The 144,179-nt window shown below is 45.0% G+C and overlaps 1 protein-coding gene across 3 annotated transcripts; it reads right to left on the bottom strand.

Annotated features, from left to right (window-relative positions):
- Positions 1–65,378: 65,378 nt before the first annotated feature.
- MTX3 (metaxin 3) lies at positions 65,379–132,598 on the bottom strand. Of its 3 annotated transcripts, none has more exons than XM_063963481.1 (9): positions 132,270–132,598; positions 111,518–111,587; positions 102,777–102,853; positions 96,359–96,451; positions 95,540–95,722; positions 92,276–92,352; positions 88,413–88,570; positions 71,405–71,493; positions 65,379–66,031 (listed from the first exon to the last, which is right to left on the bottom strand). In XM_063963481.1, the coding sequence occupies exons 1-9, from the start codon at positions 132,444–132,446 to the stop codon at positions 65,921–65,923; spliced, it is 1,035 nt and encodes a 344-aa protein (XP_063819551.1). In that variant the 5' UTR covers positions 132,447–132,598; the 3' UTR covers positions 65,379–65,920. The 3 variants fall into 3 exon arrangements, with proteins under 3 accessions (XP_063819551.1, XP_063819554.1, XP_063819560.1); XM_063963484.1 differs by lacking the exon at positions 132,270–132,598 and adding an exon at positions 132,113–132,263; XM_063963490.1 differs by lacking the exon at positions 71,405–71,493 and having other exon boundaries at positions 65,939–66,031; positions 132,270–132,596.
- Between the last annotated feature and the right edge of the window lie 11,581 nt (positions 132,599–144,179).

Below are 144,179 nucleotides of genomic sequence, written 5' to 3'. Positions count from 1 at the left end.
TATTTCTTCTGATACACACTTTACATATTGAACATAACAATGTAAAGAAGGTATATGTTAGTTCTTATATAGCTACATCTTTTAATATTCCAATATTTTATAATAATTTAATCTGGACACTTTGCAAAAATACCTTCTATATGCATCTATACTATATATATATATATATATATATATATATACATATATACATATAAAGACCAATCAACAAAGACCAAGACCCACCACTAGGAATCTCACAAATAGGGTGTCCAGCTAAAATTGTTATTAGGCTGTGGAAACCAATTAAGACTACTCTAAATATGTTTTCTGTAAGTATTTATGGGTAAAAGGGACAATTATGTTAAAATTATATTTGGTAAAAAACTAAACTGGATATTTCTATTTAATTAGGTAAAATAATTTGCCTTGCTTATGATCTCATTCATTGAGTTACCATTTAAGAAGGAAAACCATTTCAAATTATTTTGGCGTTATAATAAGAAAACTATTTTTGTCCAAATAGTAAGTATTTAACATCATTTTACAAGTATATTGACTAATTAAGCTATCATGGAGTCTTTCAACAGACAACCATTATTTGAATAAGAGCTAAAATCGTTATCTGTGATATAATAATAATAATAATAATAATAATAATAATAATAATAATATAACTCATTTAAATATGAATAACTATTTTGTTAATTATGTCAGAGGTGGAAGGAGAAAAGTGTATGAAACGGAAAAGAGAGGTAAGGAAGGTCACTCTGGTGATCAAGAGGAGATGCAAGAAATGGCTTACGTCATAGAAACAGGGCTATTTCATAGCCCTCGTTGAAGCCGTCTGGATGAAGGGTGTTCAATTCGAAAATCCAGTACGTCTCCCTTCTAGATAGAAGGTTGGAAAGATCTCCACCTCTCTCTCCAAGTGCAACCAACTCAATGCCTTTAAACGTTAGTTCATCAGGGTCAGAATTGTGGCATAAATAGAAATGCTTTGCCACCGCATGTGTCAGGACCTTGTTTTTAATGTTTCTCACATGTTCCTGAATTCGGAGCTTCAAGGGTCTCTTGGTTTTCCCAATGTATTTCATTCTGCATGAACATTCCAGCATGTAGATGACCGAGACGGTATTGCAGTTGATAAACTGTTTAATTGTATAGTCTTCGAAGTTGTTGGTATTCTTGAAAGTTTTCCTATTGGGATGTAGATACCGACACACATTGCAGCGACCACACTTATAGCACCCCACACACTTTGGCATCCTGGAGAGTACTTCCGGATTTCTCAACATGCTTGGTGCCACAAGATCCTTCAGGTTCTGTGATTTCCTGAATACCACTGATGGTTCCTTTGGGAGATAATCTTTCAAAATGGGGTCCATCAGGAGGACGTTCCAGTGTTTTTCAAAGTTCTTTTTATAAGGTGCTCATGTCTGCTGTAGGTGGTGATGAATCTCACCGTATCCTCTTTCTTCTCCCTAGGTTTATATCTTAGGAGGTGTTCTCTCTCAAGTTTCTTTGTCTTAACGTTGGCTTCTTCCAATAAATGGTTTGGATATCCTTTCTCCTTGAATCTTTCAGTGTAAACTTGTAGCTGTTGGTCCCGGTCTTCATTGTTCTTACAGTTCCTGGCTATTCTGTTGAATTGTGAGAACGGTATGACCAAGTGAAACTAGCTATGGGCCATTGCAAATGAAAAACTCAAACTACTCTCTTTTTCTTTTTTCCTCTCTTAATTGTACCCCCGGTTTGCGAGCACTACTGGATAACAGCTGAACTTTCATATCAAAGATGGGCGCCGGGACTGTACATTTTCCAAAAGAAATGTCTGCCAGCAGATTCTGCTACAAGAAAATGGCCGCCGCGTGTTTAACATAGAAGCTAGGACATCTAGCGTCACCTGATCGGGCTACACTGGGCGGGCGCAGTAGCGCACAGGGATCCGAGGTCCGTCATCCGGAGCCGGCGCATGCGCAGAAGAAATCGTCCGACGCCGGAAGTGGGGCGGATGTGATGTCATCCGCAGCCCGGACCGGAAGTCCGGAGGAAAGGACTTTTTAATGTTTAAAACACCTTGTAAATAGCAAAATAGTGTTTTTAACATAGCGGTTTACCTCAGTATTAGGTTAATAGTGTAGAGGAAGTACCAGCACTTCATTCTGCTACTTTAAACAGTATCTTTAATTTCTGAGCCTGTAATTGACAGGAAGTGAGGTAGTAATTACTTCCTCATTAGTGCATGTATATATATCTGAGCTGTCCCACTCACATATCACCCCTTGAAGTCCAGATAGGACAAAACGCGTTGGGTGTTACCAGACTTAACCCATCCTCTCAAGTTAAGCAGTTTTATGGTTCTTTTTTTATCTTGTTTTACCGTCATTTTATGCAGTTTATGGTCCCCTTATTTTATATTTTATGGATTAATTTTCTGTATTTTTAGCCAGCTCCAAAGATTTTATAATAGTCATTTATCTGTGGTTCTGGTACTATACTTGTTTTTTTACTGGTGTGTTTTTGTTATGCACACCAGTGCCTGCAGGAATGTACTGGTGTCTGAACTGTTATGCACACCAGTGCCTGCAGGAATGTACTGGTGTCTGAACAGATAGGGATGTAAAACAAATGAACTCACAGACAGACTGGGGAATATGACATTACGTACACAGAAGGTGATAGGGTAACAAAATAAACACAAAGTGAACAGAGAAGCCCAGAGGCTAAGAAACTGGGTGTCTCCCTAGTATTAAGAATGCTCAGATGGAAAAAGCAAGATGTTGTGTTTTAATACGTAGAGAACCCGAAATGCTGTTGCTAAGGGCAACAGCAAAACCCAAAAGGTTACCAACGGGTGTGGCAGTAAACTCCTTGGTCAGAGATGGAATGATAGACACAAGGAGAGTCTCCACAATCCTAATCCTCACTTGCAGTGCACAGGTTCAGCTTACTGCCACTAAACTGACACCTGAACACCTTGCACAGTGAGACAGGATTTAGGCAGGCAAATCTGAGAATACAGCCGCAAACTTGCTAAGTTCACAGAGTAGCAAAAGAACCCCAGCAAGTTAAACGACTGACTCAAGTCTTACTGCTAGGTCTGGATTGGCAGAGTGTAGTACCAAATCCCAAGGCCTATATGCAGTAAGCAACAACAAATACAAAGCTACACAGCACTGGCTAACTTTCAGGAACTAACTAACCAACAAAGATTCAGCAGCATCTGCTTAACCTGAGAAGAGGCCTTATATAGCAGGTGCTGTCCACGCCCCACTCAGACCTCACAGACTGTGAGCACAAAAACCAGCACCGGATCCCCTGCCGTGCACAGAGCCTGTAACCACTGCACAGCAAAAGACCCGAACCGGAGTATCAGCTGCTCTCAGGTTACTCCGCTAGCACTTGTCTCCCGGTTGCCATGATGACGTGGCAGCACAGGGCAGGAGACCCTAACAGTACCCCCCCTCTGACGAGGGGTCAAAGAACCCCTACCACCGGGTTTATCGGGGAACTGCGAGAAGAAAGAGCGTATCAGTCTGGGGGCATGAAGATCACAACTGCGCACCCACGACCGCTCCTCCGGGCCATACCCCTTCCAGTGCACCAAAAATGACAGCCGACCCCGAACCATCTTGGAGTCAAGAATCCTTTCAACAACAAACTCCCTCTGGCCACGTATCCGAAGAGGGGAAGGTCTTCCACTGGAAGAAGGATTACTAATCGCCCGTTTTAAAAGGGAACAATGAAATGTTTTATTGATACCCAAAGAACGGGGCAGATCTAACTGAAATGCCACCGGATTGATAACCCTGGTGATCTTATAAGGGCCGATGAACCGGGGGCCTAACTTATGAGATGGCTGTCTCAACTTCAAATTCTTGGTAGACAACCAGACGAAGTCTCCTAATTTGAAGCTGCAGGGTCTTTTCCGCTTATCAAAACCCCTTTTGGTCACTAATGACACAGACACAAGGGCTTTCTTCACTTTCCTCCAAATACCTCTAAGGACCGAAACCACAGAGGAACCACCAGGCGTGGAGTCCAGGGGGTCAAAAGAATTGGCCTTAGGATGATGCCCATACACACAAAGGAAGGGAGAGATCCCTGTAGCAGAGTGAGCCGCGTTGTTATAGGCAAACTCCGCCATGGACAGATGAGCAACCCAGTCAGTCTGACACTTGGAGACATAACACCTCAGGAACTGCTCCAAGGACTGGTTCACCCTTTCAGTCTGGCCATTAGACTGCGGATGGTAGCCTGACGACAAGCTGACAGAAATCTGGAGATCGGAACAAAATGCCCTCCAGAATTTGGCCACAAACTGGGATCCGCGGTCAGAGACCACATCAAGTGGCAACCCGTGGAGACGCACAACATGCAGCATAAATAATTCAGACAGGCGTCTGGCCGATGGCAGCCCAACCAGTGGAACGAAGTGCGCCATCTTCGAAAACCTGTCAACGACAACCCAGATGCTGTCATCCCCGAGGATTTGGGCAAGTCCACCACAAAATCCATTGAAATGTGGGTCCATGGCTTAGATGGGATAGAGAGTGGATGTAATGGGCCAACAGGAACCCCTCTAGGAGTCTTATTTCGGGCACAGATGTCACATGCCCGAACCCACTGATCCACATCCTTAGCCACCGAGGGCCACCACACCGCCCTAGATAGCAACTCCCGAGTTCTGGCAATACCCGGGTGACCTGACGACTTCTTGGCATGGAATTCCAGGAACACTCGCTGTCTTAACCTAGGAGGCACAAACAAAAGACCTACCGGAAGGTCTGGAGGAGCCTGCTCCTGTGCTCTAAGGACTAATGATAAGAGGTCCTGGGTAATGCCCACTTTAATACATGATGGGGACACAATGGGCAACGGCTCCTCGGTGGTCTCCTGTGATAAAGCTAAATATTTATCGTATATAAAACCCTTTATGAGGTCTAAGAACACTGTACGCTATTTATGTATGGAGTACCGTAAGGGTACGCACTTTGCGTAACAATCGCTTAGCCGTAGTCGAGACGCTCAAGCGTCACGTTCGCTCACGGCCAAGAGATTACAGGCAGGCACGCTATTGGCTGCCGACTAACGTAATGATTCGCTATAGCGTAGCGGACGCTCGGGACCACGAGGAGATCACCAGCGGCGCTGACGCTCACAATGTTAAACCTTTATATCTAAACCATAAACGGTGTATTATGCAGTAAAACCTTAGTGTAATGATAGAGTGTAAATGCAACACAGAATAACCTTATTACCTTTAAAGCTGTTCGAGCGTCACCGACGCTCTGAGGATACTTAACACTATAAGAAATACACAGATACCGTGCTCAGGGTCCAACGCCTAATATATATATATTATGAATGATATACTTGCAAAAGAATTAATACAAATACAAATCATACACTACAATATAACATAGACTACCTAACCAGATAACTGCACAGGAAATACAATACAATACAATTACGTTTAAGGGAAAATAAGAGAGAAAGAGGAGAAGAGAGAGAGAGAGAGAGAAATGGCTCACCATAACAATACAGACAATATGATTGCAGAGAAGCTTACACATGTGAGGAACAATCGCTGCGCAGTTATTCAATGCTGAGAATCTTTGTGGAGAAAATACTTGACCTTACCCATACTGGCTGTCCCTATATACACAACCCTACAATACCGCATGGGACAGAAGCTAGACTCCATTTTGAGAAAACTCCCATGAAGACTGCAACACATGTGAAAGGGGGAGGGGAAAGCACCCGGCAGCAGCCATTTTAGATTTGCAGGTCCAAACACATGGCACTCTCTACTACACCACAATCACATAGCAGAAGACACAAGACTCCATTTTATTCCAAAATGTCCAAGCCTCAGAACAATGCATATGTTCTGATTTTACAATTCCAAACCATCTAAATCACCTTTCACAATTTCAATCCAACTTCCTAGAACCATCTTATTCACTTTCACATTCCAAACAACTTCCTAGAACCATCTTATTCACTTTCACATTCCAAACAACTTCAGTATCTCAATAACCAGAGCATATTCATCACAAGATCAGATCACAATGTAACCACACATCTCAGCCCGCCACTGCCACAAGCACATGCCCAAACGCAACTGCATGGTGGTATTTATGATTAACAAGATATATATTATAACTAACCAGTACAATCTATTTTAAATCACCATAGGCAAACAAATACCACAAATGCTATGCTACAGGTTGTCTAATGTCCCAGCTACCATCACAGATTCCCAGATCTATCACACAAACACCCAACAATCACACAACCAAGTTACAATATCCTATTTAAACCAGAAAGCAATCTGTCTATATTTCCTTATCTAGCCATGTGAATTCAATACTTAGCCTTTGGTGCCTGGTGATGATCCAGCCATGCTTCTGGGAGCTTTGTTCTGAGTGTAGCTTCATTACATCTGTTCTCTGAGGCCACCAGCAAAAACTGACCCCCAACCCCCCCAGACAGGAACTATCCTCCTGTGTGTCTGTTCCTAGGGGAGGGGTCTCTCTCTCTCCTTTGTATATGTTAATCAGGTTCAGCCCTGAAAATCTTAGTAAAAGGTTGGCTTGATCATCCATTGTTCTCAACAAAGTGATCTTAGCTTTTATACATATAATCATATCTATCCGCTGCAATGTCCCACAACTTCACAACCAGCATCAAACTAACCCACACATCATTCTGCTTGCTTCAATACCAAACATGATGGGCGCATCTGGTTCTGTTCAGATAATACATATTCATGACATCAATTCATCAGCCAATTCTAAATCTCCATGATGTCTGGTGCTTGACATTATTATAACCATGTACTGTATGAAACAAGCGCCGAATCCATCTCCGTGCCATGTCCGAGCAAATGCGTGTGTTTCCATATATTGCTGTGCTCGCTGCGCATATTTGCAAGTATAGCGACTTAAATGTGTGTGTGGTTTGTATGTTCTCTCTATGTAATATTTTTGACTTTGACAGTCCACCCTTTGGCAGTCACCAATAACTGCCACTTCCTAAAACATTTCAAAAAGAGAAAAATATATGTCATATGTAAATACATTTCTATGATTGGGTAAGGGAGGAGAGAAGAAGGTGGGAAAAAGGTATGACCTAGTGAGATAGCAGAAGTATGTATGTATGAATCCATGTTTGGGGGGTCATGTATCATCGTGCCGTACGTGTTTTAAATCAAGCTTCGAGGTATTGCGAAGTATACATTTGAATTCCTTCTTATCCCGTGGTACGGGTCTGTGGATGGGCTGTCAAACTTTACCGAGCTCTTTTCGGCTTTGGTTGTAACAAAATGGGGGAGCACATTTTAGTTGATGATACATGAATGGGGGAATATGTGATTGCTGATATCTGTGCCTGTATTCCCTATCGACTATGTGTGTCACTACCTGAGGGTTGTAGAAATGAAGATAAAGAACACTTATGGTAAATGCAGTGGTATTCTATGTCAGGTTAATGTACATTTGTCGGTTGAAGTCTTGTTCGGTGTCTGTTGGTTGCAGTCTTCTTTGTGCTTTTGCCCATAAGGTGCGAGCAAAAGCTTATGTCAATGTCCATAGATTTACAAAAGTGTTGGGCTGGCGGAATTTTAAAATTTCTAGGGAAACTGGGGATTTATGGCAAAGTTCATCAAATATCTGTGTATAAGGTTGTCAAAACTTCTTCTTTAATCTATCCGTTGTCTGTATATCAGCTCATCAAATTCCTCGTCCAAGTGGGTCTTTTTACCTTGGAGGAAAACGGAACAACAGGTGAAAGAAACGGACCGTATAATCGCATTTTCATTACATCATTGTTTCCACCGTTGGGTCATAACTCAAATTCATTGGAATTACAGTTTCCTCACTCCTCAAACTCATTACCTCAGGTAGTACTTTTCCAATATAACACAATCCTTCAGAGTTTGGGGCAAGCCGCTCATACGCCTTTCTCCCGCATATGAAATATGCATCATCGGGGAGAACATATGGGACGGAATATGTCATTACCATGTTACACATTTTCCATGTGAACTCTCCTAACCCTAATTCTCCCATCTGTTTAGTACACCTATCAGTTTGTACGATCTGTGCACTGTATCCTAGTGATACCTCTCCAACTCTCGTAATCCTACTTCCTAGGGTATACCTATATCGGAAATATTTTCCACTATCGGCTATGTGGCGTATGAGCTCTGTATCTGTAGGCATTCTATCGGTTCTATATGAAAAGGTCATGGTTTGGTTACTCCATGACACTTCCCAATTTCCCGGCTTTCGGGGATTGGAGATGTTAAAACATAATAGGGACCTATCCACATGATATTGGTGGAGCTTCAAACTAGGAGGGCTGGAGATATTAAACCTCCTGTCCACCGGTCTCCCACCACTTAACTCAAGTACCTCCCCTAACGTTAAAGGAAATGGTACTAGCCCTGATTTGCTATGACCTTGAGGTACTTGAGAGCATACCCAACAATCTGTCTTATTTAACACACTACCCACTAAAGAGTGATAGTCACTCAAGGGATGCCGGTCCATATGGATATTAAAACTGGATTGGCATTTCTTAATGCACCCATCCTCAATGACATTGTTACAGAGCCTACAGATACAGTTTTCTTCAGCTAACAATCCTTAAAAGAAAATGTTTACAGATAACATGGCTGCTGGATCGTTTCCGGTACTCGCCTTTGCTTGGTGATTGGGTTGTTATTGGAAATTTACACCTCCATCTTTATCATCAGGACCTTTCTGGATCCTTTCTCGACCTCACTGATACTCTCACCGAAACAGACTGCTCTGGTCAACATCATGGTCAACAGGGAAATCCATATCACAGTCTCTTGGGGCAAGTCCATCTTACAGGAGGAGAAAAGAAGAAATTTGTAATGGGGTACAGAAAATCAGTTTGAGGGGGAAGAGAGACTTGTTACGATAATAAGTTCTCTAGTCTTGTTGTTCTTCTTGTTCCGCTGTCATCTCAAAGGTGCTGTCTTTCAGTCTTCCAAACGAACATTCCGATAATGCAATATTCCTTCCAAATCAGCGATCTCTCTGTAAGGAGCAAAAATCTTGCATTACCATTTGTTTAACTGATGTGTGACATACCATCTTTAACATGAAAACATGAGTGAGAAGAGAGAGGAAACAAAAAACAAAAGAGAGAGAACAATTTATATGCGTGTGTATATTACCTAAATCAACAATAACAACAACAGGGGAAAAACCATTTTTCAAACATTTTAAAACATTGTCAGATCATAAGGCTGTCATATCTACATGTCCAATGGATTTCCTTGCGCAGTCCCTCCCACCAGCACCTCCATACCCTCTGTATCTGGCCAGGATACATTGATGTGGGTAGGTCATGCTGGGGTTTGGTAGACTTCTGCAAAGACCAAACAGATATGCAATGTTTGAGTCCTATCAATGATCGTCAGAGATGGGGATAGAGAGAGAGAAAAAAAACATTTTTCACAAATACATTTACAACGTTTCACCTGGTCATTCCTGTGTCTTCAGGGAATGACCTCCCAATTTATTAACCGTTACCTCAGGCTTACCATCAGTCGTATGATCACCTTTCTTGACTACATATCATGGGTGTGGCTCAAAATTCTTCCTATGTGATCCCTGCTTGTAATTTGGTGTGTCATATTTATGCTCATTTTCATGTCTAGGGGGTCTGACTTTATGTGGGTTATTACAGTTGCTGGCATAATGCCCTTCTCTTCTACACTGATAACAAACCCTGGGCTTCCTCCAAGTGTCAATGAAATGGGATCTTGGCTGATTTGATGCCTCCTCAAACGCTTGGATGTTCATCACCATCAACCGCTTTCCCTGTACCTCCCTGCTTCCTTGGATATCATGGTTATGTTGTTGTCTAGGGGGTGTATATACCTTGTGTATGCTTCTAGGCCTGCAATCTCTTGCATAATGACCTTCCTTCAGGCAATTATAACAGACTTCCATATTTGAATTTCTCGCGGTGGTGTGGGGCTTTTGTTGGAGTGGTCTTGTGGTTAGGGCCTGTATACTTGTTGCCATTAACTTGTTACTTAGTGGCTCTCTGTATCTGGTGATATTCTGATCATGATTAATGACGGCCTCTCTTAATGCGGCCACCGAGATATCTCTCCAGTCTGGGTTGGTGGTCTGTACTCTTGTACTTAATTCATCCTTTAAACCATTCATTAATACTCTAACCGCTATTCCTTTATGTTGTGCATTTGTCTTGATGTCTGTGATCCCAGTGTTTCTAGCCATTATTTGCAGTGCTCGATTGAAATAATTAGAGATACTTTCCCCTTCGTTTTGTCTTATGGAGAAGATTTTGTTCCACTCGACAATGGCTGGGAAATATACTTCTAACTGTTGGTTGATCTGCTTAATACATTCCTGATTGTGTTCCTCCGTACAAGGTGCCTCCGTGTCTAATTTACAATCAGTAATGAATTTTTCAGGGTCAACACTGGAGGGCAAACATGTCCTCAGCACTGCTCGCCACTCTTTGTTGGTGGGTTCTGTTGAGTTTCCTAGTTCTTTAATGAACCTTTGACATGCGACTAGATTTTTCCGTGGATCGGGAAATTCGGACATAATTGATCTCAATTCGGTCCGGGACCAGGGACAGCGCATTGCACTGTCCTGGACGGGAATGGTTCCCTGATCGTCAGTCTTCCCATTGGGGACTGTGATCACCCTGACAGGACTAAACTCAATTACATCACCTTGTTTTGGTCTTACAATATGGGGTACATTTGTTTGTGCGTGATATAAAACATTGTACGTACCTGTGGACACGACCTCACCTGACCCTCCGTTAGGGGGTTTGATTATTGCCTTTACCGATTTGGTCGTGTCCACCTGGATGTCTTGTAGGATGGCTTCTGGAAGAGGTGCCGACATTGTTCTGGGCTCACTTTCTTGTTTGTATTCCTGAGGGAAGTTTGACATGGGGTGCAACTTGCATAGGTTAACATTTGTGATTTTTACACTTTCATTTTTATAAACATTATTACATTTGTTACTTTCGTTCTTAATACAGTTACTAAGTGCATTTTTATCATACAACATTGTGCCATTTCTCTGCAACCATAATCCTCTCCATTGCCACATCTCTCCTCCCAAGATGAGAGTCAGGTATGTCAGTTAGCTCTTTTTGCATTTCACTTTCCTGTTGCCATAACTTTAAACAATCATAATGTTTGATCCGTCTCTTTGCTGGTTCAATAAGACCTATCCTTCTCCTTAGATTTAGTAACACTTCTGGGCTAAAGCTACCTATTCTTGGGAATTTCTCCCCGTCCAGTACAGTCATTCTTTCCCATTCATCACATAAAACCTCTATGTGTGAACCGTATTTTTCACACATTACATACCTGGCCGACCCGATTGGTCGGTTTACTAAATCAACCCGAACCGAGGTTGATCGCCCCCTACCTGAACAACTGGCCCCCATAACTTGCAGGTGTTGCTTTTCTTCAGCGAACCCTTACAAAAACCAAGATGCCCGGGGCAGGCTGGCGGTGAAGTTTACCGAGTACTCCACTCACTTCTCGCCCACGTTGGCCAGTAACACAATCACTGTATCCAGAGCTGTTGTACCCAACCTAGGGCCCCTGTGAACCTTTATTTACTGGGGCGCGTTCCCCAGCAAGTATCGGTTGTTGGATAGTTCCTGAGTGACCAGCGAACTTCCCTTAAAATAAAAAAAAATTACACAAATCACGTTAGAATGTACAAATAGCGTTTATGACCTTCGTACACAAATAGTACCGGTCAGGTTTACTAATGCACACAATTACGTGCGGTACAATCGTTCAGCACATAAGCAACTAATCTTATGTACTGAGCGACCAACGGAATCGAAAATTACGGCTGCGAATTCCTTCAGCCAGAGCTTGTATGGCCTATATGGGTGTTGCACCAACCCTTTTAGGTGTTGTGCCTGTGGACTGTATAGCGGACTTCCTTGTCTGCTGTACCTGAACCTGCTGGTCTGCTATGACCTCCTGGTCTGTTACAGTATGACCTCCTGGTCTGCTACACTCCTAATGCTCAAATTGTATGTTTTAACCAGGGATGCCTCCCTAGCCACCATGTACGTCACTTACACGTATGTACCTCACGAGAACTCGACTTTTCTTGTGGTTCAACCTCAAAAATTGTAAAAACAAACACTCACTCACCACATATACACTTTTGTTTCTATTTCTATTTCTGCGCAGAAATTTCTCTTTAGACCAGATGTGTTACCAATTAGGAGAAGGATCTGTTAATTTAAATTTCGAATGTTAGAATAGATTTGCGCGATTTATCGCCTTGAAAAAAATTAACACTTGTGATTTGAGTTACGTGGGCGTACCCGTACGCTCCGTTGCGTAATATACGCTGCGTGCGTCGGCCCTTGGGTTGCGTACGCAAGTCTCAGTCCTTTGTTAGAGACACGTGTACGCAAAGCAAAGATCCACCGTAACACAATTTATACGTTTATCAATGTAGATGATCCTTTATCATCTACCGCGCACCACACTGACTTCGCCTTGTCTCTCAGGCACAGCTGTGTTTGTCTATACTTTAACTATATTACCTTTTTACTCTTAAACTATAAAATAGCAGCAAATCTCTCTTAGCACGTTTATCAACTATAAAACTGGCAAACAGGAGAGTGATATACGAAAATACACAAATGAAAAAAAAAGAAATGCAGATATATATGTGTGCGTGCGTGTGTACGCAAGACAGAAAAATAAACAGTTTTAAAAAGACACTATTGTTTTGTTCTTACCTCCGGTTCCCGGATTCCTTCAGCACCCTTTACTAAGAGAAGCAGACGCTTATCCAAACAGCACTACGAGGAATATGATCTCCCGCCCTTTGCTGCTGGATAATGTCTGCTGAAATTACCTAGTGCAGATATGTGAAGGACAGGACGAGCCCGCAATTGATAAAGCTAAATATTTATCGTATATAAAACCCTTTATGAGGTCTAAGAACACTGTACGCTATTTATGTATGGAGTACCGTAAGGGTACGCACTTTGCGTAACAATCGCTTAGCCGTAGTCGAGACGCTCAAGCGTCACGTTCGCTCACGGCCAAGAGATTACAGGCAGGCACGCTATTGGCTGCCGACTAACGTAATGATTCGCTATAGCGTAGCGGACGCTCGGGACCACGAGGAGATCACCAGCGGCGCTGACGCTCACAATGTTAAACCTTTATATCTAAACCATAAACGGTGTATTATGCAGTAAAACCTTAGTGTAATGATAGAGTGTAAATGCAACACAGAATAACCTTATTACCTTTAAAGCTGTTCGAGCGTCACCGACGCTCTGAGGATACTTAACACTATAAGAAATACACAGATACTGTGCTCAGGGTCCAACGCCTAATATATATATATTATGAATGATATACTTGCAAAAGAATTAATACAAATACAAATCATACACTACAATATAACATAGACTACCTAACCAGATAACTGCACAGGAAATACAATACAATACAATTACGTTTAAGGGAAAATAAGAGAGAAAGAGGAGAAGAGAGAGAGAGAGAGAGAGAGAGAAATGGCTCACCATAACAATACAGACAATATGATTGCAGAGAAGCTTACACATGTGAGGAACAATCGCTGCGCAGTTATTCAATGCTGAGAATCTTTGTGGAGAAAATACTTTACCTTACCCATACTGGCTGTCCCTATATACACAACCCTACAATACCGCATGGGACAGAAGCTAGACTCCATTTTGAGAAAACTCCCATGAAGACTGCAACACATGTGAAAGGGGGAGGGGAAAGCACCCGGCAGCAGCCATTTTAGATTTGCAGGTCCAAACACATGGCACTCTCTACTACACCACAATCACATAGCAGAAGACACAAGACTCCATTTTATTCCAAAATGTCCAAGCCTCAGAACAATGCATATGTTCTGATTTTACAATTCCAAACCATCTAAATCACCTTTCACAATTTCAATCCAACTTCCTAGAACCATCTTATTCACTTTCACATTCCAAACAACTTCAGTATCTCAATAACCAGAGCATATTCATCACAAGACCAGATCACAATGTAACCACACATCTCAGCCCGCCACTGCCACAAGCACATGCCCAAACGCAACTGCATGGTGGTATTTATGATTAACAAGATATATATTATAACTAACCAGTACAATCTATTTTAAATCACCATAGGCAAGCAAATACCACAAATGCTATGCTACAGGTTGTCTAATGTCCCAGCTACCATCACAGATTCCCAGATCTATCACACAAACACCCAACAATCACACAACCAAGTTACAATATCCTATTTAAACCAGAAAGCAATCTGTCTATATTTCCTTATCTAGCCATGTGAATTCAATACTTAGCCTTTGGTGCCTGGTGATGATCCAGCCATGCTTCTGGGAGCTTTGTTCTGAGTGTAGCTTCATTACATCTGTTCTCTGAGGCCACCAGCAAAAACTGACCCCCAACCCCCCCAGACAGGAACTATCCTCCTGTGTGTCTGTTCCTAGGGGAGGGGTCTCTCTCTCTCCTTTGTATATGTTAATCAGGTTCAGCCCTGAAAATCTTAGTAAAAGGTTGGCTTGATCATCCATTGTTCTCAACAAAGTGATCTTAGCTTTTATACATATAATCATATCTATCCGCTGCAATGTCCCACAACTTCACAACCAGCATCAAACTAACCCACACATCATTCTGCTTGCTTCAATACCAAACATGATGGGCGCATCTGGTTCTGTTCAGATAATACATATTCATGACATCAATTCATCAGCCAATTCTAAATCTCCATGATGTCTGGTGCTTGACATTATTATAACCATGTACTGTATGAAACAAGCGCCGAATCCATCTCCGTGCCATGTCCGAGCAAATGCGTGTGTTTCCATATATTGCTGTGCTCGCTGCGCATATTTGCAAGTATAGCGACTTAAATGTGTGTGTGGTTTGTATGTTCTCTCTATGTAATATTTTTGACTTTGACACCTGGATTGGAGCAAAACTCCGCGAGAGCGCATCAGCCTTGATGTTTTTTGACCCAGGGCGATATGTTATCAAAAAATTAAAGCGAGCAAAAAACAAAGCCCATCGTGCCTGCCTGGCATTGAGACGCTTCGCTGACTCTAAATATGCCAGATTCTTATGGCCGGTGAGAATTGAGACCACAAACTTAGCCCCCTCAAGCCAGTGTCTCCACTCCTCGAGTGCATCCTTAATAGCCAACAATTCCCGGTTACCCACGTCATAATTCATCTCGGCAGGCGAAAATTTACGGGAAAAGTAAGCACAGGGATGAAGGCGATTATCAGACACTCCCATCTGAGAGAGCACTGCCCCAATACCCATCTCAGAGGCATCCACCTCCACCACAAAAGGACGCTCTGGATCTGGGTGTCGCAGCACCTTGGCCGATACAAATGCCCTTTTGAGACGGGCAAAAGCCGCTTTAGCCTCACAAGACCAGTGAGCAACATCCGCCCCTTTCTTAGTGAGTGCCACCAAGGGCGCCACTATAGACGAAAATCCAGCGATAAATCGTCTATAAAAATTTGCAAAGCCCAGGAAACGCTGAAGCGCCTTCAAACTAGTGGGCTGCACCCAATCCAGGACTGCCTGTACCTTGGAACCCTCCATTTGGAAACCTTCTGGGGAGATAATATATCCTAGAAATGCGATTTGCTGAACTTCAAATTCGCACTTCTCCAGCTTCGCCCCAAGCCGGTGGTCTCTGAGTTTCTGGAGGACTAAGCGTACATGCTTCCGATGTTCCTCCAGGGAATGGGAGAAGATTAGGATGTCATCTAAGTATACAACTAAGAATCTATCCAAATATTCCCTGAGTACATCGTTCATGAAATCCTGGAAGACTGCCGGGGCATTACAGAGCCCAAAAGGCATCACCAAATATTCATAATGCCCTGAGTGGGTATTAAAGGCAGTCTTCCATTCATCCCCCTCTCTTATTCGGATTAGATTGTACGCCCCGCGTAGGTCAATCTTAGAAAAAATGGTGGCAGTACGAAGCTGGTCAAACAAGACCGAAATGAGAGGCAGTGGGTATGAGTTTTTAATCGTGATACGGTTCAATTCCCTGAAGTCGATGCAGGGTCGCAATGAACCGTCCTTTTTACCCACGAAGAAGAACCCCGACCCAACTGGAGACTGTGAAGGTCTGATAAATCCCTTAGCCAAGTTCTCCTGAATGTACTCTGCCATAGCCTGAGTCTCAGGACGTGACAGGGAGTACAACCTGCTCTTGGGAAGCTTAGCATTTGGCAACAAATCAATGGCACAGTCATAGGGGCGATGGGGAGGTAGTACCTCTGCAACTTTTTTGGAGAACACGTCCGCAAAATCTGCATAACACCCTGGCAATCCTGGCAAACTTAGCTGCGAGAGCCTGACTGGAAGGCTCAAGCAACTCCTGAAACAATCAGTACCCCAACTAAGAATCTCCCCAGAGACCCAGTCAAATTGAGGATTGTGGGCCCTTAACCAGGGTAACCCCAACACCAATGGGGCAAAAGTACAGACAGTCACATAAAAGGACAATTTTTCAGAGTGTGTGGCTCCAATAAACAAAGAAATCTGGCTAGTGCAAGAGGTAATTTTACCTTGGGATAATGGTTCCCCGTTTAACCCACAAATCTCAATTTCCGATGCCAAGGGTACTAAGGGAACAGAGTGTTTCAGGGCGAATTGGCGGTCCATAAAAACCCCGTCGGCCCCACTGTCCACAAAGGCCTCAGTCTTGACAGTTTGACCGAGGATCTTCAAGGTCACCGGAATGATAAAAGTCTTCTTGGGAAATTCTGACTTCTGGCCTGACAGGATATTTCCCATCACCCTCAGGCCCTGAAGTTTTCCGGCTTTTCTGGGCATGATACTACCACATGACCTTTATTCCCACAGTACAAACACAACCCCTGCTGTCTCCTCCGCGTCTTCTCACGCGAGGAGAGGCGGGTAGCCCCAATCTGCATAGGCTCCTCGGAAAATTCCTCAGAGTCTGAGGTTCCCTTGGGAAAGAAGGAAACCTCGGTCTCCCTTTCAAGCCTACGCTCTCTCAGCCGTCTATCCACCCGGATGGATAACTGCATGAGCTGATCCAAGCTATCAGGCAAGGGATATTGTACCAGTTGGTCTTTTATCTGGTTAGAAAGACCTCTTCGGTACTGGTGTCTCAGGGCTGGGTCATTCCACTGGGTATCATGGGCCAACCTCCGAAACTCCGTACAGTAAACCTCAACTGGCCTTCGCCCTTGCTTAAGGATCGAAATCTGAGCCTCGGCTGAGGCCGTCTTGTCAGGGTTATCATACAACATGCCCAGTGCCGTAAAAAAAGCATCAACACTTTTAAGCGACGGACAGTCAGGCTGCAACCCATATGCCCAGACCTGTGGGTCTCCTTGTAGCAAGGAAATCACTATGCCCACCCGCTGAATCTCCGACCCAGAAGACTGAGGCCTAAGCCGGAAGTATAGCTTGCAGCTCTCCTTGAAACAAAAGAACTGCGAGCGATCTCCAGAAAAACGATCCGGGAGATTTACTTTCAGCTCCTTAACCCCTGAAGGTGCTGCTGCTGCGGGAGCTCCGCCAGCGGCCTGGGAGGTGTGCATTTTAATGGACAAATCATTAAATTGTTGAGTCAGGACCTGCACCTGATCGACCACCTGTTGCAACGTATTTTGAGGGGTATGCTCCATATTCCCACAAAATTTCAACAGGAGTATTAGGCTGCTGAATATGTTATGCACACCAGTGCCTGCAGGAATGTACTGGTGTCTGAACTGTTATGCACACCAGTGCCTGCAGGAATGTACTGGTGTCTGAACAGATAGGGATGCAAAACAAATGAACTCACAGACAGACTGGGGAATATGACATTACGTACACAGAAGGTGATAGGGTAACAAAATAAACACAAAGTGAACAGAGAAGCCCAGAGGCTAAGAAACTGGGTGTCTCCCTAGTATTAAGAATGCTCAGATGGAAAAAGCAAGATGTTGTGTTTTAATACGTAGAGAACCCGAAATGCTGTTGCTAAGGGCAACAGCAAAACCCTAAAGGGTTACCAACGGGTGTGGCAGTAAACTCCTTGGTCAGAGATGGAATGATAGACACAAGGAGAGTCTCCACAATCCTAATCCTCACTTGCAGTGCACAGGTTCAGCTTACTGCCACTAAACTGACACCTGAACACCTTGCACAGTGAGACAGGATTTAGGCAGGCAAATCTGAGAATACAGCCGCAAACTTGCTAAATTCACAGAGTAGCAAAAGAACCCCAGCAAGTTAAACGACTGACTCAAGTCTTACTGCTAGGTCTGGATTGGCAGAGTGTAGTACCAAATCCCAAGGCCTATATGCAGTAAGCAACAACAAATACAAAGCTACACAGCACTGGCTAACTTTCAGGAACTAACTAACCAACAAAGATTCAGCAGCATCTGCTTAACCTGAGAAGAGGCCTTATATAGCAGGTGCTGTCCACGCCCCACTCAGACCTCACAGACTGTGAGCACAAAAACCAGCACCGGATCCCCTGCCGTGCACAGAGCCTGTAACCACTGCACAGCAAAAGACCCGAACCGGAGTATCAGCTGCTCTCAGGTTACTCCGCTAGCACTTGTCTCCCGGTTGCCATGATGACGTGGCAGCACAGGGCAGGAGACCCTAACAGTTTTGTAATAAATTGTAAAAATATTTTAATACATTTTTGGTCTCCCTAATTTTATGTGACACCATTGGTCGCTTAGAAACACCTTATCCACTTTCCTATATATATATATATATATATATATACACAGGTTGAGTATCCCATATCCAAATATTCCGAATTACGGAATATTCCGAAATACGGACTTTTTTGAGTGAGAGTGAGATAGTGAAACCTTTGTTTTCTGATGGCTCAATGTACACAAACTTTGTTTAATACACAAAGTTATTATACATATTGTATTAAATGACCTTCAGGCTGTGTGTATAAGGTGTATATGAAACATAAATGAATTGTGTGAATGTACACCCACTTTGTTTAATGCACAAAGTTATAAAAAATATTAGCTAAAATTGCCTTCAGGCTGTGTGTATAAGGAGTATATGTAACATAAATGCATTCTGTGCTTAGACTTGGGTCCCATCACCATGATATCTCATTATGGTATGCAATTATTCCAAAATACGGAAAAATCCGATATCCAAAATACCTCTGGTCCCAAGCATTTTGGATAAGGGATACTCAACCTGTATATATATATTTATATATATATATACACACACACACACACACACACATCATATAGTATCCTCTCTTGTGAAATCCGTAGAGAATGAAGAGAGAATCTGTCTTTCTGATGGCACTGGTACGATCCACGTAGGTCCTTAATGCCTTGTTTTTAATGTTTCTCACATGTTCCTGAATTCGGAGCTTCAAGGGTCTCTTGGTTTTCCCAATGTATTTCATTCTGCATGAACATTCCAGCATGTAGATGACCGAGACGGTATTGCAGTTGATAAACTGTTTAACTCTAAATAAAACTTAATTGCGCTAGAATGGAAATATGATAGCAGCTCTATTAAAAATATATACTGTAAAACTGTGAAAAAGAGCGCTTGTAAAAAAATAATAAAAAGCTTTTTATGTGTATGCGCAAAACCTGTAGAAAATTTTTTTTTGTATTAGTAAATAATGTTTACAGCCCTTTTAGGGCTATGTAAGGACCGGAGTTTGAACTGAGCAAAGAAAAAAATAAAATAAAAAAAGAATACTTTGATTCCTAACTCACCCTGTCTAAATACCTTTAGAGCCTGTTTTAATCAGTGAAGAGCTTCCACGTCAGGTGCGATGGAATCCTTCTGTGGTGTCCACTCTCCACTGCTTGATCGTATTAACGGCTGCTGTTAGCTGGAATTAGCGGCTGGCGGCTTGTGGGTATGATTGACGGGTGATATGCGGCTGGTTTCCCGTCTCGCTGCAGGCGGCTGAATGCCGCGATTTCTTCTTTAAATAGGAAGTGCAGCATTCCTGCAAAGGCTGCAACTTCTGATCGCTGATTGCTGTGACGGTGGGAGGCTGTAATTAGCTATTAACAGCCGTCTTGTTCCCCCGTCTGTTTAAAGAGCGTTCGGTCCTTAAAAGTGATATCCAACGCGTTTCAGGCATAAGCCCTTCATCTAGGATAAATAGTGAATGTTCTCCTTCCTTTTTATAGGATAAAACTTTATTAAGAAAAACGGAAGTTCACAATTAAAAAAGGCGGCTGCCATGTGTTCTAATAATTTTATTAAAAAATGCAAAATCTTCTCAATAGTGAATTTGTTAATTCTTCCTTTCAACATCTATAAGGTTTTGCGCAATTCTAATGTTATGTGTGTCGTAATAGAATCTATTATGTCTATAAAAAAGCATTTAATTCTATATCAATATTTAATCCCTTCGGTACCAAGGTATCCATAAAATACATCCATTTGGTTTCTGCTTGTTTTAAAACTTGAGATATATCTCCTCCTCTCCAGTTGTTTTCTACCTTGTATATACCCATGAAATTTCATTTTGATGCGTCTTTGTTGTGGTAATCTAAAAAGTGTTTGGACACACTATGGGTTTCCAATCCTTTTTTAATATTTAATATATGCTCGGATATACGGATCTTAAGCTTTCTCTTAGTTTGTCCGATGTATTGATATCCACATGGACATTCCAGCAGATATATTATTCTCTCTGAATCACAAGTAATTCTGCTTTTCACATTAAACTCTTTTTTTGTTGCATTAGACTTAAATGTATGTTTAGGCTGGACTGATGCTTGTTTTGTTGTTCTGCATGCAACACATTTTAAACAATAAAAGCTGCCCTTACTTTCCTTTAATTTTATATTTTTAGGTGGTATATGGCTTTTCACTAAATTCTGTTTTAAATTTTCTGCCTTTTTGTATATTATTTGCGGTTTATCCTTAATCAATGGTTTTAATTTATTGTCAAGTTGTAGAATGTGCCAATGTGTGTTTATAATTTTTTCAAATGCTCGATGCTGGCTATTAAATTGAGTAACGAATGCCAGAGAAAAGTTATTTTCTGGATTTTTTGGTTTATACTGAATTAATTCCTTTCTATCCATATTTGCAACTTTAGTGATTTCTTGTTGTAGGTTTTCCTTATTGTAACCTTTCCCTACAAATGTATTTCTTAAAGAATCACTCTGAGCCAAAAAGGTGTCATATTTGGAAGAGTTTCTTCGAAGCCTCCTAAACTGGCCTCCTGGAATGTTTTTAATCCAATTAGTATGATGATTACTATTGCAGGAAAGCATATTATTACCACTAACTGTCTTTGTATGGGTTCTAGTATGAATTTTATTGTCTTCAATGTATATCTCTAAATCTAAGTATATGATCATATCTCTACTTATTGTAGTTGTGAAATCAAGACCATAATTGTTATTTTTCATGTGGGATAGGAATTCTTTTAACACATAAAAAGCTTTTTATTATTTTTTTACAAGCGCTCTTTTTCACAGTTTTACAGTATATATTTTTAATAGAGCTGCTATCATATTTCCATTCTAGCGCAATTAAGTTTTATTTAGAGTTTGATTGATTTTTACCAAAATTGCTGCTGCACAATGAATGGATATATCACACATAAACATAGAAATAAGATACAAGACATATTTAGCATTGAAACCCCTCTACCAGAACCACAAATAGAGGATGAACGCTTTTGTTCTCTATTTTTAAAACCAGAAAAGAATTATACAAATGAAATTAAACACTGGTGGGAAGTTGCAACCCTAACAAAATATATAGAATTGGGGATGATACCAAGAGGATTGCGTATCCAAAAAAAACCCAGTTTTGAACCATTGCAAACAAACTTCTATGAACAATGGAATAAAATTCTGGACACATGTTCAAAAGATCTGATGGTCCTTATTGTCAAAGACAGACAAAAATCACTAGAAGTCTTAAATGCAAAAATAAAGGAAACAGAAGAGAAATTTGAACCATTAAAAAATATGACGGATTATACGAATCTAATGAAAATGACTAACACTAAACTGCTTAAACTTGAGAATGACATTATACTACAAAAACAAAGAAAATTTCAAAGAGATCATAAAGAAAAAGCACTTATTCCGGAAGATGAAAGAAGAAAAATGGGGAATCCATTGAATCAACAATACAAACAAAATAAACGTAATTGGCAGGATCAACAAACCTATCAGCAACAATATAACAAGGGACGTCCATACAACCAAATAAATACAAGAACTTCCAAGGAACCTTTAATTAAAAAACAACCACCCTCATCATCACAAGGAAGACGGTACGCATCATATGATTCCAGGAATTTTGTATACAGTACAAGAAATGAAAAAGATCTGAGGCGGGAATCGTTTGAAAAAGGACAAAAAGCAGCGGAGAATCAAGAAGAGGAAGAATATCAATCATTAATGTAAAAAGTTGGGTCGGCAAGTACAAACTCCACAAAGAAACGACCATTTACAATTACAGAGGAAGAAGATGAGGAGGAAAATGATGCTTTTTTTAGATCTCCTTATGAAGAAAGACAAACTTCCGGAATGGACAGAGGTTGTCCGCAAACGGTTAAAGAAAACACCTGTCTCCCCAGGAGAAGGGGTGTCAGAGGTGGGAAGAAGAAAAAACAACTAACAAAAATACCAGAAGTTTTGGATGCAGAGAAAGAAGGAATCTATAACCTCAGTAAGATGAAATTAACACCACATCAAATATCCTTATTGTCAAAAGGCTTAAAATTCTCACCGCAATCAAATGCCAGTCCTTTTGACTTATACATTGACACACAAAAATTCATACGTAAATTATGTATAAAGAAATTTTATTCAACACAAACTGACAATATTCCAAATGACCAGATTCATAGTGAATTCAAACATAGCCAATTCAAACCATCCTCTACGTTCTTTCCCTCTCATATCAAGGGTCCACATATCAGTACTTTTAAAAGACTGGTGGAAAGAGACATTAGGGCCCTCACAGGGAAAGAGAAGAAAAAATACAATCTTTCTAAGGAAGAACAAGAAGCATTAGAACAACTAAAAAGGAATGACAACATCATCTTTAAACCAGGAGATAAGGGTGGAGGTTTGGTCATAATGGACAAAGAAAAATACGAACAAGAAGTCAACAACTTACTTTCTGACACAGAGACCTATCAACTACTTCAATGTGATCCAACTAACCAATATAAAAGAGAACTCGAGGAACTTTTGCAAGAAGGTCTACAGTTAAACATTCTAAATAAAAAAGAATATGACTTTCTTCAAAAAATGCATCCGAAGGTCCCAACGTTCTATCAGCTACCCAAACTTCACAAGAACCCACACAATCCCCCCGGACGCCCAATAGTGTCAGGCATAAATTCCTTATCTTCAAATTTATCAAAATATGTGGACTTTTACCTTCAAGACATAGTACAAGATCAAAAAAGCTATTTAAAGGACACTATAAATATCCTACAAATCTTGGAAACAACTGTTTGGGATAAGGATTATATTTTATGTACATGTGATGTACGTTCTTTGTACACTTGCATTGCACATAATATAGGTTGTGATGCTAACAGACATTTTTTATCCAATAATACAAACTTACCCAATGCACAAATTAACTTTATTATGGACTGTATTAAATATATATTAAATCATAATTATTTTTGGAATGATGGTAAATTTTACAATCAGAAGAAAGGAGTAGCGATGGGTTCCTCCTTCGCTCCTAGCTATTCGAACCTCTTTGTGGCTAGGTGGGAGGAGGAATCCATCTGGAATAACAACCCATTTCTTTCCCATCTAATAATTTGGAAGAGGTACATAGATGACCTGATCTTTATATGGAAGGGTCCAGAAAGCACCTTAAAAGAATTCCTATCCCACATGAAAAATAACAATTATGGTCTTGATTTCACAACTACAATAAGTAGAGATATGATCATATACTTAGATTTAGAGATATACATTGAAGACAATAAAATTCATACTAGAACCCATACAAAGACAGTTAGTGGTAATAATATGCTTTCCTGCAATAGTAATCATCATACTAATTGGATTAAAAACATTCCAGGAGGCCAGTTTAGGAGGCTTCGAAGAAACTCTTCCAAATATGACACCTTTTTGGCTCAGAGTGATTCTTTAAGAAATAAATTTGTAGGGAAAGGTTACAATAAGGAAAACCTACAACAAGAAATCACTAAAGTTGCAAATATGGATAGAAAGGAATTAATTCAGTATAAACCAAAAAATCCAGAAAATAACTTTTCTCTGGCATTCGTTACTCAATTTAATAGCCAGCATCGAGCATTTGAAAAAATTATAAACACACATTGGCACATTCTACAACTTGACAATAAATTAAAACCATTGATTAAGGATAAACCGCAAATAATATACAAAAAGGCAGAAAATTTAAAACAGAATTTAGTGAAAAGCCATATACCACCTAAAAATATAAAATTAAAGGAAAGTAAGGGCAGCTTTTATTGTTTAAAATGTGTTGCATGCAGAACAACAAAACAAGCATCAGTCCAGCCTAAACATACATTTAAGTCTAATGCAACAAAAAAAAGAGTTTAATGTGAAAAGCAGAATTACTTGTGATTCAGAGAGAATAATATATCTGCTGGAATGTCCATGTGGATATCAATACATCGGATAAACTAAGAGAAAGCTTAAGATCCGTATATCCGAGCATATATTAAATATTAAAAAAGGATTGGAAACCCATAGTGTGTCCAAACACTTTTTAGATTACCACAACAAAGACGCATCAAAATTAAATTTCATGGGTATATACAAGGTAGAAAACAACTGGAGAGGAGGAGATATATCTCAAGTTTTAAAACAAGCAGAAACCAAATGGATGTATTTTATGGATACCTTGGTACCGAAGGGATTAAATATTGATATAGAATTAAATGCTTTTTTATAGACATAATAGATTCTATTACGACACACATAACATTAGAATTGCGCAAAACCTTATAGATGTTGAAAGGAAGAATTAACAAATTCACTATTGAGAAGATTTTGCATTTTTTAATAAAATTATTAGAACACATGGCAGCCGCCTTTTTTAATTGTGAACTTCCGTTTTTCTTAATAAAGTTTTATCCTATAAAAAGGAAGGAGAACATTCACTATTTATCCTAGATGAAGGGCTTATGCCTGAAACGCGTTGGATATCACTTTTAAGGACCGAATGCTCTTTAAACAGACGGGGGAACAAGACGGCTGTTAATAGCTAATTACAGCCTCCCACCGTCACAGCAATCATCGATCAGAAGTTGCAGCCTTTGCAGGAATACTGCACTTCCTATTTAAAGAAGAAATCGCGGCATTCAGCCGCCTGCAGCGAGACGGGAAACCAGCCGCATATCACCCGTCAATCATACCCACAAGCCGCCAGCCGCTAATTCCAGCTAACAGCAGCCGTTAATACGATCAAGCAGTGGAGAGTGGACACCACAGAAGGATTCCATCGCACCTGACGTGGAAGCTCTTCACTGATTAAAACAGGCTCTAAAGGTATTTAGACAGGGTGAGTTAGGAATCAAAGTATTCTTTTTTATTTTATTTTTTTCTTTGCTCAGTTCAAACTCCGGTCCTTACATAGCTCTAAAAGGGCTGTAAACATTATTTACTAATACAAAAAAAAATTTTCTACAGGTTTTGCGCATACACATAAAAAGCGTTTTATTATTTTTTTACAAGTGATAAACTGTTTAATTGTATAGTCTTCGAAGTTGTTGGTATTCTTGAAAGTTTTCCTATTGGGATGTAGATACCGACACACATTGCAGCGACCACACTTATAGCACCCCACACACTTTGGCATCCTGGAGAGTACTTCCGGATTTCTCAACATGCTTGGTGCCACAAGATCCTTCAGGTTCTGTGATTTCCTGAATACCACTGATGGTTCCTTTGGGAGATAATCTTTCAAAATGGGGTCCATCAGGAGGACGTTCCAGTGTTTTTCAAAGTTCTTTTTATAAGGTGCTCATGTCTGCTGTAGGTGGTGATGAATCTCACCGTATCCTCTTTCTTCTCCCTAGGTTTATACCTTAGGAGGTGTTCTCTCTCAAGTTTCTTTGCCTTAACGTTGGCTTCTTCCAATAAATGGTTTGGATATCCTTTCTCCTTGAATCTTTCAGTGTAAACTTGTAGCTGTTGGTCCCGGTCTTCATTGTTCTTACAGTTCCTGGCTATTCTGTTGAATTGTGAGAACGGTATGACCAAGTGAAACTAGCTATGGGCCATTGCAAATGAAAAACTCAAACTACTCTCTTTTTCTTTTTTCTTTTTTTCTCTCTTAATTGTACCCCCGGTTTGCGAGCACTACTGGATAACAGCTGAACTTTCATATCAAAGATGGGCGCCGGGACTGTACATTTTCCAAAAGAAATGTCTGCCAGCAGATTCTGCTACAAGAAAATGGCCGCCGCGTGTTTAACATAGGAGCTAGGACATCTAGCGTCACCTGATCGGGCTACACTGGGCGGGCGCAGGCGCAGTAGCGCACAGGGATCCGAGGTCCGTCATCCGGAGCCGGCGCATGCGCAGAAGAAGTCGTCCGACGCCGGAAGTGGGGCGGATGTGATGTCATCCGCAGCCCGGACCGGAAGTCCGGAGGAAAGGACTTTTTAATGTTTAAAACACCTTGTAAATAGCAAAATAGTGTTTTTAACATAGCGGTTTACCTCAGTATTAGGTTAATAGTGTAGAGGAAGTACCAGCACTTCATTCTGCTACTTTAAACAGTATCTTTCATTTCTGAGCCTGTAATTGACAGGAAGTGAGGTAGTAATTACTTCCTCATTAGTGCATGTATATATATCTGAGCTGTCCCACTCACATATCACCCCTTGAAGTCCAGATAGGACGAAACGCGTTGGGTGTTACCAGACTTAACCCATCCTCTCAAGTTAAGCAGTTTTATGGTTCTTTTTTATCTTGTTTTACCGTCATTTTATGCAGTTTATGGTCTCCATATTTTATATTTTATGGATGAATTTTCTGTATTTTTAGCCAGCTCCAAAGATTTTATAATAGTCATTTATCTGTGGTTCTGGTACTATACTTGTTTTTTTACTGGTGTGTTTTGTAATACATTGTAAAAATATTTTAATATATTTTTGGTCTCCCTAATTTTATGTGACACCATTAGTCGCTTAGAAACACCTTATCCACTTTACTATATATATATATATATATATATATATAGGTAAGCAGGGTCGACGGCACTCCCAAGTCCCCTAAAAGATGGTATCAATAGTTGTAATGCCGGTGCCCTCCCCGGGATATACAGTGTACCTGTATCCAATAGTATAGAGTATGGTTGCGGGCGGCACTCTCGGCGTAAATGAAGACAGACACGTAAGTCTTTAAGTCATCTTAACGTTTCAATGTCCAGAGTGACATTTTCGTCAGGATAAAGTTACAAACAAGCATTAATCACCATTTTATCTCCGTCTGGTGGTCCGAGGCGCCATCAGCCGTCGCGTCCCGTTCCGTGCAACAATGACGTCATCACGAGATGCCGGCATCGGCGTCAGGGAACACCTGGACCGGAGCACATATAAAAACACCTGAAATAAGTGCAAAACGAAGCAAGTGAAAATAAATAACAAAACAATATAGTGACTATTAACAATGCAACATTAGGGTCTAATTTATAATAATGTATCACTCATGCAGTCATATTGTAACTTGTAACCGCTAAACAGAAGTTTATTATTGTGCCATTAATGCACAAAATATTGAATATAGATTAACCCGTTAATGTGCTAGAAGAGTCAGTGTATTACTACACTATGTAAATGAGCAACTGTGTTATGCATAGGAAGATGTAACAAGTCAAAATAACAAAGTAATTCAAATAAAGGCTGACAAGCCAAGCTGTTCATTTAATCCACGTGGAGATAATGTGTCTAGTACAAAAATCCACTTGGCTTCTGCCTTTAATAGTAGCTGAGATCGATCACCCCCCCCCGTATAAGTGGGGGAATGTGATCAATTATGCGATGTCTCAAAGCAGCTACTGAGTGTTTGGCATGCAAGAAGTGTCTGGCAACTGGCTGATCACTTTTGCCAGTATTGATGGCTGCTCTGATCGATGCTCTGTGGCCAGCCATACGCTCCTTGAACATGCAATCTGTTTTCCCCACATAGTGGAGACCGCAGGGACAGCTTAACAGGTAAACTACAAAGCGTGTGGTGCAGGTTACTCGGTGACGGAGTTTGTATTTTTTGCCTGTGTAAGGATGACTTAAAGACTTACGTGTCTGTCTTCATTTACGCCGAGAGTGCCGCCCGCAACCATACTCTATATATATATATATATATATATATATAGATGCAGAAATGAACCGTCACTTGTTGCCGCTTCCAGTAATGAGTGGTGCCCTCAGTAGAAAATGTGTAGCAGACTTGGAAAACTGCGGCACTCGTAATTGATGAAGGAAGAAACACTTTATTGTGTCATGTTCAAGTTAAAAATGCCATATGTGGCCAACGTTTCGGTGCCAAGCACCGTTGTCAAGGCTGGCATACAAGAAAGAACAAACATAACATTTAGAAAACACTCACCTAAATAGATGATAAGACACTGCCCAGCGGGAGAGCCGGGTCCGGCGTTCGCATCCGCCCGCCTTGGCCGCCGATACGTCACGTCCGGTGACGTCAAGCAACATCCGCTTTGGTTACCATGGCGCCGCGTCCGGTTTCCCTGGCAACGCGTCTGTAAGCCGGGCCAACAGCAGGGTGTTACTGACTCATCTCCCCGGCCCTCACCGCAGGCATCTACACTAAAACAGAAACAAAAATACATAATCACAGCATGGGAGGAACAAGGGACATTTCTATATGCTAATATTTAGTAATATATAACAAATAACTCATTGCTGTGAATAATGTATATGGAGGATGGCAAGTGATCACACAGACCATAGTAACCACAATCAATAACTGAACCAAAATTACCGAGGTTAACTTATTTGGAGGGCATGTCCTGTTGCAGGGACCTAGATGTTACCCAAAATCAAGGAGCACACTAACCAAATCATGTAAAGCTATAGGACATTATTTAAAGGAGACAAATAATGTATTGTGACGACCTCTCAACGAGGCTATCACCTAAACACATTCCAATTCAAACGTTCATTAAGTCCATGAGGAGCCACGGTGTTCAAAACATGGATCCATCTACTTTCACACTTAAGCAGTTTGCCGTCCCTATCACCACCCCTAAGGGACGCTGGTATGTGGTCAATCAGAATGTGTTTCAATTGTGCAAGGGAATGTCCCGCTGCAAGAAAGTGACGGGCCACTGGCTGGTCAGCCTCCTTAGTTTTCAAGGCTTTGTTAATAGATGAGCGATGTAAAGCCATCCGTTCTCGGACTGTCCGTGTTGTCTTGCCCACGTAGTATTTATTACATGGGCAGATGATGATGTACACAACATGTGTAGATAAACATGATAGCGCAAAATTGATCTTAAATTTGCGGTCGGTGTGTGGACTTTTGAAATAACTGCCGGTGATCATGTGGCTGCACGTGGTGCATCTTGGACACTTGTAGCAGCCAGGAGGTCGTGTCAGAAAGTGCGGATCCGCCGGTGTCTGATTGAACCCGGTAATATCTGTGTGAACCACCATGTCACGTATGTTCCGTCCCCTGGTAAAACAGGCCATAGGTTTCTTGTGCTTAAAGCACTGTAGATCTTTATCCGTTGCAACAATAGGCCACAATGCCCGACTGGCTTTTTGCACGACCGGACTCGAGGTGTTGAATGCCATTTTCCATGGTATAACAGTATTATCAGCACGTTCTCGTGGGCGCAGTAGTTGATCTCTACCCATGGATAGAACTTCCTGTTTTTGTTGTTTCAAAGACTTAAGGCTATATCCCCTTACTATAAATTTATCAATGACGGCGTCAATGTCCTTGGCGGCTGTAGCAAGATTGTCTGCGATTCTAGCCACCCTCATCATCTGTGACTTCGGCAAACCCATTTTTAAGGGTTTGGGGTGGTGGCTTGATGCCAGTAAGAGGGTGTTTCTGTCTGTTGGTTTAGAAAATACCTTCGTATGCAGACCGTCCGGTTGAAGTGTAACAAGGACGTCCAGATAATGTATAGAGGTCATGCTTTGTTGAGAAGTAACCTTAATAGTGGATTCTCTGTTATTGATTTCTTGTATCATCTGATGGAGCAGTTCTTCGCCTCCAGTCCACAGAATAAACAAGTCGTCTATATAACGCGTATAGACCTTGATGTGGCGAAGATACTCTTCTCTGTGAAAAAACATATTGTCCTCTTCCTGAAACATGTAGATGTTTGCATAGCTGGGTGCCACATGGCTACCCATGGCACAGCCAGACAATTGACGATAGAAACGGCCATTGTAGATGAAATAATTTCTATTCAAAGTAAGTTCTAGAAGCTGCATGAATAGATCTACATCCATGTCGTTGATACCTTGAGATTCATAGAACCGCCTGGTTGCCGTCAGACCCTGTTGGTGGGGGATGGATGTATACAGACTATTGATGTCTAAAGTACATAAAATGCTGTTTGGTGGAATTTCCCCAATAGTTGATAACCGTAAGATAAAGTCCGTAGTATCTTTGATGAGGGTAGGTTGGCGCATCACATATGGTTGTAATATGCAATCGAGAAACATTGAAATAGGATGGTATAAGGAATTGCGTGCCGAAATGATTGGACGTCCGGGGGGTCGGGTCTGGTGTTTATGAATCTTTGGGACGGTATATAATACCGGACATACTGGGAACGACTGTTGTAAAGATTTCAAAAGTTTTGAATCCACGTCCCCCCGCAGGTGTGCTGATTGTAATATGTCCTGTAATTCTCTTTGATACTGAATGGTTGGATCACCAGGTAATAATTGATATGTTTGACCATCAGCAAGTTGTCTCTCTATCTCAGCCATATAGTCCGACAAATCTTGTATCACAATGGCGCCCCCCTTATCGGCAGGGCGCACTGTGATATCACGGTATCCGGATAAATCTCTTAAAGACTGGGACTCCTGTCGGCTCAAGTTATGATGAACTCTAGGTTGAGCTTGTACAAATTTCTGTACTGAGTCATCCATGAGTCGAGTGAATGTCTTAATTGAACTGTTAGTCGATACTGGGTCAAACGTAGATGCACTTCTTTTGGACAGGAACGTCTGTGTGGGTGTATCCTGTTTGAGAGGAACTGAGTGTTGAAAAAATTCCTGTAACCTAAGTGACCTGGAAAACTGATGCAGTTCAATGTTCCACTTAAGGTCGTTGTATGAATTTGTGGGGACAAAGGACAATCCTTTGTTTAAGACTCTTTCTTCAGCTTCAGTGAGGCGTCTGGAAGATAAGTTATATATTATTTTTTCTTGTTCTTGAGAGAGTTGCCGTCTTTTTTGCCTCTCGTTTTGACCCCCGCGGCGGGTGGCTTGGTGCTTAAGTTTGACTCTTTCGTGTGTGTTGTACCGGTATCTAAAGGGATTGAAGGTCCTTCTAAAGGGTCATCGGATTCGCGGGTCATGAATTCACTGTCGCTATTTGAGGTGGGAGCCTCTCGTCCTCTTAATTCACGCCGTCTCCTCCAGCTTTGTCTTGAGGGCGGCCCTGTAGATTTTGCCACACGGTTTTCCCCTCCCATGAGCCAATGGTACACACGATTAGAGTCGTAGTCGTTTTGCACTGTGTCAAACTTCTTGGTTTTAAATTTAACTAGCTCGGTTTGATATGCCTCAATTTTGGTTTTGATGGACAAATACAGGTCAGTATTGGCATCACTAGTCAAAATCTCATGGTTGCACTGTTCCAACCTAGAGATTTTGTCACGAGCTAGCTTCAATTCTCGTTCGGATTCTTGTATAACCAAGAGCATAAGGTCTAAACTACACTTGTTAACTATCCCTATCCATTTTTGACAAAAGTCAGGGTTACAGCGCCCAATGGTGGGCGCATTGCGAACCCGAAACCCGCGTGGTATCATATGATGACGGTAATATTTAGTGAGAGAAATCCCGTGCATGAGATAATCAGTCTCTCTTTTTTTAAGTCTAATGAGTTGTTCACAGACTTCCTCCACTGGCAGCGCAGTGCCCTGTGTGGGCCATTCGTCTTTAAATAGAATGTCCTCCACTTCCTCGTCGGTAAAACAATGTGTGTAACCTTTAGTGACAGGCATCCCTTTGCAACCAGCAGGGAAGTTGGTGCCGGTCAGATTGCTGGAATGAGCCAGTGTGTCACTGATGCCATCCATCTTCTGCAGGTGTAGAGACAGAGTGGCTTATATATGCTGTGTAGCAACAGCTGTGCAATGCTAAATGGCTGGCGGTGCTCGGTTCCGTGAGGGGGCCAATGGCTCCCAATAGTGTAGATGCAGAAGTGAACCGTCACTCGTTGCCGCTTCCAGTAATGAGTGGTGCCCTCAGTAGAAAATGTGTAGCAGACTTGGAAAACTGCGGCACTCGTAATTGATGAAGGAAGAAACACTTTATTGTGTCATGTTCAAGTTAAAAATGCCATATGTGGCCAACGTTTCGGTGCCAAGCACCGTTGTCAAGGCTGGCATACAAGAAAGAACAAACATAACATTTAGAAAACACTCACCTAAATAGATGATAAGACACTGCCCAGCGGGAGAGCCGGGTCCGGCGTTCGCATCCGCCCGCCTCGGCCGCCGATACGTCACGTCCGGTGACGTCAAGCAACATCCGCTTTGGTTACCATGGCGCCGCGTCCGGTTTCCCTGGCAACGCGTCTGTAAGCCGGGCCAACAGCAGGGTGTTACTGACTCATCTCCCCGGCCCTCACCGCAGGCATCTACACTAAAACAGAAACAAAAATACATAATCACAGCATGGGAGGAACAAGGAACAAGTTAACCTCGGTAATTTTGGTTCAGTTATTGATTGTGGTTACTATGGTCTGTGTGATCACTTGCCATCCTCCATATACATTATTCACAGCAATGAGTTATTTGTTATATATTACTAAATATTAGCATATAGAAATGTCCCTTGTTCCTCCCATGCTGTGATTATGTATTTTTGTTTCTGTTTTAGTGTAGATGCCTGCGGTGAGGGCCGGGGAGATGAGTCAGTAACACCCTGCTGTTGGCCCGGCTTACAGACGCGTTGCCAGGGAAACCGGACGCGGCGCCATGGTAACCAAAGCGGATGTTGCTTGACGTCACCGGACGTGACGTATCGGCGGCCGAGGCGGGCGGATGCGAACGCCGGACCCGGCTCTCCCGCTGGGCAGTGTCTTATCATCTATTTAGGTGAGTGTTTTCTAAATGTTGTTTGTTCTTTCTTGTATGCCAGCCTCGACAACGGTGCTTGGCACCGAAACGTTGGCCACATATGGCATTTTTAACTTGAACATGACACAATAAAGTGTTTCTTCCTTCATCAATTACGAGTGCCGCAGTTTTCCAAGTCTGCTACACATTTTCTACTGAGGGCACCACTCATTACTGGAAGCGGCAACGAGTGACGGTTCACTTCTGCATCTACACTATTGGGAGCCATTGGCCCCCTCACGGAACCGAGCACCGCCAGCCATTTAGCATTGCACAGCTGTTGCTACACAGCATATATAAGCCACTCTGTCTCTACACCTGCAGAAGATGGATGGCATCAGTGACACACTGGCTCATTCCAGCAATCTGACCGGCACCAACTTCCCTGCTGGTTGCAAAGGGATGCCTGTCACTAAAGGTTACACACATTGTTTTACCGACGAGGAAGTGGAGGACATTCTATTTAAAGATGAATGGCCCACACAGGGCACTGCGCTGCCAGTGGAGGAAGTCTGTGAACAACTCATTAGACTTAAAAAAAGAGAGACTGATTATCTCATGCACGGGATTTCTCTCACTAAATATTACCGTCATCATATGATACCACGCGGATTTCGGGTTCGCAATGCGCCCACCATTGGGCGCTATAACCCTGACTTTTGTCAAAAATGGATAGGGATAGTTAACAAGTGTAGCTTAGACCTTATGCTCTTGGTTATACAAGAATCCGAACGAGAATTGAAGCTAGCTCGTGACAAAATCTCTAGGTTGGAACAGTGCAACCATGAGATTTTGACTAGTGATGCCAATACTGACCTGTATTTGTCCATCAAAACCAAAATTGAGGCATATCAAACCGAGCTAGTTAAATTTAAAACCAAGAAGTTTGACACAGTGCAAAACGACTACGACTCTAATCGTGTGTACCATTGGCTCATGGGAGGGGAAAACCGTGTGGCAAAATCTACAGGGCCGCCCTCAAGACAAAGCTGGAGGAGACGGCGTGAATTAAGAGGACGAGAGGCTCCCACCTCAAATAGCGACAGTGAATTCATGACCCGCGAATCCGATGACCCTTTAGAAGGACCTTCAATCCCTTTAGATACCGGTACAACACACACGAAAGAGTCAAACTTAAGCACCAAGCCACCCGCCGCGGGGGTCAAAACGAGAGGCAAAAAAGACGGCAACTCTCTCAAGAACAAGAAAAAATAATATATAACTTATCTTCCAGACGCCTCACTGAAGCTGAAGAAAGAGTCTTAAACAAAGGATTGTCCTTTGTCCCCACAAATTCATACAACGACCTTAAGTGGAACATTGAACTGCATCAGTTTTCCAGGTCACTTAGGTTACAGGAATTTTTTCAACACTCAGTTCCTCTCAAACAGGATACACCCACACAGACGTTCCTGTCCAAAAGAAGTGCATCTACGTTTGACCCAGTATCGACTAACAGTTCAATTAAGACATTCACTCGACTCATGGATGACTCAGTACAGAAATTTGTACAAGCTCAACCTAGAGTTCATCATAACTTGAGCCGACAGGAGTCCCAGGCTTTAAGAGATTTATCCGGATACCGTGATATATCAGTGCGCCTGCCGATAAGGGGGGCGCCATTGTGATACAAGATTTGTCGGACTATATGGCTGAGATAGAGAGACAACTTGCTGATGGACAAACATATCAATTATTACCTGGTGATCCAACCATTCAGTATCAAAGAGAATTACAGGACATATTACAATCAGCACACCTGCGGGGGGACGTGGATTCAAAACTTTTGAAATCTTTACAACAGTCGTTCCCAGTATGTCCGGTATTATATACCGTCCCAAAGATTCATAAACACCAGACCCGACCCCCCGGACGTCCAATCATTTCGGCACGCAATTCCTTATACCATCCTATTTCAATGTTTCTCGATTGCATATTACAACCATATGTGATGCGCCAACCTACCCTCATCAAAGATACTACGGACTTTATCTTACGGTTATCAACTATTGGGGAAATTCCACCAAACAGCATTTTATGTACTTTAGACATCAATAGTCTGTATACATCCATCCCCCACCAACAGGGTCTGACGGCAACCAGGCGGTTCTATGAATCTCAAGGTATCAACGACATGGATGTAGATCTATTCATGCAGCTCCTAGAACTTACTTTGAATAGAAATTATTTCATCTACAATGGCCGTTTCTATCGTCAATTGTCTGGCTGTGCCATGGGTAGCCATGTGGCACCCAGCTATGCAAACATCTACATGTTTCAGGAAGAGGACAATATGTTTTTTCACAGAGAAGAGTATCTTCGCCACATCAAGGTCTATACGCGTTATATAGACGACTTGTTTATTCTGTGGACTGGAGGCGAAGAACTGCTCCATCAGATGATACAAGAAATCAATAACAGAGAATCCACTATTAAGGTTACTTCTCAACAAAGCATGACCTCTATACATTATCTGGACGTCCTTGTTACACTTCAACCGGACGGTCTGCATACGAAGGTATTTTCTAAACCAACAGACAGAAACACCCTCTTACTGGCATCAAGCCACCACCCCAAACCCTTAAAAACGGGTTTGCCGAAGTCACAGATGATGAGGGTGGCTAGAATCGCAGACAATCTTGCTACAGCCGCCAAGGACATTGACGCCGTCATTGATAAATTTATAGTAAGGGGATATAGCTTTAAGTCTTTGAAACAACAAAAACAGGAAGTTCTATCCATGGGTAGAGATCAACTACTGCGCCCACGAGAACGTGCTGATAATACTGTTATACCATGGAAAATGGCATTCAACACCTCGAGTCCGGTTGTGCAAAAAGCCAGTCGGGCATTGTGGCCTATTGTTGCAACGGATAAAGATCTACAGTGCTTTAAGCACAAGAAACCTATGGCCTGTTTTACCAGGGGACGGAACATACGTGACATGGTGGTTCACACAGATATTACCGGGTTCAATCAGACACCGGCGGATCCGCACTTTCTGACACGACCTCCTGGCTGCTACAAGTGTCCAAGATGCACCACGTGCAGCCACATGATCACCGGCAGTTATTTCAAAAGTCCACACACCGACCGCAAATTCAAGATCAATTTTGCGCTATCATGTTTATCTACACATGTTGTGTACATCATCATCTGCCCATGTAATAAATACTACGTGGGCAAGACAACACGGACAGTCCGAGAACGGATGGCTTTACATCGCTCATCTATTAACAAAGCCTTGAAAACTAAGGAGGCTGACCAGCCAGTGGCCCGTCACTTTCTTGCAGCGGGACATTACCTTGCACAATTGAAACACATTCTGATTGACCACATACCAGCGTCCCTTAGGGGTGGTGATAGGGACGGCAAACTGCTTAAGTGTGAAAGTAGATGGATCCATGTTTTGAACACCGTGGCTCCTCATGGACTTAATGAACGTTTGAATTGGAATGTGTTTAGGTGATAGCCTCGTTGAGAGGTCGTCACAATACATTATTTGTCTCCTTTAAATAATGTCCTATAGCTTTACATGATTTGGTTAGTGTGCTCCTTGATTTTGGGTAACATCTAGGTCCCTGCAACAGGACATGCATTCCAAATAAGTTAACCTCGGTAATTTTGGTTCAGTTATTGATTGTGGTTACTATGGTCTGTGTGATCACTTGCCATCCTCCATATACATTATTCACAGCAATGAGTTATTTGTTATATATTACTAAATATTAGCATATAGAAATGTCCCTTGTTCCTCCCATGCTGTGATTATGTATTTTTGTTTCTGTTTTAGTGTAGATGCCTGCGGTGAGGGCCGGGGAGATGAGTCAGTAACACCCTGCTGTTGGCCCGGCTTACAGACGCGTTGCCAGGGAAACCGGACGCGGCGCCATGGTAACCAAATCGGATGTTGCTTGACGTCACCGGACGTGACGTATCGGCGGCCGAGGCGGGCGGATGCGAACGCCGGACCCGGCTCTCCCGCTGGGCAGTGTCTTATCATCTATTTAGGTGAGTGTTTTCTAAATGTTATGTTTGTTCTTTCTTGTATGCCAGCCTTGACAACGGTGCTTGGCACCGAAACGTTGGCCACATATGGCATTTTTAACTTGAACATGACACAATAAAGTGTTTCTTCCTTCATCAATTACGAGTGCCGCAGTTTTCCAAGTCTGCTATATATATATATATATATATATATACACACACACAGGTTGAGTATCCCATATCCAAATATTCCGAAATACGGACTTTTTTGAGTGAGAGTGAGATAGTGAAACCTTTGTTTTCTGATGGCTCAATGTACACAAACTTTGTTTAACACACAAAGTTATTATACATATTGTATTAAATGACCTTCAGGCTGTGTGTATAAGGTGTATATGAAACATAAATGAATTGTGTGAATGTACACCCACTTTGTTTAATGCACAAAGTTATAAAAAATATTAGCTAAAATTACCTTCAGGCTGTGTGTATAAGGAGTATATGTAACATAAATGCATTCTGTGCTTAGACTTGGGTCCCATCACCATGATATCTCATTATGGTATGCAATTATTCCAAAATACAGAAAAATACGATATCCAAAATACCTCTGGTCCCAAGCATTTTGGATAAGGGATACTCAACCTGTATATATATATTTATATATATACACACACACACACACATCATATAGTATCCTCTCTTGTGAAATCCGTAGAGAATGAAGAGAGAATCTGTCTTTCTGATGGCACTGGTACGATCCACGTAGGTCCTTAATGCCCGGACTACGTCCAGCGACGCATCTCCCGCAGAAAGTCCTGATACCTGAAAAGCCGGGACTATAATTTCTTCATTAAGGTGGAATTTAGACACCACCTTCGGAAAATACCCAGACCTAGCTCTGAGAACTGCTTTATCTGGATAAAAAGTCAGAAAAGGAGAGCGACAAGACAGCGCTCCTAAATCTGATACTCTTCTAGCTAATGCCATAGTCAGTAGAAAGAGAACTTTAGCTGTCAACCATTTAAGATCCACTTTATTAAGTGGTTCAAATGGAGCAACTTGAAGAGCTTTCAGGACTAAATTTAAGTCCCAAGGCACTGTAGGAGGAACAAAGGGAGGTTGAATGCGCAGCATTTCCTGGAAGAAAGTACGCACATCCTATAAATTGGCAATTTTCTTTTGGAACCATACAGCCAATGCTGATACTTGTACTCTCAAGGAAGCCACCATCAAACCTTTATCCATTCCCGCCTGAAGGAAATCTAAGACCCTAGAAATTTGGAAAGATTTCGGGTCCATATTTCTTTCACTGCACCAATGAATATAGACCTGCCATATTCAGTGATAAATGCGAGCTGAGGAGAGTTTCCTTGCTCTGAGCAATGTTTGAATTACCTGTTGTGAGAATCCTCTTGACTTCAGGATAGAGGTTTCAAGAGCCACGCCGTCAACGATAGTCGATCCAGATGCCTGTGGTAACAAGGACCCTGCATTAGTAAATCTGGACGTTGAGGGAGCAGAAGTGGAGCATCCATTGACATTCTCTGCAGATATGTGTACCAATGCCTTCTGGGCCAAGCCGGAGCAATTAGAATCACGGCACCCTTTGCTTCTTTTATCTTCCTCACCACCCTGGGTAGCAGGATGATTGGAGGAACCAGATACGCCAGATGAAAATCCCATTTCACTGACAGGGTGTCCACAAAAATTGCTCCGGGATCCTTTGTTCTTGACCCATATATGGGTACTTTGTTGTTCTGACGGGACACCATGAGATCTATCTCTGGCAAACCCCACTTGTCTACTAGAGTCTGAAAGACTTCCGGATGTAGAGCCCATTCACTTGCTTGAATGGCGTGTGGACTGAGAAAGTCTGCTTCCCAGTTTAGGACTTCCAGACTGAATACTGCGGACAATGCTGGAAGATGGAGTTCTGCCTATTTTAGTATGTGACTTACCTCCTTCATTGCTATTTGACTGCGCATTCTTCCCTGATGGTTGAGGTACGCTACCGCCGTTACATTGTCCAAGCGGATCTGGACTGGTCTTCCTTGAAGAGTGTCCTTTGCCTGAATCAGTGCCATGTATATGGCCTGAAGTTCTAACAGATTTATTGGCAGGCAACTTTCTTCTGTGGTCCATTGTCCCTGGAACCATAATCTTCCGGACACTGCTCCCCAGCCCTGAAGACTGGCATCTGTTGTCAGGATCTCCCAATCTGATATCCAAAAGGGTCTCCCTTTGTTTAGATGGGATGTTTGTTGCCACCAGGCTAATTACTTTCTTACCTTGTATGAAAGTACCATAGTCTGTTTCTTTATTGTCTGATGTATTCCATTCCATCTGGCCAGAATCAGATGCTGCAGAGGTCTTGAGTGGAATTGTGCATACTCCACCATGTCGAATGTTGACACCATCAAACCCATCAGTCGCATCGCTGCATGGATTGATATTGTTTGACTGTGTAACAACTCCTGAGTCCTTGACTGTACCTTGGCTATCTTGTCCCGAGGTAAAAATATTTTCTGCAGACTTGAATCCAGTAGAGCTCACAAGTGAGTCATCCGCTGTGACTGAACTAGAGACGATTTTGCCCAATTTATGAGCCATCCGCGCCTCTGCAGACATGTTATTGTCTATTGGAGATGGTCCAGGAGCATTTCCTGTGATTGTGCTAGAATTAAGAGGTCATCGAGGTATAGAAAAATTCTTATCCCCTGCTTGCGAAGATAAGCTGCCATAACCACCATGATTATGGTAAATACTCTGGGTGCCGTAGCTAACCCAAATGGTAATGCCTGGAACTGAAAATACTGCTGGAGGATAGCAAACCTGAGATAGCACTGATGGGACAGTGCTATAGGAACATGTAGGTAAGCATCCTGAATATCCAGGGATACCATATAATCCCCTGGTTCCATGGCCAAAACTATGGAGCGTTAAAACTGAGGTACCCAAATATATTTGTTCAGCATTTTGAGATTGAGAATTGGCCGGAATCACCCATTTGGCTTTTGAACCAAAAACAGGTTGGAGTAAAACCCCTGTCCCCGTTGTGCAGGGGTTACTGGAATGATTACGCCTGACTGAAGCAATTTCTGAACTGCTTCTTGCAAAGCCCTGGCCTTCGTCTCTACCCGAGATAGGCTGGTGCAGAAGAACCTTTGAGGATGCTTCTTGAAAGGAAAAACATAACCCAGAGATACCACTTATTGCACCCATGCATCTGTTGTATACTGCTGCCATATCTGTGCAAACTGAAGAAGTCGACCCTCTACCATGGGGTCCCCCAGGAGGAGGCCCGCACCATCAAATTGATGGCTTGTTCTCTGGTTTTGAGGCTGGCGTTCTGGTAGCCCATTGCTTTTTCGCCTTACCAAATTTATTATATTGGGTCTGCTTACAATCACTTTTTCCTTTTGCTTTTCCTTGTGACCCAAAGGGCCGAAAAGCGGGACCCCCACGTTTGGGGTTATATGTGGAAGGCAGGGAGGCCAATCCCGGGATCGGCGGGATCCCGGGATTTGGGCCCAAAAATGCCGGGATTTGAATCCCGGGATTGGAGCCTCCAATCCCGGGATTCACGGGATTAGAGTGCGCATGCGCAGTTTTGCCGGACAGCGCTGAGCACTATAGCTCAGCGCTGCCCGGCTGTCAGCGAGGGAGTTACATCAGCTATGGACACACACATACTAACCGCGCTGGCGGCATTTCAAACGTAGCGCCGGCTGCCAGCCAATCAGAGCTGGCAGACCGGCAGCCAATCAGGGAAGCAGCTGCAGCCGCGGCCCCTGATTGGCTGCCGGACTGCCAGCTCTGACTGGCTGGCGGCCAGCGCTACGTTTGAAATGCTGCCAGCGCGGTCAGTGTGTGTGCGTCCATGGCTGGTGCCCGCGGCCCGCCTGTAAGTAGTAAGTGTTTATCTTCGCTACCTACACCCACACTCTATGCTCCTGACATCCTCCCTCTGCTCGCTACACCCACCGGCACCTTCCCTTCCTGTACCTTACATGCTCACTACACACCCACCCTCCCACTGCTCCCTACACCCACCCTCCCGCTGCTCCCTACACCCACTCTCCCGCTGCTCCCTACACCCACTCTCCCGCTGCTTCCTACACCCACCCTCCCTTCCTGTTCCTTACATGCTCCCTACACCCACCCTCCCTTGCTCCCTACATCCACCCTGCCTTGCTGCCCTCCAAATATACTTTCCCTGCTCCCTACACTGCTCCCTACTGCAATCCCGGGATTGAGCATTTTTCAATCCCGAATCCCGGGATTGAAAAAATGCCCCGGGATTGGCCTCCCTAGTGTAAGGAAATTTTACCTTTTTGGAGTCTACTTCTGACTCCAGAATATCTGTCAATTCTTTACCAAACAGAATGCTTCCAGTAAAAGGCAAAGATTCCAGAACCTTCCCAGACAGAGAAAATATGTTTTTCAGAAAACCATCCACTCGCCTATCCGTGACATCATCCAATGACGTTGATGGCAAAGGCAATATAGATTTTCGCACTAATCGAATGACATGCGTATCTACTTTGGGAGCCATTTCACCTTTTAAACAGTCCCCAGCTGGAAAAGGATAATTGGAATCCCATTTTTTGGGAATACTATATTTTTTACTGGGTGTAGCCCAAGCCTCTTTCCGTAAGCTGGTCTGACCCTGGAAACTCAGTCTTACCTGCTTTGGGCCGTTTAAATACAGGTGCCTTGGTTTTTAACACAGGCTCTGCTGAATCCTCTAAGGATAGAATGGCTTTTATTGCTCTAATTAGCTCAGTTATATTTACTGAGCTGAGACCTTCTACTTGTTCTTCGTATGCCGAAGTAGAATATATAGAGCTTTCATCGTCCGATGAATCATTCTGTGTAGCTTGTGAAGTTGACGGTTTACTTACACTTGGTTTATTAGCTTGTCTCTTTGGAGAAGCTGGTGAGGGAAATGATATACCGTAAGTAGGGAGCTGCATGTATGGGTTATTAGTGTACCCCATTCCTGGTAGCGAAGCTGTAGGAATTACCCGTTCAGCTATACTGGACAAGGTCTGTGCAAACATCGCCCAAGGTGGATCTATCTGTACCTGACGTTGAACAGGGATCTGCCTGATAATCTGCCGAAACAAAAAACAATTTGCACATAAACCATCCTGTACCAGATCCTGAGAGGATAATACAGTTTTGCAAGACAAACATGATATGAGTGTTGGTGTTACTGTGAGTGTACCCTCGTCACCTTTGCCGCTCTTAGACATGATAAATAATCAGCACTTTCACAGTGTACTACACAATTTGTGACTGTAATCACTTTAACCTTCTAAAGCAGAGATTTTAAACCATTTAAAACTTGCGGCACACTGAACCAGATCTAAATATTGCCATGGCACTCTCAAATATAATGGTGATGCATGGTGCAGTTGTGTGTTTTAGGATGTCATGTCGCAGTTTCTCCATAGGTAACGCCTGAACCACATCTGAGAAAGCCAGAAAAGTCCAACACTGCCCGGGCCCAAAATTAGAACTGGCTCTACAACCACTAAGTATTGATCGTTCAAGGGCCTCAGTAGCGACAAAACACTGACGGGCCTGGCTGTTTTATCGCGGCACACCTGGAGACTGCTTAGGGCACACTAGTGTGCCACGGCACAGTGGTTGAAAAACACTGTTCTAAAGTGATATCAATCTGACCCTACCCATGCACCAGCATTGAGGACCAGAAAAAAACAACTGGCAAACATATATTAAAGTCAGCAATCACTCTAGCAGTCAATCACATGTTATATATTAGTCATATGAGCACATAATCAACTACAAACACATTTTAAAGTATGTAGGAGTACATATTACTGAATTCTGTTTTATACAGATCTTAAAGTATTCAGAAGCAATGCAAAGAAAACCACAGTAATGTACACAGACCCATATGAAATAGGCACTTACATTTAACTATTCATACTGACAAAAGTAGATAGAAATGTAGTGCTGTATAACCCGTCCTCAGTAGAGTGGGACACAGGGAGACTCACCTCACTTCCAAGATCAATCAATGCGTTAGCGAATGCTGAGTGGATCCAGACGCTACTAGTGTACACTGCCGCTCCGGGAACTCTTAAGTGGACACAGACGCACTGTGCATACAGATGCACCGGTCATACAGATGCCTGTACTACGACCGGGTCTCCTCGCGGTAGCGCTTAGTGAACACAGACGCTGCGGCCTATGCGGCGACCGAGTCCCCTCGTGGCAGCGTCTGAGACAGAAGTGAGGCAACAGTTCATGGCGGGAGACTCGCGGAAACTGGTCATGAACTGGGGGGAGGGGCGACCAGGAGAGCGTCTAACTCCCCACCGCTGACATCAACCCTAGGGATCGCAGCCTCATACTAATCCTGGTGCCTAAGGCCTAGTGCTGGAGCACCCGTGGTGGCGGTGCGTCAGCTACTGTTTGGTAGTCTCCTCCCAATACAGTGCGGCTGTGTCCGTATTCACTGACTACGTGGAACAGATGCCTTACCTTCTCCCCGTGCTCGGCCACAGTCTGGTAACGTCTGCTGGACCTGCTAGTATATCCGACACAGACGCCCATCGAGACAGCACTGTATACATGTGTAAGCTTTGTTGCGATACGATGGAGAGTTGTTGGAGCGACTCTTTCCAATATGCGTATAAAACGCTGTTAAGAAAGATCACTTAAAAACATAGTAAGACTATAAAAATAAAATAAGAAAGCTTAGGGCTGCCAAGAACAGCAGCCCTCTGACCATGGTCCGGCTCCTGCCGCACCAAACAAAACACTGATTTGCCTGAGCCAGTGGGCGGGGATATATGGACGGGCCCGTTGAATCCTAGGAGGACTGAAAGCTTGTGATCGCTTGGTGCCAATCCGCTGTCGCTGCATCATATTCCATTGTTATCATGTGGATAACCTGTGGACCCTGCCGCAGAAATGTAAAACTTTACCACCACATTAATTTACATATAGAAATATAATGTACATTTAATAAATATAGCCCATATACTGTAACTTGTGCTTTTCAGGCGGAAAAAAACTATACATGGAAAAGCAGGAGACATGACAGTCCTATAATGTGGACACAATCAGGCTAGAGAAATGAGCCTTGCCTTTTCAGGATAGCCATGAACTGCTCCATAGCAATCCAGATCTGGGGGGGGCTCAGGGGGTGCTATTTAGCTAAGGAGATCTTCTGACCTGGAAGCCCTTTGCATCATTCACCTCAGCAGCATCCTGAATGGGCTGGTCTAGGTGCCAGCTACCCTGATCTCTAGCACGCTGACCAAGCCAATAGTGGATCTGCTTAAATGCCTGCACGTGTTTTGCCTGTGCCTGCACTTTGTTTTTGGTGGTCATCATTCTTTTCTACCTCTCTGCTGGCGTGCAACCTCCCCTGAGCTGAGCAATTCATACTACCTTCCCAGCATGAAGGTATCTAACTAATTAAAGGCCAAGTGGGTGGTCTGATGGACACTGATGGTGCATATGGGTTGATATTAAGGGCATTCTTAGCAGATGTGGAGTGGTCTGAGGGGCATTGATGTGTCATATGGGGATGTCTTATGAGCATTTCAAGGAGATGTGAGGTGGTCTGATGGGCATTTAAGGAAGATGTGAAGTGGTCTGATGGGGAATGAAGGGCCACTGCAGTACCAAGCATCAGAAGATTCAAATACAAACAAATCACATATTTTGACATTTAATCTGGGGTCTAAATTAAAAAAAGCATCAAAAAATGTTTATATAACAGGACCACAAATGGTAGCAGCCAGTAATAATCCTTCCCACCCATTTGTAATAAAATGAATTTTACGACCCTTGTGCCATATGCAGATATAAGAGTTTTTATCTGGAAATCAGTTATCCAGAAAGTTCCTAAATAAGAAAAGGATTAGTAGTAAATGATTGCTATAGTTCAGTGATTTTGTCATATTAAAAGAGAGGGTCAGATTCAGATTAGTATGTAAACCCGATGGTAGTTCTGCAATCATAAGTCCTGCTGCCATTTGGGGGTGGTACTAGCCAGTGTTCCCGAAATCAGAAAGTGTTGACCCCATTTTCGGGACATTCCGAGGCCAGGGTCTGAGTCTGCCACTGCAGATTTCCGGGCCTCGTTCATGGTGCTGCGGCAGACAGTCTGCGTAATCTGAAGGTACTCAGCTGACTGATGGTCCAGCAGAATGATCTGATGCTGTGTCCTCTGACTCAGCAGCCGATCACACAAGCATACAAAAGGCATCTATTAACACCAGACAACCCCTGCTGCATTAGCATACGTTAGCTTTACCGCAGCGTTCAAGGATGGAGCAGCGATGCCAACAGTGACCACATCAAAATCAGGCCCACAGTCACCAACTGATTCCAACTGAATGGCAGTGGATGAGACATGGAAGTCTGTTAAACAAATGGGTAAGGTGTAAAAGAGATATACTGTATCTATTCATCGGCCGTACCATCAGCTGGAATACACATTCTGATGTGTACGTAGCATAAGTCCACTCTGTTCAACCTTAGGAACATATCTTCTAAAAGCTTCATATTCCTGGGGATTGTAAAACTAAACATCAATGTTGCATTATCTGTTAGGCTGGATATTGTGTTTGCACCATAAAGAATCAATTTTAGTTGGTCTTTTTTTAAATAACCCTAATCATTGTATTTATTTTGAATATATAGTGCCATGCTAATATCAGGAGGATACTAAAATCTGAAGCGCTTTCAGTCTACTCCAGAGTTTCCCTGTGTGCCATGGCTCCCTGGGGTGCCTCGGGACACTTGTAGGGTTGCCCTGGGTTGGTGGTCCAGGACCAATTCAAATTATTCATGGTCAATATAATAGGCAAAACCAGTGCTGGTGGCTGCCAGTCATAAAATATGTGGCCAAACAGAAGCAAATTTTGTCCCTCACCACACAACTGACCCTAAGGATGACATATAAACGCGATCTACTTAATGTAATATTTCTTTGTAAATTTCTCAATAAGAAATTTTTGGCCTAGGGGTGCCTTGAAAAAAATTCTGATATTCTAGGGTGCCATGATTCAAAAAAGTTTGGAAACCACTGGTCTACTCTGTAGTCTCTGCCTTCTTCTCCCCTTGTGTCCATCCATATCCCCTACATATTGTGAGCTCATATGTGCAGAGCACACTCCCCTTTGTCTCTACATAACTTCTCACTGTAATTATGTAACTATGTAAATTGAGATACTGTCTGTATCGTTTGTACTTTGGGTTTAAGGCAGGGACATGCAGTGAGGTCAACGGCTGGGGAGGCACTGGCGTATATCAGAGCCAGATTTACCCCATATACCACTCTATATATAGCCCAATCCAGTGTTGGACTGGGACTGAAGGGCCCACCGGGGGGAATGCTGTTGTATGGGCCCATGCTTAAGGGTGTGGCCAGCCGCCACAGAGGTTTGGCTAACCATTACAGAGTACATGTTCTGTGCCCCTTGGTAAATATATAATAAACCATGTTCTTATGAAGTATAATGTAACATATGTATAATGCATAATTCATGTGCACTAAGGATAGAGACTGGAACCTGATCCCTAGAGGAGGACGAGGGCCCACAGGTAGTGGGGCCTACCGGTGGTTTCCCCTGTTCCCCTGTGGGGCAGTCCGACTCTGGCCCATCCCTCTGCAAGCAGAAAAGTAATGGGCAGTAACCACAGCCTTATAGGCGGACAATCCTGAGATGACATTACATGGCTCCTCACAGATCACACTGCCTCCACATAGTCCCCCACCTCACAGATTACACTGCCTCCACACAGCCCCCCACCTCACAGATCACAGCGCCTCCACAGACCCCCCTTATACCACACTGCCTCCATGCAGCCCCCCTCCTCACGGAACACACTGCCTACACGAAGCTCCCCTTCCTCCCAGACTACACTGCCTCCACGCAGCCCCACCTTCCTCCCAGACCACACTGCCTCCACGTTGCCCCCCTCAGACCACACTGCCTCCATACAGTCCCCCTCCTCCCAGACCACACTGCCTACACGAAGCTCTCCTCCTCCCAGACTACACTGCCTCCACGCAGCCCCCCTCCTCCCAGACCACAATGCCTCCACGCTGCCCCCAGACCACACTGCCACCACGCAGCCCCCCTCCTCCCAGACCACAATGCCTCCACGCAGCCCCCCTCAGACCACACTGCCTCCACAGTTCCCCTCCTCTCAGACCACACTGCCTCCACGCAGCCACCATCAGACCACACTGCCTCCACGCAGACCCCCTTACAGATCACATTGCCTCCATGCAGCCCCCCTCCTCACAGACCACACTGCCTCCACAGTCCCCCTCCTCACAGACCACACAGCCCACCTCCTCAGACCACACAGCCCCCTCCTCACAGACCACACTGCCTCCACACAGCCCCCCTCCTCACAGACCACATTGCCTCCACACAGCCCCCCACCTCACAGACCACATTGCCTCCACACAGACCCCTCCTCAGACCACATTGCCTCCACACAGACCCCCTCCTCAGACCACATTGCCTCCACAAAGCCCCCCTCAGACCAAATTGCCTCCACACAGCCCCGTCCTCCGATCACACTGCCTCCACACAGCCCCGTCCTCCGATCACACTGCCTCCACACAGCCCCCTCCTCCGATCACACTGCCTCCACACAGCCCCCTCCTCCGATCACACTGCCTCCACACAGCCCCCCTCAGACCACACAGCCCTCTCATCTGATCACACGGCCTCCACACAGCCCCCTCCTCCGATCACACTGCCTCCACACAGCCCCCTCCTCCGATCACACTGCCTCCACACAGCCCCCTCCTCCGATCACACTGCCTCCACACAGCCCCCTCCTCCGATCACACTGCCTCCACACAGCCCCCTCCTCCGATCACACTGCCTCCATACAGCCCCCTCCTCCGATCACACTGCCTCCACACACAGCCCCCGTCAGACCACACAGCCCTATCATCTGATCACACGGCCTCCACACAGCCCTCCTCAGATAACACTGCCTCCACACAGCCCCGCTCCTCACAGTTTCCACAGTGTGCCACAGGGTTATACATGGCACAGTGTAATACATGGCACATCGTGGCAATGGGTAACACATGGCACAGGGTGGTACTGGGTAACATGGCACAGGGTAACATCTAACATGGGAAGGGGGGGGATCTGGGTAAAACATGATAAAGGGAAACAAATGATACAGGCTAACACATAGCACAGGGGGGCACATACTAATACTTAGCACAGGGAACATGGTACAAAGGGGCACAGGGTAACATAGTAACACATGGCACAGGGAGGGGGCAAAGGATAAACACATAGCACTGGGGGAAACAGGTTAATACAGCATAGGGGAGCTCAGGGTACATCATGGTACAGTGTAATGCATAGCACATGGGGGCATCAGTTAATACATGGCACCGGAATACAGGGTAATACATGAAACAGGGGTGCATAAGATAACATGGCACAGGAGAGAGAGAGGAGTGGAAGGATGGGCACAGTACCTGATTGTAGCCGGATGCTGTGTAACACCATGCACTGCAGAAGTACTGCATCCTCCTATCACTGGTTCCCGACAGGAGGTCAGATGCTGCTGCGTCCTCCCCCACTGACAATGGCGCTAAGCTGTCCACAGGGCTGACTCTTCCATCTGCAGTATGGGATGGGGGGGGGGGGGGGGGGGGGGGAGCAAACTTGGGGGAGAGATGCTGTTGAGACTATGCAGCCAGGCACAGAAGAGTGAGAACAAGGCACGCCTGCCCTGAGGCAGATCTGGTAGAGCCTCACTGGTCCCGTTCCCATGCAGAATTATTGGCTGCTGCATGGCCCCAGGTACTTCCTGACATGCAGAGGGGAAGGCAGAGTTGGTCACTGCCGCTCCCTGGCTTCTTTCCATGCTGCACAGCATATCTGGTGACATGGACTATGAAAATCAGTAGAATAATACAAATATGATATTTATCAGTTCTAAATATATTCTTTGAATTATTCTAATACTTTTATAGTCAAAACTCTGGAGTAGTATGACAGGGGAGGTCCTGACTGCACATCCCTGATTAAAGGAAAATAAATTACATAGGGGCAGCTGTACTAAGGAGAGAAATAAAGTACCAGCCAATCAGCTCCCAACTGCCATGTTAGAGTCTGTGTTTGAAAAAATGACAGGGCCTGATTGGTAGGTACTTTATCTCTCTCCACAGCTTAGTACATATGACCCATAGTATTCTAAAAGTCTAAATTGCATAGCAAGCTAGAAATGCACTATAACATATACCATATTATTTAAAATGATACAGAGGCTAAACTGTAACATGTTCTATGGCTGTCACAATGTAAATGTTTAGACCTCCTTAATCTGACCACTAAGAGTAGTGTTATTTACAGATGGGTCCTCCGTTATCTTGGCTGACTGAGGCGTTAGTCGCGATCGGGCATACGCAGCTTGCCTGGACGCAAGGAGGCGCGCCTAGTCAAAGGGAGGCGCACAGAGCGTTTGGCGTTACCTTTGAGTGTAATACCTAAGGTCATCCACCAGATGTCGCTTTTTAAAATCACCAATGCGCATGCGTGTGGTCTCCATTAAAATACAATACTAAACTACAGCGTAAGAACTACTTTACTGGTGCGTCTCATTACGCTACATTATGCTACAGTATGTCATACAGTATATAACAGTATATACAGTACAGATGCAAATAGTACAGCATTTACAGATGCAAACGAACGTGTTACAGATACAGTATGGTCTATTGATGTTAGGGATATGGGAGCGTCCAAATCCCGTAGTATTAAGTATAATGGGTAGAGATAAAAGCTCCTCCCTAAGTTCCTGGATGCCAAATCACTGTGTGAATAGTTTATACAGACGCAAATGAACGTGTTAAAACACTTATGTATGCAGACGCAACTAATGGGTGAAAGGAATAATGTAGCTCATTGACTTTACAGTATGTACAGTGCACTAAATGAGCGTCCGAGTCCCCTAACGCCATAAACGAACACCAATGGGAAGGAATCGCTCCTTGCATTACTTTTACACATGAACTTGTGTATCTTCCATGCAGCGACGTAGGCTAGCGGTGAAGGCTCCCACCTCCCACGCTGAGGGTCCCGAGTTCGATTCCCAAAGTGCCAATCTATATATATTTTTCCCCCCTGACATTCATTTTATTATAAAAAAAATTCTGTGTAATCCATTGGAAAACATTCAATGGAATGGTGCACACAGGTTTCACATAAATCAGGGTAAATCTGCAGGAGCGACTCATTCCGCTATCTAAAATACACAGTGGTAATGAGCAGCTGTAGACATTCCAGTAAATATAAATTAGTGTATTCTGACGCAACTAACTGGTCGAGCATCACAGTACTGTAGATCGTTGGCGTTAGAGAATCTCCATTGTACTTTATACAACTCGGTAATTTACTAAGAATTTATTTTCTCAATCACTGCCGACAATGGCCCTCATTCCGAGTTGTTCGCTCGCTAGCTGCTTTTAGCAGCATTGCACACGCTAGGCCGCCGCCCTCTGGGAGTGTATCTTAGCATAGCAGAATTGCGAACGAAAGATTAGCAAAACTGCTACTAAATAATTCTTTGCAGTTTCTGAGTAGCTCCAGACCTACTCACAGATTGCGATCAGGTCAGTCCGTTTAGTTCCTGGTTTGGCATCACAAACACGCCCTGCATTCAGCCAACCACTCCCCCGTTTCTCCAGACACTCCCGCATTTTTCCCTGACACGCCTGCGTTTTTTAGCACACTCCCGGAAAACGCTCAGTTACCACCCAGAAACGCCCCTTTCCTGTCAATCATTCACCGATCACCAGTGCGACTGAAAAGCGTCGCTCGAACACCAGCAAATCTACTAAGTTTTATGTTAAATAACTTAGCGCATGCGCTCTGCGTACCATGCACAGTTAACAACAAATCGCAGCATAGCGAAAATCGGCAACGAGCGAACTCGGAATGACCCCCAATAGACAAACACTGCCGGGAAAGCATAGAATTCGTAAAAAAAAAAGGAGCTTTCAAATAGACCTGCTTTTGGCTGGTGTGTTCAGAAAGTCATGCACGGATCAGTGAGAACCATGCATGCTTCTTTGTGGTAAAGGGTCAAATAGTTAAAAATGTGAAAACATTTTTTGCGTGAGGTCCCCCCTCTTAAGCATAACCAGCCTCTGGCTCTTTGAGCTGGTCCTGGTAGTTTAAATACGGGGGGGAAATTGACTGGGGTCCCCCTGTATTTAGACAACCAGCTCCGGGCTCTTGGGCCGGCCCTGGTTCCAAAAATACGCAAGACAAAAGATGTAGGAGTCCCCCGTATTTTTAAAACCAGCACCGGGCTCTACTAGCCGAGAAGATAATGCCACAGCCGGGGGGACACATCTATGTAGGTCCCTGCGCCCGTGGCATTATCTCCCCCAACTAGTCACCCCTGGTCGGGGTACCCTGGGGGAGTGGAGACCCCTTAAATCAAGGGGTCCCCCCTCCAGGCACCCAAGGACCAGGGGTGAAGCCTGAGGCTTTCCCCCCCAACCCTGGGCGGTGGATGGTGGGCTGATAGCCTTTGTTTGTGTAAAAAGAAAAATGTTTTTGTCGTAGAACTACAAGTTCCGGCAAGCCTCCCCACTTGCTGGATCTTGGAGAACCACAAGTACTAGCATGCGGGGAAATAACGGGCCTGCTGGTACCTGTAGTTATACAACAACAAAAATACCCAAATAAAAACAGAACACACACACACACACCATGGTAGTAAAACTTTAATTAACATACATGCACACTTACACACTCACACAGAGATACTAAGGACGATGATTTGGCATTCAGAAACTTGGGGAGGAGCTTTTATCTCTCTCCATTGTAATCTAAGTATAACAGAGAGAGATAAAAGCTCCTCCATAAGTTCCTGGATGCCAAATCACCGTCCTTAATATCTCTGTACAGAATGTTCTATTAGGGTACTAATTAGCACGAACAGCTTGTAATGTACAGCAGCAAGTTTAATCTTTCTATGTATAATGGAGAGAGATAAAAGCTCCTCCCTAAGTTCCTGGATGCCAAATCACCGTACTTAGTATCTCTGTACAGTATTTTCTATTCGAGTACTAATTAGCATGAACAGCTAATTAGCACCCTAATAGAACATACTGTACAGAGATACTAAGGACAGTGATTTGGCATCCAGGAACTTAGGGAGGAGCTTTTATATCTCTCCTTCAGTATGCCGACTGTCGGGATCCCGGCGCACAGTATACCGGCGCCGGAATCCCGACAGCCGACATACCGGCACTTTTTCTCCCTGGTGGGGGTCCACGACCCCCCTGGAAGGAGAATAAAAAAGCGTATGCACGCCACCGTGCCCGCAGCGTGGCGAGACCGCAAGGGGCTCATTTGCACTCGCCACGCTGTCGGTATGCTGGCGGTTGGGCTCCCGGCGCCAGTATGCTGGTCGCCGGGAGCCCGGCCGCCGGCATCCCATACTACACCCCCTTCTTGGCTTGTATCAGGGTAGGAATGACCTCACTCAGGATACCTTTCCGAGCTAAGATCTGGCGTTCAACCGCCATGCTGTCAAACATAGCCGCGGTAAGTCTTGATAAGCGAACGGCCCCTGCAGGAGCAGATCCTCCCGAAGAGGTAAAGGCCATGGATCTTCCAGCAGAAGATCCAGCAGATCCGCATACCAAGCCCTCCTTGGCCAGTCCGGAGCAATGAGGATTGCCAGAACCTTTGTTCTTCTCACGAGCTGAAGATCCTTTGGTATCAGAGAAAGTGGAGGGAACACATACACTGACTTGAACACCCACGGTGTTACCAGTGTGTCCACCGCCAATGCCTGTGGGTCTCTTGACCTGGAACAGTACCTCCGTAGCTTCTTGTTGAGGCGGGAGGCCATCATGTCTATGTGAGGAACCCCCCACCAACCGGTTACCTCCTCGAACACCTCCGGATGGAGGCCCCACTCCCCTGGATGAAGATCGTGTCTGCTGAGGAAGTCTGCTTCCCAGTTGTCTACTCCCGGAATGAAGATTGCTGACATCGCCACCACGAGTCTTTCTGCCCAGAAGAGGATTTTTGACACCTCTGACATGGCAGCCCTGCTCTTCGTTACGCCTTGTCGGTTTATGTAGGCCACAGTGGTCACGTTGTCCGACTGCACCTGAACAGCCAGATCCTGTAGAAGGTGTGCTGCCTGCAGAAGGGCGTTGTACATGGCCCTGAGTTCCAGGATGTTTATCGGGAGGAGTGATTCTTGATCCCACCATCGTCCCTGAAAAGTTTTCCCCAGGGCGACTGCTCCCCAACCTCTCAGACTTGCATCTGTGGTTAAAAGGATCCAGTCTTGAATTCCGAACCTTCGCCCTTCCAGAAGGTGCAGAAGTTGCAGCCACCAGAGGAGTGAAATCCTGGCTTTCAGAGACAGGCGTATCCTCTTGTGCATGTGTAGGTGAGAGCCCGACCACTGGTCCAAGAGGTCCAGCTGAAAAGGTCGAGCATGAAACCTGCTGTCCTGCAGAGCCTTGTAGGTGGCAACCATCTTCCCCAGAAGGCGTATGCATTGATGAACCGATACCCGGGTAGGCTTTAGGACATCCCGGACCATTGTTTGAATCACCAACGCTTTCTCCACCGGGAGAAATACCCTCTGCACTTCCGTGTCGAGGATCATTCCCAGGAAAGACAGCCGCCTTGTCGGCTCCAGATGAGACTTTGGAAGGTTCAGGATCCAACCGTGCTTCCTGAGCAGCTGTGTTGTGAGCGTGATGGACCACAACAACCTCTCCCTGGACGGCGCCTTGATCAGGAGATCGTCCAGATATGGGACTATGTTCACCCCCTGTTTGCGGAGAACCATCATCTCCGCCATCACCTTGGTGAAGATCCTTGGTGCTGTGGAGAGACCAAACGTCAGCGTCTGGAACTGATAATGATCGTAGATGAGCGCAAACCTGAGATACACTTGATGTGGCGCCCAAATGGGAATGTGGAGGTAAGCTTCCTTGATGTCCAGAGATACCAGGAACTCCCCCTCAGTCAGTCCAGAGATGACAGCTCTCAGAGATTCCATCTTGAATTTGAACTCCCTGAGATAAGGGTTCAAAGACTTTAAGATCCGAATAGGCCGTACCGAACCATCCGGTTTTGGTACCACAAAAAGGTTCGAATAATAACACTTGTTCCACTGCTGAAGAGGAACCGGAACAATGATCTCTGACACCACCAATTTTCTGATGTCCCCCAGAAGAATTGTCCTGTCTGCCAGCAGGGCTGGCAAGCCTGACTTGAAGAAGCGGTGAGGCGGGGGATCTTGAAACTCCAGTCTGTACCCTCTGGACACTATATCCAAGACCCAGGGGTCCATACCAGATGACACCCAGAAGTGTCTGAACTGCCGGAGTCTTGCCCCCACCTGATCCTCCTCCAGGCCTAGCTGTCCACCGTCATGCGGAGGACAGAAGCGGGCTTCTGGGTCTGGCAACCTGCGGGAGCAGGCTTCTTTCATTTGGCACGACTACCTCTGAAGAAGGTGTTCGAAGGCTTATTCTTTCTAGGCCTCGCGGGCCGAAGGACTGCGACGTGGTAGATGAAAAAGGCTTCTTCGTAGCCAGTGCAGCTGAGGGGAGAAAAGGAGACTTACCCGCGGTAGCCGTGGCAATCCATGCATCCAGCGCCTCCTCAAAGAGAGCCCGACCTTTGTATGGTAGGCCCTCCACACAATTCCTGGATTCCGCATACCAGTTGCGCAGCCAGAGACCCCTGCGAGCCGAGACTGACATGGAGGAGATCCCCACGGCCATGGAACCCAGGTCTTTCATGTAATACACCAGGAACCCTGCAGAATCCTGAATATTATGTAAAAATAAATCAATGTCACCTTTGTCCAGCGTAGTCGATTCCTCCTGCAGAGTGATTGACCACCTGGCAATAGCTTTAGCAATCCAAGCACAGGCTATAGTAGGCCGCAACATAGCCCCAGAAGCCGTGTAAATGGATTTCAGCGTAGCATCCACCTTGCGATCTGCCGGGTCCTTTAACGCGGTAGATCCTGGGACCGGTAATACCACCTGTTTGGACAGCCTGGAGAAAGACGCGTCGACTATCGGTGGGGACTCTTCCTATCCTCCTCTGGGAAGGGAAAAGCCACCAAGACTCTCTTGGGAATCTGGAATTTCTTCTCCGGAGTTTCCCATGCCTTTTCAAAGATAGCATTTAATTCTTTGGATGCCGGGAAGGTGAGGGGGGGCTTTTTATTATCTGTAAAGAAGGCCTCCTCCACCTGTTCCGGAGCTGTGTCCGAAATGTGTAAAACATCCCTAACAGCCTCAATCATCAACTGCACCCCCTTGGCAAGTGATGCTGTCCCCCTCGACATATCCGCGTCACCGTCTGCAGCGTCAGAGTCGGTGTCTGTGTCATCCTGCATAATTGCAAGTGCACGTTTGTGAGAATGTACCGCAGGGGAGTCCGAGGAGGCATCAGACCATACAGCCATAGAGGACTTGAGGACCTGAGTGGCGTGCTCAGTCCTAGCAACCCTGTCGGAAATCTGAGAAATAGTCCCCCTCAGAGAGACTAACCGTTCTGGCTCTCTAGCTGGGATCTCTGCTAAAACAGTGCAATCCTGATTACATGGAATGGAGTCTTCCTGGGAAGACAAATCCTCTGCAGCATATGAAACAGTGTCCCTAGATATGTTGACACCCACCCTCAAACACCCCACAAACACACAGGGTATTATGTAGGCAGAGTTTCCCCCCAAGAATGGCAGAGAGACACAGAGATTGGAGCCAACCCACACACAGCGCTATCAGAGGTATAGGGAGTCCCTAACCAGCGCTGACTGTGTCCCTTAATAGGTGACACAGCCGTTATACAGCCTCCCCCCTCCCTTCTACAACCCCCTGGTACCGTACAGCTGGAGGGAGCTGGATCCACTTGGTAGTGGGTGCAGGCAGGAAAAATGGCGCTGAACACTGCTGGGTCCGCTCTGAGAAGCTCCACCTCCTCAAGGGCGCTGTCTTCCCGCTCTTTGAAAGATTATACTAGCCGGAGGATTTGTGCTGGCCTGGATCCGCAGACCCCGACAGGCATGTAGTGGACAGTGTAGGGTCCGGAGCTGGCCCAGGGCGGCCCTCCCAGCTCCGCACCGCAGTACCGCTGAGCCTTCCAGGAGCGCAGTTAAGACCGCGCTCCTACCCTCTAGCCGCCCTCTTCACACTGTCCCCGCGCTTGCAAGGGGGGACAGTGACTCACTCGCCACACTTCAGCTCCCTGAGGGGGTGGCGGCTGGCTGCCGGGGCGAGCGTTCCCCTGCGGCGGGGCGCGATCAGACCCCTCTGGAGCTCAATGTCCAGTCAGCGGGAGCAGTGGCTCAAGACCCCGCAGGGTGGACATTGCTCCCTCCCCCCCCCCTCAGTCCCTCGCTGCACGGAGGCTGTTGCCAGCAGCCTCCCTGTAAAATAAAAACTCTGAAAAGAAAGAATTTACTTTTTTCTAAGAGAACTCTATAGAGCTCCCCTAGCTGTGACCGGCTCCTCCAGGCACATTTTCTAAACGGAGTCTGGTAGGAGGGGCATAGAGGGAGGAGCCAGCCCACACTATTAAACTCTTAAAGTGCCAATGGCCCCTGGTGGACCAGTTTATACCCCATGGTACTAATATGGACCCCAGCATCCTCTAGGACGTAAAAGAAAAGGGGTTTCATGTGAGAACATGGAACCCCTTTAGTGCGCTGGACCGGGGTTTTTTCAGGTTTTTTTTTTTTTTTTTAACCCTGTGGATTCTACATGGAACGAAGAGGAACGATCATCACTAGGTGAGTATTTTGTGATTTTTTATTTATTTATTTTTTACAGGTTTCCAATTGGATTCTACTTTGACAAGGGGACAGATGGGCTCCGTGGGACACTAGGTAAGTACGTGTGAGTGTGTAAGTGTGCATGTATGTTAAAGTTTTACTTCCACGGTGTTTGTATCTATTTTTATTTGGGTATTTTTTTGTTGTAGAACTACAGGTACCAGCGGCCCCGTTATTTCCCTGCATGCTGGTACTTGTGGTTCTTCAAGTACCAGCAAGCGCGGGGGGGGGGCTTGCTGGAACTTGTAGTTCTACGACAAAAAACAATATTCTTTTTTTTACACAAACAAAGGCTATCAGACCCCCATCCACCGCCCAGGGATGGATTGGGGGGGGGCGGGCAGCCTCGGGCTTCACCCCTGGCTCTTGAGTGCCTGGAGAGGGGGACCCCTTCATTAAGGGGTCTCCACTCCCCCAGTGTACCCCGACCAGGGATGACTAGTTGGGGGCGGTAATGTCTCGGCCGCAGGGACCTACATAAATGTGTTCCTCGGCTGTGGCATTATCTTCTCGGCTAGTGGAGCCCAGTGCTGGTTTTAAAAATACGGGGAACCCCTACGTCTTTTGTCCCCGTATTTTTGGAACCAGGGCCGGCCCAAGAGCCCAGTGCTGGTTGTCAAAATACAGGGGGACCCCAGTCATTGTTTCCCCGGTATTTAAACTACCAGGACCGGCTCAAGGAGACCAAGGCTGGTTATGCTTAGGAGGGGGGAGCCCACGCAAAAATTTTTTTTACATTAATAACTATTTCTGACCCTTTTCCACAGAGAAGCATGCACGGATCTCACTGATCCGTGCATGACTATCTGAACACACCAGCAAAAAGCAAGTCTATTTGAAAGCTCCTTTTTTTACGAATTCTATGCTTTCCCAGCAGTGTTTGGCTATTGTCGGCAGTGATTGAGAATACAAATTCTTAGTAAAATTACCGAATTGTATAAAGTACAACAGAGATTCTCTAACGCCGACGATCTACAGTACTGTGTTGCTCGAACAGTTAGTTGGGTCAGAATACACTAATTTATATTTACTGGTATGTCTACAGCTGCTCATTACCGCTGTGTATTTTAAATAGTGGAATGAGTCGCTCCTGCAGATTTATGTGAAACCTGTATGCACCCTTCCATTGAATGTTTTACAATGGATTACACAGAAAAAATTTTTTAATAAAGTGAATGTCAGGGGAAAAAAAAATATATAGATCAGTACTTTGGGAATCGAACCCAGGACCCTCAGCGTGGGAGGTGGGAGCCTTCACCGCTAGCCTATGTCGCTGCATGGAAGATACACAAGTTCATGTGTAAAAGTAATGCAAGCAGCGATTCCTTCCCATTGGTGTTCGTTTATGGCGTTAGGGGACTCGGACGCTCATTTAGTGCAATGTACATACTGTAAAGTCAATGAGCTACATTATTCCTTTCACACATTAGTTGCGTCTGCATACACAAGTGTTCACACATTAGTTGCATCTGCATACACAAGTGTTTTAACACGTTCTTTTGAGTCTGAATAAACTATTTTTTTAACTCTCCCCGTCTGACCATTGGTCACCATCTGTGTGTACACTATTCAGTACTGGACTGTATATTAACATTACCATCGTCACTGACCATTTGCCAAACATTGTACTGTAGATCAATCCGCCGCTATTCAAACTAAAGTACTGGATTAGTGGAGCATTAGCCACCTAGTGGTGGAGATGTGTATTGCATGCGGAGTATCTAGTTGCGCCTCAACGCGCCTGTCCGTGATTAAACTCAGCAACCTAAGCTATCGCCTAGGCGTGACTAAACCTCCGTCTAGGCATAGAAACAGTCAAGATAAATGAGGACCCATCTGTACATACTTGACAAAATAGAAATTGAACCAGCAAAACACCACAACACACTAGCAACACCAGCATTTTCAACATAATCATTTATTCAAAAACAATAAAATTAAACAAATGAATTCACCAAAATACAAGTTGATTATGAACTTCCTTGCAATTAAACAAAATGTTATATATGCAATTTTTATTTTGTTTTAAAAGATACATTCTTGAATTCTGAATATGAGACTACAGTAGGACGGTACATTTATATGGAACAATAAATGGTACATGACATGCATACAGACATTATGTTTTTAATAAACTGATCAATGATAAATAACGGACATACAGTACCAACCTAGCCCTGCTTCTCTGTGCAGCAATACAACGGACAGCTACAGAAAAGGTAGCAACAGAGGCCACCTGCTTACAGGATACGGGGCATATTCATCATTATCCAATTTGCCACGAGTTGCGATGATGGATACTCATCTATCTGAGCAATTCAGTATTGCTCTGATGCCGTGACAGCTGCTCCGAAATAGCAGCTTTTCCGTGATCCATAACACTGCCACTGACAAGCTGGCCGACTGCGTACGTGTCACCTGAATTCATGCATGGCGCGCTGTGCGGAAGGATCCAATCATACTTCGCAATCCCGAACCTCCTTTCCACAGGAAGGAGCGAGGCTATGGGAACCAACTAAAGTTTTCGGAGTTTGCAGAATACTAGACCCCATCAGGTCCCTAATAATAAATGGGCCCGTTATTAAGAACATGTGTTACAGGCCCATAACCTGGACATTTTTTTGCATGTATATGCAGACAGAAAAAGTATCCTGATTTTTCTCCATGGAGGCTACACCAACATAGGTTCAACTCTACACTGGCCTCTGTATACAGTAACTAAAGCCTCTGGACTTATTTGACAAATGTACCCAATGTTAAAGCACAAAGGGCCTAATTCAGAGTTGATCGCAGCAGCAAATTTGTTAGCAGATGGGCAAAACCTAATCTAACTCTCTCTGCACGTTATATCTGCCCCTCCTGCAGTGCACATGGTTTTGCCAATCTGCTAACAAATTTGCTGCTGCGATCAAGTCTGAATTAGGTCCCAGGATGGCTCTCCCACGCCAAAATAGTGTATTCTGTAAGTTGCCAGCTACTGTTTGCATGACTACACCAGAATATAGGTTATAAGGAATGCCTACTGGTCAGTCTGTCCTCTTTTACGCATTGCAGAAAAAAAACTAGAATAAAATTAAAACCCCTATCTATGGGATACATCACAGGTAAGGCAGGTCCTCTCTCTCCCTCAGGATACAAAGCTGAGTATGTATGTATATATAGGTCTCTGAGTGACATCTATGGCCCTCATTCCGAGTTGTTCGCTCGCAAGGCGATTATAGCAGAGTTACACACGCTAAGCCGCCGCCTACTGGGAGTGAATCTAAACATCTTAAATGTGCGACCGATGTATTCGCAATATTGCGATCAAAACCGAGTTAGCAGTTTCTGAGTAACTCCAGACTTACTCTGCCTGTGCGATCAATTCAGTGCTTTTCGGTCCCGGCTGACGTCATAAACACACCCAGCGTTCGCCCAAGCACTCCCACCGTTTCTCCAGACACGCCTGCGTTTTTTCCGGAAACGGTAGCGTTTCCAGCCACACGCCCCTAAAACGCCGTACATCCGCCCAGTAACACCCATTTCCTGTCAATCACAATGCGTTCTCCGGAGCGACGAAAAAGCCGTGAGTAAAATTACTTTCTTCTTAGTAAAGTTACTTGACGCATGCGCAGTGCGAACATTACGCATGCGCACTAAGAGAATTCTCACTGCGATGCGATGAAAAATACCGAGCGAACAACTCGGAATGAGGGCCTATATACACAGATAAATGTAGAGTAGTGCATGGATGGTGACTCACAGGTTCTCAAACTCGGTCCTCAGGACCCCACACAGTTCACGTTTTCCAGGTCAGGTCACCTGTGGATTTTTAAAATGTGACAGTTGGTGATACACAGGGCATCTGCCAGGTGAGCTGGAAAACATGAACTGTGTGGGGTCCTGAGGACCAAGTTTAAGAACCATTAGGGGCAGATGTACTATGCCTTGGAGAGAGAGGGATATAGTACCAACCAACCCGCTACTGAAATTTTTCAAACACAACATGTAATATGGCAGTTAGGAGCCAACTGGATGGTACTTTATCTCTCTCCACTATAACCAATGCTTAGTAAATCTGCCACTATGAAATATAATTATACCAGCGTCCGTACTTCGAGGATAGGGAAGATGCCCTTACGGCCACTGTATGTGTTATATGTTAGTTTGGGAAATATAAACATGTTAAAGCTGCCATTTAACCTTTATCATTATTTAATCAACACAGCACTAACATATTGCGCAGTGTTTTTCAGAGAATGTTTTCCTGAACATCCACACCAGTGAATACCATGCTAAGCATGAAAATAAAGTGACTTAGTAAACTTTATAACTTAGGACAAGAGCGTGGTTTATCTTGCATTGAAGTCAGTGCTAAATATTTTGGTAACCCTTTCAATCTCCTTACACTGGATGGAAGTACATGTGGAAAGTGCAACAGTGAGCTTTTAGAACCACATAAAGCCCCCACTTACTATAATTATGGGGCTTTTTCAAGACGTTTACGTATTTATGTAGCTTATTTAGACTTGACAACCTTTGTGATGTTCTATGCACTAGATTACTAGTAGTTATCTGGATGTACTATTGTATTCTCACAATAACATCTTTGGAACAAGAGAAACAGCAAAGCTATGAGGTTACAATAAACGTGTGGGGGGACATTAATATGCAACAAAATATAAATACTTAAGACATGACCAAGGAACAACAAACTTTTTAAGGCCACTTATCCACTGTTTTTATTTTTTTCTCCCCACTAATAGTATACGGGAATGGAACCCAATTATTTGGAATGATGGCCATACCCATAAACGTCTGTGATTGTGAGCGCTGCAATACGTTTTTTCCACAAGGCTGCAATGGAACGCCCTGGGGTCAATGGACAGCCCCCACTGACCGCTTCAACCACAATTGCAAGCACTCCATAACCGCCACATATCAGACACAATTCTACATACGTGTCTGCTCTTTAATCACACAGTGGATAAGAGACCCAACAATTATTTCAGCATATATAAATATTACAATACTAAAAACATGTTTACAAGATTAGAATGTCTTATTTCCAGCTCCCTATATTGTACTAAAATGTTAGACATTTAGCAGCTAGCATATCAATATAATATACTTCTGGATCAAACTAAATTATACTTGGAATAAACTACTGCAAAGATAAAACCTATGTTTTTAAAGAATAGTATAAGAAACATTCAGGCATTGTGTATTACGTATCAAAATGTGTATCAAACTGTATCTATAGAAAATAATCTGCTAGCTCTACAAGGAATGTCATAAAAATCTATTTTATGAAAAAGGGACAATCGTGCCGGTATCCGGTCTTTAGGTCGACAACACTTACTGTAGGTCGACACTCATTAGGTTGACAACTATTGGTTGACATGCATTAGCTCAACATGGTCAATAGGTCAACATGGCAAAGGTCGACACATGAAAAGGTCGACATGAGTTTTTCATATTTTATTTCATTTTTTAAACTTTTTCATACTTTACGATCCACGTGGACTACGACTGGGAATAGTAACCTGTGACGAGCGCAGCGGTAGCAGAGCGAGGCACTTTGCCTGAAGAATGGTGAGTGAAGCAAGCCATGCGAGGAGATACGGCGCACTAATAGGGGTTCCCGGTCACTTTACGAAGAAAACGACACAATGTTTTTAAAAAAATCAAGTCGACCTTTTTCCATGTTGACCTAATGACCGTGTCGACCAATAGCGGTCGACCTAATGACTGTCGACCCAACGATCCACATCCATCATGCCACAAACGTCTGTGGACTGCTATTTTCTTCTCTTCACCTTAGTTCTCAATTAGTAATGTGTGTACATACATTAACATACAGATAACACCCCCAGCTAATGGGTGCCCCTCATAGAGAGTGCCCCATGCCAACCCCTTTCAGTGGTAACCCCAAATGGCACAACCTCTGTCTCCTTAATAGTCTTAGTCCCACAATCCAAGAGAAAGCAGTATGCTGCCATGACTGAAGAATTATCTGTAACAAGTATTGGTCTTGCAAGGCGGAGTGAGGGAAGAGTTTAGGAAGATTCTCTTTGGGAATGGATAGGAGATGTACCAAGCTCACACTGCTGTAGGGCTCACTTCATCCAGTCCAATGTAACAAACACTTGTTCCTGGCTTCATATAATAAGGGAAGCCCTATGGGAGGAGGTAGTGGCTACATTAAGTGGAAGCCACATTACTATTTAACCTTATATTATTACGATTTATGCAGTGTGCCACTTCCAGGAGATCATTACATGCCATTTATAGATCGCTTCAGAAAGACATCAGTGCTAGAGACAAATATTATCATGGGTATTCTTTTTACACAATTAATTAGTAGCTTATACAATTACATTTGTGCTCATAAGTTTACATACCCTAGCAGAATTTGTGATTTTCTGGCCATTTGTCAGAGAATATGAATGATAACTCACAATCTTTTCTTTCACTCATGGTTAGTGGTTGGGTGATGCCATTTATTGTCAAACAACTGTGTTTACTCTTTTTAAATCATAATGACGACAGAAACTACACAAATGACCCTGATCAAAAGTTTACATACCCTGGAGATTTTGGCCTGATAACATGCACACAAGTTGACACAAACGGGCTTGAATGGCTACTAAAGGTAACCATCCTCACCTGTGATGTTTGCTTGTAATCAGTGTGTGTGTGTGTGTGTATCAAAGGTCAGTGAGTTTCTGGACTCCTGAAAGACCCTTGCATCTTTCATCTAGTGCTGCACTGACGTGTCTGGATTCTGAGTCATGGGGAAAGCAAAAGAATTGTCAAAGGATCTGCGGGAAAAGGTAACTGAACTGTATAAAACAGAAAAGGGATATAAAAAGATATCCAAGCAACTGAGAATGCCAATCAGCAGTGTTCAAACTCTACTTATGAAGTGGAAAATGAGGGATTCTGTGGAAACCAAATCACGGTCAGGTAGATCAACAAAAATTTCAGCCATAACTGCCAGGAAAATTGTTCGGGATGCAAAGAAAAATCCACAAATAACTTCAGCTGAAATACAAGACTCTCTGAAAAAAAGTGGTGTTGTTGTTTCAAGATGCACAATAAGGAGGCATTTGAAGAAAAATGGGCTGCATGGCTGAGTTGCCAGAAGAAAGCCATTACTACTCAAATGCCACAAAGCATCCCGCTTACAATACTCCAAACAGCACAGAGACAAGCCTCAAAACTTCTGGAACAAAGTCATTTGGAGTGATGAGACCAAAATTTAACTTTTTGGCCACAACCATAAACGTTACATTTGGAGAGGAGTCAACAAGGCCTATGATGAAAGGTACACCATTCCTACTGTGAAACACGGAGGTGGATCGCTGATGTTTTGGGGATGTGTGAGCTACAAAGGCACTGGAAACTTGGTCAAAATTGATGGCAAGATGAATGCAGCATGTTATCAGAAAATACTGGAGGAAAATTTGCACTCATCAGCCCGGAAGCTGCGCATGGGAAGTACTTGGACGTGCCAACATGACAATGACCCAAAACACAAGGCCAAGTCGACCAGTCATTGGCTACAGCAGAATAAAGTGAAGGTTCTAGAGTGGCCATCTCAGTCTCCTGACCTCAATATCATTGAGCCACTCTGGGGAGATCTCAAACGTGCAGTTCATGCAAGACAGCCCAAGAATTTACAGGAACTGGAGGCTTTTTGCCAAGAAGAATGGGCAGCTTTACCATCTGAGAAAAGAAAGAGCCTCATCCACAACTACCACAAAAGACTTCAAGCTGTCATTGATGTTAAAGGGGGCAATACACAGTATTAAGAACTGGGGTATGTAAACTTTTGATCAGGGTCATTTGGGTAGGTTCTGTTGTCATTATGATTTAAAAAGAGTAAACACAGCTGTTTGACAATAAATGGCTTCACCCAACCACTAACCATGAGTGAAAGAAAACTTTGTGAGTTATCATTCATATTCTCTGACAAATGGCCAGAAAATCAAATTCTGCCAGGGTATGTAAACTTATGAGCACAACTGTATACTGTATGAAGAAAAAGCACAGAGCCTTTATTTACTTATTGTCTAAATGCTTTAGACATAAATTACCCTAACTGCTCAGATGTTAATCAATAAATGGAGATGTTTAACTAAAACCTTTATTAAATAATATATCTGTGTACATTTCTCTTTAAGTTATACGTGTAGGTCTTATTTGTTCCAAAAAAATATTGTGGAAATGATGAGTCCGTGCAAATTTATCATCTAAACGTAAATCACAACTTTTTTTTTTTTTTACTTTATACAGTTCTAGAATGCTGAAGCCAGGATTACAGAACCACTGACTCCCCAGCCCTTTGTAGTACGAGACGTTCCTACTTATCCCAATAGCTGGGAAGCCACAGATCATTACTTAAAACCATTACTCTTTAATAATAAACGCCACCATTTGTAAAGTCCTTTTTTTTTTTACAGGTAATTCTGTATAATAGCCTAGCGCTTTATAGTACAGGGAAGGTTTAATGATCAGGGTGCATTATTGCACTTCACTCATGATCCCATATAAATGTTTGCAAAGTACACGATTTAAGAACAGGTGTCCCCCTTACCACAAGCAGCCATAAGGCAGAACAGACAACACTTCCTGGCTACAATTGTTTAGCAGCGCATGCCAGTCACACGCATAGTCACGGTGTGAGGAGCTGGGGAGACTTTCTGGCGTCAACCGAAGCTGTAGGCTGTAGTGTTGTTAAGGTCTGGGGGCGGTTCTGTGGGCTTCTCCGGAGATTGTCATCCATCTACAGTAACATAACTTAAAATCAGCCAAGGCTCAGATTCAAACAGAGAGCAGAAAAACAGACTCAAGGACTGCATTCATTATAGATATACACTGATGGTGAATTACATATGGAATTAAGAGCCTGATTCAGAGATAGTTGTAGATTCTGTAGCAGCTGCAGTCCTGCCGGAATTTGTATTGAAGCGCCCACTGCCGGTGTCTCAGATCTGCCACTTATGTATGAAGACGCAACCATCGGTAAATAATCGTAGCCCTATGGGGGCGCAGAAGTGAGACACAGAAGCCATTTTAATTGCAGGATTGCAGTGGCAAGCTGTGACAGCCCCCAAAATGGTCGCAACAGGCCTGCGTTTGAGTCATCTCTTACCAATTACCTCCCACAAACACTCCCTGGCCATCGCAGCACATGTGGCGTATAAAACACTGCCACTCCATCCATCTATGAATCAGGCCCTAAGACATTGTGTTTTCATAGTCAATACAATAATGGAAACATTTCTGAAAGCAGGCCATACTATAGGGTGCTATAACATAAAGCAACCAATCATATTTCAGTATCTTCACACACTTTTTGAAGCTAGAAAAAAAAACACAAAAAAACAAACAAACAAACAACCCACATTGCCACAGGATCTGCGGCAATAACAACATTTAAGTTTTAAAGAGGACTTGAACCTGACAAAAGCAGCATTCTAGGCTCTGCGCTCTCGCTTTCCAGAAACACGGTAACTCAGAGGGTAACATGTACAGTTCTCATTGGATGCTAGTACAGCACAGGAAAAGCCAGTCCCACATTCCAAATCACTGGCCTGGACTGCTACATAAAGTGCAGTATTACAACAGTATAGTGTAGTGCACAGCTTCAGTTCATTCACTCATATAGTATCTCCCACTATTAATAGGGAAAGATGCAGCTTGCAGCCATTGTGAGAATGTGTCACAGACCTGGGTCGAGGGGACTGGGTACTCAGGGATTCTTCCGATGGTCGGGAAGTGGAACTGTAGCTGGGTAGAAATAGAGATGGCCGGATGTAGGTCTTCCTCATGCAACTTTATTAGTAACTAACGTTTGAGAACGATGCCAAAAGAACACTGAATGAAGAAATGAGCGATGACTTGTGAACGATGCTGAAGAACTCTGAATGAAGAAATGAATTAAGTCATGAACTGCAGTGTGAGCCTGGGGGTAGCTTATGCAGCAATAATACTCAGGCGCTGGGTCTCTGCCCAGAACTTCCTTTTGAATCTCCCGCCTTGCTCCTATTGGTTGCTGGGGTCATGTGACAGCCGGGGACCACCATTGGACTATTTCCAGCTTGTGGTCGCTGGGAACAATGGTGGCGCCCTTGGACCGAGGAAGACAGGGACTCCGTTCCCTGCACTCTGAAAGCGGGGCCGCCCGGCGTGGCCTGGAAGCAGCCCGGAGGAGAGCGGTGTGCACCAGCCGCAGGGAGAGGAAGCCAGCGGAGCAGTAAGCGGGGAGGCCGCTGCTCCCAGACTCGGACAGAATGACATACCATTATTGGGAAGGATGATAATTATTATTTCCTGGTGGGCGTTTCTTAAAGGGGTTGTATACATCAGTGGTTCTCAACTACGGTCCTCAAGTACCCCCAACAGTTCATGTTTTCCAGGTCTCCTCACAGGATTGCAAGTGAAATAATTTGCTCCACCTGTGGGTCTTTTAAAATGTGTCAGTGAGTAATGAATACACCTGTGCACCAGCTAGGTGACCTGGAAAACATGAACTTTTGGTGGTACTTAAGGACAGAGGTTGAGAACCACTGGTATACATAATACCTGCAATACATGCAGATGGCTTGTTTTTTATTAGGGGGGGGGGGGGGGGGATAGAGGGTCAGCATTTAGAGATGCAACCTCTGATGGGTTGTTAGCTGCACAAAAGTCGGATGCAAAGGCCGGATTTGCTAGTAGTCAATGAAGCCTGATTTACTACCTTGTGATAATGTGAGATTATGTACAGTTAATGGGAGGATCCATGTGTCTACAAGCAGGAAGCCGGGATGCTTTCCAATTTACGCAAACCCATCAATAGTCTCAGCACTTGCCAGCCCCATGCTAGGTGTATGGGTTCCGTCAGAAACAGGCTTTCATTCTCCATACGCACGACTCTTCTATGACACTCCAAGTCTGAACGGTTCTGTACACTTACATTGTCGCTGTCCACTTCCCACCCCGAATCACAGAAAGACAGTTCCGTTCGAGTTCCATACGACTACGAATAGGGTGGAGTCGTGAAAAAATTTGTCACTTTGGATCTGCACATGCACTGTATGCTAACACCATTTATGACCGTGCACAGAGATCTGTGAGACTCAGAATTAGCTCCATGTTGAGTCTACAGCGCTGAGCCCATTACCCTTCTTCAATCCTCTGTGCAGTGACAAACAAAATTGGCACTCATGGCAGGTAGTAGTACACCCCACTTTATCAAATCCATATCCTGCAACATAACCCATTATATAAGGTACAAAATGCTCTGTTCCTGGACTTCCTTGCCAGTGGCAGTTGCAGAGGTGGGGCTGCAGCGCAGTCCAAAATTCAAATAGGGGAGTCACTCCAACTACCACCCCAAACACTGCCAGCTGGGACTCACTGGCAGTAGGTGCGACTCCCCTATTTGAATTTTGGACTGCGCTGCAGCCCCACCTCTGCAACTGCCACTGGCAAGGAAGTCCAGGAACACAGCATTTTGTACCTAACGGAATGGGTCATGTTGCAGAACATGCAAGTCAGACACTTGAGCAGAAACCAGACATTAATATGTATTAATAATAATAGCTGGCTATGGATGCAGCTTTTGGTGAATGAGAAAGCTGCAAGAAAAACAATGTAGTGTTTCCTTAAATCGGTCATCCTTAATTCTTAAGCACCGTACACATGGGGAGAGATGTGTGCTGAGCGATCTATCAATGACTGCTCAGCACACATCTCTCCCCTCGCTCAGCACAGCGCGATGTGTGCTGAGCGAGGGGAGACGGCGGGGGCAGCCGCTCATTTCACCCAGCGGTGAAATGAGCGACCTGCTAGATTGTGCCGGTATGCAGGCCAATCTAGCACCGGCGACAGCGATGTGCTATCGCTGTGGGGCATACACATGGAGAGATCTGTGCTTAACTTCTAAACAATCTACTCAGATTGCTTAGAATTTAGGCACGGATCTCTCCGTGTGTACCCCCCTTTAATGTTTCCTTAAATTTGTAAATGAGGAATCCAAACAGCTTCCTAACGACAGCACATCGAGTTCAGTACCTCAGTGTGTAGTCTCTGTTTATAGATACTGCTCTTGTGGTGACATCAGCGCAGTAAAGGATGCAGATTCGTAGCCACTGAATCAGTATAATTGAGAAAATGGTTTGTTTGTTTTTCACCACTGGAAAATATAATCAGCATGGCATGCCAGCAGGCTACAGAGCACGCTTTGTGTAACTAACGCAATGGTGCATCAATCAGATCACCAGCATAAACAAAGGGCCTGCATTCCGGGATCATCTGTTAGAGGTTTTCATGTCGGTGACTGGACGTCCTGCGGCCAAGCCAGTAGATTGATGCGTCCCTTCACACCTACTTTGTTCCCAGAAATAGGAAACGCTTTTCCAGATGAACATCGATGTGTAATTATGACTAAGCTGCAATAGCATTAACAGATGTGTTGTGTTTAGTTCACAATTATATTTAGCCTAGCCGTTTTATTTCCAATGAATGTCGTCCGTGGTGGGAGAGACTGGCTTTCGGTGTTCAAGGAAAAGATGCCAAGTGGTACCCAACACTCATCTTCCACAGCATACACTTTACCCGTGTGTGGTCTGAGGGCCCTAAATGAATCCAACAAGCCATGGTAAGGAAGAGTAACATGTGACTTACTGGAAGAGAGATGATACATGTTGCACCTGTCACCGTGACAACCTTTGTGGATACGTGCAGAGTAGTTCAGTAAAGCAGAGCCCTGATCAGATAATCAGTGATGCAGAGTAACACTGCACAGCGTAGTGAAAGCAGAACCATCATATTACATGCTATTATTGGCTTTGCAGCCTATGCATTTGCTGGGAACCGTTGTCAGCACTGAGGTCCTGCCTAACAGGCACAAGGCCTGACTTCCTACACTACATGCTCAGAACCATTAGCTCAGTCACACAGTAAATGCCTCCAGTGTGTTGGGAATACGTCCATTTTTAGTCAGCAGAATTCCCAAGCAAAAAAATTAAAGCAATAAAATTAAATACAAAATTCTCTTGAATTTAAGTCAACTTTAAATCTATTGGATAACGAGGATTATTTCTAACACTGTGTTCTCCATGCAAACGTACACTCTACCACAGCACTGCTGTCACTGTAGCAGATCACGGACAGTTACTGTGTGCAATCTGTATATAAGACTCATTTTATAAAGGTGCCCATCTTAGGCCTCCTTATTGGTCTCTGACACCTCAGAGTATGGGGAAAAATCAACTGACAGGGTGATAAATCCTGTTAAAATGGGGACCAAATCAGATGATATAACCCCCTCCAACAAAACCTAATGTTTGCATGTGGCTACATAAGTAGGCTCTAATCCTTCTATTAGATTCATTCCTGATGTACTTAATAAGTATTTTTTGAAGTATCTAAAGGGGTTGGATTTGGGAGACAGACGCCGGGATCCTGGTTGTTAGATGACCGGCGGTGGGGCCTATGCACTAAGCCTTGGAGAGAAATAAAGTGGAGTGAGATAAAGTACCAACCAGCTTCCAACGGTCATTTTTCAAACACAACCTGTAGCATGGCAGTTAGGAGCTGATTGGATGTTAAGGACCCCATACGATATGGCTGAGGCTGAAGTCGGAGGCAATTTCCCTTGAACTCTCCCGGGAGCTTCCCTGAAGTGGTTCCATACGATTTGGTACATTTTGCATGTAATATATCATATGCGATCCCAGCCATGCGTGCGGGAACCGACATATCACGAGTGCAGCACTAACAATCTAGGGGAGCCGATCCGACCCTCACGGGAACGCGCATCGGATCGGAAACACATCCAAAATGCCCGATTTCACCCGATATATCGGCCCGAATTTGGATGGCATTATCGTTCTAGTGCATGGGGCCCTTTACTTGATCAAAGTCTACTTTATCTCTCTCCAAGGACAAGTACACAAGCCCCTTATTGTGCTAAAGGAGTAAAGAATAATAACCATGCAGATCTGAAATGAACAATGCAGCGCTATTTGCAGTGACAGCAAAGCTTGGAGAACGTGACAACAACAAACGCATACACAATAAGAAAAAGCTTGCTAACAAAGCTCCGAATGCAAGAAAATTATCTGGAAGAGGATGGGTTAGAGGGAGAAAGCAGCAGAGATGTTATAACCTTTTCTATTAGGTTGGACTCCTTATTTACAAGCTGTGTGAGTTTCTGCAAGTTTGCGTCTACCGTTTCCAGGCCAGAAGAAGACGTGCCTATGCATTCAACCAGAGACAGGTGAAATAGACAGGATTAGTATGGACAGAACAGTAACAGACATGCAATCTACCCCCATGGGTGTGTCACATAAGGGTTTCTCAGTATGCCTCTCTCACATTTTCCCTCACTTCTTTTTTTTTTTTTTTTTTTAAACACCCTAAGGTGTTTTCCTTTATATTAAGCACACCCTGATGTGGGTACATTTATTCAGAGAAACTGCAAAGCTGACTACATTTATACCAGGCATCTTTACTCATTATAAAATAATACAGACATGTTTTCTAGGTGTTCCATTATTAACAAATACATGTAATGCTATATTTAACTGCCTGCTGACAACCCCTAGAACATGTAGAAGGTACTAGGACTTGGAAACTTGGAGATCTGACCAAGATTTGGAAAGCAACAGTGATCCGTACAGAGTCCACAGCTGGCTTTCATAACCTTGAGCCACAGCACAAAAACCTACACTACCAATAACATTACCATCTAATAACTAGTAGCTCACAGTGAGCCTTCCTTATCTGAAATAATATAGTTACCGTGTAGCCAACATTAATGTGATACAGTCATTTAAATTTGGCCAATCCAATCGCTCATTTTGCTGCAAGTTTAGAGACAGGAAGTTAAATTCTTCTAAAATATGCTAATTAGGATTCGGACTGGAATTAGTAATTAAATCCCAAAATATGTATTCTGCACAAGTGTAGATTAAAGAAATGTATGATTTCAAATATGAACCATGAAATCCAAGACTAATCTGGGTCCTACTGTAGGTTAAGAGGCTATAAGTACATAAACTCTAACCATTTTCTTAAACAGGTTGGGTATGCAAGACCAGCAAAGGAGGGGAAGGGGGTGGGCGGATGAGCGCAACAAGACCCTTATATTCCATGCTAGTCGGCATGCTGTCATCTGTCGGGATTCTCAGGGGGCAGGATGTAGGGGGAGGTGTTGTGACCGGCGGTCTTCTGACCGACGGTTCCATAACTACATCCCCCTTGAACAGGCTCACTTTATGGCATGGTATTTCATCAAATAATCTAGACAGCTAAATATTTAAAACACAGTAGTGACTGCTTATGATACAACTATTCTATCCGATATCTCTTACATTACACACACAGCCATTTTTACTAGAAAAAAAAAAAGGAGTGTTATGGTAGACTTACTATGCGAGGTACATTAGGTTCCACAGGGAATACATCTGGGTGTAGAGTGGATCTTGATCCAGAGGCACCAACAGGTTAAAGCTTTAGGCTGTCCCAGGATGCATTGGGGCCTCCTCTATAACCCCGCCTCCAGGCACTGAGAGCTCAGTTTCGTTAACCAGTCCAATGCAGCAGCAGGCAAGAGAGAAGGCAGATGTTAGTCACATAGAACCACATTCTCACGACAGGAGACGGGACCAGCGGCTAATGCCATACAAACCCATAGAAGCTAGGTGCGTCTGTGTGGGTGCCGTGTGAAACCCAATGTACCTCGCAGAAAGTGTTAACCATGGTAAGTTTACCTTAACACTCCTTTTCTGCAGCAGGGTACATTGGTTTCCACAGGGAAACTTCGGAGATGTCTAAAAGCAGTTCCTCAAGGAAGGGGACACGCCTTAGCGGATATGAGTATCCAGCATCCAAAGAAATCATCCTGGGAAGCGAAGGTATCAAAGGCAAAGAACCTAAGAAACGTGTTCACTGAGGACCATGTAGCCGCCTTGCACAATTGTTCTGCGGACCAAGATGAATGGGCTTTAATGGCAACAGGAGCTGGGAGTCCAGACTGCGCATAAGCTTGTGCAATCACCATTCTAACCCAACTGGCCAAGGTTTGCTTATTCGCAGGCCAGCCACGTTTGTGGAAACCAAACAAGACAAAGAGGGTACCAGACCTCCTGAAGGAGGCAGTCCTCTCCACATAGATAGAGGGCCCTAACCACATCCAAAGTACGTTCTTTGGGAGACAAGTCCGCAGAGATAAAAGCCGGAACCACAATCTCTTGGTTAAGGTGAAAAGATGACACCACCTTAAGTAAATAACCAGGTCGAGTTCGTAGAACTGCCCGGTCACGGTGAAATATCAGAAAGGGTGGACGACAGAACAAGGCGCCTAAGTCCGACACCCGTCTTGCAGAGGCAATGGCCAACAAGAACAGAACCTTGGCCGTGAGCCATTTAAGGTCCACTGACTCAAGAGGTTCAAATGGAGACTCTTGCAGCGTATTTAGTACAAGAGTCAGATCCCATGGAGCCACAGGAGGGAAATAGGGAGGCTGAAACTGAAGAACACCCTGGGTGAAAGTATGAACGTCTGGTATAGACACAATTTTTCTCTGAAACCATACCGACAAGGCAGATATGTGAACCTCGAGGGAAGGCCAGACGAAAACCTAAATCAAAGCCCCGTTGCAGAAAGGCCAGAATTCTGGAAGTTCTGAACCTAGAGGAGACATAATTCTTATCAGCACACCATGTGAAGTAAGAATTCCAGACCCTGTAATAAATCCGGAAAGAGGCCGGTTTGCGGGCTTTCAACATAGTCTGGATAACCGCCTCAGAAAAACCGTTGGCCCTCAGGAGTCATGCCTCAAGAACCACGCCGTCAAAGCCAGTCTGGTCTTGGTAGACACAAGGGCCCTGTACAAGGAGGTCTGGTCTCTCTGGAAGTTGAAGGGAAAGCCCTGTCGACAGACTCTGCAGGTCTGAGAACCAATGCCGTCTGGGCCACGCTGGAGCAATTAGAATCAGCGATCCACCTTCTTGTTTGAAATTCCGTAGGACCTGGGCAGAAGTGACTCTGGAGGGAACACGTAAGACAGCAGAAAGTTCAAAGGAATTACCAGTGCGTCCATGAACGCTGCCTGAGGATCCCTGGTCCGAGATCCGAAGACTGGAACTTTATAATTGTGTCGAGACGCCATCAGGTCTACATCCGGTAGGCCCCACCTGTCCAGTAGGAGTTGAAAGACTTCTGGATGAAGACTCCACTCTCTGGCGTGCACGTCCTGGCGACTGAGGAAGTCCGCTTCCCAGTTCAGGATGCCTGGAATGAACACTGCCGATATTGCTGGCAAATAGCGTTCCACCCAACGAGGATTATTGACACTTCCATCATTGCCATGCGGCTTCGAGTGCTGCCTTGATGTATTGTCTGACTGTACTTGAGGCAGGGGACGAGAGATAACGCATTGAACCCCGCCCTCAGCTCCAGAATGTTTATTGGGAGGAGCGATTCCTCCTTGGTCCATCGACCCTGAAAAGAGTGTTGCTCCAACACTGCGCCGCAGACTGGCGTTGGTTGTCAGCAGGACCCAGCCGGGGATCCAGAAGGGACGGCCCCTGCTTAATTGCTGGTCCTGTAGCCACCAGGTCAGCGACAGACGAACCTCCGGAGTCAAAATGAGCATGTGAGCTCTGATCCGCTGAGGTAGGCTGGTTTTGGGAGCATGAAATTGTCTCGGGTATGCCTGACCTTTTGCTTTCCCTTGAGACCGAAAGGAACAAAAAGTGGTACCTTTTGCCTTCTGATCGGAAGGATTAGTATTTGGGAGAAAGGCAGTCTTAGCAGATACTAATTCAGACACAATTTTATTCAGGTCTTCCCCAAACAAAATGTCCCCAGTGAAGGGGAGTACCTCCAAGATCTTTTAGAGTCTAGGTCCACCTTTTGTGACCTCAACCACAGAATACGGCGAGCCAGGACAGACTTAGTCGACACCTTGGCTGCTAACACACCCGCCTCAGAAGACGCCTCTTGAATATAATAGGCGGCAGTGGTAACGTGAGACAGGTATTGTCTGCTATTGTCAGAGATATCCTCGGACAGCTGTTCCTTTAACGTCTAAACCCACGCTTCAACACCTTTAGCAGCCCAGGAGGCAGCAATAGTGGGCCTATGCACAGCTCCTGTAAGGGAGTAAATACACTGCTCAGAAAAATAAAGGGAACACTGAAATAACACATCCTAGATCTGAATGAAAGAAATATTCTTATTAAATACTTTGTTCTTTACATAGTTGAATGTGCTGACAACAAAACCACACAAAAAATATCAATGGAAATCAAATTTATTAACCCATGGAGGTCTGGATTTGGAGTCACACTCAAAATTAAAGTAGAAAAACACACTACAGGCTGATCCAACTTTGATGTAATGTCCTTAAAACAAGTCAAAATGAGGCTCAGTAGTGTGTGTGGCCTCCACGTGCCTGTATGACCTCCCTACAACGCCTGGGCATGCTCCTGATGAGGTGGCGGATGGTCTCCTGAGGGATCTCCTCCCAGACCTGGGCTAAAGTATCCGCCAACTCCTGGACAGTCTGTGGATGGAGCGAGACATGATGTCCCAGATGTGCTCAATTGGATTCAGGTCTGGGGAACAGGCGGGCCAGTCCATAGCATCAATGCCTTCGTCTTGCAGGAACTGCTGACACACTCCAGCCACATGAGGTCTAGCATTGTCTTGCATTAGGAGGAACCCAGGGCCAACCGCACCAGCATATGGTCTCACAAGGGGTCTGAGGATCTCATCTCGGTACCTAATGGCAGTCAGGCTACCTCTGGCGAGCACATGGAGGGCTGTGCGGCCCCCCAAAGAAATGCCACCCCACACCATTACTGACCCACTGCCAAACCGGTCATGCTGGAGGATGTTGCAGGCAGCAGAAAGTTCTCCTTGGCGTCTCCAGACTCTGTCACATGTGCTCAGTGAGAACCTGCTTTCATCTGTGAAGAGCAGAGGGCGCCAGTGGCGAATTTGCCAATCTTGGTGTTCTCTGGCAAATGCCAAACGTCCTGCACGGTGTTGGGCTGTAAGCACAACCCCCACCTGTGGACGTCGGGCCCTCACCTCATACCACCCTCATGGAGTCTGTTTCTGATTGTTTGAGTAGACACATGCACATTTGTGGCTTGCTGGAGGTCATTTTGCAGGGCTCTGGCAGTGCTCCTCCTGTTCCTCCTTGCACAAAGGCGGAGGTAGCGGTCCTGCTGCTGGGTTGTTGCCCTCCTACGGCCTCCTCCACGTCTCCTGATGTACTGGCCTGTCTCCTGGTAGCACCTCTATGCTTTGGACACTACGCTGACAGACACAGCTCGCATTGATGTGCCATCCTGGATGAGCTGCACTACCTGAGCCACTTGTGTGGGTTGTAGACTCCGTCTCATGCTACCACTCGAGTGAAAGCACCGCCAGCTTTCAAAAGTGACCAAAACAACAGCCAGAAAGCATAGGAGCTGAGAAGTGGTCTGTGGTCACCACCTGCAGAACAACTCCTTTATTGGGGGTGTCTTGCTAATTGCCTATAATTCCCACCTGTTGTCTATTCCATTTGCACAACAGCATGTGAAATTGATTGTCAATCAGTGTTGCTTCCTAAGTGGACAGTTTGATTTCACAGAAGTGTGATTGACTTGGAGTTACATTGTGTTGTTTAAGTGTTCCCTTTATTTTTTTGAGCAGTGTAGATTTCAGGTATCCCTCCACACGCTTACCTGTTCCTTCAGTGAGGAGACAGTGGTGACAGGCAGAGTGGACGACAACACGAGTCGGGTGACGTGAGAATCCACCGGCGTGAATTTTCCCACTTGTTACATAACTCTTCAGGGAGAGGATAGCGAGCCAAGGCCCAGTTAGGCAGAGGGAATTTCTTCCCTGGAGTAGACAAGGGTTCCCGCCTGATGTCCACTAAATGGTCAGAATGGGGTAACAGAGTTTTAAACCACCTTCTGCCGTTTAAACTTGTCAGTTTTTTTTTGCCACAGTAGTGGAATCCTCCTCGTCAGGAGGATTCCACTACTGTGGATTTGCTTAATAGCAACCACTAAGGCAGGGACATCAATCTGCAAGGGGGAATCCTCATCAGAAACACCTGATTCAGTGTCTGAGAGGACAGTATGCTCCCCCTCTTCTTCAGATGAAATATCAGAAAGATATGTGGATTGTGAGGAGGAAGCAGCCCGCTTAGAAGACCCAGAGACACGGGAGTGACTTGGGGTTGATTTTTGTCTAACCAAGGACTGATTTAACTGCTGCAGCTGGCTAGATACATTTTTTGCCCAAGGCAGATTAACCATAGGGACAATATGTGGTGGCAGTGGCACCGGTGGTCCCATAGGGGGCGTTAGGCATTCCACCAGAGTACCCAGTAGGTTGGTGAAAGCAGCCCAGGATGGCTCCTGTGTAGATACAGGCGCTGTGGACTGACTGGGAGGTATTTGGCAATAAGTACACAGACCATCATATAACACTTCCCCCTCTGGTAAATCCTTGAATAATGCTCTGAATTATGCAGGAGAATCCACTGATTTACTGCCCTTTCTGTTAGACATTATATGAGAATGCAATAACAGAGCGACTTAGTATGATAAAGCCAGACAAAGTATAATACCTGCGAATAAATCCGGTATTACGTGACTGTAACACAGTAGAACATATGTATGCAATAAATACTGTGTACTGTATTACTATATTAGCGGACCCAGATGCCCCTAGCCCTTAGGGTACTAAATACAGTGAGAGTTATATCTGGGAAACACTGAGAGTGAAACCACACAGCAGATACAGGCACACAGTCAATGCAGAAATTAGTATAACAATAAGGCTGCACTGGACTAATTAATATATTAATATATATATATATATATATATATATATATTAATATATATATATTAATATATATATATATATATATATATATATATATATATATATATATATATATATATATATATACATATACACATACATACATACATACATACACACACACACACACACACACACACACAAATATATCACAGTGCGGTCAGTGACCGGAGGCTATATCAGAATACTCGTACAATATATTCTGGAAACAGTACTCTTTCTCCACTAACGCCATCTGTAGAAAGACATGTAGGATTCGTAAGTGTTTGTAAAGTCACCGCGCTGTATACAGGCGGCTTTACAAAGGAGACCTTGCGCTGTAGTCCTGGAGACCAGCCGCAGCTATGCTCAGAAGATGGCACCCAGCGTCTCAGTCAGGGAGTGAAGGAGAGTATAAGGCAGCTCCAGGGCGGGAAATCTACGAGGAGATGACACCCTGGGCCGCGGGAAGGGCTACAGGTCAAGCAGTCACATACACAGTGCTGTGTAATAATCCCCTCCATCTTTCACTTGTTGCAAGGTCACATACACAGTGCTGTGTAATAATCCCCTATGCTGATCTTCCACCCCAGGTACTAGAGAGTCTTATTAAATGGGGTGTTAGTACACCCGACCTGTACTTCGACGCCCTTGGGGTCTAGTGACGTCCCTGCCCAGCGATAGTGTCCACGCCTGCGCTGCGACCTGTCTCCCTAGGTCACGGTCGGAACACGGTTTATTGGCGCTACCCTCTTACCTCCTCCCCGTAGCAGCCACGCGAACCAGGAGAGCGTCTGCGACTGTGTGCCCAAGACGGAGCGCCTCCACCGCAAGCACCCGGGAACTGAGCCGCGGGAGTATGCAACACCGCTTGGAAGGTGATGGAGCTGAAGCGCTGAAGTGTCACCCTGACAGCCTAGAGAGAGAGATAGGAAGAAATCTTTGTAGAAAGCCTTTTCAGGGCTGCCCAGCGCAGCTTCTCTGTTAAGTGACCTGCTGCTGCAGGCACCAACTCGAAGCTGAGTTCTCAGTGCCTGGAGGCAGGGTTATAGAGGAGGCCCCAATGCATCCTGGGATAGCCTAAAGCTTTAGCCTGTTGGTGCCTCTGGATAAAGATCCACCCTACATCCCGATGCTTCCCCGTGGAAACCAATGTACCCTGCTGCACAAATACGATTTAAAACATCACTTGCTATTTTACAAAGTATTATTTGAACTAAAGAGAGAGATTCACTTAAGGTTTTGAAGTGTGGCTGCACACATTGCGAGTAATTACAGGATGTGCCCTGCAGCAGCACGCCAGGCAGCAGGGAGAGAGCAGAGACTCCAGTGTGCTGGGCTGGGGAGGGTCACTGAGAAACGGCCTCTGTTCTCTTCCTGACGAAAGTGCCTCTGCACTGTTATACAGCACCCAGCAGTAGTGGGCACCAGAGAAGTGTTATGGGAAGGGGGCTTGTCATCCCCCCCACCCCTGGATCCACAACTGCGCCTACATGTTACGAGCAGAAAGTTTTACTTGTCTGTATAATACGCAATGTACACCGCACATTTAATTGCAAATGTCTGCACTGCACTTATCACCTCAACTGTGTAATAATAAGAATTTACTTACCGATAATTCTATTTCTCGTAGTCCGTAGTGGATGCTGGGGACTCCGTCAGGACCATGGGGAATAGCGGCTCCGCAGGAGACAGGGCACAAAAGTAAAAGCTTTAGGATCAGGTGGTGTGCACTGGCTCCTCCCCCTATGACCCTCCTCCAAGCCTCAGTTAGGATACTGTGCCCGGACGAGCGTACACAATAAGGAAGGATTTTGAATCCCGGGTAAGACTCATACCAGCCACACCAATCACACTGTACAACCTGTGATCTGAACCCAGTTAACAGCATGATAACAGCGGAGCCTCTGAAAAGATGGCTCACAACAATAATAACCCAATTTTTGTAACAATAACTATGTACAAGTATTGCAGACAATCCGCACTTGGGATGGGCGCCCAGCATCCACTACGGACTACGAGAAATAGAATTATCGGTAAGTAAATTCTTATTTTCTCTGACGTCCTAAGTGGATGCTGGGGACTCCGTCAGGACCATGGGGATTATACCAAAGCTCCCAAACGGGCGGGAGAGTGCGGATGACTCTGCAGCACCGAGTGAGAGAACTCCAGGTCCTCCTCAGCCAGGGTGTGCCCCTGACCAAGTAGCAGCTCGGCAAAGTTGTAAAGCCGAGACCCCTCGGGCAGCCGCCCAAGATGAGCCCACCTTCCTTGTGGAATGGGCATTTACATATTTTGGCTGTGGCAGGCCTGCCACAGAATGTGCAAGCTGAATTGTACTACACATCCAACTAGCAATCGTCTGCTTAGAAGCAAGAGCACCCAGTTTGTTGGGTGCATACAGGATAACAGCAAGTCAGTTTTCCTGACTCCAGCCGTCCTGGAAACCTATATTTTCAGGGCCCTGACAACATCTAGCTACTTGGAGTCCTCCAAGTCCCTAGTAGCCGCAGGTACCACAATAAGCTGGTTCAGGTGAAACGCTGACACCACCTTAGGGAGAAACTGGGGACGAGTCCGCAGCTCTGCCCTGTCCGAATGGACAATCAGATATGGGCTTTTGTGAGACAAAGCCGCCAATTCTGACACTCGCCTGGCCGAGGCCAGGGCCAACATCATGGTCACTTTCCATGTGAGATATTTCAAATCCACAGATTTGAGCGGTTTAAACCAATGTGATTTGAGGAATCCCAGAACTACGTTGAGATCCCACAGTGCCACTGGAGGCACAAAAGGGGGTTGTATATGCAGTACTCCCTTGACAAACTTCTGGACTTCAGGAACTGAAGCCAATTCTTTCTGGAAGAAAATCGACAGGGCCGAAATTTGAACCTTAATGGACCCCAATTTGAGGCCCATAGACACTCCTGTTTGCAGGAAATGCAGGAATCGACCGAGTTGAAATTTCTTCGTGGGGCCTTCCTGGCCTCACACCACGCAACATATTTTCGCCACATTTGGTGATAATGTTGTGCGGTCACCTCCTTCCTGGCTTTGACCAGGGTAGGAATGACCTCTTCCGGAATGCCTTTTTCCCTTAGGATCCGGCGTTCAACCGCCATGCCGTCAAACGCAGCCGCGGTAAGTCTTGGAACAGACATGGTACTTGCTGAAGCAAGTCCCTTCTTAGCGGCAGAGGCCATGAGTCCTCTGTGAGCATCTCTTGAAGTTCCGGGTACCAAGTCCTTCTTGGCCAATCCGGAGCCACGAGTATAGTTCTTACTCCTCTACGTCTTATAATTCTCAGTACCTTAGGTATGAGAAGCAGAGGAGGGAACACATACACCGACTGGTACACCCACGGTGTTACCAGAACGTCCACAGCTATTGCCTGAGGGTCTCTTGACCTGGCGCAATACCTGTCCAGTTTTTTGTTCAGGCGGGACGCCATCATGTCCACCTTTGGTCTTTCCCAACGGTTCACAATCATGTGGAAGACTTCCCGATGAAGTCCCCACTCTCCCGGGTGGAGGTCGTGCTGAGGAAGTCTGCTTCCCAGTTGTCCACTCCTGGAATGAACACTGCTGACAGTGCTATCACATGATTTTCCGCCCAGCGAAGAATCCTTGCAGTTTCTGCCATTGCCCTCCTGCTTCTTGTGCCGCCCTGTCTGTTTACGTGGGCGACTGCCGTGATGTTGTCCCACTGGATCAATACCGGCTGACCTTGAAGCAGAGGTCTTGCTAAGCTTAGAGCATTGTAAATTGCTCTTAGCTCCAGTATATTTATGTGGAGAGAAGTCTCCAGACTTGATCACACTCCCTGGAAATTTTTTCCTTGTGTGACTGCTCCCCAGCCTTTCAGGCTGGCATCCGTGGTCACCAGGACCCAGTCCTGAATGCCGAATCTGTGGCCCTTTAGTAGATGAGCACTCTGCAGCCACCACAGAAGAGACACCCTTGTCCTTGGATACAGGGTTATCCGCTGATGCATCTGAAGATGCGATCCGGACCATTTTTCCAGCAGATCCCACTGAAAAGTTCTTGCGTGAAATCTGCCGAATGGAATCGCTTCGTAAGAAGCCACCATTTTTCCCAGGACCCTTGTGCAATGATGCACTGACACTTTTCCTGGTTTTAGGAGGTTCCTGACTAGCTCGGATAACTCCCTGGCTTTCTCCTCCGGGAGAAACACCTTTTTCTGGACTGTGTCCAGAATCATCCCTAGGAACAGCAGACGTGTCGTCGGAGACAGCTGCGATTTTGGAATATTTAGAATCCACCCGTGCTGTCGTAGAACTACTTGAGATAGTGCTACTTCGACCTCCAACTGTTCTCTGGACCTTGCCCTTATTAGGAGATCGTCCAAGTAAGGGATAATTAAGACGCCTTTTCTTCGAAGAAGAATCATCATTTCGGCCATTACCTTGGTAAAGACCCGGGGTGCCGTGGACAATCCAAACGGCAGCGTCTGAAACTGATAGTGACAGTTTTGTACCACGAACCTGAGGTACCCTTGGTGAGAAGGGCAAATTGGGACATGGAGGTAAGCATCCTTGATGTCCAGGGACACCATATAGTCCCCTTCTTCCTGGTTCGCTATCACTGCTCTGAGTGACTCCATCTTGATTTGAACCTTTGTATGTAAGTGTTCAAATATTTCAGATTTAGAATAGGTCTCACCGAGCCGTCTGGCTTCAGTACCACAATATAGTGTGGAATAATACCCCTTTCCTTGTTGTAGGAGGGGTACTTTGATTATCACCTGCTGGGAATACAGCTTGTGAATTTTTTCCAATACTGCCTCCCTGTCGGAGGGAGACGTTGGTAAAGCAGACTTCAGGAACCTGCGAGGGGGAGACGTCTCGAATTTCCAATCTGTACCCCTGGGATACTACTTGTAGGATCCAGGGGTCCACTTGCGAGTGAGCCCACTGCGCGCTGAAACTCTTGAGACGACCCCCCACCGCACCTGAGTCCGCTTGTACGGCCCCAGCGTCATGCTGAGGACTTGGCAAAAGCGGTGGAGGGCTTCTGTTCCTGGGAATGGGCTGCCTGCTGCAGTCTTCTTCCCTTTCCTCTATCCCTGGGCAGATATGACTGGCCTTTTGCCTGCTTGCCCTTATGGGAACGAAAGGACTGAGGCTGAAAAGACGGTGTCTTTTTCTGCTGAGATGTGACTTGGGGTAAAAAAGGTGGATTTTCCAGCTGTTGCCGTGGCCACCAGGTCCGATGGACCGACCCCAAATAACTCCTCCCCTTTATACGGCAATACTTCCATGTGCCGTTTGGAATCTGCATCACCTGACCACTGTCGTGTCCATAAACATCTTCTGGCAGATATGGACATCGCACTTACTCTTGATGCCAGAGTGCAAATATCCCTCTGTGCATCTCGCATATATAGAAATGCATCCTTTAAATGCTCTATAGTCAATAAAATACTGTCCCTGTCAAGGGTATCAATATTTTCAGTCAGAGAATCCGACCAAGCCACCCCAGCGCTGCACATTCAGGCTGAGGCGATCGCTGGTCGCAGTATAACACCAGTATGTGTGTATATACTTTTTAGGATATTTTCCAGCCTCCTATCAGCTGGCTCCTTGAGGGCGGCCGTATCTGGAGACGGTAACGCCACTTGTTTTGATAAGCGTGTGAGCGCCTTATCCACCCTAAGGGGTGTTTCCCAACGCGCCCTAACTTCTGGCGGGAAAGGGTATAACGCCAATAATTTTCTATCGGGGGAAACCCACGCATCATCACACACTTCATTTAATTTATCTGATTCAGGAAAAACTACAGGTAGTTTTTTCACACCCCACATAATACCCTCTTTTGTGGTACTTGTAGTATCAGAAATATGTAACACCTCCTTCATTGCCCTTAACATGTAACGTGTGGCCCAAATGGAAAATACGTTTGTTTCTTCACCGTCGACACTGGAGTCAGTGTCCGTGTCTGTGTCGACCGACTGAGGTAAATGGGCGTTTTAAAGCCCCTGACGGTGTTTGAGACGCCTGGACAGGTACTAATTGGTTTGCCGGCCGTCTCATGTCGTCAACCGACCTTGCAGCGTGTTGACATTATCACGTAATTCCCTAAATAAGCCATCCATTCCGGTGTCGACTCCCTAGAGAGTGACATCACCATTACAGGCAATTGCTCCGCCTCCTCACCAACATCGTCCTCATACATGTCGACACACACGTACCGACACACAGCACACACACAGGGAATGCTCTGATAGAGGACAGGACCCCACTAGCCCTTTGAGGAGACAGAGGGAGAGTTTGCCAGCACACACCAAAACGCTATATTATACAGGGACAACCTTATATAAGTGTTTTCCCTTATAGCATCTTAATATATAATAATATCGCCAAATAAGTGCCCCCCCTCTCTGTTTTAACCCTGTTTCTGTAGTGCAGTGCAGGGGAGAGCCTGGGAGCCTTCCTAGCAGCGGAGCTGTGTAGGAAAATGGCGCTGTGTGCTGAGGAGAATAGGCCCCGCCCCCTTTTCGGCGGGCTTCTTCTCCCGTTTTTCTGACAACCTGGCAGGGGTTAAATACATCCATATAGCCCCAAGGGCTATATGTGATGTATTTTTAGCCAGCATAGGTACTTTCATTGCTGCCCAGGGCGCCCCCCCCAAGCGCCCTGCACCCTCAGTGACCGTTGGTGTTTAGTGTGCTGAGAGCAATGGCGCACAGCTGCAGTGCTGTGCGCTACCTCATGAAGACTGAGAAGTCTTCAGCCGCCGATTTCTGGACCTCTTCTCTCTTCAGCATCTGCAAGGGGGTCGGCGGCGCGGCTCCGGTGACCCATCCAGGCTGTACCTGTGATCGTCCCTCTGGAGCTAGTGTCCAGTAGCCTAAGAAGGATAAATATGGTGGGCTATTGCGCAATAGGAAAAAGAAGCTGCACACTTAGAGTAGCATAGGACATACAAACACCATATGTCATGAATAATGGAAAAATATAAAAGAATGATACCTATGGTGTGCGCTACTTTTCCAAAGAGATGGTGGTGATCATAAACCAGTTACTGGTTAATAAAATAACAATAATTTATTGTTTTAGACATCCATGGTTATAAAGTGACACAGTGCACATAACCTGGCTCAAAACAAACAATAACATGTAGTAAAATGATGACATAAAATTGTGGATAAGTGATTAAAATTCTATTGCACAGACCCTTGATTCGTGATCATAAAAGGACAGTCTTTGTGCAATGGTTTTTAGAAAGGGTGAGACTCCTGACTCATACCGTATAGCGTATGTGGTGTGTGCCTTGATGTGAAAGGGTTCCAGCTGGGCAGCCCAGCACCACACCACAAACTTGGCCCAAGTCGCAGACGGAAGCAGCGAAGACGGCAGTCAGAGTCCAACGAAGTCCCACTCCAGACACAACGCGTTTCGGATGTATTATCCTTCTTCAAGTGCTTTTATTGTGGTGTGAATCAGAGCCCTATTTAAAGGGCTTGACCGGAAATGGCCAGTTTCAAATTCCCCGCCATTTTTGCGTTCCATCGTCCATCCGGAACCGGAAGTGTGCGTTCCACCTGTGCACACTCTGCGGCTTGCGTTCCATCGCCTGCCATAGCCGGGATTTATGTTATCTCTAGAGATATAGATATCCGTTTGGCAAAGAAAGAAATGGAATGGATATATGTTCTAAACACTCTGGTGCCAAATGGTCTCAATGCAGACTTTGAATTAAAATGGTTTATGATGTGATATTTTAATTCTTGTGCAACATATTTTAAACAATTTTTTTCTTTTCTCTTTCATATGTCTACAAGAGAATCCAGTACTGCCAATAGGGATGGACTTCATGGGAATACTAAGTACCATGTAGGTAAAAGTTGGCAAGCTGGATGTCTCTTTAAAAATGATAAACGGTAAAAATTATCTAAAGATCTGGAAATACAACAACATCATCCAGCATCACGTTTATCATATATAGAATATGGGTCTTCAAATGTAAAAGATGGATAGACGTCTCTCAGCATATGGAGCCTCTATTTCCGGCCGCGAGGGGCTATGGAACGCAAGGCATTTAAAATACACTTCCGGCTACGACAAGCTGTGGAACGCAAGCCGCATACCGGTGGAACGCACACTTCCGGTTCCGTCTGGATACTTCAACATAAATCCCGGCTATGGCAGGCGATGGAACGCAAGCCGCAGAGTGTGCACAGGTGGAACGCACACTTCCGGTTCCGGATGGACGATGGAACGCAAAAATGGCGGGGAATTTGAAACTGGCCATTTCCGGTCAAGCCCTTTAAATAGGGCTCTGATTCACACCACAATAAAAGCACTTGAAGAAGGATAATACATCCGAAACGCGTTGTGTCTGGAGTGGGACTTCGTTGGACTCTGACTGCCGTCTTCGCTGCTTCCGTCTGCGACTTGGGCCAAGTTTGTGGTGTGGTGCTGGGCTGCCCAGCTGGAACCCTTTCACATCAAGGCACACACCACATACGCTATACGGTATGAGTCAGGAGTCTCACCCTTTCTAAAAACCATTGCACAAAGACTGTCCTTTTATGATCACGAATCAAGGGTCTGTGCAATAGAATTTTAATCACTTATCCACAATTTTATGTCATCATTTTACTACATGTTATTGTTTGTTTTGAGCCAGGTTATGTGCACTGTGTCACTTTATAACCATGGATGTCTAAAACAATAAATTATTGTTATTTTATTAACCAGTAACTGGTTTATGATCACCACCATCTCTTTGGAAAAGTAGCGCACACCATAGGTATCATTCTTTTATATTTTTCCAGTAGCCTAAGAAGCCAATCCATCCTGCACGCAGGTGAGTTCACTTCTTCTCCCCTAAGTCCCTCGTTGCAGTGAGCCTGTTGCCAGCAGGACTCACTGAAAATAAAAAACCTGACAAAACTTTTACTCTAAGCAGCTCTTTAGGAGAGCCACCTAGATTGCACCCTTCTCGGCCGGGCACAAAAACCTAACTGAGGCTTGGAGGAGGGTCATAGGGGGAGGAGCCAGTGCACACCACCTGATCCTAAAGCTTTTACTTTTGTGCCCTGTCTCCTGCGGAGCCGCTATTCCCCATGGTCCTGACGGAGTCCCCAGCATCCACTTAGGACGTCAGAGAAAATCCCCTCCATCTTTCAGCCATTACTGGGCCACATACGCAGTGCTGTGTAATAATCCCCTCCATCTTTCAGCCATTACTGGGTCACATACACAGTGCTGTGTAATAATCCCCTCCATCTTTCAGCCATTACTGGGTCACATACACAGTGCTGTGTAATAATCCCCTTCATCTTTCACTCGTTGCAAGGTCACATACACAGTGCTGTGTAATAATCCCCTCCATCTTTCACTCATTGCAAGGTCACATACACAGTGCTGTGTAATAATCCCCTCCATCTTTCACCCATTGCAAGGTCACATACACAGTGCTGTGTAATAATCCCCTCCATCTTTCACCCATTGCAAGGTCACATACACAGTGCTGTGTAATAATCCCCTCCATCTTTCACTCATTGCAAGGTCACATACACAGTGCTGTGTAATAATCCCCTCCATCTTTCACTCGTTGCAAGGTCACATACACAGTGCTGTGTAATAATCCCCTCCATCTTTCACCCATTGCAAGGTCACATACACAGTGCTGTGTAATAATCCCCTCCATCTTTCACTCATTGCAAGGTCACATACACAGTGCTGTGTAATAATCCCCTCCATCTTTCACTCGTTGCAAGGTCACATACACAGTGCTGTGTAATAATCCCCTCCATCTTTCACTCGTTGCAAGGTCACATACACAGTGCTGTGTAATAATCCCCTCCATCTTTCACTCGTTGCAAGGTCACATACGCAGTGCTGTGTAATAATCCCCTCCATCTTTCACTCATTGCAAGGTCACATACACAGTGCTGTGTAATAATCCCCTCCATCTTTCAGCCATTACTGGGTCACATACACAGTGCTGTGTAATAATCCCCTCCATCTTTCACCCATTGCAAGGTCACATACACAGTGCTGTGTAATAATCCCCTCCATCTTTCACTCGTTGCAAGGTCACATACACAGTGCTGTGTAATAATCCCCTCCATCTTTCACCCATTGCAAGGTCACATACACAGTGCTGTGTAATAATCCCCTCCATCTTTCACTCGTTGCAAGGTCACATACAAAGTGCTGTGTAATAATCCCCTCCATCTTTCACTCGTTGCAAGGTCACATACACAGTGCTGTGTAATAATCCCCTCCATCTTTCAGTCCATATTACAGATGAGACGTAGAGATACCTTCAGGGCTCTGTGAGAAATAGGCACCGAGGATGTGGTCACAGAACTGACACAGGTTGGGAAGCTGCTTCAAATGCTGCTGTAACTGGACTTTGGGCAGATTAGCCTTATAGAGAGGGGCCAGGAAGCCGAACACAAAGGCGTCCAGGGAAGTAGGTCTGTAATAAAACATACAGATTAGATATCACAATTACTGTAGCAGTATGGTGACTAGCATCACACTCATTATACACCTACTAATACTTCCTCATGGTTATGGTTGGAACATTGCTTTGCATCTCCTGCAGCTTTTACTACAATACATTTATGTAACAGGATCCCGGCGGTCAGCATACCGACCCCAGGATACCGGCCGCCAGAATGCCGGCAGGAGGGCGAGCTCAACGAAGCCCCTTGCGGTCTTGCCACAGGGTTCTATTCCCACTCTATGGGTGTCATGGACACTCACGAGTCGTAATCGTCCGTGTGAGCCGGTATTCCGGCTATTGGCATTGACAGTGGTCAGGATTCCGATGTGCCGGCAAAGTAACCACAGAGCCTTGCGTATTGGCGCGTGGTATGAGTAAATACGGTAGCCTACGCATTCGCACAGAAAAGCCACAAGGTCATATTCAATATTCTATTTATATAGTGCATAATTTACACATAGTCTCCACACACTTTTCCAACAAGTTACATATACTCAAAAGAAAGAACAACAGAGTTATTCAGGGTTACAGGATGTGAGGGGATGGAGCAAGGTGAGAACTTAATGTTTGCTATCCAGATGTGCAGTATTTTGAGAGTCACATTCCGGTCGCTATTTGCAGTTTATCGCATGTTTCTGGCATAGATATGCACAGAATTGTAATATTCATATACTACTGTAAATACTGTACTCTTGATATTAGGCGGGAACCCAGTGGCGAACAGCTGCAAGTACACCTGCACCAAGCATCGCCCATTCATTTAAACCAACCTATGACCCCTCATGTACTGTAAATGACCTGCCCCTTGACCTATGAAAGAAGAGCTTACATTTCACATTGTACTATATTTGGACAGATTGTATAAAGCGAGTCCTCCTGAGCAGGCTCAGTCTATTCTCTGAAGGTCATCTTGCTAAGACTGACTGAGTCCTCGATCTGGGAGCGCTCGCGAACAAACGTATGTACTATTGGTTGTAGCTCTTCTCTGTAATATTGTTGTATCTTTTATTTATATCTTTTGAGTAAATACTGTTGATGCGTTGGACCACAACATTACATTTAACTACTGGTGTCGCATTCCATTCTTGTTTGGGGAAAAGGTGTATTCAGCCACACGTGTCGCTGCATTGTGCGCATAGCGTGTCGGCGTGTATACGCTACGTGCATACAGATCTTAGTGGTTATTTGCTTATGTTTAATGGCCGCAGCGGCCCGAACCACAGTGTGATACGGTATTGCTTTTCCTTGTAAAATAATCAAACTTTACACTCCCATCAGGCAGAGCTACTGGGTACAACAAAACTCCAGGGGTTATATTTACTAAAGATTCCAAAAATGAAAAGTGGTGTTGCCCATAGTAACCAAACAGATTCTAGCTACCATTTCTCTATTGCATCCTAGAAAAATAGACAGAATCCGAGTGGTTGCTATGGGTAACCCTAACACTTTAAATCACAGGCAATTTAAGTATTTACAAATAAAAAAGACAAAGGGCGAGTTGTACAGCAGTCGGTTGAAACTGCAGCCGCATTGTCCGTATCTATGCATCCGCAGTGCCCCCTCATCTACCCACTTGTGGAAGGAGCAGTCATCAATATAAAAGTGCATCTGTGCAGCTCTATCAAAGCTTTTGCCTGAAATAAGTCGTCTCCCCGCGTACGTTTAACTTAATATAGGATCACTTAGAAATTAAGCACTGATCGCTCCGTGTGTATACCCCATAGCGATTCGCTATCGCTGGCTCAGATCATGACCACATTGAGCTCAGCCCACATCGCAATGAGCCCGAAACGCTACATGTGTGCCCCTCATTAAATTTGGGTGGCACATGTGCAAGCTCAAATCTAAATTGCAGTGTAAAAATAAACCTGCCGAGCATTTGTAGGCTACATGCAAAAGCTGCCAGTATTTACCCTGAACAAACCCATATGAGCAAAGAGGAGCGGAGTCCGAGTGCATGGACGCAAACTGCAAGTTTCTGCCTACCGCGCATGTGCAGATGCAAATGAAAGCATTTTTGCGCATGTCTGACTTATTCTTAGGACTGCAGAACTCGGATGGATCTGTTTTTACGAGAAATTGGGCATTTTATGGTGGAAACCCACTGTCCTGACTTATAGGCGTGTTTCATGAGCTGAGTGTAATTCCGAGTTGTGGGTACAGGGAAGGGAATGGGCCTAGTGCCACTGCAGATATCAATAACGATGGCTGCGGCAGCTGGCTTATCATCAATGGGCAGCACGGCTACCCGCTTGCATACGCACTTCCCGCAATAGTACTACTGTTCCTCGCATTAGCAAAAGGGAGTAAACCAGGCTTCTGTGACTGCCCGCTATTACAGCCACTTTGGGGCTCATTCTGAGTCGCACACAGAGTGAGTGTCATGATTGGACGCCATTCTGACGCCAGAACGTGCGTAACTGCAAATATTATTGTATTGATCAATCTCAGCAAATGCCCTTTGTGTGGTTATGTATAAATCCTGTGTGAAAAGGTCATTCTAACAGCCCCCTTCACAGCAGGAATATGGGTCAAAGTAGCCAAGCTGTGATAAGTCAGGCAGAGAAGGCTTCAGGGAAGCATATGGTATCCCTTTCCTCTCTGCATCCATAAAAACTAAATTAAGTAGTACTGTATTTGATCTGTTGTATTGTGTTGTAAATGCCTTCTGAGGACAAATAGAAGATATCGCCCAACAGGTTGTTTACTGACGCCAGGGGGTCACCAGAGAGACCAGAAAGTCATGCTGGCTAGGCAAGGTGATAAAAACTTCTTTCAGCTAGCTATAACCGTATCTTAGCATGACTGATAAATCTGATTGCCCAGCTTCAAAAGGAATGGGAAAAGTAATTTGCCAGCCCCTGTGTATATGACCAAGAGACCCTATGTCACAGAACCATGGGCAGAGCTTCAAAGGCGATTAGAAGATAAGTCCATTCGCTCCTGAGCGAGTGGCTGGGAAGCCCAGTATGAGCTGACACTCAATACCTTCTCTGGCTTTGGAAGGGTTAAAAACAAACTCTCCAGGGGGAGGGGGGGCTGAACAGGCAACCTGAGTTTTAAATAGGAGAAACACAGACTGCAAAGTGAGCATTATCAAAGAAGCGAGTCAGGCGAAGCATCCTGGCTCTGTAATGTCCCGTATATCTGAAGAGGCTTCGCTTCATCCCATCGTTCCACTCTGCACGTGTTAAGATCGATGGCTTTTATCTCCCTATTTTTTTTTTGCTTGAAAGTGTCTTTTTTGATGCGACTGACTTTTTATCATTACTGTATATCTTGTAACTTTCTTTTCTGTAACATAAGCTTTGAAGTGTTTTACTTAAATTAAAATAAATTTTAGCTCTGGTTTTCTGTTGTGTATCCAACCCAACTCTCGGAAAGAGGAGTTACCAAAATATTAATAATTCTGGGTGCAGGCAAAAGCCATAAGTTTGCCTTGGATCATACCCTAAACGTTTGTACTTTGGCTGGTGGCAGTTACCGTGTTGAAATTAATGCATGCGCTCAGGTATCCAGTAATGGTGTCACGTGGCAGGGATTCGCAGATTGGCGTATCTGGGGAATTACCGTGCCTAAGATCGTGACAATGAAAACATGCAAACCATACACATATTGGCTGTAAATGAACCTAGGGTGCTGCAGGGCAACAATTATAACCACCGCGCAACTTACATTTCTCCAAAAAAGAAGTGCGATGTTCCGAGTCTGTTGCAGAGGAGATTCAGACATTCCTTGGCATCTTTATAAATCTAGAAAAGAAAAAGAAATCCACATGACAGTACAAACTTACATACAGTATAAACTCAACATATAAAGGACTAGTGAACACAATAATGCTTCATCTTCTCTAGGCTTGATTAAAGAATATAGTGTGAACGATATTTTCCCTAAGAATAGGATCAGTGATGAACATACTGACATTTTAAAACAATCCACAAATTATTACAGAATTTTGATCAACTGCAGCAGACAGAATATAGTTCATTCAGATAAAGCCAAACTCCAAGAAGGTATACTTATACTGTATTCTACACCAGGCTTAGGTAACCTGTCACTGCCAGCAGTACAGCACATGCAGGGTCTTTAACGGTGCTAAGGGGGAGATTTATCAAAGCTTGGAGAGAAAGTACCAATCAGCTCCTAACTGTAATTTTTGAAAACTGTAAAAACTCAGCCTGTAACATGGCAGCACCTCTTTACTCTGTAATTGTATATTTACACACGCCTGAAAGTGGAGACCCTTCTACCTGGACTAGCATCCCACCCACCGGCCCTTATGCATTTTTAATTAGCATGGGTCCTTGCATTTGCTGTCTATATTAGAATGAGCACTATGATTGCTAAGACATGGAGCAATGTAAGGACCCACCTGATGAGGTCACCGTGACGTGGTAGGTGGGCCCATATTTTGTCCCAAAACGGAGCATAGAGACGCATTTTTACTCCATGTTAAACTGTACCGTTTATTATAATTGTTTTTATTACCAGTGATCTTAGTGCTTAGAGTGTGCACCTGAATTTTCCATTTTTTCAACATGACAGCAGCCGATTGGTTAGTGCTTTCTCTTTCTCCACTTTATCTCTCTCCAAGCTTTGATACATGTCCCCACAAAACATTCACACAGCGCTTTACAGTCTACAGATAGCAATGAAGGACTAGTGTAGGTTACACTAATGAAAGCCAAAGTCTGATTGATTTCTGCCATTTATGGCTTTTTATCATCTGGAATTTATGTACTTGGAGAAGTGGTAGATAAGTAATAATAAAAAAAATATATCTAAAGTCTATTACACTGTACCTTTTATCAAAACTCACTGTCAGTAAGCAATCACAAGTCCTAACAACTATATATAAAGTTTCACTATTGTCTTTACATCCACAAAGCGGAACAATTTGAAAAGGACTTATTTCGGCCCCAGCAAGCCACTATTACAGCAAATTATCTTTTAAAGCAGCAGTTCCCAACCGGTGGTACGCGTACCCCCGGGGGTACGCAGGGTGTGGTATAAAAGATAAATAGTGTCTAGTTAGACAGTCAATAGATAGACACCATATGTTAGACAGACATTAGGTCGACAGGGTCAAAAGGTCGACATGAAAATAAAAAAGGTAGACACCATGTTTTTTGCATTTGTGTGGATAGTTTTGTCATCTGGAACCCCCATTTGTAGAAAGGCTTCGCTCGACACGCTTCGGGCTTGGTGGCTCGCTGCGCTCGCCACAAGGTTTATAACCAACTCTATGCCGACATGGATAGAGAAGGTATGAAATAGTCCAAAAACATGTTAAATAAAATAAAAAAAAATTGTCTATCTTTTTTATGTCGACCTAATGTCTGTCTAACATATGGTGTCTATCTATTGACTGTCTAACTAGACACTGTCTATCTATCAACCGGATACCGGGTACGCGCCGGACTGCAGAGGGGTACTTCAAATTGAAGCCGGTAATGGCGGCTGTGTGACCCGGCGCATGCGCAGCCGTGCATGGATGACGCCGGACCAAACCGCCGCAGCTGGATGTAGGAGCCCCCGGAGCATGTGCAGTTGTGCATGGAGGACGCCGGGAAACACTGCCGCGGCTGGATGTAGGGGCTGCTATTGTGCTCGGATCCACCTCTCCAAGTGCAACTGTAAATACATAAGTGTCTTGTGGGTCTGTATTTGCCATTATGGCACATTGGTTACTTGTTACATTATTTTCTTGCTTTGCCTGTATTATGGTGATTGGTACTGCTGGGATTTGGTCATAGTAATAGCATGATTCAAGTTTCTATGATGTTACTGTATGGTCCTGGAGCCGACAACAGTACTACCTAACAAAAACAAACTTTTCTGGCGAGGATGGATGGGGAGATTTATGAAATGAGGGGGTACTCAAAAATGGAAGGCCTAATCAAGGGGTACGGGAGAGATAAAATGTTAGGAACCACTGTTTTAAAGGCTTATTTGTGTATTTCATAAACAAATCGTTTAGTTGAACCCATGACTAAATGAGTATGAGTCATTAGGTCGACCACTATTGGTTGACATGCAGTAGGTCGACATGGAAAAAGGTTGACATTAATTTTTTTAAACTTTTTTTTTGTATCGTTTTCTTCGTAAAGTGACAGGGTACCCCAATTAGTGCACGGTGTCCCGGCAAGGTGCCTCGCTGTGCTGGGCACAGGTTACTGTTCCCAACTGTAATCCACGTGGATCGTAAAGTACGAAAAGTTCAAAAAATTAAAAATAAATGTGAAAAACTCATGTCGACCTTTTATCATGTTGACTTAGTGCATGTCGACCTATTGGCCATGTTGACCTAATGCATGTCGACCAATAGTGGTCGACCTAAGTACTGTCGACCTAATGACCGTATCCCGACTAAATACACAGTGACTGGATCTAAACCTGCTTTATACAGAACAGCTACTGGTAAAGATGTAAAAGTTCCTATAACCCGAGAAAGCGTTCCAGAATCATTCAGAGCAGTTTTCCTTCAATGACCTGCGGACAGGATGCCTGCTGTGCATAGGAAGAAAGCTCTCCCGTAATGCAAACATCACCTTACTGATAACTGCCGACGCTGGAATCCAGACACCTGTCAGAAAGCAGACACAACATCCCGACTGCCGGAATCCCGAACATAAGCAAGTATCCCGGGGAGGGTTAGCTTAGGCTTCAGTAAGGGAGGGGGGGGGGGGGGGGGGGGGGGGGGAGTTCAGGTTAAGCTGTGGGCAGGGAGGGTTAGGGGGAGAGTTAGAATTAGTGGTCCCTGCCTCCTGCACCCCCGTTAAGATTCCAAGCAGTCGGGCTGCTGGTGTCGGTATTCTGACCGCCGGCATCATGACCGCTGCTCTTCCATACCCAACCCAAAAGGTTTTTTAATGAAACAAACGGTACAGAGGGGATAACAGGAGTTCTGGTTATTGGTCACATAATGTACAGAGTTACCTGAGCTTCCACCTCATTCAGCCTATACAGGGGTGGCTCTCCCCTGGTCACCAGGATCCTATTCAAAGCTTCTCTGGACATCTTACCAGGCAGGTAAAATCTCAGCGGGAAAGGAGTCCGTGAAGCGTACCAGGGCCGTGTCACACTGGAATAATTCTCATCATCAACCCAAAATGTATGCAGCTGTAACAACATGAAGAATTACTGCTAAGAACAGAAGAATCAGCCACCGGTACAGTAAGCTATAAATCAGTGCTGACGAAGGATTACATTTCGGTACACAGAGAAAGCATACCAAGTACACAGTGCAGGTCCACTGTTGTGAACGGCATTAACTCATTTCACAAGTGTCCCAAAAAACATGCTTTAGACATAACCTTACTCAATGTTGAATTCCTCACGTTTTATTATTAGAGTCTAAGCAGGTGCCAAGGGCAAGCAATAGAAGCAGTGCGTGATTCTTACGTTATACGGAAGCCTAGAACGTGCTGCGCCAAATGTCAGCCCAATGGCACTAATAATCTAGAAGCAGAAACAGAATGCTCATTCTACAGACAGACTAGGGGAAATGAAACTAGCAATAAGGTAACTAATTAATAGTCCTATTTGAATGTGATTATTACTGGGGTGAAATGCTGAATTATTAAAAAATAAAGTTTCAATATAAGTCTGTATTCAATTTCTTAAAAAGGTTTCAGACTAGTTATTTTACTACAGAAAGCAGATGCGCTCACATGCTGTCCAGTGCTATGGAAATTACCTAACGCATGTGGTCAGAAAGCAGAAACAATATAGGCAGACACTAATGTATATAAATACCATTGCGGGCAGCAGCTTCTCCTCAAGTAGTGCAATATATGCCAGTGTATCCGATCCTTCTCTTGCCGATAGCACATAATCAGCATTATATTTCTGTAACAAATAACACATTTTATTCTGCTGTACAATTAGCCGACAGAACTCCAACAATGTTTTATGTCATGTTGTAGCATAGATTAGCACATGCTGTACCATACTCCCTTGGTTGTCATGTCAGATCTGCTTACCCAGAAAGATATTCCGTAGTTCTCCCTACCAGTCATGTACTGCTATGATAGTGTGAGAGACTGGACCACTGGGTTTCAGTATGAGATCCCAGCGGTCAGGAGACAGACGCCGGGGTCCCGGCGGCGAACGCAGTGTCGTCGTCCCCCTCCCCCCCACGCAGGCCCGCTGTGCTCTACATACTTCGGGCCCGGTGGCAACCTTCGGTCACCACAGGCTTCTATTCCCCCCTTTGGGCGGTGGCTCTCTCCACCCAAGTTTCCACCACAAAAGTGTAGAAAGCAGCCAGCGGTCGGAGCTACGACCACTGGTACTGCAGCTGGTGTCGGGATTCCGGTGTCAGTGTATGGGATCCCGTCCAGCAGTGAACAGACTGCCTCCCGACCACTGCTGCCTTCAAATTGTTCAGCACGATTTCTCATTTAATACAGAGCACAGTACATACTCTTGACCATCATTGGCGACTTTATATAAATCGTTGTCAACTTTACATTTTGATTTCTTGCCACAGATGTGTGTGAGCAGATTAACACCCATCCACAATGAATTTATTTAAATGATGCAAAGAAATACAGTAATCTCAGAAGTGATGTATAAATGGTTTAGATTTTAGACTACTAGAGGTTCTGCTGCCTCCTTTAAAAACATAAAATAAAATGGTCTACAAAATGTAGTCTAAAGGTGCATACACATGGTGAGAATTTGGTTATCTTCGATTATGGCTTTGCGATTTGTGTACTTGCGATATTGGCTATGTGTGATTTTTACTAAGTGCCAATTTTGACTATACTTTAGTACTAGATAGTCAAAATTGACGTGCCTGCACAGTCTATCTAACCTTGCGATACCTATCCCGCGCATCGGGATCGCAAGCTGGCTAAAAACCTTGCGATTTGCACTAACTTTCCATGCGATGTTGACTATATAGTCAAAATCACAAGGTAACATTGCACGTGTGTGCACACCTTTACAATGAGGCTACATTTTAGCCGATGATAAATTTTAAGTAATAACATGTCAGCAGTACCACAAAGGTGTAATAGCCAGCACCACTGTATGAAACACGGGCCCTCATTCCGAGTTGATCGCTCGCAAGGCGATTTTAGCAGAGTTACACACGCTAAGCCGCCGCCTACTGGGAGTGAATCTTAGCTTCTTAAAATTGCGACCGATGTATTCGCAATATTGCGATTACAAACTACTTAGCAGTTTCAGAGTAGCTTCAGACTTACTCGGCATCTGCGATCAGTTCAGTGCTGGTCGTTCCTGGTTTGACGTCATAAACACACCCAGCGTTCGCCCAGACACTCCTCCGTTTCTCCGGCCACTCCTGCGTTTTTTCCGGAAACGGTAGCGTTTTTAACCACACGCCCCTGAAACGCCGTGTTTCCGCCCAGTAACACCCATTTCCTGTCAATCACATTACGATCGCCGGAGCGAAGAAAAAGCCGTGAGTAAAAATACTATCTTCATTGTTAAATTACTTGGCGCAGTCGCAGTGCGAATATTGCGCATGCGTACTAAGCGGAATTTTACTGCGATGCGATGAAATATACCGAGCGAACGACTCGGAATGAGGGCCACTGTCTCTCATCGGCTTAATTGATGAAAGAGTAGACCTGACCAGTTGTTACTGATCGTAAAACATGTATGCATTGTACCCATTTTTAGGGCACCACAAAAGTCAAAAACAGGTGTCATGAAATGAAGGGTAACGTGGGCTCTGCTCACAATGAGGGGGTAGTAATGAGACAATGGGAATTAGAGGATCTAAATGGAGGCCAATACAGGGCTAGTAGTGTCCTGGGTGTAGTGACATCTCTGACCTCATCTCCCTTTACACTCTCGCCCGTCCTCTTCGCTCTGCTAATGCACACAGACTCTCCTGCATATTGATTACTTCCTCCTACTCCTACCTCCAAGACTTCTCACGTGCTGCTCCCTTTCTCTGGAATTCCCTACCTCTCCCCCTCAGACTCTTCACCTCTCTACAAAACTTCACCAAATCCAGCTGTCTCTCATCCTAAGCCCTCTGTGGCCCATGCTCACTTTCTACCCCATCTGTGTCACCCCTATCTGTGTGCCCCTACCCTTCCGAATGTAGGCTTTCACGATCAAGGCCCTCTCCCCTCATGTGCTTTTACGTCTATTACTTAACCTATCTTCTTTTCAATACGCCCTTTGACGGCACAAAATCCCTCCGTTTTCTTCCGCCCTGATACTTATTTCAGTGCTGTTTACTGATGCAGCTATGTTTATATACCCTGTACTTGTCCTATATTTTATTGAATTATAAGTCACTGTCTTCAGGTTTTGCTTATTTGTTTACTCTGTAATTGGGCGCTGCGGATCCCATGTGGTGCCATATAAATAAAGACGACGACTACTACTACTACTGCTAATAATATAGGACGAGGTGGGTTTTGACATATTGGGGGATATTCAATTGTTTGAAAAGTCGGCTGGGTTTTTTCAGGTCTATTAGGAAAAATCAGACACCCAACTGACTTTTCAAACAATTGAATATCTCCCAATGCTTGAAAAACTGAAGTTGGGGAAGAGTTTGGTATTGAAGGCTAGGGAATATTATAGGTGGGAGTGAGGAGATAAAGAGAGCGGAAACAAGGTGAAGATCTAATAGAGTATGAGTACATGAAAGATGTATGATGGGTGAAAACGACTAGCTTGAACTGGTTTCTTGAAAGCTATTGGGATCCATTTGAAAAATAGAGTCGCTTTTCCTTCCACGCAGCTGGCTAAGGGTGGTGGTGAGGGAACACAAAGAGGCAACATCAATATGCCAGCTGGGTGGTAATTAATGGCTTATAGCATTAATGCTAGTTAAAGTTAATGGTTGCTTTAGCATTTACACCAGTGCCCTACACACAAACCTCATTATAGAATTGTGTGCTACATCGTATGATGCATTCGTCTGCTTAACACAGCAAGAATTAAGTATTTTAAAGCGGTTTACCACAGCTTAACTCAGCGGTTTAGGTTTCACCACCACACACACTGATAAAATATCTACCGTTTCACTCCAGCAGAAAGGGAATCAGTTCTTAACCACAACTGCATTAGAATGAATGGACCACCAGCGCGGTAGGATCCCATTCAGTAAGCAGCAGAAGTCCAACACTGCACTTCTATGTTAGCAATCCTCTCACTTTCTTCTGACTTGTTAAATATCTGCCAAAACCCAGTAAAAAGATACAAGCATTCCAAGGCGAAATATCTGAAACAGCAACACTTCCACATCTGGGATTTATACAGGAATACACTATACACTCAAGAGGCAGTAGAGCGGCAATATCTACCAATCAATAATGCATTTAAATGTAATTAATCTGGGAAAGGTGATGGATTAAGAAGTTCTGTTATCCATATGTAGCTGAACCACGCAAACCTATGTTAGACAGCCTCTAGTCACGAGCAGTGCCCTCCCCCCCATTCATGCCAATCTGTAAACGCAATGTAATGTCTGTAAATTTATAGGTCCCCCATTAATACTTTTCCCCATTAAACAGCAATACAGAACGTCTAATACTTTATAAATGAACAGTAATAATCGCTCACATGTTGAATTTTTACAACAGTCCGCGATATACAGACTCTCTATATATAAAGAACCTTTATTAATAACACAACTGGAAAACTTAGGTCATGCCGATGACTGGCATTTCTGGGACTGCGGCTGCAGACGTTTGCTTCAAGCAGATTACCTTACGGAATGCTGAAATATTTGGAGTCAGGAAACAGATTCCAAACACAGAATTAGAAGCTCTTGAAACAGTACTAACTGTAAGAGCTTTAATATTGGTAGGACTTCCTTAAGATTACATCATTCCGGGTAATGAGGTAATGGAAGCCAATTCTTCTGAATTTTCAAAGAATAGGAAGAAGAAAAAATGTAAGCCACTGATTTACACTGATTTATCCAAACTAACGTCATAGATAAGAGGCATGACAATCAGAAATTTCTCTGCACAGTATCATGCCGGGTGTAGTATGGTATGCCGGCGGCCGTACTCCCGGCGGCCTGCATACCGGCGCTGAAATCCCAACCGCCGGCATACCGACAGCTGGGCGAGCGCAAATGAGCCCCTTGCGGGCTCGCTGCGCTCGCCGCGCTGCGGGCATGGTGGCGCACTACACGCACCACGCTATCTATTCTCCCTCCAGGGGGGTCATGGATCCCCAAGAGGGAGAAAAAGTGTTGGTATGCCGGGTGTCGGGATTCCGGCACCGGTCTACTGTGCGCCGGGATCCCGACAGGCGGCAAACTGAAGACCACCCTATCATGACCAGTCATTCTTACTGTACATATGCAGTAATCTGATCGCACATGTGCAAGAAGCAGGTAATGTAAAGGATCCCCTTTCAGATGTGCAGATATGTAGCCCATAAGCTATAAAGCTAACAGGGTCAAATTACACTTTTCGGAGCTTGGTACATTTCATGATTCAGTAGGCCCCATAGAAATCTATAGGAGCTGCGTTTGTGATTGAAAATGGAGGACTCTCAGCAGATACCTCAGACATATACTGTGGTCACCAATTTACACATTTGGGGTATATTTAATTTTTGAGGGAAGCATCCTAAAACAGCTGGAAGTAACATCCATATGCAATAACATACTATATAAGAAGGATTTTATATTAGCTTTACAAGTTTGAACAGACAAAAAAAACAAGCAGGAATGAGGTGGGTCATGGAATTTAGGACTTGGAGAACCACATGTGGCCACATGTTGGCCATCAATGCCATAATTCTTCCTGACAACTATCGGATATATCAAATCTTCTAAAGAGGACAAGTATAGAAGTTGTTCATAGCTCCAATCAGCTTCTAGCTGTATAGAAAGTGCGTGAAAAATGATAGTTTGAAAAATGATAGCTACAATTTGATTGGTACATATGGTCCAACATTTTGTAACTCCTCTCCTGGAGAAGCCCAGAGAAGAGATACAACAGGACAATTCAGGGGCCGGGCTCACATGTCATAGGGCCCCATTACCACTGCAGTAAAAGGTTGTGAATCAAAGATCCTTGAGAAAGGGGCGGGACTAAAATAAGGCATTCCGTGTCAGAAAGTGGGCCTAAAATTAGGGGAGATCCATCCACTCTCCTGGGAGCGCAGGAGACAACCCAAACAATCAGGAGTCTCCTACAACTTCCAGGAGAGTAGTCAAGTATGGATTGGTTGCTATGTGAAACTTGTTCAGTTATTCTCTATAGAAAGTTTGATACATTTCCTCCTAAATCTGTGGCCTTCCAAAGGACAAATAAGAAAAATAAATAGGAAAGGCAGTTACATAGTATCTAAGGTTGAAAAAAGACAATTGTCCATCGAGTTCAACCTATTTGTGGTCTCCTATGCAGGATTATTTTATATAAAAAAATAAAAATAAAATACATTTTTTTAGACTGATGCTGAAGTCTACCGTTGCTTTATATCCATTTTTTAGAGTAATAACCCTGAATATCCTTATCCATTAGGAATTTATCTAACCCATTCTTAAAGGTGTTGACAGAGTCCGACATTACAACTCCCTCAGGCAGGGAATTCCATATACGTACTGTCCTTACCGTGAAAAAGCCTTTACGCCGTATTGTGCGGAATCTCCTCTCCTCTAACCTGAGCGAGTGTCCACGAGTCCTCTGTGTTGATCTAACCAAAAACAGGTCCCGCGCAAGCTCGGTGTATTGTTCCCTTATATACTTGTAGATGTTGATCATGTCCCCTCTTAGTCTCCTCTTTTCCAATTAAAACATGCCTAGTATTTCAAGCCTTTCCTCGTATTCCAGCGTCTCCATGCCCTTAATTAGTTTGGTCGCCCGCCTCTGAACCTTTTCTAGCTCCAGGATATCCTTTTTGTAGTAGTGTGCCCAGAATTGTACACAGTATTCAAGGTGTGGCCTCACCAGTGATTTATATAACGGGAGTATAACATCCTCGTCCCTTGCATCAATTCCCCGTTTTATGCATGCTAATATCTTATTAGACTTTTTGGCTGCACTCCTACTTTGGGTACTGCTGCCTAGCTTGCCAGGTGATATTAAAGACTTAATTCATGTCCACAAATGTGTTTATACTGATTACACATTTTCCCATGTAACACATGTGGTTTATAGTAAAATAGTCACTAAAGCAATAAGACAACATAAAGAAAATTGCAGGGTCATCATCTCACCTGTTTCCTAAAAAAGTTTAAAATGTTTGTTGGCTGGGTAATAACTTTCCCATTCGACGTTAGTATGGGCACAGACCCTGTGAGGTGAAAATGAAGCACATTAATAGTCAGCAGCATTCATGTCAACAGGTACTTTCAGGACAAAAGTCAGCATCTGAAAGGGTTATAAGCCCCTGCAATGTATAATAATAGTCATACCAAAATTATCTATACATGCTAAGGTACAAACATTTATGGAGGAACCAAATGGTTCAATGAAGTATAAACAACCATTTTGTGTGCTGAACCAAGATCCGCAAGAGTACAGTCCATATGATGGAATGTGGTCCAGCCCACAAAATGGCTGCCTCCACAGGTGTCAGGAACAAAACACAATCAAACCTAGGTGCTGTAAACAGTAATGCAGAAGGTTGCATGTAACTGCATAATGCACATTCACACACAGTACCCATTTTGAAATATAGAACTTTGTCTCATTAGTGTTCTCTGCCATGCTCTCACAGTGGGGGAGATGTATCAAACCTTTGAGCGAAGTAAGGTGGCGAAGTTGCCTATAGCAACCAATAAGCTTCTAACTGTTATTTCTAGATAAACACTAGCTACAAGCAGATTGGTCATTATTGGCAAATTCTCCATTCTCTCCCTAAAGTTTGACACATCTCCCCTAATAAGCGGCAAATAACCAGCTCACTTATAATCAGAACTAGATCTCTTTATGTGGTAACACAACTGAGGACTGTAATATGAAGTAATCTGAAAATAAAGGAAGCAGAATACTCGGTGGTTTAATCAGTGTATATAGCATAGGCAAGATAATGTCCATTGCATCTGTTTCAATGGCCCAAACTACATGCTCTTTGTTTAAATACCAGACCCCTCATTAGTAAAAATAAGAATTTACTTACCGATAATTCTATTTCTCGGAGTCCGTAGTGGATGCTGGGGTTCCTGAAAGGACCATGGGGAATAGCGGCTCCGCAGGAGACAGGGCACAAAAAAGTAAAGCTTTACTAGGTCAGGTGGTGTGCACTGGCTCCTCCCCCCATGACCCTCCTCCAGACTCCAGTTAGGTACTGTGCCCGGACGAGCATACACAATAAGGGAGGCATTTTGAATCCCGGGTAAGACTCATACCAGCCACACCAATCACACCGTACAACTTGTGATCTAAACCCAGTTAACAGTATGACAACAGAAAGGGCCTCTTAAAGATGGCTCCTTAACAATAACCCGAATTAGTTAACAATAACTATGTACAAGTATTGCAGATAATCCGCACTTGGGATGGGCGCCCAGCATCCACTACGGACTCCGAGAAATAGAATTATCGGTAAGTAAATTCTTATTTTCTCTATCGTCCTAAGTGGATGCTGGGGTTCCTGAAAGGACCATGGGGATTATACCAAAGCTCCCAAACGGGCGGGAGAGTGCGGATGACTCTGCAGCACCGAATGAGAGAACTCCAGGTCCTCCTTTGCCAGGGTATCAAATTTGTAAAATTTTACAAACGTGTTCTCCCCCGACCACGTAGCTGCTCGGCAGAGTTGTAATGCCGAGACCCCTCGGGCAGCCGCCCAAGATGAGCCCACCTTCCTTGTGGAGTGGGCTTTTACAGTTTTAGGCTGTGGCAGGCCTGCCACAGAATGTGCAAGTTGAATTGTGTTACAAATCCAACGAGCAATCGACTGCTTAGAAGCAGGTGCGCCCAACTTGTTGGGTGCATACAATATAAACAGCGAGTCAGATTTTCTGACTCCAGCCGTCCTTGCAATGTATATTTTTAAGGCTCTGACAACGTCCAACAACTTGGAGTCCTCCAAGTCGCTAGTGGCCGCAGGCACCACAATAGGTTGGTTCAGATGAAATGCTGATACCACTTTAGGGAGAAAATGCGGACGAGTCCGCAGTTCTGCCCTATCCGAATGGAAGATTAGATAAGGACTTTTATAAGATAAAGCCGCCAATTCAGATACTCTCCTGGCAGAGGCCAGGGCTAGTAACATAGTCACTTTCAATGTGAGATATTTCAAATCCACCTTTTTCAATGGTTCAAACCAATGGGATTTGAGGAAATCTAAAACTACATTTAGATCCCACGGTGCCACCGGAGGCACCACAGGAGGCTGTATATGCAGTACTCCCTTGACAAAAGTCTGGACCTCAGGGACAGAGGCCAATTCTTTTTGGAAGAATATTGACAGGGCCGAAATTTGAACCTTAATGGATCCCAATTTGAGACCCATAGATAATCCTGATTGCAGGAAATGTAGGAAACGACCCAGTTGGAATTCCTCCGTCGGAACCCTCCGATCCTCGCACCACGCTACATATTTTCGCCAAATGCGGTGATAATGTTTCACGGTGACTTCCTTCCGTGCCTTAATCAAGGTAGGAATGACTTCTTCTGGAATGCCTTTCCCTTTTAGGATCTGGCGTTCAACCGCCATGCCGTCAAACGCAGCCGCGGTAAGTCTTGAAAAAGACAGGGACCCTGCTGTAGCAGGTCCCTTCTCAGAGGTAGAGGCCACGGTTCGTCCGTGAGCATCTCTTGAAGTTCCGGATACCAAGTCCTTCTCGGCCAATCCGGAACCACTAGTATTGTTCTTACTCTTCTTTGCCGTATGATCTTCAATACCTTTGGTATGAGCGGCAGAGGAGGAAACACATACACTGACTGGTACACCCAAGGAGTTACCAGTGCGTCCACAGCTATTGCCTGTGGATCTCTTGACCTGGCGCAATATTTGTCCAGTTTCTTGTTGAGGCGAGACGCCATCATGTCTACAATTGGTCTTTCCCAACGGTCTATTAACATGTTGAAGACTTCTGGATGTAGACCCCACTCTCCCGGATGAAGATCGTGTCTGCTGAGGAAGTCTGCTTCCCAGTTGTCCACGCCCGGGATGAACACTGCTGACAGTGCTATCACGTGATTCTCCGCCCAGCGAAGAATCTTGGCAGCTTCTGCCATTGCACTCCTGCTTCTTGTGCCGCCCTGCCTGTTTACATGGGCGACCGCCGTGATGTTGTCCGACTGAATCAACACCGGCTTTCCTTGCAGGAGAAGTTCCGCCTGGCTTAGAGCATTGTAGATTGCTCTTAGTTCCAGAATGTTTATGTGAAGAGACTTTCCCAGACTCGTCCATACTCCCTGGAAGTTTCTTCCTTGTGTGACTGCTCCCCAGCCTCTCAGGCTGGCGTCCGTGGTCACCAGGATCCAATCCTGAATGCCGAATCTGCGGCCTTCTAATAGGTGAGCCTTCTGCAACCACCACAGAAGTGACACCCTTGTCTTTGGTGACAGGGTTATTCGCAGGTGCATCTGCAGATGCGACCCTGACCATTTGTCCAACAGATCCCTTTGGAATATTCTTGCATGGAATCTGCCGAATGGAATTGCTTCGTAAGAAGCCACCATTTTTCCCAGGACTCTTGTGCATTGATGTACTGACACTTTTCCTGGTTTTAGGAGGTTCCTGACCAGATCGGATAACTCCTTGGCTTTTTCCTCTGGAAGGAAAACCTTTTTCTGAACCGTGTCCAGAATCATTCCTAGGAACAGCAGACGAGTTGTCGGGATTAAATGGGATTTTGGAATATTCAGAATCCACCCGTGTTGTCTTAGCACCTCTTGAGATAGTGCTAAAGCTGTCTCCAGCTGTTCTCTGGACCTTGCCCTTATTAGGAGATCGTCCAAGTATGGGATAACTAATACGCCTTTTCTTCGAAGAAGAATCATCATCTCGGCCATTACCTTGGTAAAGACCCGAGGCGCCGTGGACAATCCGAACGGCAGCGTCTGAAACTGATAGTGACAGTTTTGAACAATGAACCTGAGGTACCCCTGGTGTGCGGGGTAAATCGGAACGTGTAGATACGCATCCTTGATGTCCAAGGATACCATAAAGTCCCCTTCTTCCAGGTTCGCTATCACTGCTCTGAGTGACTCCATCTTGAACTTGAACTTTTTTATGTAGAGGTTCAAGGACTTCAGATTTAGAATAGGCCTTACCGAGCCATCCGGCTTCGGTACCACAAATAGAGTGGAATAATACCCCTTTCCTTGTTGTAATAGGGGTACTTTGACTATCACCTGCTGAGCGTACAGCTTGTGAATGGCTTCCAACACCCTCTCCCTTTCGGAAGAGACGGTTGGTAAGGCAGACTTCAGGAAACGATGAGGAGGATCCGTCTCTAATTCCAACCTGTACCCCTGAGATATTATCTGCAGGATCCAGGGGTCTACCTGCGAGTGAGCCCACTGCGCGCTGTAATTTTTGAGACGGCCCCCCACTGTCCCCGAGTCCGCTTGAGAGGCCCCAGCGTCATGCTGAGGTTTTTGCAGGAGCCGGGGAGGGCTTCTGTTCCTGGGAAGAAGCTGCCTGTTGGTGTCTCTTCCCTCTTCCTCTGCCTCGTGGCAGGTACGACAAGCCCTTTGCTCTCTTATTTTTGTAGGAGCGAAAAGGCTGCGGTTGAAAGGTCGGTGCCTTTCTCTGTTGGGGAGTGACTTGAGGTAAAAAAGTGGATTTCCCGGCAGTAGCCGTGGCCACCAAGTCTGATAGACCAACTCCAAATAACTCCTCCCCTTTATACGGCAAAACCTCCATGTGACGTTTTGAATCCGCATCGCCTGTCCACTGTCGTGTCCATAAGGCTCTTCTGGCTGAAATGGACATAGCACTCACCCGAGATGCCAGTGTGCAAATATCCCTCTGTGCATCACGCATATAGATAAATGCATCCTTTATTTGTTCTAACGACAGTAAAACATTGTCCCTATCTAGGGTATCAATATTTTCAATCAGGGATTCTGACCAAACTACTCCAGCACTGCACATCCAGGCAGTTGCTATAGCTGGTCGTAGTATAACACCTGCATGTGTGTATATATTCTTTTGAATAACTTCCATCTTTCTATCTGATGGATCCTTAAGTGCGGCCGTCTCAGGAGAGGGTAACGCCACTTGTTTGGATAAGCGTGTGAGCGCCTTGTCCACCTTAGGGGGTGTTTCCCAGCGCGCCCTAACCTCTGGCGGGAAAGGGTATAATGCCAATAACTTTTTTGAAATTATCAACTTTTTATCAGGAGCAACCCACGCTTCATCACACACGTCATTTAATTCTTCTGATTCAGGAAAAACTGTTTGTAGTTTTTTCACACCATACATAATACCCTGTTTTACGGTATCTGTAGTATCAGCTAAATGTAACGTCTCCTTCATTGCCAAAATCATATAACGTGTGGCCCTACTGGAAAATACGTTTGAATTTCTACCGTCGTCACTGGAATCAGTGCCCGTGTCTGGGTCTGTGTCGACCGACTGAGGCAAAGGGCGTTTTACAGCCCCTGACGGTGTTTGAGGCGCCTGGACAGGCATTAATTGATTGTCCGGCCGCCTCATGTCCTCAACTGACTGTTTAAGGGAAGATAAACCATCACGTAATTCCACAAATAAAGGCATCCATTCTGGTGTCGACCCCCTGGGGGGTGACATCTGCATATTTGGCAATTGCTCCGCCTCCACACCAATATCGTCCTCATACATGTCGACACCACGTACCGACACACACCGCAAACTCACAGGGAATGCTCTAATGAAGACAGGACCCACTAGCCCTTTTGGGGAGACAGAGGGAGAGTCTGCCAGCACACACCACAAAGCGCTATATATACAAGGGATATCCTTATATTAAGTGCTCCCTTATAGCTGCTTTAATATATATATATATAGCCATTAATGTGCCCCCCCTCTCTGTTTTACCCTGTTTCTGTAGTGCAGTGCAGGGGAGAGACCTGGGAGCCGTTCTGACCAGCGGAGCTGTGACAGAAAATGGCGCCGTGTGCTGAGGAGATAGGCCCCGCCCCTTTTTCGGCGGGTTCTTCTCCCGCTATTTTTCCAGTCAGGCAGGGGTTAAATATCTCCATATAGCCCCTATGGGCTATATGTGAGGTATTTTTAGCCTTGTATAAGGTTTATATTTGCCTCTCAGAGCGCCCCCCCCCAGCGCTCTGCACCCTCAGTGACTGCCCAGTGAAGTGTGCTGAGAGGAAAATGGCGCACAGCTGCAGTGCTGTGCGCTACCTTATGAAGACTGAGGAGTCTTCAGCCGCCGGTTTCCGGACCTCTTCACGCTTCAGCATCTGCAAGGGGGTCGGCGGCGCGGCTCCGGGACCGGACTCCACGGCTGGGCCTGTGTTCGATCCCTCTGGAGCTAATGGTGTCCAGTAGCCAAGCAGCAAATCCACTCTGCATGCAGGTGAGTTTACTACTTTCCCCCTAAGTCCCACGTTGCAGTGATCCTGTTGCCAGCAGGACTCACTGTAAAGAAAAAAACCTAAACTAAACTTTCTCTAAGCAGCTCTTTAGGAGAGCCACCTAGATTGCACCCTTCTCGTTCGGGCACAAAATCTAACTGGAGTCTGGAGGAGGGTCATGGGGGGAGGAGCCAGTGCACACCACCTGACCTAGTAAAGCTTTACTTTTTTGTGCCCTGTCTCCTGCGGAGCCGCTATTCCCCATGGTCCTTTCAGGAACCCCAGCATCCACTTAGGACGATAGAGAAAAGAAAAATAAATGATGACATAATCCCCCTGAAGCCCCTATCACCTCAGAAGCCATTCGAAAGCGTTCCTTCCCAAGTCAGTCATGTGTATGCGATGGCCTTACTGTAATATCTCCCTGTATAATGTTTCCCTAATGCTAACCAGAACATTTCCAACTCCCTTTCTTCAGTGCGTAACCTAGAACAGAGATCCAAGTATTAGAACGTATTTTCATGGGCTTTTGATTACTTTGTATGAACTAATTTTCTGCCTCATTGCCAGGTGCATTTGGTGAAGCAATAAAGGATGAAATGCATAATAAAGTACACTTTCTTTGGGTAAAGGTTAGCATATGTATGGCACTAATGCCAGACACAATAGTGCCCCAATTATTTTGTATGTTTGAAAATGAAAAATATATAAAATATAATCTATATGCACACACCTTTGCTTCACATAATTCCTGTAATTAATTACTAAAGATTCCAACAATGAAAAGTAGAGGTGTTAGCCACGGTATCCGGATGATAGGTCGACCATCAACAGGTTGACCACTATTGGTCGACATGCATTAAGTCAACATGGCAATTTTTTTTCATACTTTACCATCCACGTGGACTACCATTGGGAATAGTAACCTGGACTGCAGCATGTGTCGACCTTTTGTCAATGTCAACATTTTTCCTATGTCGACTTTTTGAGGTCGACTTAGACACGCTTGACCTTTTTCAGGTCGACCCATTGATCGATAACTGTTATCCACAGCAGCCATCCAATCATATTTTAGCTATCATTTCTCTACTGCATCCTAGAAAATGATAGACAGAATCTTTTGGTTGCTACGGACAACACTTCCACTTGTCTGTTTTAGTAAATCTACACCACATACTCTAAACTAGGGATTCAACATTTTGCCATAACATTTGATTATATTACTTTTTAACTTCCAAGGGCGGCTACACATTAGAACGACCGGCAATCGAGACGATTTTTGGAACGATTTCCCTTGAGACAAGAACAAACGTGTACTTGTACAATCTTGCAAACAACCACATGATATATTGTTGTCATTTGATCATATACAATTTATTGTTGCTCTGTGCACACTAGATTAACCACTGGCTAAAGGAGGTGACGTCTTCAGAGGCCAAATTGGACTGACATATCGCCTGGTTGTCCGGTTGGCCATACGCTACAGGATTTTAACTATTTTGTTAACTATATCTTCTGATTGACTGTGTAGTACGGACAACTATAAGACATCGTTAATGACTTGCAGTAGCGTGCAGTTGTGCATACACACTAGATGATTGTCGTTACGAAACGGTCAATTGACCCGATATTGCTGTAGTGTGTAGTCACCCTAATTCACAAAGTTTGTAAGGAATTTCCAGTCACACACCCCTATTGTCTCGCTTTCTACTTGCTAATACCATCCAGCATTAATGACAGCTTGTACTAGTGGGTACACACTAGAGCGATACCTGGACGATTTGCCGTATTGGAACGTCAAATCATCTAGATCTTCTAGTGTGTACGCACAATTGCGTGCTCCCCCAGGTCGCATGTGATATCGCCTGGTTGGCCTTACTGCGTGGTCAATCAGATGATATTGTCTGCAGAGCTGTGCAGTGTAATGAAGGACGAAACGAGGTATAGTTCCGTCATTCATAATATCGTGCAGTGTGTACAGTCAATCTCGCATGGTCCGGGCCAAAGGCAATTTCGGCCCGATCATTGGGGCGACTGGCCGTCATTCTAGTGTGTAGCCGCCCTTATACACATCACACAGAGCCACTGGCCAGATATTAGCATTGCACACACAAACCAGCGCAACCACTGATGAGTTGTTATAATCCAAGCTTTAGCGGAAGGTATGGTGGCTACATAATGCGGTCATAGGTTATATATAACGTGTGCTAGCAACACACTGCAGACTAGAGAGCTGGTTTTTATAGATTCACCAGGGAGCCTCCAAAATATTAATCTGCCCTTATTTGGAACCCAAAAGCAGTACACAGCTGTACACCATAGAGCAAAGTCTCACAGCAAAATGGCACTTGGGACAACCCAGAATGAATTAACCCCTTGCTAGTTAGACACCACTCATGTCACTAAATACATTGCATGCTAAATTATAGTAATCTCTCTTTGAAATACTGTAAAATACCATCCACATTTAGAGGGTAAGACATACCTCGAGGACATGCCCAGGTATAATCCACAGGATTTAATTTCAGGGGTGCACCAACAAATCTTGCATATGTCTAAAAAATACAAAAATGACAGAGGTAAGAAAGCATGGCAATGGTGCAAACACGTATTACATATGATGATTTCCCATGTGCCATTAGCTAAATATATGGAAATCCAGCATTTTGATCAGAGGTTTGGACTACTATCTGCATACTGGTATCCGTTTGGATGGTTGACCATGTTATGGTCGACAGTCATTAGGACGACAACTATTGGTTGACATTGACATAGTCGACATGGACAACACATGAACATGGACGACGCTTGAAAGGTCGACATAAGTTTTTCAATTTTTTTTCTTTTGGGGAACTTTTCCATACTTTACGATCCACATGGACTACGATTGGGAACGGTAATCTGTGCCGAGCGCAGCGGTGGCGGAGCGAGGCACCTTGCCCGAAGCATGGCGAGCGAAGTGAGCCATGCGAGGGGACACGGTGCACTAACTGGGGTTCCCGGTCACTTTACGCAAAAAACGACACCAAAAACAGTACAAACAAAAAGTCATGTCGACCTTTTCATGTGTCGACCATTTGTCCATGTCGACCATGCCAATGTCGACCAATAGTGGTCGACCTAATGACTGTCGACCATAACATGGTCGACCATTCATACCGGAACCCTGCATACTATGGTTGGTCAAAGAGTGACATGACAAATGAAAGCCTCAATTAACCATGAAATTATATGGCATCACAATTATTTATTATACTTGCATATTGGACCCGATTCTCTCTGCTTCCCAACCTTCCACGCTAACCCAGGTTGTACTTTTTCAGTCCCTACTCTCCATCCCCTGCAGTGGGTGCCGTTGGGGGTAGGGGCGGGGGGGGAGGCATCCAGTGATGCTGCCATGGCTACATGGTATGCAATACCTCGTGTTGTACATGTAGGGTTACTTCTACAAAATTTTATAGGGCCACTTTTAGTTCCCAGTCCGCCGCTGGTCTGAGACACAACTGCAGCAAAAGACGCAAGGAAGGCCGCAATTGTGTATAATCAGGCCCTATGAGGGATCCCGCCCCCCTCATCAGACCGCACCCCAATTAGGGCTGCTTCCATAATTTTCCTGGGCTGGTTTTCCATCCCAAAACGCCCCTGTCTCTGCGGCAGTGACCATCAAGACATCAGAATCCAACTAACCTACCAGTATGCTTTTGGATTGTGGAAGAATACCCACGCAACAACACGAGCCTGATGAAAGAACCAAAGTAAAGTGTTCTGAAACGCTGACTACCTAAGTTTGGAGTGTAACTTTATCTTTGTTAAGCTGTCCAGAGTGTGTTTGTATTGTACATTATTGTTATTATAATGGATTGATACATATACACAGTGCATCCAGAAAGTATTAACAGCGCTTCAGTTTTTCCACATTTTGTTATGTTACAGTCTTATTCCAAGATGGAATAAATAAATTTTTTCCTTCAAAATTCCATTTTTTTTTTATTTTAAATAAATTTGCATAAATCTAAAAAACGTTGTCTTTATGGAGTATTGTGTGTAGAATTTGGAGGGAAAAAATGAATGTATTCCATTTTGGAATAAGGCTGTAACCTAACAAAATGTGGAAAAAGTGAAGCGCTGTGAATACTTTCCGGATGGTGTGTGTTTTGTGTGGTCCTGACGATGGGGTGATAGCCCCAAAACATTGATATTTCAATACAAGTTCATTTTGCTTATGAAAAATGTTCCCAGTGCCGTCTTTGTGGTGAAGTGTGTTTTATGACGGACAGGCACTGTGACATTGGAGTGGAGTGCCGACTGTGATTGTCAGTGTGTGTGTGTGTGTGTGTGTGTGTGTGTGTGTGTGTGTGTGTGTGTGTGTGTGTGTGTGTGTGTGTGTGTGTGTGTATGTATGTATGTATGTATGTATGTATATACATATATATATATATATATATATATATATATATATATATATATACACACACACACACACACACAAACAAATATAGAAAACCACAGCACTCACCACCCCAGAAGCGGGGTGCAGTGTCTGCACTCACCACTCATAGGGTGGGGTGCATGCAGCCCATGGCCACCTACCCAAACCTGTGTCAGCTGCTCCTTAGTAATTTATCGGCTGTGTCAGGTGACTAGTATGCCTTTAAAAGCCACAAGATATGTGGCAGGCATACATTAAACTTAGTGGGCATATTTGCAGTTATATTATATGTGATACAGTTGCCAGGTTTTAATTCTTAAGGCTTTGTGGTAGTGTAGGACCTGCATGAAGGTGGGGTACCTTGGCGAGCAGGTATGCAGGCTTCCGTGCATTGGCCAATTCACTAACTAAACCCCCATCATTTATTTATTGATGTTGTGAGGACAAAGTGAGCTTGCTATGGGGAGTGCTGAATGCTCTATTTTTTTATATATATATATATATATATATATAGATCCAACAAACGGTAGCACTCACATCCTCATAGTATGCAAACGCTGGGGTGTCCACTCGAATACCACGGTATCCAAATATGTAGATAAAAATCAGAGGGGGCACTCTCCAGACTTTTTTTACTATAAACAACTGTTCATTTATTAATGGTATACTTTACATAATCAGCATAATGACAAGAATTTCCTCAAGCGCTTTCGACCCAAACAAGGGCCTTCCTCAGGAGGCACTGTACATCAATCACAGCTTCCAACATCCATGAGCAGAAATCCAGACATCCAGCAATAACGCTGATCCTGCCTGACTGGCCCTAAATACCCTCACCACTTGAAAAACGGCACCAAAAGGCATTATGATGTCATCAAACAGGGACAAAGCTTCTCCTCAATGAAAAACCACCCATTCAAAGGATAAAGAACACCACACTCGCCCCTATCAGGTAGCACAAACAGCCAAACTCACAATCAGCAAGTAGGAGACGATGTGGCCGCCGCAACCCATCTCTGACACCCGCCGAGTCCCGGAGCGGAGCACTTCCGGTCCGTGGAACGCAAACGTCACACGGCCGTAAGTGCCCACCCAGAACGCAAACAGGAAGTCAGACACTAGTTCCCATACAAAGAGGTTATAATTTAAATACAACCAAAGGACATCATAAGTAGGCGGACTGTCATTCCGATTTATCAGCCCTATAAATCACACCCATATTGGGCAAGTGTGCAAAGCAAATGCAAGTGGCCATATGCATATAAAGTGCACGACCGAGGGTAGTAGAGCCAGGCAGGGCAGTATTAAACAATCCCCAATAAACCCTCATCCCTCCAAAATTAGCTAGATCCCCAGAGTGCAATGGTCAAACGACACCGAACGTTATATACAAACCAAGTTCTAAAGTATTATATCGCTATTCATTTAAATCGGTTCAGCGCATCCCTATTGCACCCTGAAGATCAAAGCAAAAAACACACAATATATATAATACAGAAAATACATATACCAGACAGACAACATTAAAAAGTGCATCGGGCAAGGAAAAAACCTAGATTTCACTAAACTAGTTTAGCGTAAGAATACGTTTAACGGGTTCGACTCATTCAGACCATTGGGTGTCACTGAGCCCAATCTATGTATCCACCTTGCTTCTAGCTTTCTTAAGAGAAGTGAACGATCACCCCCTCTATTAGGGACGGGGACCCAATCAATGATTCTGCATTTCAAGGATGCCACTTGATGTCCTTCATTTAGGAAATGCTGGGCCACCCAGAGGCGGAACTACCGGCAGTGCAAGCAGTGCGTTGCACTGGGGCCCGCCTCTGTCCAGGGGCCCAAGCATGTAATAAATCAAACTGACTCATAACATGCCGCTGTGCGCTGCGGGCAACCGCTGCCCGCAGCGCACAGCCGCCCACAGAGGAGAAGAGCAGCGGCACGGACGGGGGAAGGAGGAGGACGGAGGTGGAGGAGGGAGCCGCAGCAGCGCTTTGTTACTGGTGGAGGCGCTGCTGCCCCTCTGCTTCACTATAGGCTGTCTTCCGAGAACAGCCTATAGTGAAGCAGGGAGGCAGCAGCAGCAGCGCCTCCAATAACACAGCGCTGCTGCGGCTCCCTCCTCCACCTCGTCTACTGCCCGGGAATCGTCAAGCTGCACGAGGAGCCTGAGCCAGTGGAGAGGGTAAGTATGATTCTACTTTCTTTCTTTCTCTTTATTTCTTTCTTTCTTTCTGTCTCTTTCTTTATTTCTTTCTGTCTCTTTCTTTCTTTATTTGTTGGGACTGCCTGCCGCTATGTGTAAAAATGGGGGACTGCCTACCGCTATGTGTAAAAATGGGGGACTGCCTGCCGCAATGTGTAAAAATGGGGGACTGCCTGCCGCTATGTGTAAAAATGGGGGACTGCCTGCCGCAATGTGTAAAAATGGGGGACTGCCTACCGCTATGTGTAAAAATGGGGGACTGCCTGCCGCTATGTGTAAAAATGGGGGACTGCCTGCCGCAATGTGTAAAAAGGGGGGACTGCCTGCCGCAATGTGTAAAAAGGGGGGACTGCCTGCCGCAATGTGTAAAAATGGGGAATCTGCCTGCCGCTATGTGTAAAAACGGGGGACTGCCTGCCGCAACGTGTAAAAAGGGGGAATCTGCCTTCCGTAATGTGTAACAAGAGCACGCTGTCTGCCGTAATGTGTAACAAGGGCACGCTGTCTGCCGTAATGTGTAACAAGGGCACGCTGTCTGCCGTAATGTGTAAAAAGTGTATGTTGTCTGCCGTTATGTGTAAAAAGTGTACGCTGTCTGCCGTAATGTGTAAAAAGGGGACGCTGTCTGCCGTAATGTGTAAAAAGGGGGACGCTGTCTGCCGTTGTGTGTAAAAAGTGTACGCTGGCTGCCGCTATGTTTAACACGGGCACGCTGTCTGCCGTTATGTGTAAAAAGTGTACGCTGTCTGCCGTAATGTGTAAAAAGTGCACGCTGTCTGCCGCTATGTGTAACAAGGGCACGCTGTCTGCCGCTATGTGTAACAAGGGCACGCTGTCTGCCGCTATGTGTAACAAGGGCACGCTGTCTGCCGCTATGTGTAACAAGGGCACGCTGTCTGCCGCTATGTGTAACAAGGGCACGCTGTCTGCCGCTATGTGTAACAAGGGCACGCTGTCTGCCGCTATGTGTAACAAGGGCACGCTGTCTGCCGCTATGTGTAACAAGGGCACGCTGTCTGCCGTTATGTGTAAAAAGGGGACGCTGTCTGCCGTAATGTGTAAAAAGAGGAATCTGTTCGCTGTAAGGTGTAAAAGGGTCTCTACCTGGTGTAGTGGTGCTACTGTGCGGCGTAATTTGAAGACTGGAGACTACTGTGCACCATTTTAGGAATTGGTATTATTTTGTGGCCACACCCCTTCCCCGCGAAGCCACGCCACTATGTATTTTTGCGCGCGCCTACGGCGCGCACTGCCCCTGTTTTGCATGCAGGGGTGGGGCTCCGATGCCGTTTCTTGTACACAGTGCTAAAATGTCTAGTTACGGCACTGTTGCTAGGTATCCATTTCTCTTGCCCTGAGCAGGTCCCCCTCACCAGATCCTCTCCAGGGGTGAGGGGGTGGGCTTGGATGGGATGGGGGGGGGGGGGGGGGGGGGCAAAGCATTTTGTCGCACCTGGGCCCACCGCTTGCTAGTTCCGCCACTGGGGCCACCGGTTTGTCAGTGCAACCTGTTTGCAGCGCTTGATGAATTGAGCTACGATGGTTTGCCATCCGCTCTCTGAACGAACAGGTGGTCATCCCCACATACGGAAGTCCACAAGGACATAGTAGCATATAGATGACATGATCCATCCGACAATGTAATCGGTATCGAATAGTGATTGGTTTTCCACTGAGTGGATGAGGAAACTTCTCACCGACCAACATCGAGCGACATGTCACACAACCCAGGCATTTGACGCAGCCTTTTCTTGTTTTATTTAGCCAATTATTTTCAGAGCCACCCGTTTGTCTCGCAGGGTGCATCAGCAATTGTTTCAAATTGCGCCCACGTCTATAAGCCAGCATGGGTGGATGTTCAAGTGACTTTTTAAATTTTGGGTCTGAATTCAATATAGGCCAATGCCTCCTTATTGATGCTCTGACAACAGGCGATTTTGCATCAAATTGTGTGACATATCATCCGCGGTTCTTTGGTCGGTTTCGCCTCAGCTATTCTTGATCGTGCTTTTTCCAGGCATTTGTTGATAGTACCTTTACTGTACCCCCTCTGAGTGAAGCGAGCCTTCATCTCCACAATCTGATTCTCAGCAGTGGTTGAATTTGTATTATTCCTCAAGACTCGCATAAATTGCGAGATCGGCAGGCTAGATCTCAAGGATGGTGGATGGTTACTCGTGGCATGCAGAATCGTGTTGCGATCCGTTTCTTTTCTAAATAGTGTAGTCCCTAGGTTAGTGCCATCACGAAAAATGGTCAGGTCCAAGAAGTTAATAGACTTTGTGTCTGAGTGTCCCGTAAACCGTACAGTAGAGTCTAGGTTATTCAAGTATTCTAACATATCATTAAATTCTAGTTCGGTACCGTCCCACAGCATAAAAACATCATCTATGAAACGTTTATAGTATACAATCTTGTTGCCGTACTTTGGCATGATATTCAACGTTTCGTACTCATGCATAAATATACCCGCATATATAGGGGCCACATTAGAGCCCATGGCTGTCCCCGAGCACTGCATATAGTACTCTCCTTGGTACATAAAGTGATTATTAGTCAAAATAATCTCTAAGAATTCCAAGATGCAGTCAATGGGGATCGTGGTTATGCCAGTTGAGGTAAGTAGATTCTTCACAGCCTCCAAACCTAACCTATGCGGAATGATAGTATATAACGACGATACATCAAGTGTTGCAAGCAACACATCCTCCTTAATCTCCCCAAGGTCCATAACCTTAGTCAGAAAATCACCAGTGTCTCTAAGGTAGCTCGGTATATATGGTATTAATTCTTGTAAAAAACCATCCACAGAGATAATAGGTCTGCCCGGAGGGTTGACCATGGATTTATGGACCTTGGGGAGTGTATAAAGCATAGGACAAATTGGGAAGTCAACCTTCAAATAGGACGACATCTGCTCAGTCAACCACCCCAGGTTTACTGATCTATCAATCAACGTGTCAACCCTTCTTTTCACAAGAGGCATAGGGTTATGCCCACATTTGGAGTAAGTCTCGGGATCTGCAAGTTGGCGCCTGACCTCAGTGTCATAATCAACGAAGTTCTGAACCACCACGGCACCGCCTTTATCAGCGGGCCGGATAACAATTTTATCGTTATTTCTTAAAGATCTCAAGGCTGTACGTTGGTCAGGCGTCAAATTCGCGAACCCCTTAGATGTGTTGTTTCTAAAGTCATTTTCGGTCATCCTTAAAAAAGTCCGAATACTGGGACTAGATGAGGGGGGATCAAACAAGCTAGGTTTTTTAAGTATTTTGGGATCAATCAAATCCCCACCATCTTTCATACTTTTATCCCCAAAAAACTCACGTAGTCTCAGTTTTCGCCCAAACTTATAATGATCAACCGCTAGATTAAAATCATCATGTCTGGAGGTAGGTACAAAGGATAGACCTAACGACAAGAGTGAGGTCTCCCCTTTGGTCAAAACGTGGTCCGATAGGTTAAATATGCTATCTAGTCCTTCTTCCTCCTCGCTCTTCTTTTTGAAGCTGCCCCTCCTTGGGTGGGGTCTTCTAGATCTTCTGGGTCTCTTGTAGGGGGTACTCGCGTACCCCTCCCTAAAAAACCGCTCGGTGGTCGAGCTCCCCTAGCTTCAGAGTCTGAGGTTGAAGAGTCACTACTTTGTTGAGATCTATTGTAATAGGGTCTGTTTTGTCTAAAACGTCTGGTCACACCTGATCCACCTGTTAGCCACCTATAGACTTGGTGGGTGGTGTAATCCTGGTTGACAGTCTGCAATTTTTTCCTCTTGAAAGTCACCAGTTGGTCTTTAAAAGCATCCAGCTGGGATTGCAGTTTGTCACACCAGGAGTCCGATTTATCTGATTTAAGGGTCTGTAGATAGTTCTTTTCAAAGATCTCAATCTCTTCCCTAATTTTAACCAATTCTATCCCCACCTCCTCGATAACCAGTAGGATTAGGTCAAGCGAGCATTTATTTAAAACGCCACACCATTTACTGCAAAATGCTGCATTAGTTCTACCGATGGTGGGAGTATTGCTCACCCGAAATCCACGTGGTATACGTTTTGACCGGTGGTATTCGGAGAGGAATTGGCCGTGAAGTGTGAGTTCAACCTCTCTACGCTTTAAACGTAATACCTTATGGAATAGATCAATTGGTTTTTCTGCTGGTAGACTAGTGAACTCAAAATGATGGAAGTACACTTTCTCGGCATCATCGTCTGTTAGTGATACCAACTGATTTTCCGCCGCAAACAGTAAACCCTCATCAAAACCTGCGGATCCAGATTGAGACATCCCTCCAGATACTAAGTACACTCCACAATGCTAATCATTCAATACAACATGAGCCGAGTGTTAATATCACATAAGACACACAACAAGCTAGTGGGACGGTACCAACACTACTATGCCCGATGCACAAAAAACAAAAAGTAAAAACATATTAAATTAAATGTAAAAAGGTATTCAAGGGGGAATACCAACTGCATAGGACCAGAGATTACTGACCACAAATGTCCAGAAAACCTTTTTGATCAAACTACAGTTCCAGAAACAATAAACGATGGGTGACTAACCAGGAGATGATTCATATTCAAAAAACCACGTCCTTATGTAGATCCAACAAACGGTAGCACTCACATCCTCATAGTATGCAAACGCTGGGGTGTCCACTCGAATACCACGGTATCCAAATATGTAGATAAAAATCAGAGGGGGCACTCTCCAGACTTTTTTACTATAAACAACTGTTCATTTATTAATGGTATACTTTACATAATCAGCATAATGACAAGAATTTCCTCAAGCGCTTTCGACCCAAACAAGGGCCTTCCTCAGGAGGCACTGTACATCAATCACAGCTTCCAACATCCATGAGCAGAAATCCAGACATCCAGCAATAACGCTGATCCTGCCTGACTGGCCCCAAATACCCTCACCACTTGACGCCAAAAGGCATTATGATGTCATCAAACAGGGACAAAGCTTCTCCTCAATGAAAAACCACCCATTCAAAGGATAAAGAACACCACACTCGCCCTTATCAGGGAGCACAAACAGCCAAACTCACAATCAGCAAGTAGGAGACGATGGGGCCGCCGCAACCCATCTCTGACACCCGCCGAGTCCCGAATGCAATCAATGATTCTGCATTTCAAGGATGCCACTTGATGTCCTTCATTTAGGAAATGAACATCCACCCATGCTGGCTTATAGACGTGGGCGCAATTTGAAACAATTGCTGATGCACCCTGCGAGACAAACGGGTGGCTCTGAAAATAATTGGCTAAATAAAACAAGAAAAGGCTGCGTCAAATGCCTGGGTTGTGTGACATGTCGCTCGATGTTGGTCGGTGAGAAGTTTCCTCATCCACTCAGTGGAAAACCAATCACTATTCGATACCGATTACATTGTCGGATGGATCATGTCATCTATATGCTACTATGTCCTTGTGGACTTCCGTATGTGGGGATGACCACCTGTTCGTTCAGAGAGCGGATGGCAAACCATCGTAGCTCAATTCATCAAGCGCTGCAAACAGGTCGCACTGACAAACCGGTGGCCCAGCATTTCCTAAATGAAGGACATCAAGTGGCATCCTTGAAATGCAGAATCATTGATTGGGTCCCCGTCCCTAATAGAGGGGGTGATCGTTCACTTCTCTTAAGAAAGCTAGAAGCAAGGTGGATACATAGATTGGGCTCAGTGACACCCAATGGTCTGAATGAGTCGAACCCGTTAAACGTATTCTTACGCTAAACTAGTTTAGTGAAATCTAGGTTTTTTCCTTGCCCGATGCACTTTTTAATGTTGTCTGTCTGGTATATGTATTTTCTGTATTATATATATTGTGTGTTTTTTGCTTTGATCTTCAGGGTGCAATAGGGATGCGCTGAACCGATTTAAATGAATAGCGATATAATACTTTAGAACTTGGTTTGTATATAACGTTCGGTGTCGTTTGACCATTGCACTCTGGGGATCTAGCTAATTTTGGAGGGATGAGGGTTTATTGGGGATTGTTTAATACTGCCCTGCCTGGCTCTACTACCCTCGGTCGTGCACTTTATATGCATATGGCCACTTGCATTTGCTTTGCACACTTGCCCAATATGGGTGTGATTTATAGGGCTGATAAATCGGAATGACAGTCCACCTACTTATGATGTCCTTTGGTTGTATTTAAATTATAACCTCTTTGTATGGGAACTAGTGTCTGACTTCCTGTTTGCGTTCCGGGTGGGCACTTCCGGCCGTGTGACGTTTGCGTTCCACGGACCGGAAGTGCTCCGCTCCGGGACTCGGCGGGTGTCAGAGATGGGTTGCGGCGGCCCCATCGTCTCCTACTTGCTGATTGTGAGTTTGGCTGTTTGTGCTACCTGATAGGGGCGAGTGTGGTGTTCTTTATCCTTTGAATGGGTGGTTTTTCATTGAGGAGAAGCTTTGTCCCTGTTTGATGACATCATAATGCCTTTTGGCGCCGTTTTTCAAGTGGTGAGGGTATTTAGGGCCAGTCAGGCAGGATCAGCGTTATTGCTGGATGTCTGGATTTCTGCTCATGGATGTTGGAAGCTGTGATTGATGTACAGTGCCTCCTGAGGAAGGCCCTTGTTTGGGTCGAAAGCGCTTGAGGAAATTCTTGTCATTATGCTGATTATGTAAAGTATACCATTAATAAATGAACAGTTGTTTATAGTAAAAAAGTCTGGAGAGTGCCCCCTCTGATTTTTATCTACATATTTGGATACCGTGGTATTCGAGTGGACACCCCAGCGTTTGCATACTATGAGGATGTGAGTGCTACCGTTTGTTGGATCTACATAAGGACGTGGTTTTTTGAATATGAATCATCTCCTGGTTAGTCACCCATCGTTTATTGTTTCTGGAACTGTAGTTTGATCAAAAAGGTTTTCTGGACATTTGTGGTCAGTAATCTCTGGTCCTATGCAGTTGGTATTCCCCATTGAATACCTTTTTACATTTAATTTAATATGTTTTTACTTTTTGTTTTTTGTGCATCGGGCATAGTAGTGTTGGTACCGTCCCACTAGCTTGTTGTGTGTCTTATGTGATATTAACACTCGGCTCATGTTGTATTGAATGATTAGCATTGTGGAGTGTACTTAGTATCTGGAGGGATGTCTCAATCTGGATCCGCAGGTTTTGATGAGGGTTTACTGTTTGCGGCGGAAAATCAGTTGGTATCACTAACAGACGATGATGCCGAGAAAGTGTACTTCTATCATTTTGAGTTCACTAGTCTACCAGCAGAAAAACCAATTGATCTATTCCATAAGGTATTACGTTTAAAGCGTAGAGAGGTTGAACTCACACTTCACGGCCAATTCCTCTCCGAATACCACCGGTCAAAACGTATACCACGTGGATTTCGGGTGAGCAATACTCCCACCATCGGTAGAACTAATGCAGCATTTTGCAGTAAATGGTGTGGCGTTTTAAATAAATGCTCGCTTGACCTAATCCTACTGGTTATCGAGGAGGTGGGGATAGAATTGGTTAAAATTAGGGAAGAGATTGAGATCTTTGAAAAGAACTATCTACAGACCCTTAAATCAGATAAATCGGACTCCTGGTGTGACAAACTGCAATCCCAGCTGGATGCTTTTAAAGACCAACTGGTGACTTTCAAGAGGAAAAAATTGCAGACTGTCAACCAGGATTACACCACCCACCAAGTCTATAGGTGGCTAACAGGTGGATCAGGTGTGACCAGACGTTTTAGACAAAACAGACCCTATTACAATAGATCTCAACAAAGTAGTGACTCTTCAACCTCACACTCAGCCTCAGACTCTGAAGCTAGGGGAGCTCGACCACCGAGCGGTTTTTTAGGGAGGGGTACGCGAGTACCCCCTACAAGAGACCCAGAAGATCTAGAAGACCCCACCCAAGGAGGGGCAGCTTCAAAAAGAAGAGCGAGGAGGAAGAAGGACTAGATAGGTTAAATATGCTATCGGACCACGTTTTGACCAAAGGGGAGACCTCACTCTTGTCGTTAGGTCTATCCTTTGTACCTACCTCCAGACATGATGATTTTAACCTAGCGGTTGATCATTATAAGTTTGGGCGAAAACTGAGACTACGTGAGTTTTTTGGGGATAAAAGTATGAAAGATGGTGGGGATTTGATTGATCCCAAAATACTTAAAAAACCTAGCTTGTTTGATCCCCCCTCATCTAGTCCCAGTATTCAGACTTTTTTAAGGATGACCGAAAATGACTTTAGAAACAACACATCTAAGGGGTTCGCGAATTTGACGCCTGACCAACGTACAGCCTTGAGATCTTTAAGAAATAACGATAAAATTGTTATCCGGCCCGCTGATAAAGGCGGTGCCGTGGTGGTTCAGAACTTCGTTGATTATGACACTGAGGTCAGGCGCCAACTTGCAGATCCCGAGACTTACTCCAAATGTGGGCATAACCCTATGCCTCTTGTGAAAAGAAGGGTTGACACGTTGATTGATAGATCAGTAAACCTGGGGTGGTTGACTGAGCAGATGTCGTCCTATTTGAAGGTTGACTTCCCAATTTGTCCTATGCTTTATACACTCCCCAAGGTCCATAAATCCATGGTCAACCCTCCGGGCAGACCTATTATCTCTGCCAGGGGGTCCCTCCTACAACCTCTAGCTATGTTTGTGGATGGTTTTTTACAAGAATTAATACCATATATACCGAGCTACCTTAGAGACACTGGTGATTTTCTGACTAAGGTTATGGACCTTGGGGAGATTAAGGAGGATGTGTTGCTTGCAACACTTGATGTATCGTCGTTATATACTATCATTCCGCATAGGTTAGGTTTGGAGGCTGTGAAGAATCTACTTACCTCAACTGGCATAACCACGATCCCCATTGACTGCATCTTGGAATTCTTAGAGATTATTTGACTAATAATCACTTTAAGTACCAAGGAGAGTACTATATGCAGTGCTCGGGGACAGCCATGGGCTCTAATGTGGCCCCTATATATGCGGGTATATTTATGCATGAGTACGAAACGTTGAATATCATGCCAAAGTACGGCAACAAGATTGTATACTATAAACGTTTCATAGATGATGTTTTTATGCTGTGGGACGGTACCGAACTAGAATTTAATGATATGTTAGAATACTTGAATAACCTAGACTCTACTGTACGGTTTACGGGACACTCAGACACAAAGTCTATTAACTTCTTGGACTTGACCATTTTTCGTGATGGCACTAACCTAGGGACTACACTATTTAGAAAAGAAACGGATCGCAATACGATTCTGCATGCCACGAGTAACCATCCACCATCCTTGAGATCTAGCCTGCCGATCTCGCAATTTATGCGAGTCTTGAGGAATAATACAAATTCAACCACTGCTGAGAATCAGATTGTGGAGATGAAGGCTCGCTTCACTCAGAGGGGGTACAGTAAAGGTACTATCAACAAATGCCTGGAAAAAGCACGATCAAGAATAGCTGAGGCGAAACCGACCAAAGAACCGCGGATGATATATGTCACACAATTTGATGCAAAATCGCCTGTTGTCAGAGCATCAATAAGGAGGCATTGGCCTATATTGAATTCAGACCCAAAATTTAAAAAGTCACTTGAACATCCACCCATGCTGGCTTATAGACGTGGGCGCAATTTGAAACAATTGCTGATGCACCCTGCGAGACAAACGGGTGGCTCTGAAAATAATTGGCTAAATAAAACAAGAAAAGGCTGCGTCAAATGCCTGGGTTGTGTGACATGTCGCTCGATGTTGGTCGGTGAGAAGTTTCCTCATCCACTCAGTGGAAAACCAATCACTATTCGATACCGATTACATTGTCGGATGGATTATGTCATCTATATGCTACTATGTCCTTGTGGACTTCCGTATGTGGGGATGACCACCTGTTCATTCAGAGAGCGGATGGCAAACCATCGTAGCTCAATTCATCAAGCGCTGCAAACAGGTCGCACTGACAAACTGGTGGCCCAGCATTTCCTAAATGAAGGACATCAAGTGGCATCCTTGAAATGCAGAATCATTGATTGGGTCCCCGTCCCTAATAGAGGGGGTGATCGTTCACTTCTCTTAAGAAAGCTAGAAGCAAGGTGGATACATAGATTGGGCTCAGTGACACCCAATGGTCTGAATGAGTCGAACCCGTTAAACGTATTCTTACGCTAAACTAGTTTAGTGAAATCTAGGTTTTTTTCCTTGCCCGATGCACTTTTTAATGTTGTCTGTCTGGTATATGTATTTTCTGTATTATATATATTGTGTGTTTTTTGCTTTGATCTTCAGGGTGCAATAGGGATGCGCTGAACCGATTTAAATGAATAGCGATATAATACTTTAGAACTTTGTTTGTATATAACGTTCGGTGTCGTTTGACCATTGCACTCTGGGGATCTAGCTAATTTTGGAGGGATGAGGGTTTATTGGGGATTGTTTAATACTGCCCTGCCTGGCTCTACTACCCTCGGTCGTGCACTTTATATGCATATGGCCACTTGCATTTGCTTTGCACACTTGCCCAATATGGGTGTTATTTATAGGGCTGATAAATCGGAATGACAGTCCGCCTACTTATGATGTCCTTTGGTTGTATTTAAATTATAACCTCTTTGTATGGGAACTAGTGTCTGACTTCCTGTTTGCGTTCCGGGTGGGCACTTCCGGCCGTGTGACGTTTACGTTCCACGGACCGGAAGTGCTCCGCTCCGGGACTCGGCGGGTGTCAGAGATGGGTTGCGGCGGCCCCATCGTCTCCTACTTGCTGATTGTGAGTTTGGCTGTTTGTGCTCCCTGATAGGGGCGAGTGTGGTGTTCTTTATCCTTTGAATGGGTGGTTTTTCATTGAGGAGAAGCTTTGTCCCTGTTTGATGACATCATAATGCCTTTTGGCGCCGTTTTTCAAGTGGTGAGGGTATTTAGGGCCAGTCAGGCAGGATCAGCGTTATTGCTGGATGTCTGGATTTCTGCTCATGGATGTTGGAAGCTGTGATTGATGTACAGTGCCTCCTGAGGAAGGCCCTTGTTTGGGTCGAAAGCGCTTGAGGAAATTCTTGTCATTATGCTGATTATGTAAAGTATACCATTAATAAATGAACAGTTGTTTATAGTAAAAAAGTCTGGAGAGTGCCCCCTCTGATTTATATATATATATATATATATATATATATATATATATATATATATATATATATATATTTTATTTTATTTTTTTCTCCTTAAAACGGGCGGCACTCAGAGACTTGCAAACAATTGTTTAAGTGCAAAAAAAGCCCCACCGGGCTGCTTTAATGGTGACGTTTCGGGGTATTACTCCCCTTCCTCAGACTGATGTTGTGAGGACAAGTGAGCTTGCTATGGGGAGTGCTGAATTCTCTATTTATATATATACATACATACATACATACATACATACATACATATACACACACACACACACACACACACACATATATGTATATACACACACATTATATATATATATATATATATATATATATATATACACACATACACACACATACATACATACATACATACACACACACACACCTTTAGCCTCATTATACAAATAAAATGATGTTAGAAAACCTGAATAATCCACAGCAAAACAAAACAATTATATATGCTACTGCAAAGCTTAACTCAGACAATCTCTCCAATATCTACACTGCAAGACTGTGAGATGAGGAAATAAACTCAACAAAGCACAGGAGAGCTGTCTGGCAGTGCTCAATGTCATTTCTAGGACCAAAGTCATACTCCCTGTTCTGTGGAATAATCTACAGCAGGCATCACCTCTGATCATAAACACACGTTAATTATAGACTACTGTATGCTAAAAAAGTACATTGCTGGAAACTGCACAAAGCACTAATACTGGATTTAAATTTCTCATAAATGTAGAACTTCAGGTTTCAACTAGTCACACAGATGCAAGACATAGAACTTTACCAGCAGTAAAAGTGTTCTACACACATGACTTCCCTATAGAAAAAAAAAAAAATACTGGAAGAAACCTGCAGGCTCCAAAGAGTCAAATCGTTAGCAGTCAGCGTGCCAAAAGTCTGCAATGTGTTTTTCCATTGACTTGTCCACGCATCCTGACTGTAACTCTAACCCTAAAATTGGTTGTCGGCATTCACAATGTCATTCACATTCTGACAATGTTGACACGTTGTCACGTTAATGCCCAGATTTACCTAACCTTGGAGAGTTGGTGATAAACAGCACAGTGACAAAGTACCAGACAAATACCTGCTAACTGTAATTATTCAAACCCAGCCTGTAATATGGAAGTTAGGAGCTGATTGGCTGGTGCTTTATCACTCTCCAAGGCTTGCTAAATTGACCCGAGTGTTAAGACCACGTGGACAAGCTTAACGTATGTAATAATATTAATATTAATTTGCATTAATCCAATGGAAAACTTACCCAGTTGAGCATTTGTACTCTACTCTATACTTTGTAAGAGACTGGTAAAGCATAGAGACCATTATTATTCTCATAAGCAAGTCTGATTTCTCTATAAATGTACTGAGCACGCAAGGAAGCAATCATAAGCTGCAATGGAATAGTGGTTCACAAAATTTGCCAGAACACCGGCATACTTGTCTAAGAACTGTCTGCATCCATCTATTATTGGATTTACTGGACACTGGAGGCTGAGCATCACAGGAGATGTCCTTAGTGTGCTGTATATAAGAACTGGGTGCTCTCCTGGCATTCAGTACAAACTGCTACTCATGCACAATCCTTGCACAAGTCTGGCCTCTGTCACACATCACACTGAGCTTGTATCAACATCTCGAGCTTAATTAACCCAAAAACCTGTTACCAAAGCAAATTGAACACATGCCAACAGCATTACCAATAGCTACATTACCAATGACTTACAGTGTAATTAAAACCGTATGTATCCAATGTACACTACTGCTTAATAGGCCCTAGCATACAAAATGCAAAAGGTCTGTATTAAGCAACTACTGCACCTATGGAACAGCAGTATAAGGTGTATGTATGTATGTATGTATGTATGTATGAAGACTAAACATTCTCATCATTTCAGTCTCCCCATAAGTGCTTTACTGTCACTGCTGTTTGTTTATTCAAGCTGATAATTACCTGCTAGTATTAGGGACCATCGTTTGCTGGGTCACTAGGTGTGGCAGCCAGCTTTGCCTATTTCCCCTCATCTATCTCCGACAGCCTTATCCCGTCTCTACTCTCTGGTATTGCAGGAGTACACCTGTGCTGTGCTATGCTGTCAGTGTACACTTGCTGACCACACTCTCTGCAACAGTCTTATCCCGGTTCTGCTCCTATTAGCCTCAGTGCTACTACTTCAAATCTGTCAATGGCACTACCATCTAACCTAAACTTACAGCACTGGAGTGACCTATACCCCTTTCAGACTGATAGAGCCGGGTCACACCCGGGAATGTGTTCCAGGACGCATCCCGGGATTGACCCCTTTCAGACTGCACTAAAGGGGGGTACTCACGGGAGAGATGTGTGCTGAACGATCTTAACACAGACCGCTCAGCACACATCTCTCACCCCGCTCAGCACAGCGCGATGTGCTGAGCGAGGGGGAAAGCCGACGGGGGGCCGCTGACTTCACACAATGGTGAAGTGAGCGACCCGCTAGATTGAGCCTGCATGCAGGCTCAATCTAGCACCGGCGATAGCGATGCGCGGGGCCGCGCATCGCTATCGCTGGAGGGCATACACACGGCAGATCCGTGCTTAAAATCTAAGCAATCTAGCAAGATTGCTTAGATTTTAAGCACGGATCTCTCCGTGTGTACCCCCCTTTAGACCTGGGATCGACACGGGACAGCTCCATTCACACAGATCCCGGGAAATCCCTGCAAATGCATATGTATGTCATTAGAAATGGACATTTTTCTGGCCAGCCCCATTCTTTTTACGGTTGTTGTCATGCACCTTCAATAACTGCTTCTTTAGAGTCTTCATTTTATTTACAACTTGCTGTTGTGTACATATGTTGCCTCTGGCTTCAAGAAGCTTTGTAATATTTTTATAAATGACTGCATCCTTCACTGTGCCTGTGATCTGGTTATTAATCTCCTCCTCACCCCTTATGCTGAGCAGCTCTGTCCAGGTCGCCATGACTGTCTCCTCCGCTTCCTGGACGCTTCCCCGGACTCTGGATGATGACATCATCTTTTCTGAGCCCGGGGAAAGCTCCAATGAGAGGCCTTTTAACAGTCCCGGGTACTGAATACCGGGTAGGGCCCATTCACACTACACTGCATCTCGGGACGATCCCAGATTCAACCCTGGTCGAGACCTGGGATATAGTCCCGGGATATTGTTCCTGTACCCTTTCACACTGAGCAATTTCCCGGGTTGATGAGCGTTCATGTGCAATAACTCGGGAAATTTTTGTCAGTCTGAAAGGGGTATTAGTCCTTCACTTTCTCCTTTATCCCACGCGGGAACGTAGGGGAGGGGGTGTATCAAGCATCATATGTACATCCCGCCATTTACTGCAAGCATAGCGCCATTTAGTAACACTGTATGCTTGAAAAAAATCGCAAAGGACAGCTCTCCCAGTAAGAGCTCTCCTTCACAATACAAGGACATCTGTTTTCTATCACATGGACATCTGTGCATGTGTCGTATAACGCGCACGCCGCAGGGACACTGGGAAGGATCCAATTGGATCTCTCTCAGTGCACAATGCAAAGAGAAGCCCATAGGCTTATATTAGCAACAACATCTACAGATGGCCTTGCCTATCAGTTACAAGATACTTTCTGGAGCTTGGTGTATGTGACAAGTGCGGCCAAAACTCCGAAAATAGCATTTCAAGAGGTTTGACGCTTTGATGCACCCCACCCACAGTCTGTTATTCACAAGTTTCTATCAGCTACAGTTATGTAAAATCTCCAGTTTCTATTCTTTCTTCAATGCAGCCAATCTCCTGATCCTACCTGCATTGATTGCACTGTAACCTTCTAAATTGTAATCCACTGACAAGAATGTCACCATCCAGGCAAAGCTGAGGCCTGTCTTATTTGAAACACCTTTTCCAGTCAGTGGGTCAGCGATACTAATCCTGATCACCTGTCCAAACTCTAAACTTCAGATAAAAGCCATATAAGTAACAGCCTCGTCACCCAATATATTTCCAGGACTCAGTGTCCCACAATGTCATCTGCGCCTCCATGTATAGTCACTTTGCCAGGTCTCCAAACCTAGGAGAGATTGGAATCTTTCCACCAATTGATGAAAATTGGGACAACGCAATCAGCTCCAGTAGAGCAGTCACCTGGAGAAATGACAGTTACCCATGGAAGCCGGGCAAATATAAACAAATCAGTCCCACAGCTCCCAACCTAGCACAGCGAGGGCGGGATGTACTACGCTTTGCATTGTGGATGCGATACATTCCGCCGCTTATAACATGCATAGTGGCGTTAATAAAGCCGGTATGCACATACAATTGCGATTCGATATCTCTTCCGAGTCCTCTTGCGCATGTGCTGGCCTACGCGTGATACACAGGGGACACTGGGAGGGATTTGACTGGATCCCTCTCAGGGAAAAATGAGAAAAGTCCACAGGCTTGTATTAGGCAACACCAACTATAGATGGCGTTGCCTACTGGGCACAAGTTCCAGAATATGGCCAAAACTCTGAAACCGGCAGTGACAGCTGTGTGAGAGGGAAATATTTACTATATTTTCTCCTCACTCGGTGGTTCCCAGACTGGGTGCTGTGGGCGGTGATCCAGTCCTAAATAAACAATTTGGGTCAGCATCTCTGCAGATGTCCTTACACAGTCTGCATTACTTATTGCAGTATATTCTCTTCTGTGTCAGGCAAAACTACTTAGTGCAGTGGCAGTGATCACCCTGCTTGGACTGACAGTGTGGGGGCTTAAAAAATAACAAAAAACCACCAGGTCATAGTCAATCAGCAGAGGTGTCCTCACTCCGCAGCTGCCACCAAAATATGTGCAGAGGAAGCAGCCTGGGCATGTGGTTGATGGTCTGATGAGCATATAAATGGCATATGGAGAAGTGTGAGGGCATGTGGGAGGGTCCCGTGAGCATTAGACAGGGCATGCAAGGAGGTCTGAGGGCATGGCCTAGGGGTACCTAGAAGAATCTGCGAAGACTCGTGCTGCCATCTGAGACGTTTGGGAGTCAGTGCACCAGGCATCATCACCAATGTGTGACCTTCATCAGATCACTTTCACTTTGTGTAGATTAATTATTACTCCACAGCAGATCGGAAACATGGCAGCCTGAGGATGGCTCTGCTGTGTGCGCATAGATGCAGTGCGCTGCTCAGGTATTGCACCCTGTAGCAATGTGCAGGGGATGCAGTGCTCTGCTGTCAGTGTACACTGGCTGACCACACCATGCGCTGCAGCCTCCCAGCTCGCCACTGTGGATTGCACGTCGCTTACCAGCACAACGAGACACTCGGGGTGCACGGAGGGTAGTCCCCAATCTCCGCCCCAGAACCTTAGCTCCATCGCGGTGGGAATCCCTGGTGCTGCGGTCAGCTGTAACAGCCGAGCGTCACCGTCAGCCGGGAACTTCCTGCCAGTGCCGGGGACTCACCAGCACCGCCTCTAGAGGCGGGACTCGAGCTTGGCGTCTGTCTGTACATCCCGCACCCCGATACATTCCCCTTCCTCCACCGTGCGCTGTCTGTGACCCCCGGCGCCGGTCTCTAGCAGGGTCCACGGCCACCAGCGGGGGGAGCTCTCTGCCGGTCCCGTCCGTCCCGGGATCCATCTCTGGCACACCTGGGGCACCCACCCAGCTGTCCCCGGGGACCACAGTGACGGGCGCATCCGTTCGCTAAGAGCCTGTGCGTGGTGAGTGCACACTCCCTGTCCGATCCCAGCTGCTGCTGCGGCTGCAGACCCTCCAACATGGCCCATTCCATCAGGCACTCAGTGATTGCAGTCACCTGTCTCACCAACACCGGTGAGCGCAATCCTAGCTTAACCACTTAACTGACGATTTTTCCCTTCAAAAGCGTTAACAACATTGTTTGTTTAAATTTATTTTATTTAATAAAGTTGAAAAAGTATTTTTTTAAATATCTAAACATTATATTATGCACATCTGCAGAACAGATCTCCTCGTCAAAAAGGGGGGACAGGGTGGGACGGCGCAGTTGCATGAAATCTGACCATGCCAGTTAAGTGGAGGGAAGTCCGGGAGCAGAGCACTGAGTGCTTAATGGGATGGATCATGTTGGAGGGTATGAATCATGGGGAACGGTGATATACAAGTCCTGGAGGGACAGGGGATGATGCATGTGTATGGCGTTATGTGTATGGGGGATGGTGCAGGTGTTTGGTGCTGTGTGTACAGGAGATGGGGCAGGTGCATGGCGTTATATGTATGGGGCCAAGTGCATGGCGTGCTATGTATGGGCCTTGTTCCATACTTGCATACCTGACCCTCTCCATGAGGGAGAAAATGTTCTGTTCCTGGACTTTTCTGGTAATGTATGATTGCCATCACCTGTGGTGAAACACCTTTCTTATCAATTTACTAGCTCACCACAGGTGATGGCAATCATACATTACCAGGAAAGTCCAGGAACAGAACATTTTCTCTCATGGTGAGGGTCAGGTAGGCAAGTATGCGGCTTGTGCATGGCGTGTTATGTATGGGGGACCGGACAGGTGTATGGCATTATTGGATTGGGGCAAGTATATGGGGTAGGTGTTTGGTGCTGTGTGTACAGGTGATGGGGCAGGTGTATTTCATTATGTGTACAGGGCAAGTGCATTTGCTCCACTGTGGCCTGTGGAAGGGTTTATGCAGTTTAATATATTAATTTACAGAGAATATGTATAAATAACCACTGCACACTGGTATCCGGATGAAAGGGGCAACATGAGTTTAAAAAAAAAAAAAAATTATTATACTTTACCATCCACATGGACAACAATTGGAAAAATGAATCTGTGCCAAGCAGAGTGAGGCACCTTGCCCGAAGCATGGAGAGCACAGTGGTGCTTTAATTGGGGGTCCATATGCTGGATGGGAAATTTTGATTTAAAAAAACTCATGTCAACCTTCTGTCGACTCTTTAAACCATTAGCCTGCGCGCTCTAGGAGCTGCAATATGGTATAATAATAATAATTATTATTATTTCTCTGACGTCCTAGTGGATGCTGGGAACTCCGTAAGGACCATGGGGAATAGCGGCTCCGCAGGAGACTGGGCACAACTAAGAAAGATTTAGTACTACCTGGTGTGCACTGGCTCCTCCCTCTATGCCCCTCCTCCAGACCTCAGTTAGAATTTTGTGCCCGGCCAAGCTGGATGCACACTAGGGGCTCTCCTGAGCTCCTAGAAAAGAAAGTATATTTTAGGTTTTTTATTTTCAGTGAGATCTGCTGGCAACAGACTCACTGCTACGTGGGACTAAGGGGAGAGAAGCGAACCTACCTGCTTGCAGCTAGCTTGGGCTTCTAGGCTACTGGACACCATTAGCTCCAGAGGGATCGAACACAGGCCCAGCCTCGGTCGTCCGGTCCCGGAGCCGCGCCGCCGTCCCCCTTACAGAGCCAGAAGCAAGAAGACGTTCCTGGAAATCGGCGGCAGAAGACTTCGGTCTTCATCAAGGTAGTGCACAGCACTGCAGCAGTGCGCCATTGCTCCCCATGCACACCACATACTCCGGTCACTGATGGGTGCAGGGCGCTGGGGGGGGGCGCCCTGGGCTGCAATATGAGTACCTTGCTGGCAAATACCACATAATATAGTCATAAAGACTATATATGTGTAAAATACCCCTGCCAAATATACATTTAAAAAGCGGGAGAAGTCCGCCGGAAAAGGGGCGGGGCTATATCCCTCAGCACACTGGCGCCATTTTCCCTCACAGCTCCGCTGGAAAGACGCTCCCAAGGCTCTCCCCTGCAGTTTCCAGACTACATAGGGTAAAAAAGAGAGGGGGGGCACTAAATTTAGGCGCATATAATATATATATAGCTGCTATAGGGAAAAATCACTTGTGTAGTGTGTATCCCTGCATTATATAGCGCTCTAGTGTGTGCTGGCATACTCTCTCTCTGTCTCCCCAAAGGACTTTGTGGGGTCCTGTCCTCGTTCAGAGCATTCCCTGTGTGTGTGCGGTGTGTCGGTACGGCTGTGTCGACATGTTTGATGAGGAGGCTTATGTGGAGGCGGAGCAGGGGCCGATAAATGTGATGTCACCCCCTGCGGGGTCGACACTTGAATGGATGGACATGTGGAAGGAATTACGTGACAGTGTCAACTCCTTACATAAAAGGTTTGACGACATAGCAGATGTGGGACAGCCGGCTTCTCAGCTCGTGCCTGCCCAGGCGTCTCAAAAGCCATCAGGGGCTCTGAAACGCCCGCTACCTCAGATGGCAGACACAGATGTCGACACGGATACTGACTCCAGTGTCGACGATGATGAGACTAGTGTACATTCCAATAGAGCCACCCGTTACATGATTACGGCAATGAAAAATGTGTTGCACATTTCTGATATTACCCCAGGTACCACAAAAAAGGGTATTATGTTTGGGGAGAAAAAACTACCAGTGGTTTTTCCCCCTTCTGATGAATTAAATGAAGTATGTGAAGAAGCGTGGGCTTCCCCCGATAAGAAACTGGTAATTTCTAAAAAGTTACTAATGGCGTACCCTTTCCCGCCAGAGGATAGGTCACGTTGGGAGACATCCCCTAGGGTGGATAAAGCGCTCACACGCCTGTCAAAGAAGGTGGCACTACCGTCTCCGGACACGGCCGCCCTAAAGGAACCTGCTGATAGGAAGCAGGAGGCTATCCTGAAGTCTGTATATACACACTCAGGAATTATACTGAGACCGGCTATTGCTTCAGCATGGATGTGCAGTGCTGCAGCTGCGTGGTCAAATTCCCTGTCGGAAAACATTGATACCCTAGACAGGGACACTATATTGCTAACCGTAGAGCATATTAAAGACGCTGTCTTATACATGAGAGATGCACAGAGGGATATTTGCCGGCTGGCATCTAAAATAAACGCAATGTCCATTTCTGCCAGGAGAGGATTGTGGACTCGGCAGTGGACAGGAGATGCAGATTCTAAAAGGCACATGGAAGTTTTGCCTTTACAAGGGTGAGGAGTTGTTTGGGGATGGTCTCTCGGACCTCGTTTCCACAGCAACAGCTGGGAAGTCAGCATTTTTACCCCATGTTCCCTCACAGCCAAAGAAAGCACCGTATTATCAGGTACAGTCCTTTCGGCCCCAGAAAGGCAAGCGGGTTAGAGGCGCGTCCATTCTGCCCAGAGGCAGAGGTAGAGGGAAAAAGCTGCAACATACAGCCAGTTCCCAGGAACAAAAGTCCTCCCCCGCTTCCTCTAAGTCCACCGCATGACGCTGGGGCTCCACAGGCGGAGCCAGGTACGGTGGGGGCCCGTCTCAAGAACTTCAGCGACCAGTGGGCTCGTTCACGGGTGGATCCCTGGATTCTACAGGTAGTATCTCAGAGGTACAAGCTGGAATTCGAGACGTCTCCCCCTCGCCGTTTCCTCAAATCTGCCTTGCCGACAGCTCCCCCGGACAGGGAGGCAGTGCTGGAGGCGATTCACAAGCTGTATTCTCAGCAGGTGATAATCAAGGTACCCCTCCTTCAACAAGGACGGGGTTACTATTCCACAATGTTTGTGGTACCGAAACCGGACGGTTCGGTGAGACCCATTTTAAATTTAAAATCTTTGAACACTTTTATATAAGAAGGTTCAAGTTCAAGATGGAATCGCTCAGAGCGGTGATTGCAAGCCTGGACGAGGGGGATTACATGGTGTCACTGGACATCAAGGATGCTTACCTGCATGTCCCCATTTACCCCCCTCCACCAGGAGTACCTCAGATTTGTGGTACAGGACTGTCATTACCAATTCCAGACGTTGCCGTTTGGTCTGTCCACGGCTCCGAGGGTATTTACCAAGGTAATGGCCGAAATGATGATACTCCTTCGGAAAAAGGGAGTTTTAATTATCCCGTACTTGGACGATCTCCTTATAAAGGCGAGGTCCAGGGAACAGTTGTTGATCGGAGTAGCACTAGCTCGGGAAGTGCTACAACAGCACGGCTGGATCCTGAATATTCCAAAGTCGCAGCTGGTTCCTACAACGCGTCTACTGTTCCTGGGGATGGTTCTGGACACGGAACAGAAAAAAGTGTTTCTCCCGGAGTAGAAGGCTAAGGAGTTATCGTCTCTAGTCAGAGACCTCCTAAAACCAAAACAGGTGTCGGTGCACCACTGCACGCGAGTCCTGGAAAAGATGGTGGCTTCTTACGAAGCAATTCCATTCGGAAGGTTTCATGCAAGGATCTTTCAGTGGGATCTGTTGGACAAGTGGTCCGGGTCGCATCTTCAGATGCATCGGCTGATAACCCTGTCTCCAAGGGCCAGGGTGTCGCTACTGTGGTGGCTGCAGAGTGCTCATCTTCTAGAGGGCCGCAGATTCGGCATACAGGACTGGATCCTGGTGACCACGGATGCCAGCCTTCGAGGTTGGGGGGCAGTCACACAGGGAAGAAACTTCCAAGGACTATGGACAAGTCAGGAGACTTCCCTACACATAAATATTCTGGAACTAAGGGCCATTTACAATGCCCTAAGTCAGGCAAGACCCCTGCTTCAACACCAGCCGGTGCTGATACAGTCAGACAACACGGTGGTCGCCCATGTAAATCGTCAGGGCGGCACGAGAAGCAGTATGGCGATGGCAGAAGCCACAAGGATTCTCCGATGGGCGGAAAATCATGTGTTAGCACTGTCAGCAGTGTTCATTCCGGGAGTGGACAACTGGGAAGCAGACTTCCTCAGCAGGCACGACCTCCACCCGGGAGAGTGGGGACTTCATCCAGAAGTCTTCCAAATGATTGTACACCGTTGGGAAAGGCCACAGGTGGACATGATGGCGTCCCGCCTCAACAAAAAGCTAAAAAGATATTGCGCCAGGTCAAGGGACCCTCAGGCGATAGCTGTGGACGCTCTAGTGACACCGTGGGTGTACCAGTCGGTTTATGTGTTCCCTCCTCTGCCTCTCATACCCAAGGTACTGAGAATAATAAGAAGGAGAGGAGTAAGAACTATACTTGTGGTTCCGGATTGGCCAAGAAGAGCTTGGTACCCAGATCTTCAAGAAATGATCTCAGAGGACCCATGGCCTCTGCCGCTCAGACAGGACCTGCTGCAGCAGGGACCCTGTCTGTTCCAAGACTTACCGCGACTGCGTTTGACGGCATGGCGGTTGAACGCCGGATCCTGAAGGAAAAGGGCATTCCAGAGGAAGTCATCCCTACGCTGATTAAAGCTAGGAAGGAGGTGACCGCAAACCATTATCACCGCATATGGCGAAAATATGTTGCGTGGTGTGAGGCCAGAAGGGCCCCAACGGAGGAATTTCAGCTGGGTCGATTTCTGCACTTCCTACAGTCAGGGGTGACTATGGGCCTCAAATTAGGTTCCATTAAGGTCCAGATTTCGGCTCTGTCGATTTTCTTCCAAAAAGAACTAGCTTCACTGCCTGAAGTTCAGACGTTTGTTAAAGGAGTGCTGCATATTCAGCCCCCTTTTGTGCCTCCAGTGGCACCTTGGGATCTCAACGTGGTGTTGGATTTCCTTAAGTCACATTGGTTTGAGCCACTTAAAACCGTGGAACTAAAATATCTCGCGTGGAAAGTGGTCATGCTGTTGGCCTTGGCTTCGGCCAGGCGTGTGTCAGAATTGGCGGCTTTGTCATGTAAAAGCCCTTATCTGATTTTCCATATGGATAGGGCAGAATTGAGGACTCGTCCCCAATTTCTTCCTAAGGTGGTATCTGCTTTTCATTTGAACCAACCTACCTGCGGCTACTAAGGACTTGGAGGATTCCAAGTTGCTGGACGTAGTCAGGGCCCTGAAAATCTATGTTTCCAGGACGGCTGGAGTCAGGAAAACTGACTTGCTATTTATCCTGTATGCGCCCAACAAGCTGGGTGCTCCTGCTTCAAAGCAGTCTATTGCTCGCTGGATCTGTAGTACGATTCAACTTGCACATTCTGCGGCTGGACTGCCGCATCCTAAATCTGTAAAAGCCCATTCCACAAGGAAAGTGGGCTCTTCTTGGGCGGCTGCCCGAGGGGTCTCGGCTTTACAACTTTGCCGAGCTGCTACTTGGTCGGGTTCAAACACGTTTGCTAAGTTCTACAAGTTTGATACCCTGGCTGAGGAGGACCTTGCTTTTGCTCATTCGGTGCTGCAGAGTCATCCGCACTCTCCCGCCCGTTTGGGAGCTATGGTATAATCCCCATGGTCCTTACGGAGTTCCCAGCATCCACCAGGACGTCAGAGAAAATAAGAATTTACTCACCGGTAATTCTATTTCTCGTAGTCCGTAGTGGATGCTGGGCGCCCATCCCAAGTGCGGATTGTCTGCAATACTTGTATATAGTTATTGCCTAACTAAAGGGTTATTGTTTAGAGCCATCTGTTGAGAGGCTCAGTTATTTTTCATATTGTTAACTGGGTATAGTATCACGAGTTATACGGTGTGATTGGTGTGGCTGGTATGAGTCTTACCCGGGATTCCAAAATCCTTTCCTTATTGTGTCAGCTCTTCCGGGCACAGTATCCTAACTGAGGTCTGGAGGAGGGGCATAGAGGGAGGAGCCAGTGCACACCAGGTAGTCCTAAATCTTTCTTAGTTGTGCCCAGTCTCCTGCGGAGCCGCTATTCCCCATGGTCCTTACGGAGTTCCCAGCATCCACTACGGACTACGAGAAATAGAATTACCGGTGAGTAAATTCTTATTTATTATTATTATTATCTTCCTTGATTTATATGGCGCCACATGGGTTCCGCAGCGCCCAATTACAGAGCACATAAACGAATAATCAAAAACAGGAAAACAGTGACTTACAGTTGATGACAATATAGGACAAGTACAGGGTAAATAAACATAGCTACATCAGCAGATGACACTGGAATAAGTATCAGGTGGCAGAAGACTGCTGGATGTGGTGCAGTTGAAGATTAAAGTAAGAAAGGATAAGCACGTGAGGGGAGAGGGCTCTACTCGTGAGAGCTTACATTCTAAAGGGGAGGGGTAGACAGACAGGGGTGACAGACGGGGTACATAGAGAGTGTGGAACAGAGGGTTAGGATGAGATTTGGCTGGGTTTGGTGAAGAAGCTGGTCCTGAGAGCCCGTCTGAAGTTTTGTAGAGAGGGGGAGAGGTAGGGAATTCCAGAGAAATGGAGCAGCACGTGAGAAATCCTGGAGGTAGGAGGAAGTAATCAGTAGGCAGGAGAGTCAGCGTGCATTAGCAGAGCGAAAAGGATGGGTGGGAGTGTAAAGGGAGATAAGGTCAGAGATCTAGATGGGAGAGAAGTGGGTGAGTTCTTTGTAAAAGACCCCATACACTAGAACGATTATGCCCAATTTCAGCCCAATTCGGGTATTCGGCCCGATATATTGGGTGAAATCGGGCATTTTGGCTGTGTATCCGATGCGATGCGCGGCCCCGTGAGCATCGGATCCTTCATATTGAATGTGCTGCACATTCAGTCTGGTCCGACCCCGGAGGCGTGGCTGGGATCGGCCAGAATCGCCCAAGATACTTTGTATTCAAAAGGACAGCATACGATGTATCTTGGGCGATCCTGTCGCCTGGGAGGCTGCCGGGGTGATCGCCTGCGACATGTCAGATGGACATGTCGCAGTAGTGTATGGGGCCCTGAGTGTGAGAAGCTTGAAACGGATTCTGAAAGGGAAGGGGAGCCAGTGTGTCTCCGACCAAAGATGCATACACAGAGAAAGATGATAAAACCAATAATTGCGCTCCCTATCATAAACCTACCGCCATATATTTGTCCAATGGGAACAGAATTTGGAGACTTAAAAAAAAGTATTGGTCCATCAAACAAGCACTTTTCCAGTGTATAAAACTTGCCAGTCACTGTGTTCTCCCTTGTGTATAGTGCTGAACACCACTGTGGAAAACTCAAGAGGTGCTCCCTGGGGTCCGGCGCCAGGATCCCGACCGCCGGCAGCGGGGCGAGCGCAAAAAAGGCCCTTGCGGCCATGGTGACGCGTTACGCGCGTCATGCTATTTATTCTCCCTCCACGGTGGTTGTGGACCCCCCCAAGAGGGAGAATAGTTGTCGGTATGCCAGCTGTCGGGATTCCGGCGTCGGTATGCTGAGCGCCAGGGTCCCAACAGCCGGGATATCAAATGCCTCCCGCTCCCTGTTGTTATCCCCAATATAAAGTAAGCTAATAATTTACACTGTCTCGTTTTACCAGCCCATCAAATTGACGGAATAACATAATAGTGCCGACAGCTGTGCATATTCGAATGGAACACCACTTGAATTTCTCCATCGGGTGCCATCTAGTGGCCACCAGCGCACAAAATCCTTAAATCTCCCCCCTTTGAGGTGAGGAGCAGCGTTGGCCTTTTATTATATAGGCTGTAAGAAAAACAAGAACACAACATAGTGTAATAATGTAGAGTAAGTTCTTAGGTTATTGCACTCACCATTTCACAGGGTGAGAAGAGCCTCCAGTATATCTTTAATGGGCCCTCTCTCTGAAGTGCAGCCAATATACAGATGTCAGTCCTTCATGATAATAAATAAGGTTTTTATTCATACAAAGGTAAAAATAAAAAAAAATTCACAGGCAGGGGAACCAAACTTAACTTGACTAAAGTCACTGTGTGTGTGTCCATAAAACCTTTAGCGGTACTTGCCTCCTGCACCCCTGTCGGGGTTCCAACACAGTCGGGATGCTGGTGTCAGTATTCTGACTGCCGGTATCTCATACCCAGCCCCAATTTCCTGTAAAACCATTCATCTTCTCACTTCCTGACAGTTGTAGTTCACACATTAATTAATTACCTTATTTATCAGTGAGTGATAAATTGCACCAGCCAATCAGCTCCTAAGTTCCGTGTCACAGCTGTGTTTGAAAAATGACAGGAGGTGATTGGGTGGTGCACTTTATCACTCACAGTGAAATTTATCACTCATTATTAAATAAGGACATAGGTCAAACATTACAGTATAAGGTATTTTAATTGACCTGGAAAACCTCTTCACATGTAAGCCCTGTTTATGTTTTGAACAGTTAGCAGAATCAACAATGTAACATATTGATGATGCATCTAGCCAAATAACTACTCATTTATCACAGATGCTGGCAGTTTCTCTCTTCTTCCATCTGTCACCGGCTCAGTTGTTATTTAGGAAATCCACCACCACCGCCTCCTCTTCCTCTCCTCCCCTCCCCGGTCTGGGTACCGCCTCAGGGCTCCTCTGTCTCTCCTTCTACATCTTATAGGTTGCTGACGGCGTTGGCTCTCCGCTTCCTCCCCTGGGACTGCACTAAACCGCAAAACATGATCAATACTGAGTTCCCGCTGTCCCACAGCTGCTAGGAGTCTGCACCTCTCCACAGGGAGCTGTGGTGAACATGCCGACAGGTAGGCTGCTGTGCCGACTGACTCCTTGCTGCACTGCAACAGCTTAATCCTCCTTTTCCGTATTGTGCCCCCTTCTTCCCGTCTTGTCCTTGAGCCTCCTTCTGCAGTGCCCATGCGGGCAATCTAGAGAATTCATCCCTCTCATGCCTGTCAAATATTTGTGTGAAGTAAGTCCGTAGCATGGTCTCTGTCACAACTGGGCTACACATACAAACATCGACAAATAACTTCCCACCCAGTTTAAACAACATTAGTATAATACCTAACTATTTACATTACATTGGCATTTATAAATTATAATCTCTATAATATAATCTCAAAATACATATTTTATTTTATTTGTTCCTCCTACCTCAGTTATGACCTGGGGTCACATTTATACATGTATAAATCTGTTTATATGACCAGATCCCAACGGCAGTGACGTGGGGTCCGTGGGAAGACTATCCTGGGCCATTCTGTGTATTCGTTGAAATTCATTAAAAGTAATATTTTTGCAAGTTCAGTTGTTACTGTGTGTTCTTCATGCTAGTGTAAAGGGGGGTGCACACGTAGCGATTTTTGATTAATTTTTAAGCAATCTGACTAGACTTAGGCGTTAAGCACGGATCGCGCCGTGTGTATCTCCAGAGCCATAGCCATGCAGATCTGGCTAGATCGCCAGGCTTTCATTGAGCCTTGCGGTCTAGTAAAGATCGGGCTAGCAACACCTACTGCAATGTGTTAATTTCATTACCAGACGAGTGCTGCATTGAGTACAGGATGACAGTTGCAGCTAAGTGGAGCCAGAAAGAAAGGAAAACAGGGGCAATGTAATGGTTAATAATACAGTATAAGCAATATGTTTATGGCAAACTACAAGCCTCAACATGAGTCGCCAGTCAAAAGTGGCACTTGCAGAACCACAAGTGGTAGCTTGCCCTGACACTAGGTTGCACTGACAACCAGGGGAGGATCCAGAACAAAATGACAGGGGAGGCACCATGACGGGGGAAGAGGGGGGAGGGAGGTTCGTTAGCTCCTGGGAATGTGGGTGTGACCTCATAACAAGGGAAGTGATCACAAATGGAATGCCATACCCACGAGCCACACCCTTGTTTTTATCAAGCTTCCTTATCCACTCCCCGTATGCCAGTCTCCTCACCTATTTCCCAGTTGTGCCAAGGTTTGCCTCCTCAGTCCTCACCCACTCCCCTCGGCAGTCACAGCCAGGCTTCTCTCCCCAGGCTCTGGTCTCTGAGTAACACCTCTTCCTACACACAGTACTGCTTAGCTTATAACCTCAATCTCAAACTGCTTTTCTGAAGACAGGGAGAGGCAGTGGGTGCAGGGGAGGCAATGGGTGACAGGTTTTCTCGCTGACATAGGACAAATGGAACCAATACCGGGAATCAAAATGGCCCAGAATTGGCCACCCTAGTGACAGGAGAGAGAGGGTGATGGGGAGATAGTGATGCGGGGGCTGAGGCAGTGGGTGACAGGCAGTTGTCTGAGGTGCAGGAAGAAGGGGGTACATGAATGTGTCTTTGAGACCTAACTCTGATTTAAAGTCATTCAGGTTCATGTTAACATCTGGCCTAGATTTTTGCATCACCACATTCTCATTTTGTATTGTAATAGCAAAGACAGTGACTCTATTCAAGTTACTAAACACTGGGGTAAACTGTTATTGCATTGAACCATCAATTCAGTGCAGTTAGAAGCCATATTTAATATTTATGCAATCAATTTCAGCAGCACATTTCCTTTTGTAGTGTATTTCTATAATCCTGCAAGTATTTATCATAATGTTGTTTAATTTCCATAAAATTTTTTGCTGTTTGTGTACGGAGTGTATGAATATCCCATCTTTTATAATATCCTATCCTAAAGGTTTTAGTTTCTAGAGAAATGTTTCATAAAATGTAGCCTATTCCTTATTTTAAAGTGACATAGGGCCTAATTCAGACTTGATCACAGCAGCAAAATTTTTCTCTTATGGGCAAAACAATGTTGCAGTGCAGGTGGG

This window comes from Pseudophryne corroboree, chromosome 1 (genome assembly GCF_028390025.1).
Source record: "Pseudophryne corroboree isolate aPseCor3 chromosome 1, aPseCor3.hap2, whole genome shotgun sequence".
Lineage (NCBI taxonomy): Eukaryota > Metazoa > Chordata > Amphibia > Anura > Myobatrachidae > Pseudophryne > Pseudophryne corroboree.
Note: the sequence above shows the minus strand (reverse complement) of the source record. Positions and strands in the feature narration are given on the sequence as shown.

Coding starts and splice junctions, on each gene's coding strand:
- MTX3 (XM_063963481.1), bottom strand. CDS start 132,446: ATGGATCCCGGGACGGACGGGACCGGCAGAGAGCTCCCCCCGCTGGTG. Junction 92,353..95,539: donor TGAATGAGGTGGAAGCTCAG/GTAACTCTGTAC, acceptor TTTCTTTTCTAG/ATTTATAAAGATGCCAAGGA. Junction 88,571..92,275: donor CACTTCTTTTTTGGAGAAAT/GTAAGTTGCGCG, acceptor GTTTTATTACAG/ACCTACTTCCCTGGACGCCT.